Genomic DNA, 141,366 nt, shown 5'->3' with positions numbered 1-141,366 from the left:
GAGTGTGACAAAAAGGTAAAGGCTTTGAAACCTACTCCCAGCTCTGCAGATAGTGCCAAAAATGTAATTACCTTAGAAATTATTCCAGATATTGAATTTTGCCTTTTCATATGTGTTTCCACAGTGGCACAGGCAGAAAAGTGACTTCCTTGGCCTTGGGTGCACATGTGCAGTTTGGACTTCTGTGTGTGTGGTACATGTAAATGTACTCACAGACATGGAAAGCGAATTTTTTTTCTGTTTCAGAACCTCTCAGAATGTCACATCTGTATTGATGCTTCTTACAGACTGTGAGACAAACAAACACATACTTGGAATTCACTCCCTCCAGGCAAACTGCTTAAAATAAAGGTACCTGCATTTCCCAGCAAGCTGTGAGATAAGGTTTTCCTGGCTTTTTATGTTCTGTCCTACTTTCTGTTGTGTATATTTGAGATACTTTCTGAATGATAACATAAAGACAGATCACCATATTAAAATTTATTTAGGTTTTTTTTTTTCTGAATGTGGTATAATCAAGTTCCTACACTGGAATAAAATCACATTAAATTTGATCGGGTCCTAATTTGCATAATATATTGATTAGTCTTAGTTTCTTTATCTTACAAAATTTTGTTGTTGGGTACACTGCTGTGGTTTTTGCAGAAAATTATTTTCTTCCAGTCTAAATTTTGTGCTTGTTTACTTTTGGAAGGCTTCAGATGTTTTATTTTAAAGTGTTAAACATTGCACAGTACATTGCTCAGTTAATTGCATTGTTTTTAACATGGAAGAAAAAAATGAAAAAAAAAAAACACCTTGATGCTCATTTTCCAAGAAAATATTCCAAGAAAAAGGTTGAATTTGAAAACCCAAACATAAAATTTTTGGACTTATAGCATTTGATAAGTCTGAATTCAGTGGTACATTATACACAAAATTTTTTGGGTGCATTAGTGCAAAGGTCAAAATCCAATTTCATAACTGGTCAAAGCGAGGGGCATTTCTAGAGAAATGCAGTCCCTACCTTTAAAAAAGAAAAATGAGCTTTATTGATGTCTGACCTTATTAGCTAGTAATTACTTGGCTATAAAGTCACTTTCAAAACCACAAGGTCTGTATAGACTGTTCTTACCAGATTCATGGACCAGTTTGCTACTCTTTTGGTCAATTTATCAGGACATTTTCATAAGGAACATTAAAAAGAGTCAGTGAGAGGCTGATTTGGATCCCAGTCCCTCCCACACCTCTGGAGGACCAGCTGAAAAGGAGAAATTAAAATCAACAGATACTTAGTGGCTACAAACAATGATGTGAAATAGGAAGAAATTTAGAAAAGAAGACTGTTCAGACATTATGAAAGAGTTTGTACTCCTCCAGAATTTTAACCTGAGTTAATCCTGCAGTGAGGGTCCCTCAAACAGCAGATTTCACAGGTTAACATTTTGAAGTTTCTTTTCATTACCAAGCTGTGTTGGTTATTTTTTTTCAATTCTTTCTGTGACTAAATGCAATTAAATACAGAAAATACAGCCTTAGCCACTGCTCCTTCAGTATTCTTTCTTTGCAGGCTGTTGAAATTCTAAGTGTAAAATCTCAGAGGAGCTAGAAAATAGTAGATCTTCAGGCAGATATTATGAAAACTTTAAAAAAACCCCACCAGTGGCAGTAAAGGGATTCATTATCTGCTGTTTTGGAAATTTCATTTGTTTTGACATATTCTGTTTTATTTTTATAGGCTATATTTAATTCTCATAGCAAAACTGGAAAAAAATGGAATTTAAAGAGACAGACATTTTGGCATTCTCAGAAAAGAGAATCTGTGGCATAGAGGTTTCTCCTTCTGAATGTCACCTGAATTGCAGGGCAATTGCAAAAGCTGTGAACAAATAATCCAAATATTCTGTGGATTTATCCATGTTATATCCATGGAACTCAATGTGCAGATCCTCAAGTTAGCACTATAATAATAATAATTTTATATTTATTATTATTATTTTATATATTCTATTTAGTATGTGTAAAATATTAAAATTATATTTTATATTATATATTAATCACATATAATTATATTAATCACATATAATTATATATATTTATGTGTAAATATATATATTTTATGTAATTATAATATATATGTGTGTGTGTATATATATATATATATTACTAATTTCATTATTATTATTATTCTATATTAGTTGCTTCTCTCCTGACCTGTCTTTTGAAGGGTTGTAGGACAAGAGTAAAAGGGGAAAAGCTAAAACTCTTCCTGGTGAACCAAATCCTGCTTTTGGACCCCCTTCCCCCTATAATCTGAGCTAAGAATCCCTACAGAGAAGAAATTATGAGTTCCTGGAAACTTGTGTAAAACTATTGCTCAGAACTCTACTATTCTTCTTGGTGGCAGAACTATTTCATTAATGTCCTCATGAAATGGATCTTGCCGTTAATTAACAATGTAATTACTGTAAAAAATGAGCTGCAGCCAGCATCCAGCCGTGGCCCTTGATCTTGTAGGCACTTATAAATGTCTTATCTTTACTCTTCTGAGCATTAACTTCAGCAGAAATGTTTTTTGCTGGGGAAGTTGACCAAGTTGTTTGAGGGTCTGGGGAGTCATGATCTGATGATGACCAGAGAGCTGCAGGCCAGGAATTTCACAGCCTGATTGGAGCAGAAGCATCGTCTTTCTGTTTCTTTCTTTTTTTTGTTTCTCTTTTATTTTTCTTGTTTTTGTTTTTCTTTTTTTTTTTCTTTTTTTTTTTTTTTTTTTATTTGTGCTACATTTTTACAGCTGTTCGGTTGAGTTGAGTTAAAGAAAATATCTCATCAATGCATTTTTTCCTTCACATTTTTTGTCACATGCTCCCCAAGCCTGGACAAGATGGATTTCTGGTTCTGTATTTGTTTGCTATAAGGGTGCTGGGGTTTCTTATTCCTCTTTTTTCCCTTTGGTTTATCTTTTCCTCCTCTGTATCAGATTTCTTTCCTCAAACACTTCCTTAGGTAGGCTCGTGCTTCTTGCACAACTCCAGTTTTGTATAGGAAATTTAAAAGGGAAACAATTATCCTTTATTTTGAGTGCATCCTGTAAAACACACAAATGCACAATGTTCACCCAAGAGGGAAGTACAAATCTGTGCTCAAACACAGATTGCATCTCTTTTCTCCCTGTGTACTTTTTCTGTGGAAAATATTGCCTCTCCCCACAAGCCTGCCTTGACTTGTAATTTAAGACCTTGTAATAGAAATCCTACTAGTTCTGTATGCCCTTGCCCTCTTTGCCAGTTTTATCCTCATCAGATATATCAGAGGGAATTCATGAATAAAGATGGGATGGAATAGAGCTCAAAAGCATGTAGACACATCTTATATTCGCATGAGAGACCTGAAAATTAGAATGCGTGATTTTTTTTCTTATTTTTTTTAACAACCTTCTAAATATGTCTACAATGGTTTTATCTATCAGGATTCAGCTTGATTCTGAGTTACTGCTTTTACAGTCAAAAGTTGCCCAGGAAAAGAAGGATTTCTATAAGGAACCTGGAGAGGTAAGAGAGATATATTTGTCCTGGCTCAGAGCTCTTACTACTGAGGCCATGGGCTAATGTTGAAAGACTTGAGAGTCATTGAGAGGTCTGATGAGCTGGAAGGAGAGGTTTTGGGTGCTGGGATGCAAGGGAAGAGAGGGTGATGAGGTTAGGGTGTTGATTTGGGAGGGACTAAATGTGCAGAAAGAGCATGGGGCAGACAGATGGATGTGGGAGGATCGTGAGGAGGTTTGTCAGCAGGGATGAGGTCGGGCTCCTGGTCTGGAAAGTTGAGTGTGCAGATTTCAGAGTCATCCTGGCTGACTTGCTCCGTGCTTTTTTTATGTTGTTATGGACTTTCACTGTGTGAGGGGAAAATCTAAATCTGGTGGGGGGCACTACACACATCTGTCCACAGGGGCTCTCCTAGCTGTGTCCACAACCTCTCCTCCAGAAGTGTACATTGCAAACAAGAGGCTGGGCCATTAAAAACTCTGCCATGCTGGGATCGGGCAGCACGAGCTGGGAGCCACCTTCTCCCCATCCCCTGGCCACTCCATCTGCTCTTCTGCAGCATTCACAGTCACCCAAATCACCCATTTTCCTATTTCCTGTGTCTCTTTCATTTTCCTGCACTTTCCTGCCCCCAGTGATATTGCATACCTGCCATCCCATCCTTCATTTGCAAGACTTCCCCATTTTAGGCACTGCACTGGTCAAAGTTTTCTCTGAACTGTTGTAGTAAATCTGTTGGAGTGAGTGATGGTGGCCAAGACATCCCCCAAGGCTGCTGACTGTCCCTGTTCCTTAGAACAATGAGGAGCTTCCTTGCCAAAGAAAGTAGGGCACTGAAATGCTGAGTGTGAGCTGGGCAGCTTGCAGAGATTCCGAGGGCTCCTTTGGTCTGCAGCAGATGCTCTGTCCCCAGGGGAATTGTCTGACTCCTGGTCACCAGTCTGATCTGAGACAGGATAAATCAGACGCCAGGAGTGCAGGAAAGATCCTCTTTGCATGTCTGACCTTAGAAAGGTGGATTTACAGCCGGCCTTGAGGATTGTTCTCATTCTGCTGGTGGAGAGCCTGTGCTCCCACATCACCTTGGTCTGTAACTCCTCAAGCCTCCCTAAAAATCAGGGCTGAGGCTGTCACTGCTGGGTAAACCATTGTGCTGGATTCGTTCTCATGCTCTTTATGGCAGCTGAGCTAAGCAAAACATACAAAAGAGATGCCAAACATACCTTGATACTTTCCTACTCTGTCTTTCCCTTAATATGATCCATTCTAAATGAGACTGTTATCAGAGGATTGCTCTTTCTTCTGTGTCCTGAACAGAACTAGGTATAAAAAGCAATTGTAACTGTTTATTTTCACTCAGTGACACACTTGTAACACTTTCTCCTTTTTTAACTTTTCCTACTTTGCTTTATTTCATCCTATTTTGCTGAAACAACTGAAGTAGCTTCCTTTTCTCCTCCATTTTTCTTTTGAGGCTTTCAGTATTTCTTGCACTTGCCTTCCACTATTTTAATCTGCAAAATGCCTCAGTCTGCATGCTGTGTTGTGGAGGTGATGTGTGTGAGGGGAATAAATTCCTTTGTAGGAACCATGTCAGATCAAGCTCATTCTTCTCTGTTTGGAACATTACAGTGATGCAAAATATCAAAGTAGTTCACAAAAAATGAGTCTCAGCTCACCTTTCTCTGCCTTCCTCACACACCTGTTTCTGCCAAGGGAGCCATTTCCTCTATTCTCCATATTTTACTTTTTTTTTTTTTTTTCATTTTTATACTGATTTTTCTGCTACAGTCTTTTATTTAAAAAAAATTTAAAGCTCTTGAGAATATCCAAACATCTACACTTTGAGTTTATCTGATGTCTCTAGCCTTTGATCACAGGAGTGGATATAACAGGTTTACCCAACTTCAGAGTCTCAGAGGGAACAAAAACAGGTAGTGCAGCACTTGACATTGAAGTCCTGCACAGAAGTGAGTTCAGAGTCCTGTGTTGCTTCACATCCTGGGCCCAGTTTCATTCCTTTGTTTGGCTTTATTTCCTGGGTATCACCTTGTCTCTCTGTTCTCCAGGTCTCCCAGCCTGCATAGATTGTTCCTGTCCTCCCTTTCTGTGCTTTTACCTACTGCAGCATGTATTTTTCCACTGAAAAGTCATTTAATTTGTGACTTGTGTTCCTTTGGCCTTAACCAAGATGAGATTCCACTATGCTGAGAGATGCATATACATCAAATGAGGCTTTTTTTTTGGCCAGAGCTACTCGTGATTATATTTAAGTGCTCATCAGGAATAGGTGAGTGAAGTTCAAATCAGCTTCAGTTCCCAAAATAGCCATGCTGGGTCAGGCTCAGTGCTGGTCCCACCAGGATCCTGTCTTCTGCAGTGATCAATAGTCCTCCTTGGAGAAGTAATGCAAGAACAGTCAAATATAGAATGACCCTTCTTCTGTATAATCTCCATGACAAATGGAGTGTCAGGAACTTCTCTGGATGAGGATGATATCTGCATTTTAATAGCTTTTGATGGGATTTTATGCTATGCTGGATCTTCACTGCAATATTCTCCTATCGCTGATTGATTCTTTTAGCTCACATATACATTTATCCTCCCTAATAACTTATATAATTTATTTAACAAGGACAAGAATTCTGTTTTAAACCTGCTGTCTCAAAAGCTTATTGTCATCCTGCAGTTCTTATGTTATGAGGAACAGTAACTCATCTCCTCAACTCCTCCAGCAAAGGAGTGTGTGATTTTTACACACCTTTACTCTATGTCCCTTCAACTGCCTCTTTTTCAGGCTGAGCCAAAACAGTTGGGAAAATCACCCTAGATTATTGTTACCCATGCTTAGACTGAACAGAATAATGATTCCTGTTAGTTTGCAGGAGGTCTGGCCTCATACTGGAATTAATCTGTTTTTTCCTGAAGGACTCAGGTGATAGGACAGAGCAAAAGCTTATCTTATCTGCAGATGACAAATACGATAAGAGTGGGAGCACCCTCTGCAGGGCAGAACTAGAATTAAGAATTATGTTATCAAGCCAGAAAATTCATTTAAGGGAAAAAAAGGTTCATAATAATTTTTTTTAATCCGTGTTTTCGCATTTAGGTAGAAACAGTTGTTTGTGCAAATCCGTCATGAGGGAGGTATTTAAGCAGAGATAAACACAATTAAAGCTGAACAGCTGAACATAAGTAAACAAAGATTTGCAGCAGTGAAAAAGGCAACAGTCAGAGCAGTGTGTGTGCAAAGGTGGCCTGGCAAGGTTTAAGGTGTGTGTTCTCACCTGTAGCTTTGGTAAGGACAGACCTGGAGTTTAAAGGAGGATGCAGATTATTTTGAGATTTAAGAGGAATTCAGTGAAGATGATGAAAAAAGGTTGAAGAAATGTGCAACTTTCCCGTTTAAAACAGGTAAATCTAAGAGAAGGCATGGCAGAAACTATCAAATAAATAAAAAATTCCTAGCAAGACAGTAAGCTTTTCTCCTTGCTCACTCTGTCAGACAAATAACTGGGAACAAAACAGATTTAACAGAAGAAGAAGGCTTTTAGAAAGCACTGACAGCACACAGAGGAAGCCCCTGGAATCAAACTGGAATCAGTTGTCTGAGTTTTGCAGAGACAGAGTGTTTCTGCCACCAGGGTTTTTAAGGACAAATCAAACATCTGTCAGGGGTTCTTAGGTTTAATTGATTCTGCTGTACAGCAGAGATGGACTAGGATGACCTTTTGAGATTACTTTCAGTGTTCTTTCTTCTACTGTAAAAAGAAGAAGAATTAAACCTAAGCAGGCTAATCTTAGAAGAAACCAAGAGAGAAACAAAAGAGAAGTATACAAAATTAAAAAAAAAAAAAAAAAAAAAACCCAAAAAAACTCAACAAAAAGGGAGATTGGTTAAGTTAATCAGTTACTGACAGACCCTGCTTTTATTCATAACAGCCTAAGTCTAGTGTTCACTGTCTAAAAACCCTATCTCTGCTTTGCAGAAAAGAGAGATGAAGTTTGGAAGGAAACGAGAGGAGTATCCAAAGGCAAGGCACCTTAATCATGAATCAATATCCTGTGTCTGGTGCTTTCAGGCAGGGATTGTAGGAAAAGGCTTCCCTGGCACATGAAGGGGGCTGGGCTGCAGGCGAGGTGTGGAATAGGCCTGTGAAATGTGGAATTTATGCTTTGGAATTATTCTGTGCATCTTCCAGGCCCTTGGCTATCAGCTCTACCTGATCATGCCTGTCTGGAAACAAAGGTTTCCAGATGAAATTTAGCTGGGTACTGGTAGAGCTGATCCAACATTGTTGAGTCAACACAATTTAGTGGGAGCAAAGGAGGAAAGGTTTCCCTGCGTGAGCATGACCTGTGCTGCTCTGGCTGTTCTCACCCATTTTGTTTGGTGCCATAGACACGAGTGGCTCGTGTTGATTTTGGAAATTCCTGAAATTTGTTCAACAAGGTGAAGTGGATGATGAAAGAAAAACTGTCTTTTTAATGTCAGAGGAATACATTAACCTTTGTATTTCCATAAGCTAAAACTCATTTTTATTCTTCCTGATCTCTCATGAAACAGTGAAACTCTTTGGAAAATATTTAGAAAACTGTGTTAATATTCAGTTGTAATTATTTTTTTCACAGAGCAATAATAAAAGAAGATATTTTTGCAGTGAACTCAAGCCAGGAATAGGCAAAAGCCTGAATGACCTGACAGTGCTTCGTGGTAACATGTTAATAACTACTTCAAAACAAAACAAAAAAGAAACTTGTTTTTTCTTTTTTAAGATGACATTTTAAAGAAAATCTTTCAGTCCTTATATTTTATTTTTTTGGCACAGCAATCCACCCCATTTTAACTCTTAAGTCTGCTGTAAATCTCAAGGGATGCTCAGAGGAGACCTTTATTCAAAAGATTAACTTAAATTTTCTAGTGTACTGATTGGCATAAATCTATTTCACTTACCATATAATAAAAACAAAATTGCATTTTGCAAATAAGGCACTACTGTCTTTGAAGCCATATGAGGCAAATTATGAAATCTGTGTCTTCCAGCAATTTATAAAATCTTGGCTATAAAAACAATTTTTCCTGATGTTATTCCTTTTGTTGATCTGATACTCAAGCTTTCTTAAATCTGTACCTCATAATGTTCTTGCTGTTCTCATTCAGCTCATCAGCCTTGTAATATTTTTCCAGTTGGGTGTAGCTTTAATTTTTAACAGAAATTCAAATAAACTATCAAGTAAGTTTTTTCAACAGTTATTCTGTCAGAAAAGCAAACTTTGGGAGTTTTTATGCAAGGATTGGGTACCTGAAAAAGTTCCTGCAGAGCTACAGGTCTGGTGGCCAGTCAAGCTGTGGGAAAACAAGATAAGCAAAACAAATTTCTTAACATTTTGTGAGGGTTTTTTTTTTTCATTTTAAGAAAAAATAAATTGTACTCTGTGTCACTACACAGATTTCTGGAAAATGAGTGGGAAATACTGAACACAGTGCCAGCTCTAACAACAAAAATTCAGCAATGAGAGGAAAAGATCAGTGGTTTTTATAGCAAGCTACAATACAAGCTGGAAGGACTGGATAATCTGGTTGTCAAAAATTCCTGAATGGGTGATCACTGTAAGATATACTGAACTTTTGAATTTTTCCATACTTCTTTTTATTCCTTCTAAATCTCACAATATATGAATTCCTAGCTGGTTTCATCGGACACTGTAGTGATGGAACAAGGGGGAATGGCTTCCAAGTGAAAGAGAAGAGGTTTAGATTGGATTAAAGTTAGGAAGGAATTCTTCCCTGTGAGGGTGATGAGTCCTGGCACAGGGTGCCCAGAGCAGCTGCAGCTGCCCCTGGATCCCTGGAAGTGTCCCAGGCCAGGCTGGATGGGGCTTGGAGCAACCTGGAATAGTGGAAGGTGTCCCTGCCATGGCAGGGGCTTGGAACTGGATGCCTTTTTAGTCCCTTTCAATCCATACTATTCTGTGATTCTCTGAATCTGTAAAACACAAGCGGTGTGTCCAGTCTTTCTGCTGCAGATTGAGACCATTTATTGGTCTCTTTCTCCAAGCAGCAACTGGCAGAACCAGAGGACAAAGTTTGGAAGCTGCACCAAGGGAAATACAGGTTGGATATTAGGAAAAAGTTTTTTACAGAAAGGGTGATAAAGTTCTGGAATGGCTGCCTGGGGAGGTGGTGGAGTCACCATCCCTGGGTGTGTTTAACAAAGCCTGGATGTGGCACTGGCTGCCAGGGTGTTGGGGCTGGGTTGGACTCAATGATCCTGAAGGTCTCTTCCAACACAGTGATTCTGTGAATTTTGTGAATTCTGTGAAGAACCAGAAATGCTTAAAGGCATTCCTTAACTTCCTTCATCATCCCTGATTCCACTTCCTGAAGAGCTGTGGTAACAGCAATGAGGGGGCTGTAAAATAGTCTGAGCATCACTGATCTTCCCAGAACTGGTTGCTTTTTCTCAAAGGATAAATAAAACTAGCAGACCCCAACTCCTGCAGCTTGTGGCTGGGTGGTTATTGCTGCAGGACTGTGGTTAATTAATGTTTATGTTCTTTAAAATTATCCTGTACTGCTGTTTCTGTGGCTGCCATTATATATAGAGATATATGAAATTATTTTAATGCTACTGAGAGAGGATGATAAGAGACTTTATTAATTTGTATTTCACATTCCAGGTTTTGCTGAAGGCTAAAGCACTGGAGGCCAGCAGAAAGGTCGGTGGTTGAGGTGCCAGGCAAGGTCCATGGGGTGCACTGCCTTGGTATAAGCTTTGCTTTTAATAGAATCCTTCATTCTGCTTTCAAAATCAACACACTCTTTTCCAGACCTAGCAAAGTATGTACTCTTTACCTGGGACTCATTAGTTTTCTTTTTAAAAACAAGATCCAGCACAATATTTAAACCCAAGATCCAGCATAACATTTAAACCCAGTACACATAGTCCACACAGAAATACAGATGGAGTAAAGCCCTTAGCTGTGGTATTTTAATCCCATATTTTTAGAACTCTCCTCTAGTTCTAAAGCTAGAGGAGTGTGTCTGCAAATTAAACATTGTACACAGCAGTACAGACAGTATTTGATTTAAGATCAATTACTTCCTTAATCCCTAAATAAAACCTCACTTCTGCATGCAAGAGTGAGTTTGTTTGCACACAATTTTTAGGTGCAGTGAACCTGTCAAGTGGCATTTCACAGGAAAATAAAAAAATCACATAAAGCTATGAAGAAGGGCATATCAGATGTAAAAAAACAAACCTTCTATGGAGGAGAATGACAGCTTGAGGCAGCCTGGCTGAGGTGACACCTTTCAAAGCCTCTGAGCTCCTGGCAGTCTGTCCTTAGCAGTGTTGGCAGGTGGTAGAATGAAAAAAGCATTATTATAGAAATTATATAGAACATTATATAGAAATATGCACTGGTACAGCCAATGATCCATGCAATGGAAAGGGTTTAATTTGAGAGTATCTTCTTACTTTTGGTTCTGTTTTTGGCCCTTCAGCATTGCTTTGCATCTTCCTCTAGACTCTGTACAGCATCACGTTTTGGTGACCAATACTAATCCAACTAGCAAGAAAAGAAAACCTTTAATCTGATCTATTTAATGCTCTCCAGAAAGACCTCCATATATGAAGCACATAAAGCATAAACTCTACCTTCTAGAGAATTTTACAGTGCATTTCTTCTTTTACAGTGCATTTCTTCTCCAGCAGTCAGTTTCAAACATCATGAGGAATCATGCACATCTTTTTTTATCTTTTGATGGCAGGAAGAACACAGTCTGTTTCCACTGGTGGGGATAGAAGCTAGAGTATGTGATGAAAAAAATGAAGTTCTCTGGTATAGTCAAGCTCTATATTTTTTATTAAAGTCTATTGAAATCCAGGCTCTATTGTTTTATTCAAATATCATGTTAGGAAGTGAATAATACACAAGCAAACCATTGTACTAGGATGTGTCACAAGCTTTTTACACAGATTCACAGTGATAAATAGATAAAAAGACATTGCTTTTCATCTATATCAGATACTTAGGAAGAATACAAAGTGCAGCTTTTTAACATTATACAGTCTTACACAGAGGTGTTTCACCAGAAATCTGGCACATAAACAACTGCTTTTTGAAAACAGAAGTTTCCAAAGCATGGCAAGCACTAAAATTGTTTCATCCAGATCACTGGGACAGAGTTGTTGGCACAGGCTCCTTTTAATGTCCATTCCCACCTTCAGAGAGGATCCGTGAGGGCTCTGTGTACTTTGCTGTCATCAGGTAGAAGAGAGCAGGGGCAGGTACCAAGGCAAGCAAAGGCAGGTCCTGCTCAAGCTTATCCAGTTTGGAAATGGAGATGATTCCATAGGCATGGAGTAACCAGTGGCTGAAGAGGACAACGAGCCTTTTCTTCCTCACAAGCAGATCCTTGAAAAACTTGCAAAACAAACACAATATCCTGTTAGCATTCAGCCTGTTACCCAGCACCTGAAATTTAAGAGGTGTGACAGGTAGAGCACAAAAACCATGTGAAGCCTCCTTGGGTTTGAGCCCTTCCAGCACACACCCAGCTTCTCAGTGCACCATCAGAGGGAATTCTCACATGAGATCCCTCCAGCCAAGAGGGGAAGGGATGCAGGAAAAGGCTTAAATGTAAAATACACCACTGAGAAAAGGCAAGAGACAAAGTGCTCTCTGCTCACTCAAGTCTTTTTTACTCTTTTAACATGGAAAACATGTTTACCCACCTCCACTTCAGACGCAGACAAGTACACAGCCAGCGTAACCAAAGAGAGCACCAGGATGATGTATGGGAAGGCATAATCTAAAGGCAAACACGCAACACGTTAGCAGGCAAAAAATGGCACAGCTTATCCTTCAGCAGAGAGTTCTTCCACAGGTGTGAAGCAAACTGAGCTGCTCTAGCTGCCTCTTAGCATGGCACCACACATGCACAGCAGTGAGGGTCAGCCAAGCACAACCTGCACAGCTGTTCCCTCTGGGGTTTTCTGCTATTTCTCAGTGGAGTTACTCAACACTTACACCACAAACTGAAAAAGGCACATAATGAGAAAAGAGGCTGAGTGGGGATTTTGTGGCACCTCTCCAAATGTGACAAGAATGCTGGAAGCTAAACCAAAAATAGCCAGTCTCCCCAAATATACACTGAAATCCATCTCTGAAACCAGACAAACTCTGCCTTAGCAAAAAGTGGAACTAGCTCGCTCTGAAGTACTTTCCTCTCCCACCCCCTCTGCTCCTTTTTTGAGAAAGGGACAGTGTCTAGCAGCACTAGCTGAGGTGAACAGTGCTGGTCAGGAGCCTGGTGAGGATAGAACTCCTATGGAGCAACCTTTTCAGGTGAAACTCCTCAAAATAACCCTAAACAATATCCTTATTCCCAAAGCAAAAAGTGTCCTGTCCTTCTGTCCCTGAAGTCCTTTCTTAGTGTGCATTTATAGGCATGTTCAGGAGTGTTTTTAGGAGAGAACTCACAGAGGAGGCCTCCTCCCACGGCCTGCAGCACGGTGAGGATGGGGAAGAAGTAGAGTGCTGCATAAATGCTTTTAAATCGGTCAGACCTTCCCAAACCACAGGCAATCTTCTTAACCAGGAGAGGCCGAAGCAGCATCATCAACACGAGACAGAAGGCATAATAGATAAACACAATAGTGTACCTGGAGAATAATAATAAAAAAAAATTCCTCAAAATGTGCAGTTTTCTCATCGAGATTCGGGTCACAACCAAGGAATTTGGGATTAATCATTAAAGACTTTATAGGCACAAGGTTTAAACACAGACTGATGGGCTCACTTTTCCATGAGGGAAACAGGAAAGGAAAACAAAAAGAAAAAGGAAAGGAAAAAAAAAGAAAAAAAGAAGTTACATAGTGATAGGCTGAGAGGACACAGTCTCAAGCTGCACATGGGGAGGTTCAGGTTGGACATCAGGAGGAATTTCTTCACAGAAAGAGTGACCAGACACTGGAATGGGCTGTCCAGGGAGGTGATGGAGTCACCATCCCTAGAGATGTTTAAAGAAAGACTGGAATTGGCACTCAGTGCCATGGTGGTGTTGGGCCATTGGCTGGACTGAATGATCCCAGAGGTCTTTTCCAACTAAATTGATTGTGTGACAGCCTGAGCTGCTATGCCACTTTCTTTGATTACTCAGAAAGCCACTAAGTGATGCTAAATCCAGCTAAAACAGCTCAATGCACACAAGATTCGGGGGATTGACTGCCATTGATCCCAGCTCTATCTGAACACTTTTGGCAGCTTGGAGGAGAGGCAGGGGGGTACACACTCACAGGGGGGTACACAGAGGGGAGTACACGCTCACAGGGGGTGCACACACTCACAGGGGGGTACACAGAGGGGGGTACATGCTCACAGGGGGTACTCACGCTCACAGGGGCTGCACACTCACGGGGGGTACACGCTCACAGGGGGTACACACACTCACGGGGGGTGCACACACTCACGGGGGGTGCACACACTCACGGGGGGTGCACACACTCACGGGGTACACACATTCACGGGGGGTACACACACTCACGGGGGGTACACACACTCACGGGGGGTACACACACTCACGGGGGGTACACACAGGGGGTACACACATTCACAGGGGGTACACACACTCACGGGGGGTACACACACTCACGGGGGGTACACACAGGGGGTACACACACACACAGGGGGTACACACACTCACAGGGGGTACACACAGGGGGTACACACACACACAGAGGGTACACACAGGGGGTACACACAGGGGGTACACACACACACAGGGGGTACACACACTCACGGGGGGTACACACACTCACGGGGGAGTACCCACACTCACAGGGGGTACACGGCCTCGTGGGTGCAGTGCACGGTGGTGATGTAGTCGGGGCTGGGGTTGTAGAGCATCGTGTACCAGTCCGAGAGCTTCTTCACGCGGCAGGAGCGGATGTGCAGGGAGCCCACGGGGTCGCTGAGCAGCAGCGTCACCACGGCCGCCACGCTGCACTCCAGCAGCGCCGTCAGGTGCTGCAGCAGCGCGCTGGAGCTGCGGGACAACAGCACCGTCACACCGTCACTGCCACGCTGCCAGCTCCTGCAAATCCCAACGCCCGCTGGAATCCCAGCGCTGCAGGGCAGAGCCTGCTGCAGAGTTCAAACCTGCTCAGTGTGGAAACTCTTTGGTAATCTCAGGTGATTTGGTGCGTAAAGGAAAAGAGCGGTGAGGGTAACGCACCACACATCTCGAAGGGGTGACGCTGTGATATAAGCAGAATTTCCACAGCTGCAGGTCTTTGTTGGAGACGGTAAATATTCATTTATTAAACATTCCCGGTCCCCTATCTTTTCACCTGCTCATAGAATCACAGAATGATCTGGGTTAGAAGGGACTTTAAAGACTATCCAGTTCCAACCCCCTGCCATGGACAGGGACAGTTCAGGACACTTCAGAGCCATCACTCCTTAAAAAATTCCAGTCTAACACCTAATGGCCACATGCAGCTGTGGATTTAGACCTCTTTTTTACAGAACTTCTCTGATGTAAAGGCCACAGCAGCTCTGCTATCAACACCCAAACCCAGAATACATATTTCTAAAGAGAAATGTCAAACCCATCCTCTCATTGCACTTGTGCAGCCCTGCTGATACTGACCCTGGGGAGAAGGGATGGTACAACCTGCTGCTTCTGTCTGCTGGGAAACCAAATCCAGCCCAAACTGCCAGATGGACTGTGCACTGCCACATTAAAGAGGTACAGACCATGCTCTGAGGGCAGTGACCGGACAGGGCGCCCTGCAGGACACTTACATTTGTAAATAAACCCTCCAACAGCTGCTCTAAACTTCTGTGCAACCATATCAGCTCAATCAGCAAGGGTGGATGGGGCTCTGAGCAACCTGGTCTACTGGAAGGTGTCTCTGCCCATGAGAGAGAATTGGAACTGGATGATCTTTAAGGCTCCCACCCAACACAAACCAAGTCTAGGATTCCAAGAACTGCTGGACAGTTCAGTTCAGCATCTCAGACTGATCACTTGTGGATAAAAGGTTTCCAATTTTAAACAACCGGTCTAGAGAAAGGGCACACAAACCTCTTCTTTCCAGAATACCACTCAATAAAGAACCAGTGCAAAACCAGGGGCAGCATGGCCATGAAGCCGAGGTACAGCCAGTCATAGCGGTCTGGAGATCCCAAACACTCCCGGCAGATTTTGTTGTCATCGGTTCTTTGGCCTCTAGGACACACCTGCAGAGGGCAGAGGTTGTATTTAGAACCCCACCACCAACAGCAAATCACCGCACTTAATGGGAAAACAGCTTGAAGCACTACGGGGCAAGACACAGACCACATTTTTAAAGAGATTAAACAATAACCACAGTAATTTCTCAACTTGCACTTGCTCTCCCTGGCACTTCTTTTTTTAATATAAACAAGGGGGAAGCATGATTAAAAGCCTTCATGCAAGCCTCCATTTTCCTCTGCTGCTGTCACACCACTCCCTTTCATCTCAGCTCCCTCACCAGGCTGCTCACAACCACTGTCCCCCCGTTTCTTGCTTCCCTTTCATCCATCGCACCCTTCCTGGATCTCGCTCTCCCTCAGCGCTCCAATAACCCCGGCGAGCACGGCGGCCGACTGCAGCACAGCTCTGCACACCGTCCCGTTCCGTCCCAGCTTCTCCAGCCCCTCCACTCAGCTCGGGCACAGCACCGAGCCCCCAGCACCTCCTTCGGGAAGCGCCTCACGGTGCAGCTCCTGCTCCGGTCAGGGAGCCGTTCTCGCCCCGGCAGCCCCCGTTACCGACCCGCAGGGGCTGCGGCTCCCGGCGGGCCCCGCCTGAGCCATCCCGCACCGGCCCGAGCCTCGCACTCACCCCGCAGTCCCCGTAGGTCTCCACGGAGCCGTTCACCGACAGCACGGTCCTGCCGCAGTACAGCCCGAGGCAGGCGGGCTGGATGTCCACAGCTGCGGGCAGAGCGCGGGCCGCGTTACCGGGACAGACACCGAACGCCAGTCCCGGCCCGCTCCAGCCGCTGACAACACCCTCAACCCATCCACGCCCCCACCCGCATTCCCAGCCCCGTCCCGGTGCCCCGTGCCGGCCCGTCCTACCGGCGCGGAACATCGCGGTAACCCGGCAACCGCGGCCCCCGGTACTTCCGCCGCGGCACTTCCGCTTCCGCCGCGGGTCGGCTCCGCCCGGGAACGCGGGCGCGGGAACACGCAAGGGGCGTGGCCCTATGGGCGTGGTTACGGTTGTGGGCGTGGCCATGCGGCGGGACTTCCACTGGGTGGGCGCGGCCTCAGGCTGGGGATGCCCGCGCGGGGCGTGGTCTCTGCTTTGTGGGCGTGGTCTCTGCTTTGTGGGCGTGGTCTCTCGGGGCGTGGCCGGTGGCGCGGGCGCGCCCCGGCGGTGCCGGGGCGATGGCGGCACAGGGCGGCGGTGACAGCGACGGCGGCAGAGCGGGACGGGCGCTGCCGCCGCACTCGCCCTCGGGCGCGGTGCTGCAGACGGTGGAGATGCACACGGGCGGCGAGCCGCTGCGCATCGTCCCGCGGCTGGAGGCGGCGGAGCGGGCGGCGGCGGCGGGGCTGTCGCTGCTGTCGCTGCGGCGGGAGGTGGCGGCCAGGCACGACCACGTGCGGCGGGCGCTGATGCACGAGCCGCGCGGCCACGCCGGCATGTACGGGGCCGTGGTGGTGCGCGGCGGGGCGGCCGCGGACGGCGCGCACCTGGCGGCGCTGTTCCTGCACTGCGCCGGCTACAGCGCCATGTGCGGCCACGCCGTGATGGCCCTCGGCCGCTTCGCCCTCGACTACGGGCTGGTGCCAGCGCCCACCCGGCCCGAGACCGCCGTCCGCCTGCGCTGCCCCTGCGGGCCCGTCACCGCCTTCGTGCCCTGGGACGGCCGCCGCAGCGGCAACCCCGTGCGCTTCCACAGCGTGCCCGCCTTCGCTGCCGCCACCGGTGGGGACCGCTGGGTGTTGGGGGGGGTTGGAGGTGGCCGTGCAGGCGTTGGGGGCTGGTGGTCTGGCTGAGGGGCATCTGGCAATTATCTCCCTAGTCCCACTGTTATTCAGAGGTCATCAGGGATGCTGTAAGGTGCCATAGGAGTACTTAAGTTATCATCCCTCTCCACTGCCCTTGCATGTGTCTGGGTTCCTTCACTCTGTATGCGATCCCATGGCTCAGCGCAGTTTTGCCTCCTCACCTTCCTCCCTTTCTCTGCTCAGACTTGGCCATTGATGTCCCTGGCCATGGGAAGGTGGTGGTCGACATCGGCTATGGTGGCACCTTCTACGCCTTCCTCAGTGCCGAGCAGCTGGGCCTCGATGTGTGCTCTTCAAAGACCAGAGACCTTGTCAGTGCAGCGAGTGCAGTGACAGAAGCGGTGAAGAAACAGGTATGGAGGAGCACTGTGGGATCCCAGCATGTTCCCTTTGGCGTGACTGCACCAGACAGATGCTCAGGATGGTGGGAGGGTCCCATCCTCCTGGCCCCATGTTGAATTTCAGAGTCATTACAAGGACAGGAGAAGGAGCCTTCCTGCTTCTCTCTGTCTCTGTTACCTGTGAAGCAGAGGTGGAAACGCAGCCATGTGGCCTTGTCCCCTTCCTCTGGTCTCTCACAGAAGCTGCAGTGCACACATTGCTGCTGATGTGTGCATTTGTGACCCTCTCTGTGCTGTTCCCAGTTCAAGCTTCATCACCCTGAAAGTGAAGACCTGGCTTTCCTCTACGGCACCATACTGACAGATGGGAAAGATGCCTTTAGTGAGGAGCCCACCACCAACATCTGTGTGTTTGCAGATGAACAGGTACAGAAACAGGCTCTTCTCAGGCACAAGAGGTACCACAATTGTCCCTTTGTCACTTGGATCCACTGCAAAGAAGAGAGGCTGTTCTGGTTCTTAGTTTGGGCAGCGATTGCTTCTGCTGCTGGCATGTCTCTGGAGAGCTGAGTGTCGAAGCACACATTCTGGTTTTGCTCCTAATAGCAGAAATACTTCTGCACACCTTAGATGGTGGCATTTTAAAAAGGTTCATACCCAAAACCTGTTGATTGGAATTGTTCAGGAGCTGAGACAGGATCCCAGCATAGTACATGTCCCTAAAGTCCTAAACCAGGGAACATCGGCTGGGGAGGAACGGCAGGAGAGAAAAATGGGGTGTTAAAATTCTGTTCTTGTCTGCAGTGCATAAGGTATCACAAAATGGCAGGGGAAGTTTTGGTTGGACTTCCCAGCAGTGAGGAGTGTGGAGCACTGGGACAGGTCACCTCAGAAGCTGGCCAACACTGTGGTCTTGGAGATTCTAGAAACCAGGCTGGCCAGGAGCCCCCTCAGCGTAAGGAGAACCAATCTTGCCTTGAGGTGTGAGAATAGGGCAGCCCCTCCCTGTCAGTCCTTTTGAGATGATGCTGGGAAGATTTCAAGTGCTCCTAAATAGCCTCAGTATTTATTAGATCATCCATCCCTAAGTGTGCCAAAGTTAACCACAGTCCAGAAGTACCCCAAACCTGCTGCTTTTTTCCTTCTCAGTTCTGATGTATCTGGATTCTCTACAAAATGCTGGGCTGGGGGAGTTTCCCCTGAGTGCAGTGTAAAGGTGGCAGAAAGAACTGAGGGGAGGAATCTCACTTTGTATTAAACCCCAAAATCTAGAGCTGGTTCATCTCTTCTGCTGTAGGTTGACCGAAGTCCGACAGGTTCGGGGGTGACAGCTCGCATTGCTTTGCAGTACCATAAGGGACTCCTCCAGCTGGAGCAGACCAGAACCTTCCGGAGCAGCACCACGGGCTCCTTGTTCACTGGGAAGGCAGTGAAGGCAAGTGGCTCGTGCTGGACTTTCCCCCTGTCTCAAGGGCTGCTGGAAATGTGCTCAGTGGGGAAGCAGAAAAGCCTTTCTGTGCCTAGGGAAGGAGGGAGGTGCCTGCGGGTCTTGCCCTCCCACAAACCTGGCACTAAAAGGATTTTAGGACCTTGTTGTGTTGTGTGGCTGCTTTGGGGTGTACCAGGGCAGGGGTGTCTGCATAAATGTCAGGTAGCACTGGAATTCTGTGGGGTTGGGAGAGTGGAGAACCTTCTGTTGCCTCTCTCCTCATCCTGATCCCTCTGCAGGAGGCCAAGTTTGGGAACTACAACGCTGTCGTTGTGGAAGTCTCAGGAGAAGCCTTTTACACTGGCACAGCCACCTTCACGGTTGAAGAGGAGGACCCACTGAAACACGGCTTCTTCCTCAAGTGACCCGAGCCACGGGTGGTGGCAAAGCCTCACTGATGGTGCTGCGCTTCTCCTGCCCATGAATTTCTGTTTCGCTTCTCCACACGTTACAACAGGAACAGCCTTGGGTGGTGTGACAGCATTTGTCACATTTCAGGATAACAGGCTTGTTGCCCTGTTGTGATTAGCATATTGGGTGCACTGTGATTAGCATATACAAGCTGCTCTGAAAAGCTGTAGTATTTATCTTCTTTTCCTTCTCCATAATTCACAGAAAACTGAGCTGATCTTGGAGAGCTGCCTTCAAATTTATGTGCCTTCTCTATGTCTGCAAATTATGAATTTCAAAGTTAGATTTCTATTAAATGCCAGCTGAAAAGTCTGCCATTTTCCTTGTTTTCACTCCCAGATCTCATTTGCAGGATTCTGAGTATGTCATGACCCTGGATTTGAATTGCTAGCTCTTCTTGTCTCCTGCTCAGCCAGCTGTGCTGCTCTGTCTCATGCCCCAGTTTCCCTGCTCAGCCTGTCCAGACAACCCCTTCCTTGCTCATTTCACCCCACTAGGGCTCTCCTGCATCCTGGGGCTGGGTGCAGGTATTTGATCAGAATTTCCTGTGTTCCTGCTGACTGTCCATGCTGTGCTGCTTCCCTAAGCCTTCCTCTCTTGCTTATCTTGGACCACTGGCTGCAAATACCCTGTGGTTAACTTTCAACAGGAGCAGCTGTGTTTGAAAGTCTGAGCCATTATGACCTTTGACTGCTAATTATTTACTGATTTTGTCCCAGTCCAGGGGTAGCTTGTGCAGCAGAGTGCAGTCAGTGCTTGCTTTGCCAGACTCCCTCCAGGGAAAAACCAAGCACTTGCAGTGGCAGGAGCAGACCTTCAGACCTCTGGTGGCCTGTCACTTCCACTGTGTCTCAGGATAAAATGGTGCTTGTTAAATGAAGACACTCAAGGGAGGAACTGGCATTTGTTGAAAAGAGACATGAAAATGAGAATGATCATCTCATAGAAGCTCATGCAGCAGAAGGGTGCATACTGCTGACCTTTGATAAGGTTGGCACAGAAGAGCCTGGGAGGAATTTCTTCTGTCAGCTTAAAAATAACTTTGTAGCAGGGGGAAACAAAAATCCCCTGATTTATGCAACTGCTGTGCTGCCAATAGAGGTTTTTTGGGATGCTGTCTGGGGCTCAGGCTCCTGCTCCCAGCTTTCCTGTAACTCCCTTGTAAGTCCCATACAGCCTCTGGTCCAAGAGAAGAAGTGACACACACATCCTCTGTGCTTGCAGGATCACGTTCTTCCATGTGTTTTCATCTTCTGGGCATCTCCCTTCTGATCAGCCCCCCAGCCTGGCTCCTTGGAAAGAGCTGGGACAGCAAGTCACAAAGCGCAGCACAGGATGTTTGGAGGTTCTTCAGGCATTAATTGGGATGCATCCTTAAGAAAAATTTCAGACAGGGGCAGGCAGCTATGGATGAGAGTGGTGGGAAAGGGTCCTGCTGCTCATGTCGGGTCCCTGGCCCGATCCCTCAGTCTTACAGCTGATGGTCCCTCAAGCCCCAGCCTGGTGAGCCGGGGTGGTGGTCCCAGCCTCCAGCTGAGTGTCTGGGGGTAGCTGCTCCTCCGTGACGGGCTGCGGGGCTGCCAGGGGAGCACAGCTGTGGGGACCCATGGGTCCCCCGGCCCCACTGCCCGTCTGTAGGGGCTCCGCTCCGCCAACGCCGGGTCCAGCTGGGCCGGGCCGGGCCGGTTCCCCGGGCAACGGCGGCCGAGCGACGTCAGCGGCCGGGGGGGCCGGGAGCGGCGGGGCCTCTGCAGCCGCGGCGGGGCCGGGCCATGAGGCTGCGCATGGAGCCGCCGGCGGCCGTGCCGGGCAACCTCTCCCGCGGCGGCGGCGGCGGCGGCAACGAGAGCGGCGGGGCGGCGGCGGCGGCGGCGGCGGCGGGGGCAGCGGGGTGGTCGGCGGCGGCGCTGGCCTCGCAAGCGGCCGCGCTGCTGCTCATCTTCGCCCTCTCGGCGCTGGGCAACGGGGCGGTGGTGCTGGTGATCGCCCGGCACCGGCAGCTCCGCACGGTCACCAACGCCTTCGTGCTGTCGCTGTCGCTGTCGGAGCTGCTGGGCGCCCTGCTCTGCCTGCCGCTGGCTTTCCTCAGCCTGCTCAGCCGCCCGCCCGGCGCTTGGCTCTTCGGGCAGCGCCTGTGCCTGGCCAGCGCCGCCCTCCACGCCGGGCTGGGCATCGCCGCCACGCTCACCATGGCCCTGCTCTCCTTCGACCGCTACTGTGCCATCGTCCGCCAGCCGCGGCACAAGATGGGCCGGCGCCGCGCCGCGCAGCTGCTGGCCGCGGTGTGGCTGGCCGCCCTGGCGCTGGCCGGGCCCTGGTACGGGCTGGCGGGCGAGGGGCGGCGCGAAGCCCGGCCCGGCGCCTACCGCTGCGTCTACGTGCTGCCCTGGGGCTCCTCGCGGCTCGGGCCGCCCTACGGCGCTGCCCTCATCGTGCTCTGCTACCTCCTGCCCTTCGCCGTCATGTGCTTCTGCCACTTCAACATCTGCCGGGCGGTGCGGCTGGCCGAGAGCCGCGTGCGGCCGCTCACCACCTACGGGCACCTGCTGCGCGCCTACGGGGAGATGCGCACGGCCACCACCGTCCTCATCATGATCGTCTCCATCATCTGCTGCTGGGGGCCCTACTGCATCCTGGGGCTGGCCGCCGCCGCCGGCCGCCTGCCCTTCTCGCCCACCATGGACGCCGTGGCCAGCGGGATGGCCTGGGCCAACGGCGCCATCAACCCCCTCATCTACGCCGCCCGTAACCCCAACATCTCGGTGCTGCTGCGGCGCAGCCGGGAGGGTGGCTACAGGACTAGGAACAACATGGTCGCCTACCTGTCGGTGCCGGGCCGCCAGCCGGAGCCCCGCAGCCGGGCTGAGCGGGTCCGGGAGCGCTACATCAATCGGCACAGCGGTCCCCCGGGCAGCGCCCTGTCCTCCTCCAGCCCGGCCAGCGGGGGCGAGGTGGCCATGTGGGCCTGCAAGACTCCCGCTGTGCTCTTCTGTCGGGATGGGCAGCCGGACACTGTCTCTGAGGCCACCCTGAAGGCCAAAGCAGGCGCCGTCGACACCAGCCTCTGAAGGGATGGGGGCCGGGACGGAGGCATCTGGCCCCGGGGCTGCCTCCCTGGAGAGAGTCCTGGTGCTTGGAGCCCTTGGCAGCCGGATTACCAGGAAACTCTGATGGGTCTGTGTTTCTTCTCCACTGTGTGAGCTCTGCTTTGGTGACCCCATCTGCGGGCAGCAAGAGCTCCACGGGGGAGGGAAATGCCCCTTCCTTTTCAGCAGACCTGATGGATGCATCAGTGACAGCCACCGAGCCCAGCCAACGCAGGAGCTCAGCTGCGAGAACAGGACAGTGTTTGCTCCAGACCTGCAGGCAGTGCCACTGCGAAGCTCAGAGGCTGACACACCAAAGCAGCCCAAACTGTTTGGATGACTCTGTGAGCTGCTTGTTAAGTGCCAAAAAAGCAACTGATAGCTGAGCGCTGACAGCTGGAAGCCACTCTGCAAACACCACACTGTGAAAAACCGCATCATGGCAGGAAAATGTTGCTTTTATCTGTTATATGTGGAAGTGCCAACAGTCATAAAGTCACAGTCTGTAGGAAAGGCTGAAAAAATGATCTTTTTTTTTAAATTTAAATGCTGAAGAATAGCAAGAAAAGTAATTGTGAAAGGGAAGATGTGTAATACTGGGAGGGAAGGAAAGGAAGGTAATACCTCAGGTGTCAGAATTTCAGCAGCCTTTTCTCTTTTTTTGAGGGCACAGTCAACTTAAAATACTATGAATATGAGAAACACGAGTTCCTCAGACAGACTGAAAAGGGTGTGGGCATAAACTGTAGTGTGCACAAGATGTATGTTTTCTTTTTGAGCTCATCCAAAGTGTCTCTCATCTCCAAGGGTTTTACCATACTTAGAGGAGCTGTGTGAGAGAAGTGTCTGAAAGGAGAGGCAAAGCAATACCACGTGTTCTCTGTGTGCTCTGCAGCATGTGAAAATGCACAGAACAGATATTGTTGTATTGATGGCAGCAGTCCATTGGGATACAATATTTAAAAACCAGCTGTTTGCTGTTGGAAAAAAAAAAAGGAAAATAACACTGTGGAAATGTGATTGCACAGCATAAATTTGAACGAATTTATCAGTGGAATCTCTTTGTTCAAGGGCCCAAAGCCTTAAATGAGTATTTTGAATCTGAAATTAAGATTTGGCCTTCATTTGTCTTTGCCAGAGTTTAGTGTGAGACAGTATTTTTCCTTGTACAGGCTTTAGAAATACAGTGTTTTGGTTTTACTGGATTTCTCAGCTGTTTGTGATGCAAGTGAACACAGTATCATTATTTTGTAAGTGAGGCAAATAAATTATCTTTTATGCAGGAAATGAAAGTGTCTCAGCCTGGCATCATTCTCAGGCCAGCCTTGGGAAGGGAACTCCTGTAAAAAAACTGCCAGATGAATGAGAGTAGAGGGACCTAATTGTTTGTGAAATTTTAATGCAGCTGGTTTCCATGCTGTAAGCATTACTGTAACTTTCTTCTCTGGTGTTCCTGAAGCCCATGAGGGAAAGATCTGACCCTTGACTACTCAGCCCTGCTAATTTGCCCCGCAGCTACTGGATTTTGCAGGCTGAGCAGTGTTTTCTTGCTGTTTCAGAAAGAAGCTGTGCAGAAAGCGCACAGCTCTTCAGAGGAGCTGTTTGACAGCGAGTGAACACGGGTGGCTTGTTGGAAGGGCAGGAGAGGAATTTCTGGCACAGCAATGCCCGGCTAAGTGTATATGGAAAGGGGTGGTTGTCAATGAGGAGGTTGGGTTTAACTCTTACCTGGGTAGCTGCAGGTGGTAACAAGGAGATAGGTGGGGGATAATTGATCATGCAGAGCATATGGCTGAAAGCCTCTGGAAAGGGTGGTGCTGCTCCCCTCAGTGCCTGGCTCTGGCCACCTTCCCTGTCCCTTCTGCCCCCACCACCCCAGCTGACGCAGGCACTGAACAACCACTGGTTCCCTCTTTTTCATACTGGTTTCCTTTTCTACTGATTTGGTGTACCACAGGCCAGGGAAGCATGTCTGTGGCAGTCAGGTATGGCCAGGGAAGGATTGGGGATGTCAGGACAGAAGGAGCTGCACTGGGAGTGGAAGTAACACAGCTTTCTAGGAAAGTGGTAGTGAAGCTGCTATAACACAGGTTTCAACATATTTTTAACAAGCTCAGGCTGGTGCATGTTAGTCTTGCATGTGAGGAACTGAATGAGGGCAGCTGGCTGTGGTCTTGGAGGCATCACAAATTGGCACATTTCTGTGAAAAGCTAACTTGGGCTGTTGCAAGAGGAGATTCTTGACCTGATCCTTTTTGACATGGACCTGCTGCAGCTTCAGTAGAGAGCCAGCTTGTGTTTCAAAGCTGTGCCTGGCCTGTGCTCCTCATAATCACAGAATCATAGAATCATTTCAGTTGGAAAAGGCCTCTTAGGTCATCAAGTCCCAGCACTGCCAAATCTACCACTAACCCATGTCCCTAAGTGCCACACCTACATGTCTTTTAAATGCCTCCAGGGACTGTGACTTTACCACTTCCCTGGGCGGCCTGTACTGGTGTTTGGCAACGTTTTCTGTGAAGATATTTTCCCTAATAACCAATTTAAACCTCTTCTAGTGCAACTTGAGGCATTTTCACCCGGTCCTGTTATTTGTTACCTGGGAGAAGAGACCAACCCCACCTGGCTACAACCTCCTTTCAGGTAGTTGTAGAGAGGTCCCTCCCAGACCTCCTTTTCTCCTGGCTAAACACTCCCTCAGCCACTCCTCACATCACAGCACTGTTGAACAAGGTACATAGGTCTCTACAGCCCCATTTTTAAAAGTATGTTTTAAAAAATACAGCCAAATGGTATTAACTAAACCACAAACAGCACAAACCACACCAAAGGCTGCAGGCTGCCTGCCGAAACAGTCCTTGAAATGCTGCTGGGTCCCAGCTCTGCTGAAGGTTGCTGCTTCTCACCCAGCACCAGAGTGGCTGAGAAGGTCTGTCCCTGCAGCCCACAATGGCTCCATGTGCTCGTCTGGGAGAAAGAAACCAGTGGATTAAGCCACTGTTTTACTGTAGCTCTGAAAACTCTGCCCTCTGTAGTTGCAGCTGCTTGTTCTTGGGTGAGAAAACTTTGCAGCAGGTGGCTCCTGGCCAAGCCACTATGGGACATCACCCCTACATCTCCCACGTGCCCATGCTGGTGTCACCCCACTTAGAGATCCCCTTTCTCTGGGCTGAAAAACTCAGAATGCAGGAAGACACTGATGTTTTAGACACTACAAAACCAGCTCTGAGGCTCCAACCCTCCAGTTTCTTTCCTTTTCCCTCTCTTGAGATGAGCCTGGACAAAGCAAATTGCACAAATGTTATTTGCTCAAAGATATTGGGACATATTTTAGCACACCAAAAATCATATGGATTATTCTGTGTAGGATATTCAGCATAGGAGAAAGAGGAGTTCAAGTGATTTGAAGGCCAGTTCAGCCCTGGATACCGGAGAAAACTGCAGTCCAAGGTAAATTAAAAATGAGTCTTTGGGCTCTTTGGTCTCTTGTTGACTTTCCAGCATATTTAAACCCTCAGTTTAAGAGTACCTTACTATTTGGCAATGATAACATGCCACTGACTGAACTAATGCATTATATCTTAGAAGGAAAACATTAAGTCTTGATGAATGACAAGCATTTCAGAACATACTGCTCCAACTGCATGCACTGGTAGTTTTCCTGCTGATTTAATCATCGGATTCATTCAAGTAGTTATTTTCCCCTCCCTTCCTAATCTGTGGATGAAGCCTCCGTTCAAAGCAAATGCTGTGTGCATAACTTAGGAAGCGTGAACAATTAGCAGTCCAATTAGCAGTATTTACAAGTGACAGCCAGATGGGCTGTAATAGCTGCCATCAATCACCAGAACGGGGAGAGCTCAGGAGTACGAAATACCCCACTGCTGCCTCTCTTTCAGCACTGGTGTTGATTCCTGTATCCAGCAGATGCCAGCAGAGACCTCAGCAGCCAGCAGAGCTGTCCCGGCAGTGATCCTGAGAAAAGCCTTTTCTGTTAATGAGATCAACCCTCAGAACTGCTGCTCCCCAAATACGAGCACTCAGGGTAGGGGTTGTGACTGATGCCCAAAGAGCACCTCACCAGGACTTATTCTGAAAGACAAATTCAACACATGCTGCTCTTTGGGAAGTTTGTTGTACGAGCTGAAATGAATCATTTGGAAAGCACGTCAGAAAAGTGGGATTTTGTGCATGCAGGCCAGAGCTGCAAAGCTGCAGCCTGGAGGGCTGGTGAGATCAGTCCCAGTGCTGGCAGCGTGCTTTGTTCAGCAGCACAGCTGCCTCTGCACTCTGGATGCTTTTGTATTTTCACATGATGACTCTGATTATTAATAATAAATGGGTTCACATCTAGATCTGCTTGCAAAGCATTACAGAGCCACAAAGTAAGTGCTAAAAAAAAAAAAAAAAGATCCCAAGTCCTCCAGGAGGAATAACCCACAATAAGATCCAGTCTTGGGGGACCTCATGCTCATTTGCACAGTGCTGCTTTGCTGCTGCAAGCCTCGGGCTTGCCATTACCAGTGGGGTGAGTCCCAGTGGCTTCACTGGGGCTGAATGTGGGAGGATGATGCCAGCTCTCCCTCCTATAGCATGGCCAGCCCTCCTGCTGTTCCCAGTTTGCAGAGGAGTGCTGGGTTTTCAGTGCCAGGCTGCTGGCAGGCCACTGAGTGCTGAAGCATCCCCACTCACCACAGCCAGAGTGCTTGGGCAGCAGCTCAGCATTTCTAGGTATATTTTTTTTTCCTAGAAAATTACCGCTGCAAAAAGCAGCAGGAAAAGTGATGTGGGGAGAGACAGGCTGTGAATCCTTCTCAGTGGCATGAAATGGATGAGTCACAGGGGAAATCAAAGTGAAAGCAGCAGAAACCCCAGGGCGCAACACCGAGGTCTGCACTGATCTGTCTGGGGAGTTATGGATGATCTCAGCCATGAAGACCCCAGGAGGCTGTGACAGAGGAAATTTAACAAGGGGGGGCTGTGTGCTGGGGCTGTTTGTACTGGGTGGCAGAGCACACCAATGTGCCCACAGGCTCATTGGTGATCATAGGAGATGAGTAGGATCCAGCTGTGATTCAGCAGAGGAAGTAAATTCACCCTGAGAGGAACTGCTTGTTATTTGTGCCATTTCTTGACTGCTGGCACTTAGCTCCTCCAGGTTCAGCTGGTTTCACAAAGGCAAGCACTGCCAAAGCCCACAAAACCAACCAGGGAGCAATTTCCGTGTACTTGGGATCCTTAACTTTATGCATCCATTATTCTTGCCTTTATTTTTAATCTTATCTCTTGCATAGTCAGTTCAGAAGCTAAGGGAACATCAGAAGGTAATCATAAAGGTAACAAAGTTTTTTGGAAAGATTTCTTTAGACCAGAGGATTGTGCCTTTCCTAGAGGCCTTTTATTATGTGCACTGAAGAGTTAAAGGTGTTTGCAAACCACAGTGCTCCACACATTTGCTTTCCCTTCAGACATGGGGACACCTCTTCTCCTTGCCACCATAAAGAAAAGCAGAAAGATGCAGCCATGACGACTTTGGGGAAATCACTTAGGAAAATTATATTCCTCAGTTTCTGGGATGGAGATTGGGAGTGGAAATAGGGCTGATCAGCCTTCTACATCTGGAGGAACATCCGCGTTTCACCCAGGGGCCAGAGCAAGTCTGGCTGAAGGCAGCAGGGATAGCTCCTCCTGCTTCTGCCAGCAGCTTTGATGCAGAAGCCTAAACACTTTGGGTAGTGCTTGGGGGCTTGGCCAGAGGGATTCACTGAGGGATTCACAGTCAGAGCAGGTGAAAACTGTCCCCATGTTGGGGCTGCACATGGACACCAGGCTGGCTCCTATGTGAGATTATGGAAAGCACCAGGCCAGCCCAGCCCTCCCCACTCCCATTGGAGAGCAGCTGGGAGGATGCTGGTGTTTCAAAACCCCTCTGGATGGGCCCTACAAATGAACACACTCCCCCACGCTCATCTACCCTCGGGGTAGATGTGGACAAAACCAGCAAAATAAATTTCTCTGAAATTCGTCTCGCCCTCCCAGCAATTCCCTCACAACCCCATAAATGTAATTTGCTTACCTGATTTAGCAACATACTCTGAACTAATCTCAGCATCAGAGATAAAAAATGCTCTGAGTAACCAGGTCACTTATTTTTTCCAGTGGAATCTAATGTGCTGCAGCACTTGTGCCTGATCTGTGCCTGTGGCCTCTGTGCTCAGTCTGGTGCATTTTACAGAACATTTGGTAATATAGCATCCCTGAGGTCATGTCAAGTTCTGAATACAGCATCTGAATTGTGGAGTCTTTAGAGAAAATGTGACTCAAATGGTGATTGCCTCCTGCTATTAAATTGGAAAGATTTGCCATAGAAACTAGGTCTTGTCTGAGTGCCTCTCTGATTTCATAGCAAAAGGGGTTTTAGGCAATGATCAGGAGCTGGGCGAAGCACAAAACCGGAACTTTCTTACTTTTCCTTGAGCCCAGGGGATGCTCTGCACAGAGCCTGGCAAAGTAAAGCCATATCAAAGTGCACAGGCACAAATTCAAGCAGATGGAAAAGCTGCTGGCACCCTTCAGCACCCAAAACCCGGGTAAAGCCAGGGGCACTGTCCCAGCCCAGTGTCCTGGCAGGCCAAAGGTATGACTTAGGCAGCAGGAACAAAGCTGTGCACTCCAGACTTGCTGTGCTGGTGCCCAGGATAATCCTGGTTTAGAGCAGCTCTGCTTGCTGTTGTCCAAAACCAAAGTGAGTTTGTCCTGCCCCTCCTGCAGAGCCACCTCTGAGCTGAGAGCACGTGAGCAAATACTGGAATATGGGCCAGCAAAGAAAGTAATGGAAAAAATGGCAATTTCAATGATTTACCTTTACAGAATTGCTCTGAGAACTGGGCAACTCCAGCTTAATTTCAAGGTCTTTGCAGTGTGACAACAGAGTGCATACAAAGTGTAAGGAAAGCTGGGTAGAAACAGGCTCCCTACACACATCCTGGCACTGGGGCAAGCCCTGGGCACACTGTAGTGGAGTGGGGCAGTCTGTGGTAATTTCAAAAGCCATGGAAGTAAGTTCAGATGACCCATGAAACTGTTTTGAGTTACTTTGTCTTACACACATGTGCATTTTTACACACTGTGCATCCACCTGAAGGTCAGGCATTGCCAAAAGTCACAGAGAAGCCACAGGCTGTGACCTTTGGCTATTTGACTCGAATTACAATAGAAAGAATTAAAATTAGCCCTCCTCAACCATGCTGGGGGAAACGTTTACTGAAAATTTAGCATGAGAACTTTTCAGACCACAGTAGAGATCGCAGAGGAAAAGAAGAAGTGGAATTTATTTTGTACTTGACAGCTCTAAAATGCTGAAGGTGGAGAGTGCCAGCAGATGGCACTTTCCTCTGCCTTTGCTGAGGCTCCGGTGGGGCCCGGCAGCACGGGATTTCTCCCTGGCTCTACCTGCACACTCTCATCAAGCCTGATTAAGGCTAAAAATGACAAAAAATGCTCAGAGGTTTCAGGTCAGAGCACTCCTGACTCAAACGGAGAGCTCTCCTTTTCACATGCATCTGTTGGAGGACCCTGGACAATGCCAGGGAGAGAGGTCACAGGAGAGATGTCTGCAGGATTTGCTGCAGGAGATGGAGATGGGGCTCATCCCCTCCCTCCTGCATCCATCACCTTTGTGTCCTCTTGGCCTCTCCTGTCTCCCCCAGAAGCAGAGCTCGAAGAATGTTTTCATTCAAAGCACAGGCTGATGAAATAACCAGCTTGTATGGGAGTTGAGAATCATAGAATTGTTTGGAACCACAGAATCATTTAGACTGGAAAAGATTTCTAAGATCATTGAAGCCAACCATTCCCCCACACTGCCAATCTCACCATTAACCATGTCCCCAGGTGCAATATCTACATGGATATCTACAGAGATACCTCCAGGTGACTCCACCACTGCCCTGAGCAGCCTGTTCCAATGTTTGGAAACTCTTGGGACAAAGAACTTTTCTCTAATATCCAATCTAAACCTGCCCTGGCATAACTTGAGGCTGTTTTCTCTTGTCCTGTTGTTTGTTACCTGGGACAAGAAATCAACTCCCACCAACTTCACCCTCCTGTCAGGGAGTTGTAGAGAGTGAGAAGGTCCCCGCTGAGCCTCCTTTTCTCCAGGCTGAGCCCCCCCAGCTCTCCCACTTGCTCCTCATCAGACTTGTGCCTGTTCCTGTGGCAGTCCAGCAGTGCCAGCCCTGCACAAGGACTGCAGATTTGATCAGGCTGTGTGATAGTGAAGATGGCAAAGTGCAGTTTTACCCCAGAGCGTCTGCTTGAGGTGTGACACGGGGGCAGTGGCAGTGAGGACAGGTCCCACAGCACAGGTGGGAGCAGAACTGGCAACATCCCGGCTTTGCTTACCCTTTCCCGAGGGCCTCCAGAAGGGCTATCAAATTCTGACAGGTCCATTGGGCCCACGGTCCCCTTTTTTTTGGGATTAAATAAATAGTCCAGAAGTCCAGCAGCTCTGCCAGCAGCACGGAGTGGCTGCCAGCGGGATGGGAGCCGGGTGTGTCTCCCCATCTGGCCGTGCCTGCCCTACTTGCTGAGCTGAGCTTTGCATGCAATGCTGCAATGCTGCCGTGCCTGCATCAGGCCATTGCCACAAGCCCTTGACTCATCTTTTCCCAGCTGGGGGCGATGCCAAGGACAACAGGCTGAGTGCGGAGGTGACACCTGGCACTCCTGTCGCCCCAGCCTTGGGCAGCAGGGAAAGCTGCCAGGCTGGAGAAGAGCACGATCAGGGCTGGCTCAGCAGGTTTGGTGCCACCAACTCGGCTGGCCCCCATGGGACGATTCCTCCAGGAACGCCGTGCCCGGCAGCTTCCCCAGCACCAGCGGGGCTGGGCAGGTTTGGACCATCCAGCACACAAGGATGTGCTGGCTCATGGCTGTAAGTGGAGGGAACAGTCTCCAGGATTTGGAGCACAGGAGCCTTTTCTCAGCCCAGCCAGCCAGGACCTCAGTGGACATGGGCTCACACGGCACAGGTGTGCCAGTCCAGCACAGTGCCCACCCTGGTCCCCTTTTCCCTGGGATGACAAACACTGTATCTGAAATTTGTATTCCTTAACAATAGATGCTGCTAATCCAGCCATGTGGAAGGGTTTGGAGTGGAGGAAGCTTGAAAGTTACTAGGATATTTTTTCTCATCAAGTATCTTGGTTGAATAAAAAGCTGTGTCTTGACCTCACTCACATCTCCCAGAGCCACCCTGCCCCCATCCTGGGGACTGTCCTGTGTCACTCAATGGCATGGCCCAGGAAACCTGCAATCTGCCATGAACTAGAATTTCAGGCCCTCATCGGTTTGTGGGGTTTGGCCAGTTTGTTCCCATCTATTTATGGACAAACCCCAACCAGCCCTGTGCTGGGGACACGGGGATTTATGATGGGAAAAGAAGTTGAAGCTGTTCCTGTTTTCCTTGGGTCCTATCACCACACAGCCCTGGGCTGCTTTCCCATGGCATCACCAGCCCACGACTGCCAGGGGTGGTGATGGAATCTACGCTCCCTGCCAGCCCCAATCCAAAATGGGAAGCCCATGGGTCAGAGATGCTCCCACTGGCACAGGCAGTGGGGTCTGGGGGTGTCTTTGGGTGCTGCAAAAATCACTCAAGAGCATTGGAAAAAGAAAGTAACACAGAGCCTGGATGGAAAGGTGTGTGGGAAAGGAAAAGGTGAGCAGGAATGAGCCAGGAGGGATTCGGGCTACTGCCAAGGGAACCTCACTAGATAGGCTTGCCAGAGGGACAGCCCAGCCAGCACTTCTCCTGGAAAAAGGGACAGGATCATATCCTACGATGCAAAACTGGCTGCTGCCTCAATGCAGGATCCTGGAAAAGCCTTGGAAAAATTCCCACCAAGGTGGGAACAGGCATCAGCAACAACAAAATGAGGAGAAATGAACGAGTTCATCAACTGCAAGGCATTTCAGAACCCACATGCGGGTGAAAATGAGGATGCTGCAATCCTGGAGGGTGGAAAAACCCAACTGCCTTAAATCCAGCAGGGTGGAAAAACCCCAACCTCCTAAAACCCAGCAGTCAGGGCAAGGGTGAAGGGGTTATCACCTGAGCCCAGAAATGCCTGCAAACACACCCAAAAAAGAGCAAACCTCAGACAGCCTCTTTTTCAACACCTGCCTCATTTCCTAATTATCCCATTTTTTCCCCTAAAAAATAACTCACGCCTCTGCTGTGTACACTCACCGAAATCATTTTGCTTTATTGCATATTGCCATCTTAGAAAATGTACAGTCTCATAACATAACACAGCATTTCCCACTAGCTACAACTACTAACATCCTTGCACCTAACAGACTACCTTAGTCACTACGAAGCTAATAAGGTCCAAGACATAAATTTTCGTTTACAAATTATTATGGACTTTTTTTGTTGTTTTGTTTTTGGCATTATTAAAAAAAAAATCATCTTTAAAATACACACCCAAGAGAAAAGAGTGGCTACTTACACCAGCACCAATCTAAAAGTAGTTTTCGACAATGGCACATGGAATTACCTGCACACAGCCTTTTGTATTTATTTATAGAGATATAATATTTTTTTCTTTTTTCTATTTTTTTTTTGAAAGAAAACAAAGAAATGGCAAAGTCAGCCTGATAATCAGGCTGTTGTAAAACAATAAAAAAAAAAAAAAACAACCCAAGAGGTTTGGAAGGGCAAGAGGAAATCTGTCAGGAAAGGTCCTGATGTGGCACTGGGGTTGCAGAGGCAGGAGCTGGGGTGGGTGCTGGCACCCAGGGACCCTAGGAGGAGACTGCCCTTTCTGACCCCCACCACCTGCCCAATTAAATACGTGTGACCAACCATTCCTTAAACCATCAGAAGCCAAACTTTTTCTTTTTAACCTTTTTTTTTTCCTTCTTATTTTATATATTTTCAATTCCCCCCATAGTCCATTCCCTCAATTGTATCAGCCCCATTTTTTTCAGCCATAAATAAAAAATATAAATAGAGGCACTTTAGTTAAGGAATAGTATTATCATTACCTTTTGTCTTTATTTCCCCCTCCTTCTTAAAGCAAAGTGCTTAACTCCACCTTTGAACATAATCTGCAGGTTTTGCAGCTGCTTGGCTATGAGGTGCTGGACCTTATTTTTGCACTTACCTGCTTTATTTATTACTGCTTTAAATGCTACTCAGAAAGTAATTTTTTTCTTTTTTCCTTTTTTTTCTTCTTCTTCTTTTTTTTTAATCTACAGTGCGTTAAACGTTGCAATGAAGAAAAGAACAAAATGGTAAAACCACAGCTCTTGACAACTCTGCTTCGAGAGAGATTTCACAGCTTTCACTCAGCACACAGACCCCGTGGCCTTCAGGTGCTTAGAACCATATTTTTTTTTTTTATACAAATTAGTTTAAACAGCACTTTTGCTATACAGTACATATAGTTAACTGACATCCCATACCCACCAGTAATACCGATTATCTGACAAAAAAAAAAAGAACAACCAACCTTATTTCAAATAGTGTTAATATCTAGTGCAACAGGGACAAACTCATCTCTCCACAGGAAAAAGAACAAACAAACAAAAAAAAAGATCACAAAAGTATTGGTGGTATAAAAAGGTTTTGTTTTGCTTTCTTAAAAAACATACCACAAATAAATAAAAGTAAAAAGTAACAGTCCTCTATATACTCAGCATAATTTAAGAATAGAAATGTTAATATGTTAATGGTGGTTATTTTTTATTCTCCAATTCTTAATTTTCTAAACCCTTAAATTATTACTCCCTGAGAGCTCTGAATTACTTTTATTATTGGTTTTTTTTTTTTGTCTTTTTTTTTTTTTTGGACTGACATTTGACAGGTAGTTCTGCTTACAAATTTGCAATGACAATGAACAGCAAACCAGTCAAAAAAGGACCTGGCTAAGAGACGAGTGTTTCTTGGCATCGCTGCTTCTGTGTGTCCGAGAAAGAAAAAGGAAAAGAAGGCGGGTGAAAGCTGGTGGGTTTTACCCCAACCCCTTTGTACTTCAGAGACCTTTGGTCCTGACCCACCTTGACAGAGGATACAGTTTGTCCCATTGAACAGAAAGCAAGAACAAAAGTTACAACACAAAAGTTTATGCTCTTCGTCTCCTCCGAGAGCTGAACCTTTCCCACCGTCTTGGGCCAGAAAACGTTGCAAAAGTATAAATACATCAGTGTGGCGTTACAGCGAGAAGCACTTTGGGGTAAAGTTTGTCCTTTAGCAAGGTGGCAGCAGGAGGAAAAAGAGCATTTCCCAAGGATGACGGGAAGAGCATCGCCGGGAGCACCCGCGGCGCCGAGCTCTAGAACCAGCGCGAACGCACAGATCTGTGAGTTTCTCAGAATAATCACAACAATGAGAGAAAACAAACAAACAAACAATGGATTAAAGTTCAGTCAACTTTGCTTTTTTTTTTTCCTTTTCTTTTCTTCTTTAAACCGCTCGGCGTGTGTGCAAGGCGTCCCCTGCAAATGGCCCTGGGGGGGTCTGAGCAGGAGATCCCCGTTGGCTTTGGGACAACAGGGACAACCGACGGCTTGGGGTTGGGTCCTCTCTTGCTCCACGGACGCGGCATTGTGCTTGTGCATGGGGAGAACTACTTTTTGGAGTGGGGAGGAGGCGGTGCTGGCACTCACCAACGTGAGCTGCTCACACACCTCCCTCCACACTTCCCGACCCGACTATATACACAGTATCTACATACACACACTCGCCCGCGGGGACAGAGAGTGTGCCACTGTTCCACTTGGAATCGCAAGGCAGTGTCATGGAAACAACAACAAAAAAAAACCCCAAAAACCACAGCCACTTCAGAAAGACTGACCCGCGTGTCTTTTGCTGGGTTTTGCTGTCAGTTTGTTTCTCAGAAGTTGAGCTTGGTGACGGGCCTCTCGCGGCCGCTCTCCGCCAGCTGGTTGGTGATGCGCTTGCGGTTGCGCTTCAGTTTGGTGAGGTCCTTGTCGAAGACTTCGCCCGAGCGCAGGGCCGACACCAGGTCGTCGAACTCACCGCTCTCCTCCCCGGTCTCCTTCGCCTTCCTCGCCTTGCGCTCCCGCTCCCGCTGCTCCTTCAGCTGCAGGTCGTGGTGGTGGGGGGGAAAGAAGGCACCTCAGTCTCACACAGGTGGTTGTGGGGGTGCCCAACACATGCATGGTGATCCCCAAACTCACGGAACAAGGGTTGTTTCCCACCCCAGTGTTTAGCACATGACAGCTGGTCTGGGTTATTGATAGACCACATCCCTGGAAGTGCTCCTAGGCCAGGTTGGACAGGGCATGGAGCAACCTTGTCTAGTGGAAGGTGTCCAAGCCCACAGTGACGGGGTTGGAACTAGAACTAGGTCACTTCCAGTCCAAACCATTCTATGGTTCTGAGATTCTGTGATAAAACCCATGGGCTGAGGGTCACAGCCCCATGGCTGCTGCTTGTGGGTCACAGCAGCCGACAGACAGCACCAGCTCTGCTGCACATTTCAGCTGCAACACCTCCCCAACCAAGGTCATTAATCAAGTAATCAAAAGTGAAAAGCCATTGGGTCTAAGACCACCGAAGCTCCCTTCCCAGTCTTCAGTGCTGCCTGTGCCACCCTGACCACCGTGGGGACATCATGACATGGTTGCCACTCCCAGACGCCCTGGGGGGGCTGCCAGACTTGCTGGTGTGTGCTCACCTGTGCCTCCATGCCAGACTTGCTGGTGTGTGCTCACCTGTGCCTCCATGCGTGCCCGGCGCTCCTCCTCCTCCTTCCTCTTCCTCATGTTCTCATTCTCCTGCTTGGCCTCGGTCACAGCTTGAAGGAACTGGTCAAAGATGCCAAAGAATTCGTCAGGCTGCATTTTGTCTGTGTCTTCTCCAAAGTGCTTCACAGCCTTGGAAAACTGGAAGAGAGAAGACAGGGGTGCATCAGTCTTGGCTAAATCCACTGGACTGGTGAAACTTTCAAAAACTTTCAACCTGACGGAGCAGAGTGAAACACTTCCAGCAGCCATAGCACACAGCAGGGCTTTGCCTCATCAAGCCTTGATTTAAACCTGAAATACATCACCTGATGTTACCTGCTGCCCTGCAAGACCTGGATCACTATCAAGCCCCCTCTCCCCATCTTGCCTCTGGCTCTGCTGAGCCTCCCCTGCCCCAGCTCCACTTTATTAACTAAGCAGCAATAAAAACAAGGAAGCAAAATATTGTGGGACTGAAGACATAAAACTAATAGTAAACACGGCAGGGGAAGGGAAACTTGCACTTTTAAGTTTTTCTTTGAAGTATTTTTGGGGTATTATTTATCATTGCCACATGCTCTGCTATTGAAACCAAATGTGTTGGTGAAACTTCTAAAAGAGATTTCTGCCCAGGCTCAGGCACAGCCCTGGGCAGGGAAATAGGGAGTTTTCCTGCCTCTTTGTGCTGTTTGCACACCAGTAATGTGAGGGAGTCGAATGAGGCTGTAGCAGAGGTCAGGACAGGACATCCATGATCTGCCAACATGTCCCGGTCCCCAAGCAGCCCCCGAGCTGTCCTTGGGACTGACACTCTTTGTTCTCACTTCCAGGCTGAAGGAGACTCTTTGTGCAGGGCAAGTTTGTTAAAATTGTGAAGGCACATTCTGGAGATAAGCACACTTAAAAGAGAAGAAAAACAAAATCAAAGCACCAACAGATTTATTAGTTGCTTTGATATTGCAGGGTAGACCAAGAGGAACATTTTTAAAGCCTGCCTGTATGATTTAGTTTTATTTGCAGGGGTGCCCCTGGCTCTTCAAAAGATATTTAGTGAATTTTTATTTCTTTGTTTACTTAAGAGACTTAACACTTCAAGATGCAGGGAGGAATCTGAGAAGTGCCACTATATAAGTCAATATAATTGAGGTTAATCTTGCTGATTTTAATCAAGATATTACAATTCTCTGCCATGTTACTAGAGATTCTGGTGGGGGAGGGAAGGCTGCAAACACTCTCCTCATGTGATATAAAGTTTATAAAACGGGGATGTTTCTGCTTTCCTAAGAGAAAACAGGAACGCAACTTGAATCTGGCCCATCCCTTCCAACAACCATGGAAAATTGCTTCAGAGTGAGCTTCCGCAGAGGCTGGGGACCACAATCAGACCTTCTCCTCCAGACCTGGCCAAGTCAGCAGAAGATGCTACAGTTTGCAGAGCATTTGTCACCAGTCCTAACTCGCTGCTGGGAACATCTCTGCCAGGTTAGCATCAGCAGGCCAAAGGGGTGGCCTGGGTTAGCCATGGCCTCAGGGAGGTCTGTGATAATGCCCAAGCATGGGTCAGAAGGACAATGCCAACTGGACAATGGGTACAGCCAGGGAGAAGGAGGTGAGGCTGAAAATCTCAGATCTCAAGGACATTGGTGGCCTTACCAGCTCTTTTGCTTCCATCAGGAGATCTTCGACATCCGAGAAGCTGAAGCTGGCCAATGTGATGAACTGGCTGACCACAGACACAAACTTGTCACCTGCCTGCTGAACCTGAGACTTCTGGAAGTCCAACTCCTTTGGGAGGAAAAAAAAAGGTAAATCTGGTCAGGCCCTGGCTGATGAGGGACACAAATACCACTGGCCTCTGGTAGTGTCATTGGGAGTGTGCCTGAATCAGTGCCAGGGGTTCTGCTGGCACCACCACTGCTGCTGCCCCTGCCATGCATGACACCTGGATTACACTGCCTGAAGTAAGCTTTTAGGCCAAAACCTGCAGGAAAGTTTATGGAAGCAGGATAATTCAGCAAGATAGTGAGACCTTTGGGATACCATCACCACTTCAGCTGTGCTGCAGAAGTGCTCCCCAACTCTCACTGGTTTTACAGCCAAGGGGGGACTCCTCTGCACATCACAGGTCCTCCTTGGGCATCATCTCTAGGCTTACTCAGCCTCCCTTGGTGTATTAGACACAAACCATGTGTGTGCCTAATCACACATGGTGACTTCAGTGCCAGAACAGCCCTGAGAGGACAGGCACACGTGCAGGGCAGGAAGGAAAGGCAAACAGATCTCCAGGATGTGAGATATGAGATAAAAGCAGCTTCACTGGGAGCTCCCTGGCCTGCCTCCCCAAGGAAGAATGCAGTGCTGCTTGGAGCCAGGCTGGACTATACTTGATTTAAATAATACTTACAGTCTCCACCGCTCTCAGGCCGCTTCTCAGAGTGTTTATTTCTTTCTCCAGCTCGGTCATGCTGTTGGAAATAGCAAGATGTTAATTTTCAGCTTTTCCCAGCAAAATCTACAGCTCCCTGATCAACTTGACCATGGCTTTCCCATGAAAGACCCCAACCCTGCCCACATTGCCTCCTTTCTGCAGATCAGCGTGTCTCAAGCAGCAAATCAGGCTGACAGCCTCTAAGCTGGGACTATCTCAAAGTGGCTGCAGCTGTTTGTTTCAAAGCAAAGTGCTTTTCTGTATTTTTCATCAAGGGGACTGTGCAGGTTTAGCAAGCTCAGCAGCCTCCAGCCCTCTCCAAGTGAAAGGATGGCTCAGGAGAGTGCCTTGCTGGGCACAGATTTCTCTCCAGGTCCAGGGGTAGATGAGATCATTGTCCCAGTGCACAGAGAAGAGTTATTCAGGGTACCACGGTTGGGTGAACACCAGGCAAAGCATCCTTCCGAGGAGCAGCGAGGCTTTCACAAAGGAAGACAGCCCAAATATAGAGAAATAAAAATAAATCACCACGTCTGGCGCTGCCTTTGTTTACACAAGGCTCAAGCCCCTGATGAGCTTCAAATTCAAGTGCTTACGGGTTTCTACCACTACTGTGTCAGGGGAAGCTTTCTCACAAAGCCTCAGTGACCACAGGCTTGATGCCTTTCCAGGGGTGTCTGTGCGAGGGCTGGGGTCCTTAGAAATGCTGACTCTGGGTCATGGGGCAAGCATTCCTGGCAGGTTTAGTCTGGGAAAATGCAGTTTTGGGAGGCCTGTGCTCCAGCAGTTCATTACTAGCGGTGGGATTGACAGAGGCGGCAATTTCTGCTTCACAGCTGCAGGACTGGGGGGAATTCAGGGTTTTCCAGAGCTTTAGAAACTTTCTGGTTTCGCTCTAGATTGGACCAAACCCAAATGTTACATATGGTGTCCAGTTTAGAGCGAAATGATGAAGTTCAGGGGGGTAAAGAAACCCTCTGTGCAGGCGTTTTCTTTCCCATTCGTGTGTCTGTGCAACAGCTGCAGGTCAGGAGCATGGGAAAGCCAGAGTCTCCACCAGCATGGAGCATGTCCTGCTCAGCCATGCCCTCAGCTGATGCCTACAAACTGAGCACCACACACCCACAGAACCATGGAATATCCTGAGTTGGAAGGGACTGACAAGGATCTCCAAGTCCGGCTCCTGGCTCTGCACAGGACAGCCCCAAGAATCCCACCCTGTGCCTGAGAGCATTGTCCAAATGCTTCTGGAGCTCTGCCAGGCTTGGTGCTGTGACCACAGCCCTGGAGGAGCCTGTTCCAGTGCCAAACCACCCGCTGGCAGAAGAACACTCTTCCCTGCATGCCAAGATTTGTCCTGTCACTGTGCTCAACCCCAACAGCTGGTGATTATTTTACATTTTATACATGAGGATCCCTGTTTTGTCCAGTACACGTCTTCCCTGGGAACCCACCACTGCTACAAGAGAGCTTTGAGGCTTAGAAGACCCTCGAGCCACTGTAAACTCCATGTATATTTCTTAGCATCATGGAAGGGTTTGGGTTGGAAGGGACCTCAAAGCCCATCCAGTTCCAACCCTGCTGCCATGGGACACATTCCACTATCCCAGGCTGCTCCAAGCCCTGTCCAACCTGGCCTGGAACACTTCCAGGGAGGGGGCATCCACAATCTCTCTGGGTATGCTGTTCTAACTGCATCCTCTCTAAAGGGGTGCAGTTTCAGCCCCTTTTCATGTCCACAGCTAACATAAATGGCTGCAGAAACGTGTGACCTTTGCTGCTCACTTCCCTGAAGCATCAAAGCCCATCAACTCCTGCTGGAGTTTAAAACCAAACCAGAGCCTCACTGATTTCAGAGGTACATACTTCAGCACATACTTGAGGGCTTTGCAGGGCAAAGGCAGATTCCTCCTGAACTCAAAGGTTCCGCCTGTGTTTAAGGGCTTTGCTGAACTGGGGCAGCCTGTTCCCAAGAGGTCACTGGGCAGGGTTAAAAAGCTGGTTGCAAACCCCAGAAACTCCATGTTGGTAGAACAAGAGGCAGGCAGGAGCTGGATGCAGGTGAGTCCCTCCCACAGCTGCCTGGTCCTGCCTGTGCTGCAGGCAGAGCCTCCCTGGCACATGAAGATAAACAGCTGCCCTTTATCTGCAGCCACACCGCAGCCGCTTCCTCCCGGATTACTTAATGCTCCATTAGAAATTAATTAAATGCTTTTGTGGTGAGATAGCAACAGGAAGCGGCTGCTCCAAGCAGCTCTCCTCCCCCAAGCTCAGAAGTTTAGAGCCTTCACTGCAAGGGCTGTGATTTAAAGCTGCCAGGTGATGCTTGCTTCTGAGTGCTGGGCTGCTCTGGGCCAGCGTGGCCACGGGCATGGGATACAGCCCAGCAGCCAGGATCTGGCCAGGAGGGTGAGCTGGGGTGAGGTGACACAGAAAAGCAGGCTGAAATGAGGGGAGAGGTGCTCCCAGGGCTGCCTAAGTGCCACCTCAATCCCTGCTTACTTGACTTTGGCTGCCTGCGGGATGTCTCGCAGCTCCTCGTGCAGGCGGAGGACTTTGGGATATTTCTTTTCCACGACAGTGATGAGATAGTGCAGCAGGGTGATGTTCCTAGGAGAGAGGAGCAGAGAGGTCAGTGTGGCAGCATCTTGGGGGGCTCATTGTTCAGTCAAAACCCCTCGTTAAACCCTAGTAATGAACTATTTGAGGATTTCTGCAAGGATGCTGCTTGATGCCTCTCTGGGGACATGGGATGGGTCTGTCCTGTGCACAGCTACAGGGCAGAGCAGCCTGGTCCCTGCAAGCAAGGGTTCTCCACAGGAGGAACCCAAGGGAGGTGACTTGAGAATCACTGCTCTTCTCCTCCACTGTCTTCACTGATGGCTGAGACCAGGCAGGTTTGAGACCTGACCCAGCTCCTCCTGCACTGTGAACAGAGCTCAGCAGGGCAGAGCAAACCAGGCAATGGCTGCATCAGCATGAGAGAGTGGCAGAGGGAGCTCCTGTGGAGATAAGCCCCTGGGAACCCTTTCTCTGGCTCTTGGCATCTCCAAAGGAGTTAAAAAGCATTTGGAAGACGATCCTCCTAATCAGCCTTGGCTGCAGTTTAGCCAGCCCAGGAAGGAAAGGCCCCATCAATCGCTGTGCTGATCTGCAGCTTGGCTTCCCTTGAAAGCTGTCCTGCTCAAAAAAATGCACACTCGCATCACTGGATGTGCCAAACTGGGCAGCAAGAGGAGGGGACTGCTCCCACCTACCCATGTCCCAGAGGTAATGCTAATGACCCCTGCATCCCCCCAACACCCCTGGGGCCCGTGAATGCTACCAAGGATAAGGGCAGGGGCTGCTCACTTGTCAATGCTGGACTTGGTGTCTGCAATCTTGTTGAGGCTGGAGATCTTAAACCCGAAGGCATTGCCCCTCTGGCCCTTGTTCATGTAGTTCCCAAAGGCCAGGACCACCTCCAGGAGCTGCTGGAGGCTGCTGCTCTGCAGCACTGCCTTGGAGCCAGCACGGATGGCTGAAAGCAGAGAGGGGTGGGACATTACCCCCTGTCACAACAGCCCACCAGCAACCCCTTCACTCCCCCAAAGAGTGACCACCAACCCCTTCCCTTCCCTTCCCGCTCCCTGTGGACCAGGCTCATCCTGGCACAGAGGATGCTCTTCCTGGGAGTGATCCCTGTGCTGGCACAAAGTCCCTTAGCAGGTCTGGTCACTTGCCTTCTACTTTGGGTTTGACCTCTGCAACTCTCTCTGCAAACTTCTTCTTGAAGTAGAGGGACTGCAGCCTTTGCTGATAATGGTTTATCCTGGAAAACAAAGAGGAGGAGCAGGCTGAGCTTTGCTGGCTCCAGGCAGAGCTCCATTGCTCACAGCTGTGCTCACAAAGCATGCCTGAACCAGGGTGATTAAAAAATAATGACCCCTTTTCTCCCTGAAACTGTGCTGGGATGGGAAAAAATGACAAGTGAAGCTACAGCTGTCCTGGGGTGGATCCCCGGGGGTTCTTAAGCACATGCTTAAGCCTATCCCCTTAACTCAGCAGGTTCAACAAGTGGATTTTTACACCCCATTGGTATGAACAAACAGTTCTTTCACAACCACTCCAAAGCAAAGGTGCTGACGAGGTCTGGGCTCCCTATGGCTTTGTGATGAGCTGCAGCTGGAGAGAGGCTCACCTATGACCAGAACTAATGAAACTGGACCTTCTGATCATCAGACTGATGGACTGGGCTGGAAAGCCCCTTTCCTGGGCAAGTCAGTGATGGCTCTGCTCATGTCAGTTGTGTTTATGCTAACCAAGATCTCACTTGTATTCACATGGCAGTCTGACTTGAGTCACTTGCACCAAGGACCCACGGGAGTCGTGCTCACACACAGAGCCATGAGCTACGCTGTTGTACTAATCAGAGGTGACAAAGACATCACACTGGGTTACAGACCACAGGGCAAAATTAAAAAGCCCTGCTGGAAATCAAGGAAAACATTTGCATCAGCACATTGTGCTTTCCAAAGGGTGAAGGCACGGGAGCAACACTTGGGTAAGAGTCTGTGAAGAAGAAAGGTGACCTGTGATAGAAAAGCTCATTCTGAGTCACTGAGCCCCGAGGGCTCAGGTCTGAGCTCCACAGCTCCATGCTGCCTGCCTTTGACACTCAGCAGGCACACAGCACATCGGTGCTCATCGGTGCAGCGCTCAGGGAGGACAGGAGCATTTCTATTTTTGATCTCCCAGTGCAATCTCCAATTGTAAAACTTGCTGACCTTGCCAACAAGTGACTGGCTTGAAGTTCAGCTAAGAAATTCAAAGAGCTCAATGCTCAGTTCAATTCAAATAAGGAGCTTCAAGATTTTAACCAGGCACGTCTAGAGGATGTGCATGCAATAGATAAGGTTATTCATCCCTGAAGACTCCTAAGTCTTAAATGATTGCTACCAGGAGCAGGAAGAAATGACATTTCCTTTCAGTCTCATGTAGTCTCAGGAGCCCTGGAGATGAGTCAGTCCTGAGGTGAGAAGTGGGACTCATCTACACAGCAGGGCAAAATGGACATCCATCAGGCCTGAATATTCATTAGGATGAAAGGGAAAGGAGCATTGTGTTATCATTCTAACAGCACTTCCCACCTGGGCCACAATGAATCACAGAATGGTTTGGGTTGGAAGGGACTGAAAGATCATTTAGTTGCAACCCCTTTGCCCTGTAGGGACACCTTCCACCTGACCAGGTTAGATTACAGGATCTCAGAATCATCAGGGTCAGAAGAAACCTTCAGGATTATCTAGTCCAACCATCAACCCAGAACCACCACAAAATCCATTTCCCTATCCCTCTCCCCTGCTCTGTCCAGCTGCTGCTTGCATGGGAGCACAACCCTGATTTTAGGACCAGAGCATCAGAAATAATCCTTATAATTTGGAGCACCTCCTGTCTGCTTGGCCCACTCATTTCTTGATGTGAAAAACAGTAAGAAGGGCTTATTTCCCAAGCAGGCTCCATGAAACAGCCACCTCCCAGTCAGCCTGTGCAGCCACTGGCCAAAATGTGTCCCCTGGGCCACCAACCTGCTCATTTCGAAGAGGAACCGGTCAGCCTTGGCCATGCGGTCCAGCTCGTGCTTATGCTCTTCCAGCAGGTCAATGTCACCCTTTTCAGGAACAAACTTCAGGAGCTGACCAGAGAAAGCACAGCAGTGCACATGAGATCCATGCACGCTATTTCAGGAGCTAAAAAGTGATTTATTTCCTGGAGTCTGACACCTTTTCAGCACGTGCAGACAGTGACCCCAAGGCACCTGTGAAATAAGTGTTACTGCTGTCCCTGTGACCTTCCTCACATTACTCCATCACATCAGTGTCTCCTGCCTCTGCCCTGCCATCACTCAGCTTTTACAACAAATGAATTAAGTCTGCTCCAAGGAGGTTTCAACATCAGCTCTGCCAGAGGAGATGTCAGTCAGGGACTCCCATTTGCAGCAACTCTACTTATTAGCAGATGGAAATTTTGTGAAATGAATCCTCCCACATCTCGGCTCAAAGTGCAATTACCAGCTCAGCTTTAAGGACAGGTGAATAATATGCCTCCAAAGGGATTCAGAGGGGGTGAAAATGGGATTCCCCTTTTGAGGACTGGAAAAACACTGTCAAACCTTTCAAAAATAAACCACCACTGAGCACAAACTTCAAGCTGCAGCCACAAAAAGGCAAAATGGCCCCACCTCAGGGTCCCAGGGCAGGCCCAGGTACAGGAATGGCACATGGGGACCATGCTGCTCCCAGCACTGATGCCACAACCAAGCTGCTTTCCTGCTGCTCCAGCCCACCTGGGTGGTTTTTAAACATGTGGCTGGTAAATAATTTGGGGCCCAGCACTCTCAAAGCTGTGCTTTTGGTCCCAAGCACTTTGCACAGCGTTGTCTCAGCATGAGGCAACCACAAAAGAGCACGAGACACGTTGCCCACCTGCTCCAGCATGTCTTTTGGGAGGTCCTCCTGCTCATCCATCGTCAAAATCGCTCGTTTGATCTCGTCGTTCGAGAGTTTCAGCCTGGGAGGTGGAGGGAAAGGAGAGTTATTCCAGCCCAGCAGCTGGGGAAGGCTCAGGAGCATTTCCTTACACACCTGTGCAACATGAACAGCTGAACCCCCAGCCAGCAGCAGCATCACAAACAGCTCTATCCAGCACGTTATGAAGGAGGATGTGTGAGAAATGTGGTAGGACTGTGCTCTGCCAAGGCTCAGCACAGCACTGAGCAGCCCTGGCCCTGCTGCAAACAGGGGGTCAAACCCCCCAAACCCATTCCCTCTCCCCACACTGCAGCTGCCATTCCCTATTTCCCCGTTTAACAGTACTTTATGTAAGCACTGTAAGCAGTACATGAAATATCCAACTTTCAGATGTAACTCCTGGCCGTGGCAATGCTGCTCCTGCAGTTCCAGCACCCCCGAAGGCCACAGTGAGGTCACATTCCCACTGGCAACAGAGCCCAGCCCAGGCTCAGGAGCGCAGCTCAGCACTGCCCCTGAACCCACTGCTACAACCCTTAAGGAAAATCTGGCCAATTTCCAACGCTGTTCTTGGATTCAAACATTGTCTCTCCCACTTTTCCTGACTACCTTCAGCTGGAGTCTACCTCTAGGAAAAAAATCAGAAAGAAATCCAAAATTTGGACAAGTGGATGCTCAGCATCCCAAGGAACCCATCAGTTTGGTTTTCTTTGGAGGGGTGGGGATTCAATGCTCTTGGAAGTGTAAGATGCTGGAAACCAGTCTCCTCAACCTTTTTCTTCCTCTGCTTCACCTAACAGGAACTGAAGATGCAGCCTCAAATTGGAGATTTCCAAAACCACAGACCACTGTGTCACAGCGAGCACCACCCGGCTGGGCTTTCCTGGCAGGGATTTTTCTGCCAGCAGCCCACACTGAGGCAACAGAGAGATGGAAAGATGCCCTCAGCTCCTCCTGGGCTACAGCAGCCAATAATTACAGTTTAATTTGACTGCAAGGAACCGCTCCCTGCAAGGATTTGATTGCAAAACCACACGTATTTTTCTTATTCTTTGCATTGTGGTCTATAAAATGATCTAAATTAAATAAAGGGAAAGCCCAGAAACTCCTGCAACTCCATTACATCCTCTCTCTCTCTTGGCATGCAGTCGTGGTTAAAGCCATTGCAACAGATCCAGCTTAAAAAATGTAATTCCCTGTGTTTGCATGCAGAGAAAAACCACAGAGTTGAAAAGACCTGTTTGAGGAACCCCATGGCCTCAGTATTGGTGATCAGTGCTGCCAAGGGATGCTGAAACACTGGATGTGGCTCAAAGGAATGAGCTGAAACCAGAAACACACCCTACAGCAGGATGTGAGACCTTGGAAGTCAACCTGATCAGCAGATCAAAAAGAAGATTGGGAGCTGACTTGATCACTCTGAGTAATTAAACAAGGAGGGTGTTTTTCACCCCCACTTCTCTTCAGGGAGCAGACTGAGACTGTGGAGTTGGCTTTTGGAAGCTAAAGCTGATACAGGAAGGGTTCTGGTCTCTAAGGCCAGGGTAGCAAGGGCTTGGTTAAGCTTGGAATATTTTGCTCAAGACTAGAAGTGAAGGATTAGCTTTATTGAGACAGGTGCATCTTACAGACCTGGTAAGTAAATCTTCATTCCTTATGAGCCCATGTTTCTCACCCTGCACTCAGTCCTCTCTCACCTCCTCCTCCTCAAGGGAGCACCCTAGAGAGGGTGTGTTAATTAAGGAGTGAATTAAAATCTACCTCAGCCAGGGGAGGAAGCTCAAAGATTGCACTGAGCAGCAGCAAAATGTTGGGGTCATCATGCAAGGAACAAATCCAGAATCCTTGGAAAATATCCCCTCTGCTGCTTGCAATAACAAGCAGTCACATCCTGGGGTCACCCTGCCTGTCCCTTACAATGGCAGTGGCAAGGATGGGACATGATCCAAGGTGGGATATGAAGCTGCAGGAGAACTCCTTTTACACCCCAGCAGAAACAGGAATGCTCAGACCACCAGCACTGGTCTCCACCCTGATAAAAAGCAGACATTGGCTAGATCTGGGCATCTGGGTATTCCTGGGAGGCAAAAATGCTCCTTATAAAGGGGTGGGCAGGCAGCTACTCCTCATCCATAGCAAACACCTAAAGCACAGGAAAGCACCATGATCATCTCCAGGAGGGTGGGGGAAGACAAGGGTGACTCTTTTAAGCCCTTACTCATTAAAAGCATAGTCAACAATAAAAATGCATTTAAAAAGAATGAGATTGGAAAAAAAAAACCCCAACTTTTCTCAGGAATCATCACAAGCCAGTGCCAAGAACAAGAGCCTGCCCCTGCATCAGCAGAGAGCAAGCGCGGGGCGCCAGAAGAAAACAGCTTCTCAGACAATTTGATGGGAAAGGGGCCAGTGAAAGCTAGAAGCTTATCTATAACCACAATAATTATCATTGTTGGCAGCAGCTGTCGAAGGCGAGCCGTCTGAGAGGAACGGGGTCACAGGACTTGCTGTCACAGGGATTTAGAGGCAGCAGCCCGGCGATGCGAGGTGACAGCTCGCCAGCCCGGGCTGCTCGCCGTGGCTTTTGTCAGACCCCGCGGAGGACGAAATAAGTGTGAAGGGGAAAAACAAATTCTGCCGGGAATGGGACGCGCCCTCCCTGAAAAGCCACATTCATTTGAGGGAAAAAAAAAACCGCCTCATGTCGCCTCGCCAGGAGAGAGGAATCAAACAGGCCATTCACTGCCAGCACAGCCGGAAAACGATGGAGCGAGGGGTGCATTTGCATCTGGCAGAAAGCAGGACTAAAAATACACACCCATACACAGGGAGCAAAAGCAAGGACGTGGTGGGTTCACAGAGGGAGACACGGTGAGGCACTGACATCAGCAAAGCCATCTCCAAAAAACAGAAGGAAACAGCAAGCGTTAAAAATGTTCTTGTGCTGCATTACAAGCTGGAGGAAAATCCAGTGATCTCACTGCGCAGTAATTTCTCCCAAAGCAAGGGAAACAGGCAAAAAAATAAATCTACAGAGAGAGATAAAGTATCTCACTGGCCGTAATCTTTCCACGCTGCGAGCCAGACAATGCCTGGTGAGCTCACAAATGTCTGGGCTAAACCAGGGGCTAAGCTTGCAGGTCCTTTCACATGTGAAAGTCTGCTCAGCCCCGTGGTGGCCATGCAAGAGAGGTGGGACAGCAGCAGCCCAGGTGCCAGACCAGTCCCTCTGGAACACTGGGACCAGGGAACCACTGCTCTGCTCAGCTTTGGAGTGGGCAGAGGCAAAAGGGTTTGCCCAGTGATACATAAAGCCTGCTGGAGATGCAGGAGCTGGACCTGAGAATACTAAAAGGATGCTTGGGCTTTATCCCTACACCACCTCTGAGACACTTGGCATCCAATCACCCAAAGGGATTTTGGGGAGAGAAGCTCAATTGTGGTCCTTGGAGTACCATGGGATGAACTCTAAAGCACTTCCAAAGCAGCATCTGGGGCAAGTCACTGCAACTTCAAAGCCACTCATCCCTGCATGAGGATGGTCCTGGGAAAAGCCAAATAGAGGCCTGAGGACCACCTTGCAGGACATGTCTGATCCTGCTTCTCCCCCAGGAACTGGCCCACAGGGAAAGGCAGGCAGGCAGCAACCTCCATCCTGCGCTTTCTGTGGGATTAGTTACTGGCAATTTGTTTCCAGCCATTGCTTTCTTGGAAGAGAAAGGTTTGCTGGTGAGATGAAATTGAGACCTTCACTCAGTAGGATGTGCAAGATGCCTTTGAAGTTGAGTGCTTGGGTCTCTCCCCTTCCCACTGAAGGGCTTATTTGTGTGCTTAACTTCCAAATAGACACTTAAACCTCTGGCTGAATCACACCTAAACCCACTCGACGCTCAGCCTACGTATGCCAGGAGCAGCTCAGCCAGTGCCCCAAATCCCATCGTTTTACTTGCTAATAGCTGCCTGCCACAGACATACTCATTTGCCTGCTGCTTTAAACTCTGCTTTCATCATCATCCTTTTTTATTTGGATTGCTAGGAAGCACGAAAATCCCCAGAAGCAGCCCAGAGCAGAGCCAGCCAAAAGCAGGGCAGTTTTACCCCCAAATGCTGTGGCACTCATCGCTCTCACTGCCAGCCACCTCTGGGAGAAGCACCAGGGGCTGAGTTACCCACCCAGATGGGGTTTTTTTTTGCAGATATCAGCCTCTCCAAGCTTTCCAGGTGGCTGCACAGACAAGGCACCATCTCCACTTGGAAGAACAAGACGGAACCCACAGTCTGGGAAAATACCAAATTCGGCTGCAAACCCAATGTAGCAGCAATGCTGCTACATCCTGGCCAGTCCTGGGTGTCACAGAAGCTTCTGTGCCTCCAGACAGCAGAGTGAATATTTTTAAATTTTACTGATGGTGGATTTATTTTTTGCTGGGTGAGTCAGAAACAAGTGGCATTTTCTGCTGCTCTTTGGATGCTTTTTTCCAAGTAGCCACACTGACAGCTCATCCTTTCAGACCACCACAATCTGGTTTCCCTTTGCTCAGGAAATTCAGTCTTATTGGTGTAGTTTATCTTGCCAAAATAATTTTTATAATTTTGGCAGCCATTTGGAGATCAGATTAAATTGCTGGTAGCAGTGCTGAGCCTGCCTGGTGAGGAGTGTGAGGGAGGCTGTCAGACCAGCAGGGCAGCTGTAAAAGGGGGACATCTCCTTCCCAAAATTCAGATGCGGGCAGCAAGGTCCTGGCCGAATTCCTGCTGCTCCCTGAACCCTGCTGATACCCAGCACTTCCCCAGCCCAGACAGACCCTCTTCAACCACCAGCAAAGAGCAAACAAAACCCAGACTGAGAAAGATAAGAGGTGAAATCAACCCCCTTCCACCTCCTGTGAAAGCTCACTGGGTATCCCAGCCCCTCGGGGGCTTTTCCAGGGACACCAAATTGCCACATACCCCCTTAATGGCACTGCCCCCCCTCCAGGTCACCCCACCATGAGGATGTAAGGCTATAGCTGGGTTCAGGTGTCACTGCCTCTCCTGCTGCACTGGCTCCTGTCATCAACCCCCTGCTCCAGGGATGAGGAGCACACTCAGGGCAGCCCAGGGCAGGGTATTAAGCATCCCCCACTCCCCAGAGGGCAACAAGGCATCGACCATACCTGGAGAGGAGGATGTTGCAATTCTGAGCTCTCCGGCCGTCTATGACAGAAAGCTCCTTGACTTTGTGCCGGGAACTCAAAGTGTCATCGATGGCATCTTCCTTCTAAAATAAAATAGTAAGAAGAAAAGCCTGGAGAAGAGCCATGGAGCAGCAAGGACATTTAGTACTCTCAGCACACAGCAGTGTGATACACAGTGGGCCCCCATGAATCAGGAGTGTTACCACAGGTTATGGACAAAACCCCTCACCTGTAATAGAAACACAGTAAGTCATTTCATAAACCAGAGCTGGCTCTGAAGCCACTGGTTAGAAATGTAAATATTTTCTCAGACAGGGAAGATTTAAGAATCTGCAAACACACGGGTGCTGCTGAATAAATAAAGGCTGGCTTTCTTAGCATACATACTTGTGATACTTCATTAAACCCTTGCACGGAGGATTTCATTACGGGCTGCTGCACACACTCAGCATCGCTCTTGTTCCTCACCCCTGCTCCAAAAACATCTGTGATCACCCCTCATGCATCAGTCCTCCTGAGCAAGCTAACCAATTCAGGCTATCAGACTTGCAGAAGCAACCAGCAGCTTTTTCAGTGAAATCCTCCCAAAAGAAGGGATTTGAAAGCAGGAATTGGTGTGGCATAAGCACCTATATCTCCTAAGTGGCTTAAACACATTACCTTCAGATGAATAACAATCATTGTGGGCAAATGGGCAGATCTACATAACAGCAGCTTTGTAGGGCTGCCCGAGGAGTTCATGCCCCAGGTTTTAATTTACCATATTGCATATTTTAGCAAGGTTAATCAATTAAAAGCTGGCTATTTAATCCTTCTGGAAGGAACACAATCTGGAGCTGCAAGGTCCTGAACGTTGCAGATCCACACCAAACATCCACGAGCATTGGAGACCTGGCACATGGCCACTGCAAGGGCAGAGAGTGAACACTGAAATTACCTTTTTTTTTTACTCATTTTCTTGTTTCAACAAAGAAAACACGCAGATATGAGAAGTGGGAAGAGAGGCAGGTGATGGAAAATGAGCCCCAAGTCACCCAGCACCAGCTGCCCCTCTCATGTGCCTTGCCTGCTCTGACCAAGCAGAGAGCTTCAACCCATGGGTTTATTTCCATCTTTTGAAAACAAAAACTGCACAGGGCTAGGAGCTTCTCTGTGTTCAGCTGCATCTAAAAATCCAACTCCTGGACTCAGACATTGGCTTTCACCTCAGGCCAGACAGCAGAGAGGGTGGGTTCTGCCTTACCAGCCTCCCCAGCATCAACTTTCAAGCTGCTCCTTCTGGTGATCTTTGCACCTCTGTGATTCAACCCCGTTTGTCACACATCAACCCCCCTCAGAAGCAGCCACGTGCCCCCCTGTCCCTGTCCCCAGCCCCACATCACACTCCTGCAGGTGCTCACTTACCTGTCTGGAGCTACCATTCACAAAGAAGTCCTACAGCCATAGCAGAAGCATGGAAAAAGGCAGTAAAAACACATGCAGTTCAGTGATCTCAGCAAAACCAGAGGGAACTGAAGCACAGAGGAGGGAATCGTGCAATATGGGGGGGGTTTGGCAGCATGGGGAGGCACTTGGGGGTGCCAGTGCTGAAACAGGGGGGATGCAGGTGAAAATGTGGGTCACAGGATGTGCAGAAGGGGAGAGATGGTGGAAGAGGAGGCTCCATGAACAGATCAGGCCAAGGTACATTGTGCACAGGGGTGAGGAGGGGACATGGGATGAGGTGGGAGGATGCTGGCCAAGCCCTGCTACTGGCCCAAAGGCACAGCACTGCTCAGCCTGCCGTGCCGGGAGGAAAACTGCTGGTTCTTGCACATCTGAGGGACTGAAATGCCAACGTGACTGCCAGGAAAAACAGGGCTTTTAAGTGGAAATAACGAGAGGCGCATCCCGCAGCAAATCTGGCCGCAGCAAAACTTTACCATTTGCCAGGGCAACACGCTTCCCCTCGAGTTCTCATCCTCCTCCTCCTCCCTGCTTCTCCAGGGCTCTGCAGCCTGGCCAAGTGCCACCCCAGTGCCCAGCAGCACCATGCCCCTCCCCAGACCCGGCTGTCCTGCTGGGCTCTCCCCAGCACACTGGAAGCAGGTGCAGTAAAGCTGGCACCACACACGTGTGCACACACACACACACAGGAGTTTTCCTTCCCCATCCACTTGGCTGAGCTCTGCTGATCAAGAGTCTTGTGGCTACAAGTCTCTGGTTCAGCTAAGGCTAAGGAGCAGTGTTTCACTAATCAATCTGTTCTCAGAAGTTTCCTTTGTGGGAAAGGCACAAAGCACACCCACAAGCTCCAATGGGTATCTTTATCTTCATTAAACTGGTTCCTAATTAGGAGTTCTTCCTTCCATTTCAACCCTGCCCCACGATGCTCAGACTTGCTCCAGGCTGCTGGAGAGGGAGGACATGGTGGCTTTCTTTGCAGTCTGGGAGAGGGAGGGCTCCTCATGCATTAAGGTAGAGAAAAGATTCACTACAAAACCCCTCCCTCTCTGCCTCAAACCAGTCTCATCCCTGCCCCTCTCCCTCGCAGGAACCGTGATCCAGCCTCTGCTGCAGGATGGGGTAAGGAGGAGCAGCTTTAAATGTGCTGTCACCATCCCCACAAACAATTCCCAGCCCTGCTGTCCCTGGCCCCTGTGCAGGTCACTCTTCCTTGCACGGAGGAGCTGGAGGCTTTACCTCCTTCATCCTTTTTTGGGAGATGAATTCTTTCCCAGCTCACTGCTAAGCCCCTGGTTCAACAACACATATTTTTTCCACTTGGCCCTGACTCTTTTACATCACTCACTGCTGCAGGACCTGCCAGAACTGCCCTGGCTGTGTCACTGCTACTTATCAACATCACTCCCAGCCTCTGCCCCCATGAAGACTCTCAAGGCATCCCTAACAGAGGCACAAACCCCTGTGTAGTTTAAGCCCTGATGGTCCTGGACTTGCCTTTCTCCATCACTACATGCACAGCCTTACACAGCTACTGCCAGTTCTCATGTCACAGCCAAAAGCTCCCGCTGGCTTTTCTGTAAATGCTGGTATTCTGTACAGCTGCAGGGCTGAGACCTCCTCTGGGGACAGAGACATCTGCAGAGCCTCGGCTGGGAGGCTACAGGCTCTCCTAACAGCTTCATGCATTGTGAGGCAGGGATGCTCCCAGGCTGATCCCCAGGAAGCCCAGAGGGCTCCTGTCCTCCCCACATGGAAAGGGCCCTTCCCAAAAGCTGCAAAGCTCACTTAATAGCCCGCATTTACATCCCAGCCTGTGATGTGGGAAAAACATTTGAAGAGATGCTTAAAATTAAGTACATCATTAAGCCTCGGGTCTGTGCAGCACTCAGGGATTCCCAGGCGCTCTGGCAACAAAACCAGACAAATCCCAGCAAAGGCAGCCCCACAGCAGCCACCCTGGGGGGGTCAGAGAGTTCTGTGCACTGCTCACCCCTCTGCCTGCTGTCCCCGAGTCCTGCTGGGGCAGGGCCAATGGCATGCACCAGCTGACCATGCATTTTCAGAGCCCTGCTTTGTTTGGGGGCATGGGCAGACAGGCAGCCCCTGATGCCCCATGCCCTGTGGATATTGTGACTCAGGACAAAAGAGAGACATGATCACTGAGCAAGTGGCTCAAGACAGGGAACAGGGAGGAGAAAACCCTGCTCCTCCCTTGCTCCTTCGTGACAGAAACCAAGTTTTGCTAGAGCTTGAAAATGCTGTGAGTTATGAAACCATTATTAGTTCATTGTGCCTCAGGGACAGGCTGTTCACTCCCCCAGCCCCCCACCATGTACACAGTGCCCCGTGGTTTGCATGTGTTACAGAACCACAGAATGGTTTGGGCTGAAGGGACTTTAAAGGTCCTCTAGTCCAACCCCCCTGCCATGGGCAGGGAACATTCTGCTCGACCAGGCTGCTCAGAGCCCCATCCAGCCTGGAACACTTCCACTTCTCCTGATCTCATGGAGCACATCTAACCCCACACACTGGTGCCTGCACTGCTGCTGGCTGCAGAGCCATGCACCCCCTCTCCATCGTGGGACTACCGCTGGGAGCACCCTGGGGATTCCCAGCCAGACAAACACATCCCTCAGGCCCAGCGAGATGTGTCCCATGGCTCCACTCACACACAATGAACCACAAGGTGAACCACAAGGAACTTGTGCATCACGTCCCCAAGGGCAGCTCCAGCCCCAGCAGCATCTCACAGGTGGGATTTTGCCTTGTCTGTCCCATCTGCCTTTCAGATGCTCTCACAGCACCTTCTGCCAGTCCCACCCCAGCCCCTGGCCCCTCCATTCAGCTCCCTTTTGGTCCTCATCCCATCTGGGATGTCACAGCTCTCCTTGCACCATCTCCCTGCTCCTCCTGGCCCCAAACCTAACCAGCCACTTCACCCAGCAGGACCTCAGCCAAGCCAAATTATTTTTAAATTCCTGCCCGGCAATAATCCGCATCACACCAGGTGACTCATGGGCTCGGGCAGGCGAGCCCGAGGGCAAACCATCCTGCTGACACTCAGGTTTCTATTCTTGCTCCTCTCCATTTCCATTCCTTGTCCTCAGACGTGCCCTCCAGTAGGCATGAGTCAAGCTCAAAAAATGCCAGGGGAAAGAGAAATGCTGTGGTCACCTATTCCCAAAACACTGGGGCAGGCAGCACGTACTTCTGGTGGGTTACTCTTGGTACTTGCCCTGCTCTAATCCACCCTGATCTTTCCCTCAATTAGCCTCTGGAACAGATTAAACTCTCACACTGCCTAATGAGTTTATGGGTCTGGTCCACTCCTTCCTGGCACTGTCCCTCTGACTGAGCCTGGCACGAAGCAGACAAGCTGCTCTCTCCTCCTAGGAGCACAGCCAGGTGTGCAGCAGGTGAACATCTTTTTTCAGCCTCTCTCCTTGCTTTTTCTCTTGCCTTCTTGAAACACTCATTGCTTTTGCCCATTTTCATCCTGCCTGGGGTAAAATAAGTATCTAATTTTCTTCGTGTGCTTTGATGCCTTCCAAACTGGAGCTATAGAGCTTGAGCAGGAGATTAAAAAGCAGAGACTTTTGCCTGCAATGACATTATTTTGGTTTGGGATATTTGTTCAAAGCTCACATTTTGCTCTTGGCTCACTACAAAAATAAAAGAAGAGACCCACCCATGGTAGATGTGGGCAAAACTTAGTCCTTCTTGGCCAGAGAGGGATAGAAATTTTCCACCCAATACAGACACATGGAGCAGTTGCTGTTAAGGGCAATCCAAAAATATTACCCAACTGTGGCCACATCTGGGGGTTATTTTCATAGCATTCCCTGTCTCTTTTTTTTGTGTGTGTGTTTTTGGTGATCCATCTTCAGGGTGCAAGTGATCAGGCGTGTGGGCAGGGGTGGAAGCAGGCACAGTGAGCCGTGAACGGCCGCCTCAACGCCAAGGCTCTGGCACATGGATGAGAGGACAAAGCAGATGAAGTCGATCTGGCAAACATGGCTTTGGTATGAAATAAAGATGGGAGATGTGATTTGAGACCACAAGTGAAACCATGTGATCCCACAATGGTGGCACCTTGCCCAGGCGTGCCCACCCCGGGCCAGCTGTTACCTGCTGTCTTTGGTAGGCCGAGAACGTCCTTTCCAGGTCTTCAAGGTCCAGGATTTTGAACACTTTTGTGTCATCTATGTTGGTCCACACGGTGCCTGCCAGCTTGTTCTGCAAGACAGTGGGAGCATTGCAGGTTGGGGTCCCCACCCACTGCCCTAACATCGCCATCCAGCTCCTCCAGTCTCACTGCCCAAATTATTGCCCAGCTTACCTCTGGAAGCTTGGACCAGTTGAAAGACTTGAGGGCGTTCGTCGGCTGAGGGATGCTCTTCTTCTTGAAGGCCATGCCCGGAGGTGGTCCAAGGGGAGGCATCAGCCCACCCAGGGGTGGGGGGCCAGGGGGAGGGGGGGGACCACCTGGAGGAGGCGGTGGGGGAGGCGGTGGGGGACATACCCCTGGGAGCGGTGGGGGTGGCGGAGGGGGAAGAAGAGAGCCGGGAGTTGGAGAAGGTGAAGGGCCACCAGGTGCTCCTGGTGGCATGGGAGGTCCTCCAGGACTGGCAGCACAGATCGCCCTCTGGGAGAGAAAGAGGAACGGGGACTGGTCATATGGAGCTGGGGAACACCACCTAAGCAATACCCCCATGCTGATTTTTAATTCATCTGGTTAAATTTTAGGAAACAAAGGAAGCAGTCAAAGACTTCAACACTCCTGACTGAGGCTCAATGCAGCTGAGAGGCAAAATCACCCCATCACTAGGGACTGACACCTTGGTGACTCTTCCAACAAGCCTCTTTCTCAGTCCCCCATGCAGCTCAACCTCCTGGAATCACCCCCCCAGCACATGCAGGGGGTTACAGACTGGGCCCACAACAGGAGCAGGTTTGAGGTCTCACCCTGCTCATCTCGTGGAGCTGTGCTGTGAGATCTGCCACTTGCTGCTTGACCTGCTTGTGCTCGCTGGACTCCTTCTCCAGCTTCTCCTTCATCTTGTTCAGCGTCTGCATCATCTCCTCCTTCTCCTGGGCCTTGGCGTCACACTCCCGTTCCTTCTTCTCCAGCTTCTGCTGCAGCTCTGTGTGCTCTGAAACAGCCCCAGGTGACCACTCGTGGGTGACAAACACTCCTTTTTGCCAACAGCAGCCCATGGGGGGCTGAACCCCACACTGCCCTGCAGAGAAGCTGCAGCTGGCAAAAGGGAGCCTGTGCTGTGCCTCAATACCCCATTTGGAGCCTCTCCATGAAAAAAATATTATTTGCTTTGCCCATTTCCCATGTCAGTTCCATGGCATGATACTATCTGAGCCCTTCAATAAAGCCTGCAGATACATGTGTAAACAAACATACAAATACATGTGTGTGTTAACTCTTTAGCCCAGGGTAGCGTTGACACTGTGTATTTCTCCATCACCCACCTTTTCTCATTTTCTCTGCTTGCTCTTTCCACTGTTTCACTTCATTTTCATTGACTAACCTAAAAGGAGAAGAGATGTAGCACATGAGACAATCCTACTAAAGCAAACAGGAGACCATCACCAGCAAGGAACACGACTGAGGAAGTGGGATTTAAGTCTCCCAAAGTGGTACACCTAATAGCTCTGCTGTGTCTCCCCCCAGCAGGCTTATGTAAAATCTATCAGAGAGCACGCAAAAAACTCCTAAATCTCAAATATTACTTGCAAATGCTGTCTAACAAAAAGGATGAGCTTTATTGCTAAGGTGGGGTGAGTCCTGGGAAGCCAACAGCTCCAGGGATGCTGGCTTGTGGGGCAGGAACATCTCTGTGTGACAGCAACGAGCAAGGAACGGTGACACTTGAGCACTTACATTCGTACAACATTTTTAATGTTGAAGTTTTCCAGGGGAGTGGCGTCGGGGTCCTGCCCTTTGTCACTCTGGATGACAATCTGCTGCACGATCCTGTCGAGCAGCAGCCAGTACTGGACAGTGTTGCCGCTTCTTTTGTCTGCAGGGAAGGAAGGGGGGAGACTGACGTGAGCACAGGGGAGCCTGTGACGCTGCAAGGGAGGAGGGCTGGGCTGCCAAGCCTCCAGCAAGCCGTGGGTTGCCTGGCCTCTCCTGGGACTCACAAGGCATCTGGAGACAGTGGTGCAGGATGGACATAAAGTGCGGGTACGCCTCGCTGTGCGTCAGCCTCTTCCTCGTCAGCTCGAACATCTGAGTTGCACTTTTGGTGTCAATGTGGACCTGTGGGCAAGGAGCCAGGCAAGGTCAGGCCACTGCACCCACAACAGCATCTCCTGTTCCCCAAGTCTCAGCTCCACACCCCACGAGCCACCCCCACCCCAAAACTGACAGACAAACTGGCCCCACTGCCCTGCGAGGGGCAAACGGAGCTGTTGGGCAGGCAAAGCACAAAAGGGCTAAAGCAGGCTCTAGGACAGGGCAACAGGAAAGATTTCCAAGCCCCACATTTTATCCAGAAGACCACTCTTTGTCCCTTTGACCACTCCTTTAGAACTAACTGTGACACTGGGTGCCAGTGTCTGTACCAGCAGCATTCGTACTCACCAGCTCAAATCTTTTGGCAAACTCCAGTTCATCTTCATTCCTAAGCATTTCGAAGAAATCTAAGTGCCTGAGGAAAGAAAGAGGGAAAAAAAAAACCAAACCAGAACAACCTGTTAAAAGCAGATATAAATGTGACAATCACTAAATTACAGGCAACTGGTCTGTCAGTGGACTTGAAACACCAAGTGGACCTTCAGCCCCGACTTCCTAGTCACTGCAGGATGTGCAAGGAGCCTTTTGGGATGACAAGAGGTAGATGAGGGCTGACAACATCCCCTGAACCCCTGATGGCGCATCCTCCCCAGCTCAGTCCTACATCAGTATGCAGAAAAACCGTGTTGGAATTTTTTTCTCCCTCTCTGGAGACAGCAAGGAATTTCTACAAGAGGTGTGACTCTAGAGCCATGTGATTTCCCCAAAGGCCAAAACCTGAAGCAAGGACAGCAGACAAAAAATCACAAGTGTGCTGGGGGTCATTACTCACCGGTCAAGGGTTGAATTTTCATGTTGCCTTAGTTTATCAATGACTGGCTGGATGCCGAGCATGAGGAATTCATATCTCAGATGGAGTCTGAAATCCAGGCTTTCCTGCAAGGGACAGTTGTGGGCTCAGCACAGCAAGGTGCACATCCTCAGAAAGTTCACTGCAATAAACACCCCACACACACCCCAAGGCCTCCCTGTCCCAGAGCCCTGGTGCTCACCACGCCTGCCCCCTGACTCAGGACGGCGTTGATGAAGGACATGATGGCTGTCTTGAGGCTCACTTCATCTCGGTACCGGCCCGTGCTCCTGTCCAAGTCGTTGATCAGCGTCTGCCAAACACATGGTGTCAGTTCAGTGCCCTGTGACAGCCCCAGTGCTGCACCAACAGCCAGGGCAGGAGCAACTCCTCGGGATGCTCCCACGAGGCGATGCACCATCAGCTGCTGGCCACCCCAGCACCCATTTGGGCCAACACCAGCTCATCCAGGTATGCTGCAGCCTTGCAGAGCTGTGATCCCAGTGACCCTGAACAAGCAAGCCTTTTTTTTTGGGTGGGTATCACCCTAAATAACTGTTTCCTCCCTCCTCAATCCCCATCAGACACAGCTCTGGGGTAATTCTGGATTTTTCAACTTGCAAACAGCCATAACAAAACATTTGCAAGCTGCCACTTAGATATTCAGGAGGAGAAAGGGACAGGAATGCTGAATTTCAAGGGCTGAGGTGCCACTTAGATATTCAGGAGGAGAAAGGGACAGGAATGCTGAATTTCAAGGGCTGAGGGGTGAGAGGAGACCCACTGTTGTGGTTTGGAATGGAGGAAATCTAGGGAAGTGATGTAAAACTTTTCATTCCCAAGGATGAAGATAATTTTAGAAATAAATAATGAAAATTTTTACCTTTAAACGACTCATCTTTAAAACAATACCCCATAAATCAACATAACCTATCAACAAACTGTAAAACTTGTAGAAGACAGGAGGGACTTCATGATAACAAGCAGCTGCCATCAGTGAAGAAATCAGAAACCACAAAAGAACTGTTTTTTTCCCTCTTATAAAAAAGTCTCCATAACATTAACAAAAAATACTTCTCTCCCTACATAAACTGAAAAAAAAAACTATTTTAGAAATAATAAACTAGAAATTTTAGGTTTTGGTTCTTTACATTATCAATAAGAATAAAACAGGTTGTGGAGTGAAGAGAAGTGTTCTGAAGAGTTTATTTTAATTCCTACTATTTTTTTCCTTTTAATTACTACTAATAAAATTTTCTTCATACCCTTTTAAAGTTTTAAACCTGCTTTACCTTCCTCCTAATTCTTTCTCACAACAAGAAGTAAACACACTAATAACTAACCAACACATTAACTAAACAACAACATTAACCCCCCAAAAAAAAAATCCTTAAAATTAGTAAAAATCTCAAATTAACCAACCAAAACCACTACACCCACATACCTGAAAACGAGTCCTTTCACTGGCATATTTCTGGTAGTGCAGCATGGCCTCCAGTACCTTCTTGTGGCCCCCGGGAACCAGGCACACGGCGCCCATGATTTCCAGCACTGCCACCTTTGTCTTAATATTCTCCGTGCTCAGACTCTGAGCAATTACATTAATGCTCTCCAGGTGGGCCAGGACGTGGGCCCGGCCCAGGGAGTTGTTCATTAGTGCTTTTATACATCCAATGAGCGAGGTATGTATTCGAGACTCTGCTGTCTCATAGTCCATGCTTTTGAGGAAGTTGAGGATACATGATAAGCCATCCAGGTCGATGAACCGGGTCACAAACCTGCCAGAAAAAAGGGGATTTTCACTTTAAATGCCGAAAGTCTGCCTTACCCTCAAACAGAGTCTGTTGATGTACACCTAGAACCTCCTGTATACTTCTTCATGGATACCAGAAAGCCTGAAGGACTCAGAATCACTGGGTTGGAAGAGACCTTCAAGATCATCAAGTCCAACCCCTTCCCTAACACCTCAACTCAACCCTGGCACCCAGTGTCACCTCCAATCTTTTTTTAAACACATTCAGGGATGGTGACTCCATCACCTCCCCGGGTAAGGCCATCCCAGAACTTTATCATCCTTTCCGCAAAAAAACTTCTTCCTAATATCCAACTTCCCTCCTAATATCCAACTTCTTCCTAATATCCAACTTCTTCCTAATATCCAATTCCCTTGAAATTGTCCAGACACAGAATTGTGGCCCAGACACAGGGATGGGGCTGTAAAAATCAATTTAATTGGTGCATGGTTGCCTATGCTACCAGCACAAGGCTCTTCAGAGTGAGGATATTTCAAAAGAGAACCAGCTAACCCAGCCATCAACACAAGTCTCGGGATGGAGGTTGGAAGCTTGCAATCACACTGCAAAAATACCAGCCTGAGTCTTGAGACCAGTTTTGAACTGGAAGAAGATCCCAAGCCCTGAAGTCACCTCCTCATCAGCTGCAGACACCTCAATGTCAGCCTTTCTGCCTTCTGCTACCTCTCCTGCCTCACCCTTCTTCTCCCTCAGGCACAGCTCCCCAGTTTTAAGGGATTTCTGATTTTTATGATGACTTGCAATGCCACTGAACAGAGAGCAGACAGCAAACACAGGGCAGTGCCCCAGGCAGATTCACTAGAGCTGGCAGACACAACAGTGCACACTGCTGAGGCATTTTAGGGCCCCCATGCCCAGTGCCATCCAGGCTGGGTGTCCTCTGGTTTGGTAAAAGGCATGGGCTCAGAAAGCAAACGAGCCAAGAACATCCCAGCACTGGGATGATTTTAATTCCAAACAAGCCATGCTGATGGGCAGCAACGAAAGGGGTAATTGCAGGCTTGGGGAAAACTGCTTTCTCTGCTTCAAAGCCTGCTCTTCTTCCAGCCAAAGTCAATAGAAAAGTTGGTGTTCACTTCCCTGGGTGCAAAAATAGGTCCAACAGGTAGAATCTTCTACGGAACCTGCTGCATCCCTCAAAAAACACTCAAACTTTTAAGGATTTTATCAAGTTTCATGGCTGGCAACCAGCCCTGTTCACTGCAGGGGCCAGCACCCACAAGGTCCAGGTGTCACAAAAATCAGGTGCTCACCCTGGACCCTGAGAGTTTCTTACCATCAACCACAGGTTGATGGTAAGAAGAGGTGAAGGTATTTGCAAGCAATAATGGATTTGTTTCTTCCATAACCAAAACAAATCAGGCACTTCCCAATGGAACATATTCCCATCAGAAGATGTCAATCAGAGGCACTTTAAGTGCTGCAGAAGGGTGCATGCAGACTCCAGAGAAAACAAAATTAGGAAAAGCTCCAGACATTCAGAAGCATCCTAGCCTTCATTTATCCTCCCATCAAAAACTGTTTTCTATTTCATAAAAGCCTGAAGATTCATGTGACTTTATTCCATTTTAAAGTGCAAGAGGAATTGAAGTTGAAACAAAGGTCCTAGCTGACCAATAAAAATTGTTGTTTTCTTGAAAAAAAAAAAAAAAACCTTTAAGGAATTTTTACCTTGTGTTCAGTACAAAGGAAAGTTTGGAAAAATAAAAAAGTTGCCTGATTTCCCTGAACAGACAGGGAGGTCTTGGTCACTAAAAGGACCAAGAAAAAGGAACAAAATGACAAATTGTGACATCAAAAAAGCAGTTGGTGAAACAAAAACAAGGCAATTAGTGCCTCAGAGTCCCTGCCTCTCTCACCCTGTACAGCTCCCATTTATATTCCTGTTTAACCCCCTGCTCTGCCAGAGAACTCAAATCCAAAGCCACAACAGCAGCAATGAAGGGAAGGGGAAGGGGAAGGGGAAGGGGAAGGGGAAGGGGAAGGGGAAGGGGAAGGGAATTGCCTCATTGGTTTTGTCCGCAGTGCAGTCTTCAAACTTTCAATTGTTTTATTTCTCTCCTCCTCATCTTCTTTTTCCAAGGCGATCAGTGATTTTCTCTGTGAAGGAGGAAGGCAGAAATCAGAAGGGGAATCTCCCTGTGTGCCCGAGGAGTGGCAGTGCCCACCACCCACTGTGCCAAGCCATGGGGATCCTAAACCCCTCCTGGAAGTCTAGAATCCTTATGGCAATCCCAGAACTTGGGAAAAGGAGCAGTGAGGAAAACCGCTCCATGGTCTGCAAGGAGACAGCCTGGACTGGGGGCAGAGGGATGAAGGCACTGCCTCCAAGCCCCCCACAACAACTCCTGCTCTGCTCTGCACGGTGCAGCCTCACCTTGTGTTTTTGGGGCAGTTTTGGGCACCACAATGTAAAAAAAGACATCCAAAAAAAGGTATTAGGCATTGGAGATCATCCAGAGTAGGTCATGGGGATGGTGAACAGCCAATCCAAGTCTCCCAGTGCAACCCAGCAGTGTGCATCTCAGTTGGGGACAGTGGCTGTGTGCACAGGATGCCGCTCCCACACTGGATTTTGCTTTCCCGCTGGGGCTGGGGCTGGGATTTGACTCCTGCACCAGGGCTGCCTGCTCCCTGGGCATGCATGAGGCACAGCTACAGCTAAAGCAGCTCCCTGAGTGGTTCCTGCACCACCCAACAGTGCTGGGCCCCCAGAGGTGTCAGGGTGAGCCCTGCCAGCCCTGGCTGAGGCTAATCCAAAGCAGAAAGGGTCCCAGCAGATATGAGGAGCTGTACTGACCCCTCCATTTAACCCAGCTCCTCTTCAGCAGCACGTCAGGGAGATCAAAGCCACCCTCCAGGCATCTGGCAGGCTTTGATCACAAGCTCTGCTCAGGCTCAGGGCTCTGCCTGGCTGGCAGCCCATGGCCAGCACTGGGTGTTCCTGCCTTCCCAGAGGGAAGCAGCACACTCCCCCCCTGGCTCACAGCCCCTGCTCATCCCTCTGCCCCATCCCTGGCAGTGCTCAAGGCCAGGCTGGACGGGGCTTGGAGCAACCTGGTCTGGTGGAAGGGGGTTGGAATTGATGTCCTTTAAGGTTCCTCCCCAGCCAAACCCCATCCGTGGTCCTGTGATTGCACGGACGCCCCAGGTGCCGTAGGAACGTCTCCATTTTGCAGCTGTACCTCTTGGTCTAACAGGTGACACTGCCACCCTCCCAGGCACAGTGCTGGCAGACTGTCCCCACCCTGCTGCTGCCCCACACCGGGTTCAGAGGCACCAGGGCTCTGGGGGAATACTCACAGCAGCCATTGAATTCAGCTGATCGATGTAGAACTCTGGCCAGCTGGTGGCTCCTTTATTTTCTTCCTGGTCCTGGGTAGGGGATAAAAAAAGTGAAACAAAGCCAGATTAGTAAAAAATAGTATTAATATTCCCTGCCCTTCATGACCAACCATTTCTGAAGCACCCCTGAGCTCTTGCATGACTTTATATTAATATAAGTGTGACTTTCTACATTCTGAGCTTACCCCTGACTCCAGCGATACAAACATTACCTGGCTTATTGAACTGCCATAAATACAATTACACCACCTGCCTGTGACCAAACACTGCCCCACTGATACTGCATCAGTCTTGTGATTATCAGCTTCAGGGAAACCACACTGAAATTTTAAATCCAAATCTCTCTTGTTTCAAGGGCACTCTACAGTGCCCTTGAAGCTTTGGCTGCACAGCCTCCAATATGCTCAGGGGGGAAAATGTTTACCAGCAATGAAGAATGTTTAAATGTGACGTGATCTAGGCTGCACTCCTGGAGCAGAACCATGACTTATCAACATCCTAAGAGAGACCCCAGGCACAACAGTTCCTCTGGGGACTTCATAAGTCCCTGGGAGGGAACATGCATCTGGCAATGTCACCTCTTAAAGGATGTCACCCCTGGGCCCATGATCTGCGACACTGAGTGATGCAGAGCCTCATCTGGCCATCCTGGTCCACAATGTCTTGCATCTCTCAGGGCTCATGAGGGGTTTTCAGGTTCTACCTTGTTCTTGTAGGACACGATTGAAGGCCCTCTGAGCCCAGCTCAGACAACTAGTGCTGCACATTCCCAGGGGCTGCATGGAGGCAGAATTTGAAGGAATACTTCATAATTAACCTTTCCCCCCATTTTATTTTCCTAAAGACATAGGTATATTAAAAGAAGAGGATTTCACAGCAGAAATGCCACACAGGTCTAGGCTGGAGTGAACAAATACTACAAAATCCCAAACATTTTCCATCAGCAACCACCTTCTGATCACAGCCTGACTGGCTGCACGGCTCTGCCCCTTCCCTAACTTTAAGAGATGTTTGAAAACCTCATCCCACACCACAAACACCTAGGATGGTGGGAGCTGGATGATCTCTCTGCCCCCAGGTCGGTGCTCGCAGACAACCGCGGCTGCTTTCAGCAAGCCCGAGGAGCAGAGTCCCAAATATCTACCGTGGCTCAGGAGGCTTCTGTGGAAAACTTTTGTGCATCCAAACTTCCCGAGCTGCAGCGTGCCAAGATGAGGACAAGCAGAGTCAAGGACAGGTAATTTGGACGAGACTCAGTTTGCCCCTGGGCAGAACAGCCTGTGCCTCCAGACCTGACCCTTCCTTCCGCTGTGCCTGGTTCCAAGGCAGGGACAACACAAGTTTGAGAGCACCAAGAGGCCTGGAAACCTCTGCCCTTTGCTCTAACACTTTTCCTGACCCCACAGTCCCTCAGAGGTGCCAAGCAGCTGGGCTGAGGCTCAGGCCAGCTGTCTGCTTGGTGTCAATTCTGTCTGACACGGCCGTCAGGGCTTTCAGCTCCTCAGCTGAGCCCTGGGCACTTGTGCCAACCCCCTCCTCCGAGCTGCCTGTGCCCTGCCAGGGGAAGGCTCTGCACAAAGCTTGTGGGCATTCCGATTTCCCAGCTTTCCTGCCCCACTTTAGAGTCCAGCATGCAAATGTACTCCAGGGGACTGCAGAGCTGGGACACTCACAGGTGCCTTGAACATGGTCCCGTCAGCTCCTGGAGGTGTCAGAGAAGGTCTTTCCCACTGCCCCTCTTATAAGGAGCATCTCTTTCCCACCAGAGACACCAGCTGGGAAGAGTGGCAAGGTGCCCACCACAGCACAGCAGCAGGAGGTGTCCAGATGTGCCCAGCCACGAGACCTGGGCAGGGAGTGAGATCTGTGCTGAGGAATGGGGAGGGAAAGCAGCAGGGCTGGGTCATCCCACATCCCAGGACCTTCCCACGTGCTGTGAGCACCTGTGAGGCAGGCAGGGATGTGGACCTGCTGCTCATTTAGGGTTGAAAAGAAGCGGTGGAGCAAATAAAGGTCTCCAGGGGGTGGAGGGGAGGCTGAACAACAAAATTGGCTAAACTGCTCATTTATAATTAACGTGCTGCATTATAAATATTTCCCTTTGCTCGGCTCCCTCGGGCTCTTGCATTTCCTCCCTGAAACCCCCAATTTAGAGAGTGCTCTCAATTAAGTGCAGCAGAACCTCATTAATTCCTATGAGCAGCTGGGCAGGCTCGTTGGAAAGCAGCTTCCCAGGCAAAGGGGGACTGCACAATAAAGCAGGCAAAGATCAGGGCACAGGTTTCCCTCCCCTCAGCTCGCTGCAGGATGTTGCTCAGTGGTAATTACTGGGGCTAATGGTCTACAGCACATTGATAAGTGTCCTTTGGCGTATTCCTGGTGGTAAAGAAATCTCCTGACAAAGCGACAGCCCGGAGGGAAGTGAGTCACAAGGCTCTGCTCAGCACCAGGAGGAGGGAGGAACCTCTCCAGCATCAGGGTTTGAAAAGTTGAGTGTGAAAATGGTTTCCCAGCATGCAGGGTGGGTTTTGGGGGTGTGGTTTTGCAGCCTGCCTTCAGGGAGGGATGCCCAGACACAGAGCTGAGCACCTCCAACGTGAGTGTCTCCAGGATGTTCCACTGCATCACTGAACATCTCCCAGTTTCTTATTCTCTGGGCTGAGTCTGCTGTGTGTGCTCTCAAGCAGCAAAGAAGTGAGGGCTGATCTGAACCCTGCTGGAACCCAGACTGAGCTGCTCTGTTAGAGACACACTGATGGCTTTAATTGCACATCAGCATCCCTCGCTGTCCTCCAGGCCCTGATGTGCCACCACACGTGCTCAGCTGCAAAAATTAAGGACATGCCAAAGTTGCACAGACAAGGGCAGACCTTGCTCCATCCCCTGCTTTGTTCCACCTGCGTCCCTCACCTACTTCTCCATTCCAGGGACCTGGCAAAAACACAAATCCCATCAGCTGCGGCCCTGGTGTCACCATGTCACCCTCTCATGTCACAGCCTCTGCTGTCCCTTAGCCCTGGCTTCTCTGCAGGGGGCTGATGGATGCTGTTCTGTTCCATGGTGGCAGGGGCTGCTGTGATGTGAACCCCATAAACGAGCTCCCTCCCCTCCTCAGCACCCAGGGAAAGCAGTGCCCAGCCATTAGCAGGAGCTTTCTCAAGTGAGGGTCACCAATCTGCCAGCTCCAGCCATCCCTTTGCTCTTCCCAGAGAGATTCCACACTCCCCAGCCCTGTCATGTCTTGGTTATGAGTCTGACACTTCCACAGCCTTTGTGCCTCCCCCTCGGAGTGTCAGCAGCTCCCACAGCCAGAATTCCTTCTCTTCCCCATGACCACTGGACTGAGGAGGTGGGGGCTCAGGCAGTGGTGGCTCAAAGCAATTTCAAGGCTGGTCTCAACCTATTTGCATCTGGGAGGTGCATCCCAAGAAGCTCCTGCTGCCCTGACCTGCAGGAATGCAGCTGCTGGGAGCAGTGCAACCTCACAGCATGTACCCACGGTGCTGGGGAGAAAGACACCTATGATGCTCCTCAGTGCTTTGTCACACTCGCTTTGCTTCCTAAATAAGCTTCTGGCAACATCTTACAGATCCTCAGTCTGCAGGTGATGTCACATCTGATCCAGCAGCCTGCTTCCCTACACTCAGAGCCCATGGTGGTGCTTTGGGATAGCTGGATCTGGAGCTGCTTTGGGAGGACTGATGGTGGCTGGCTGAGCTCCCCACCCATCTGATGTCCTACAAGGCTGGAAGGAAAGGGCTGGCTCACAGCAGCCAGCTCCATGCAAGCCCCAGAGAGCCCTTCAGTGACAACAGCTGTGGCTTTTCTCCAAGGTACCAAGTGGTAGGAGGAAAGGAAATGGCCTCGGGTTGTGCCAGGGGAGGCTTGGATTGGATGTCTGGAATAATTTCTTCACTGAAAATGTGGTCAGGCACTGGAACAGGCTGCCCAGGGAGTGGTGGAATCACCATTCCTGAAGTGTTCCAAAAAGTGGGGATGTGGCACTTGGGGCCATGGTTTAAGGGTGAACACGGCAGCACTGGGTTAATGGCTGGATTCAGTGATCTCAGAGGTCTTTCCAACCTTAACAATCCCATAATTTTGGTGGTTCAGCTCCCTCTTGGCACCATCTGCAAGGCTGGTCTGCCCCAGGAGAACTCCCTAGGAAAGTCACAGGAAGGGATGAAAAAAACCCTCTTCAATTGGCACCAGCTGCAAAAACAGAAACACCCCCTTCATTTTTACACATTGTCCTGACATAACTTTTATTCTGCACAGTGTTCCCCACCCCTCCTTGCTGTTCCATAACAGCAGAGCAAGGGAAAACTGGCAGCAGCTGGCAGCTCGCTGCATTTTGGCAACCCCTCCCTCCCTGACTGCTCTGGGTGATCCACCTGGATGCTGTTTGCAAGGTCAGAGAGGAAGCAGGCTGTGGCATGGATGGGTTTTAAAGCCAAGGGGGTCTGTAGCCTGTATGAGATGTTTAAATCCAGCCCAGCTCCACCAACACGGCCCAGCCTTTGCCAGGCGTGTGCTGGTGGAGGTTTGGGCCCACCACAGCCCCCCAAGGCTCCCTCATCCCTCCAGGTGTCCCTGGAACAGCACCTAAACGATTCAATAAAGCTGCTTCCCCATGGAGCCATGCTGCAAAGGGCTGGAATTTCATCAGCCTCTCCCCAAGCTGGGATCTCAGGGTCTGAACCAGCCCAGCCCAGCCTGCTCTGGTTTTCCATATGCTAACACTTGCTATACCCTCTCCTCCACAAACACACACGTGCCCTCGTACGCTTTTCCCAGGGTTTAGGAATTATGCTCCCCATAAGCAAATATAGCATGACCAGATGCCTTTTGCAGTCAGCTGGTTCATTGTTTGAAAAGCTTTGCTTCAAAATCCAAAAAGATTGCTAACAGATGCAGTTTTTGGCCAGTGAGCGAGAAAAACCTTGCTTAAACAAAAGTGTGTTGTGATTGGAACTAAAAGGGGAATTACCTTGAAAGATAAAAACTATAAACATTTCCCAGTGAGAAACACCCCCAGCCATGCAAACAGGCCGTTTCTCTCGGTCAGCCTGAGCAAATGACACCTGAGATGGTATTTCAACCTGCTGCTGCAATAACAGCAGGTATATCTGGATGTTCAGAGGTCATGAAATCCTTCTCATCCATCCCAGGTGACCCTGGAGCGTGGCAAAATGCCGAGCTATTTTATCCTCCCCTCCCCTGCATGCCACCTTTGTCAGCTTTTGCTCTTAGTTCTGCTACTGCAGCAAAAATATGGGGAATTGATGTTTTTTAAATGAAGGAAATGGAAGGCAAGCCCCACGAAGGAGCTGCAGGACTGAGCAGGACAAGTGGAAGAACGAGCTGGAAAGCAAAGCTCTCTGGAGGGAGTGGGTGGAAGGAGCAGTTGGAGGGGAAAGAGGCTGTCTGCCTGGGAAATAGAGGATTATTGGAGAGACATCACTCATTTATTACATATTTCCCCTGAAAAATCACCACCGCTGCCTCTTTCTAGTGCAAAAGGATGCTGGTTTTTATCTGACCCCTGAGGAAATTTTAGATACAAGGTTTGCTTCACACCACTTAGAGTGATGCACCCAGGGTTAGTGATGCCACGGGGTTTTCAACACAAGCTTACAGAGCTCAGCACCACCTGGCATCCCTGCAGGTCGTTCTTCCTCTACTCCAGCTTTAGAAATGCTCAGCTGGACCCAAAGGGAGAGGGGCAGAGCCAGACCCTGCATTCACATTAGCTGCTTTTCGCTACCCATCCCTCCCACCTGGTCATTTATTCTGAGCTTCCAACACCCTGTACCCACCTATATTTTGAAGCTCATAAAAGCCACCCTTTGAGCTGCTTTAACAGCTTGACACGAGCTACATGGGCTGTCAGGAGCCCAATCTCCTGTGGTTAAACAGGTCCTGCAGACTAAGCACGAAGGGTTAATCATTAACTCCCTCTGGAGCACGGCCTCTGGAAAAAGGCCATCCTGAGTCACATTCTTCCACTGAGGCAAACCTACAGCCAAAGAAACAGCAAATCTGGAAACCCTCCTGCTTCCTCCCTGCACTTCCGAGCAATATCCTCTCCTGGAGAGCGGGGCCAGCAGGGAGTGAAGTATTTTGGGATGAGCTATGAAACGAGTCATGGTCCAGAAATACCACTGCTAAAAGCAGATTTCATCCCACTGTCGCTGCATCTCTGCCTTTGCATTTCCCTGCTTTACCCCAGCCACAGAGGGGCTGACAACTTCACAGAATCATCTTTAAATCTCTCTCCTGACCCCAGTACTGCACGGCTGCTGGATTTAGTGCAGACTTCAGTTCCTCCTTGGACTGCTGCTGACAGAACTGGCCAGCCCCATCACAAGATGCTTTTTGTCTCTCTGTCCCCTGAGTGACACAGGGTGATGCAGGAGGGCTGGGACCACGAGGAGTTCATGCAGTGCAATCCCCAAGGATGGGATCAAACCCACTGTCTCCACGGATGGAGAATCAGGGAGGACAAAGCCTCCACCATGCCAAGCCAGTACTATGGGCTGGGATAAAACCAGCTGCTAGAAGGGCAGAGAAAGCAGGATATAGGGCTGCAGGCAAGGGGGAAATATTTCAGGGAAAGAAACATGCCTGGGCAACAGCTGGATATCCCCTATTTCCTCCCAACAGGTGCTGCCAAGGCCAGGTGCTGTCAGGTCTCTTTCCAGGACAACCCAGCAAGAAATGTCTCATTTTTGGTTCCCTTTTATGAAATCTTGCCCATCATGGGAATATATAAAATAACAACATCTGGGATGTGCTCTGGAGAGCTGAGTGTGGTGGGTGATGCTGAGAGCAAAGCAGAAGCGCCAGCCAAGACTGGCAGCAGAGTAAAGAGCAAAAACTGCTCAGGGGACAATTCTGGATTGTTGAGAAGTCAGGCAGCTGCCTGAGACTGATGTCCACTTTTGTCAGCCCACTGGGACCTATCAGGTAAAACTGGGTGTTACAAGCATCTCAAACAACAACTTGTTGTTAAACACAGGCTTTGGGCACATTCTGCACTCCCCAAACTGCTGCCACTCAGGGTGCAGCCAAGCCAGGGAGGCAGGAGCACTGTCCTATCCCCAGCTCTGCTGCCCAGCCCAGAAAGCAGACCCTGCTCTCAGCTGGAGAAGTCCAGCCCCTCTTCTCGATGTCACGCCACCATGAAGGTGACCTGGCCTTATAAATACACAGGAGCACAAGTAAGATTTACCACGAGCTGCCGGGATATCCACCAGTGTTTGTGCTGCTCACCAGTCATCATCACACAGGGCAGGACAGCCTAGAGCCTGCTAAGCACAGACATGTTCTCCAGCCCATGTAATTGCTGATTTCCTCCATGGCTGGAGCCTTTATTGATATGGTCCCACTCATTTTTAATTAAAAAGCAGGAGAAAAGCATTTGTCTCCACCAGAGCAAGCAGTGGCACATATGCTCTGCAGCTCACTGTGATGGCATCATAAGTAGGGAAGGAGTGGCTGGGAACCAGAGGAATGAGGACCAGAGGAGACCAGCAGCCAGGATCCAGCCTCACATGGATGCCTGCTCCCAGAACCTCAGAGGATGCCACAGGCACTTCTGGGGCTCCTTCCTCCCATGAGCAAGGAGTTTCACAGCCCAGCCTTCAAAAAGCCATGAGAGCAAGGAGGTTCTGGAAAGGGAAAGAGCCACCATCAGCTCCATCTAAACCCTTCCTCAGGAGATTAGATAGCACATAATCTGCACTCACAGTAATAATTACACAGCTTTGCTTGATTTAACTCTCCCATTATCCAGACACACCAGGGCAAGGCCCTGCTTATCCACCAGGGAGTGACGAGTGAGCATCCCCTGCCCATTCTCCTGTTGATCCAGACCAGTGCCTGTAATTTGTCCACATCCCTTCTCCCCTCCCATTTAAATCTCGGGCATGGCAGGCCTCTGTCTAACAATAATACAGGGATTTCAGGGGTATTTATGAGAGGCTTAAAACTTAATCCTACATGAGCAAGGTAAGCCTGCTCTTGGCCTAAAATGTGGATGGAAAATCTGGTGCCATTGCTACAGCAGGAGAAAAGAGACATTTACAGCAGTGAGCACCCTCTGAGTGGGGCCAGGGACTGCCAGCACTGCCCAGCCACCCCCTGCAGCCAGGTGAGGGGCACAGTGGCAAATCAGGGAATGGAATCACAGAACCCTCAAATGGTTTGGGTTGGCAGGAACCTTAAAGATCAGCTGGTTCCAATGCCCCTGCTGTCACCAGGAAAACCTGCCACCAGTTGCTCCAAACCCCATCCAACCTGGCCTGAAAAAATTCCAGGGATGGGGCATCCACAGCTTCTCTGGGCAACCTGTGCCAGTGTTTCAATAGCCTCACTGTAAAAACCTTCTTCCTTTAATCTAACCTAAATAAACTTCCAGTTTAAAATTATTACCCCTTGTCCTACTGCAACAGCCCCTACTGTAAAGTCTGTCCTGATCTGTTTGATAAGCCCCCTTTAGGTACTGGGAGGGGCTCTAAGGAGATGGTGAGCAGCCCCTCACCCCTGCAAGGCCAACCTCAGTGCCCACAGAGTTCCACGTGGCCCTGATGTGCTGGCAGGGATGAGCATGGGGGTGGGGACACTCATGTGGGTTGTGGGGACACTCCCTCCAGCCTGAATGGGCTGGGGACCAAAGACTTTCTTTTCCCAAGGTCACTCCAGGAACAGGAGTTCCTGACATTTCTGTGACACCCCAAATACCACCTGGCATCCCAAGAGAGCTGTGTCCTTCCCCCCAACTCCTCCCCATCCTGCAGGAGAGGGAAGAGGCTCAGCACCCAATAAGTCTCTTACTTTTTTCTTGCTGCAGTAGATCTGCCACTTCTTCTCCGCCGGCAGCGCAAACATGGCCTCTCTGTGCTTGTCCGTGAGGTCAAGCTCATCCTGGACAGGGGAAAAGAAACACAAAACATGCACCATGAGCACACAAACAGGTGATGGCACAGACACAACCCCCCAGACAAGCAGTGAAAATCAATGTGGGGTCACACCACAGTGCAGCAGTGACCCCACAGCATCACCCCGGGACTCTCGATTTGTCAGGGCAATGATGCCAATTCTCATCCTGCTCTTGCTGACCTCTCCTGACTCTGGGCTACAAACTTCTCTGCCTTGTCCCTCCCAGACATCTCCTTCATTGCTTTTAAAGGCTGTAAGTGTTTTGGAAAGGACACCCATGAAGCCACCACGGATGCCCACAAGACTCACACTGACAGTTCAGGTGTCATCTAAGACACACACAGCAAAGAAAAATTCAAACAGGACCTTTCTTTTTTATCATCATTACTTCACTGGAGCACCTCACCCCGAGTGGTCCAGCCCATTTCCATTGCTGACACCCTCATATCATCAAAAACTGTGGTGTTTGGCTTTTGCTTTGTTTTCCTACAGCTAAAAATAGAAAGAAAGCTCTTTTCCTAATACCTACGGTTCATAAAGAGGTACATCCTCTCCATCAAAACTGGATCACGCACTGCCTGGCAGAGATAAAGCTGTTTACTGACTGAAGCCTTTATTGGTTTATCTAACGTTTTCAAGTACACATCCATTTTTGCTTTGGAAGCTCGGTTAGCAGCGTGCCCTCCGCCGGGATGCCCGAGTATTATCAAAGCCTCATCGCTTCCTGGTGCTCGATGTAGGTCAAAGCTTTTATGAGGGAGCTAAATAAAACATTCAGGCAGGGCTGGGAGGCTCGTTGCTAAAGCCAACATCGATCTTAGAAGCATGGGTGTCTCTTAAAATCACCACCACTGATGATAATCCTCGTGCTGGAGGGGTTTGGGGGCAGCAGTGAGAGGCTGCAGAAGGTCACACGAAAGCCCTGCCATGGCTTCAAGCCAACTCATCCCACCCAGACTGTGGATTTAAGTAAGAGGATCCCCATTAAAAATTACACATTTAATTCCAGCAACCAAAAAAAAAAAACCCATATGGAGAGCTGTTAAAGCTTCTCTGCCTGAACAATAACACTGATCAGCTAAATCTGGCAGCTTCTGTACCCCAGTCAAAGCCTCATTTGGGGAAAGCTGAGCAAGATGCCTCTGGCAAAAGATGGGTGCCTGCATCAGCAAGCCCACAGGCCACCAAGAAATTCAGCTGATACAATTCAAGCTCATACTGTACCCAGTAGCCAAGGAAGGAGCTTTCAGCTCTCTTGTAACCCAAACCTAAGGGCCCTCCAGCACAACAGCCAGTGACAGAGGGCTGCTAGCAGTCCCAAACATCTCAGAAAGGCTTATCTATGCACTGCAGGTATTGATTTCTCTTCTTGTTGAAATTACTCCTCAAAATGAAAGGTGTTGCAGAGTTTTTTTTCTATTACACATTCATTGAGGAGGCTTTGCCTCTTCCCTGGCCTTTTTGCCCCAGATCTTCAAACCACCATGATGGTGGTGGAGTTCTGGAAGCAGATTTGGACATCTTTACAACAGAAAAACCCATGCTGCTACAAGAGTGACTGGGGGAAAAGAGAGGACTGGGAAAACCTGAGCTCAGTGCAAGACGCATCTCATCCTCCGGCACCCAGGGAGGAGAACCTGGGCTGGGGACTACTCCAACGAGTGCCATGCTCAAACATTCCCATGTCCTTACAGTTTGGGAGGTCAGAGATTCCTATCAAGCAATCAACCTCCACCCCAGCCTCGGGCAAGCCTTGTCACCCTTCCATGCCTCAAAATCAAAACTGCACTTCCCCGCTGTCTCCTCAGGCTATGAGCCAGTCAAACACCCAAGCTCTGCTTCAGCCCCAGTTCATAGAAATCACAGAATGGTTTGGGTTGGGACAGACCTTAAAAATCATCTAGTTCCAACATTCCCCACCCTCTAAACCAGGTTGCTCAGGGTCCCATACAACCTGGCCTTGAACGCTTTTTTGAAAGTCTAAAGGTGACCAACAGGATGACACCCACACAGGGAGCCGGCTGAAATTCAGCCCATTGGAAAAGTAAATCTGGGAGTGTGGGGGAGGACAAGGGTCACTTGATGAGTATTTACCTCTGTGGTGAGGGTTTGAGAGAGCACAGGAAACTGCTTCCACTGTGACCCCACTCTCTGGCCACGTGAATCTGATAACCAGGCCTGAAAGCACCAGCCACACACATCTACACTTAGGTCCTCAAAAAAATATTTACTGAAACTTTCAAAATGCCCATACCCTAAAAAGACAACTTGTGCAAATGTGAAGATTTATTAACCGAGACAAAAAAATCAAAACCAAGCTGAAGGCTAAGCAGGAGCAAGAAGGGACAAAACAGAAGAACATATTAGGTAGGTGCTGGCACATGACAACGTGCAAACACATCCAAAAAAGGTGCCGAAATGCTTCTAAGTCTCACACAGCACATTTCATCATGCCTCAGCTCTAACACATTCAGTCATCACAGCCCTGCATCACTCAGCAACGCCTACCTAATGATATCTTGCAGGATGCTTGGGAGAGGTGTTTGAATAAATACTATGTGGCACCCAGTGAATATGAAAATCCTCATAATCAAAGAGTGACTAACGACTGTTATTCGGAGCCGTAACAGTGACTCAGCTGTGAGGAGTCAGGTCTTTGCTGCTTTTTACGTGTATGGGGATTCCTGCAGCCACCTCCAGCCCTTTGCTTAGGCTCACTGGTGTGCATCTCAGTGCAGGCTGCTCAGAAACTGCCCTTTCCAACTCCAAAAGATCACGGAAGGACAGGAACAACACCTGATTTCTGGGGGCTCATCGCCCACTGTGGAAATGCAGCTCCCACAAAGCCTTTAACAACTGACTGGAGCCGCAGCGCGGCAGAGAAGCTGTGCAGAAACTCACACCCATATGGGCCTTCAATTAATAACCACGAGCTTGATAATTAGGCGATTCTAACTGGAAATTCATTTTATGGGCCATTTGCAATCCACACAATCCCACCACAGCGTGTGATGCTGGCAGCTGTTGAAGAGTGAGAAGACAACAAGTGGGTCGGTGTCCATCACCCTCACAGCCCTCACCTTTCACAGCTCTGCCCCTTCCACCTGGCTGCCTCCCGTGTCAGGATCTGCCACCTTCACTATTTTTAATACTGTTCTGGAATCAGGTCAGTGGCATAAAAAATAACAGCCTCGTTTTACCACCAAAAGGAAGTCTCTGCCCAGAGTGTTTTTACTGGAAAGAGATATGCTACTCTTAAATATTTATCCTGCACAGCTAAACTATTCACCTTTACATCAGGAAACAGGTTTCCACATTAAATCTTTATTTGAATATGGTTTTTAAAAAACCTCACAGGGAAGCTTTGATTCTCAGTGTGTATTTTGCTATTTCTAGGAGGCACAACACTTCCACGCTGTGTGCTCTGCTGACAGCTCTCCATCCCAGCCAAACAAACCTCACCTCCTCTCTCTGAGCACAGCACGGGCTCCACTGAAGGTGAGATCTCACAGCATTCTCCTAAAGCTACCTAAGAACGTGTGGCTCAGCTCAGCACATGGTGAGCACAACCCTGTGGACAAAAAAAAAAGGGGTCCACAGCTCTCCCTTGAAGGACACACAGCAGCATTCAGGGACAGATGTTCCCATGGCCTGCACCTCCCTGAGCTGGCCACTCGACGGTATGAAGAGCCCTGGGGTCAATCAGCCCCCTGGTCAAGCAGGGCCACTGCCCAGGGCCATGTACAGATGGCTTTTTGAGTATCTCCAAGGAGGGAGATGTCACCACCACCTCTCTGGTTGGTAGCCACTGCCATCTCCTACCACCTCCTGAAGGCAAAGCCAGATCAAGCCAAAAAAACACTGGAAGAAATGTTCAACCCTCCCAGCAGGAAAAGCACCAAGTCCAGCCTCAGACTCACAGCACAGTCCTTTGAGACAAAATCCTGTCCCTGCCACTTCACTCATGCCACGTTTTAATGAGCATCTTCCACAGACTGACAGCCACGGGCATCAGTGGGGGCAACAGGAGAGAGACAGCAGGATGCTGCAAATTTCCTGACTTCAGGAATGACCTCCAGGATGGGCTCCTGGAGCTGGGTGAGCCCAAATGCTGCCCACCCATGTCCACAAGACCACAGCGTGACCAGCATGGGTTCTTCCCCTACATCCCACAGGTCCTTCATGCCATCAAAATTCCGCATGAAGCCATCTGGGGAGTAGAGATTAAATAAGGAACAACTTCTTATAGAGGGGTCTGCAACTCCCAAATATCCCTACAGGTTGTAAGAAAGGAAGATGAAAAACCTTTAAATCCAGTGTACCTTTCTGGTTGATAAATTGTGTAAGTTTAGTACGTGGAGGAGACTGGGGGTCACCCATTGCCGTAACTGAAATAATGATTGTTTAAAATTTGCTGGTTTGTGCTGGGTTTGTATGTACATACATATATATTTATAGAATGACAGAAAAGCTTGTTTTGGGCAGGACCATAAAGATCAGCTAGTTTAAACACATTCCCTGTGAGCAGGGATGCCACACACTAAACCAAGCTGTTCCAAGTCCCATCCAGCCTGGCTTTAAAACTTCCAGGGGTGAGGCATCCACAAATTCTCTCTCTCTGGATTCACTTATACATACCTGTGTGCATACATATATATATATATGTATATATATATACACACTCACACATGCACACACACACATATAGAAAGATGTCACTGGATCAGTAAATGACCAACATAATAAACAGCAAGTGAATTTACTCCTGGTGGATGGATGCACAAAGTTTAGAAACTTCTGTAAGCGAGGCTATAGCATGTAAAGATCTCTTGCATCATCAAATGAAGCATGAGAGAGATCCAAGAATGCTCAAAATATCTGGGAAAAAATAGAAGGAAAAAACAAAGTGTGAACTTTTTGGCAATGTTTGGCATTAAGGGGTCCAGCATGGGAATTAAAAAGTCAATAAATAATGGCCTGTTGAAGCCTGCACCGCCTTCCTTTCTCAGGGGTCATACTGCTTTTTCACTCTCTTCCAGGCATTCTTCTCCAAGTTCATCAATTTGATTTATCCCAGAACGTTGTGGTGTCAGGGGAAATGGCAATCAGCATTTTTCCCCCCATTCCTCATCTCATGTTTTTCCGCTGCCCGCGCGGCCGGAGCAGCAGCTGCTGCTTCCACTGCCAGCCCTTCTGCCTTCAGCAAACCCCTGCCTCAGAACACACCCTATTCAGCTCCTTATTTTCCTTTCAAGCTGTTTTCTTGGAAAAAAAAAAAGACATATTAATCCTTATTAACCAGTGGCTGTTACAAACAACCCCCTGCCTCCACACCCACCCTGTGCCGCAGGAGGAGCTCCTCCAGCTGCTGCTTTATTTAGGCAACTACAATTCTCAGTGTATGCAGATTTATCTCAGGGTTTTTTTAAAAAGTCTTTTGTTTTTATTATCACTAATAAAAATGCCTCCTCCTCAGCACACTTCTTTTCAGCTACAGTACCCTGAGAGCTTAAAAACAACTCCTCAGACAAGCCAACCCCTGCTAATATTATCACTGTGTATTTTTAATTTCTCCATGACAACTTGCAGCTGCAATTACAGAACATGAACAAAAATCAACTATTCATATTTTTAATGAATAAGCATAACAGATAAAAGATTATTATTCATTTTGCCTTTATGAATTTCCTGAATAAAGGAAATTGCTTACAGCCAAGTGAATGAGTAGCAGCAACAGGGAATAACAGAAGCACTTGGAAGTGCTCATGCCTAGTTAACCTCCTCCCACAATGAATTTTTCTTCCTAGTCTCAGAAAGACCCCAATCCACCCTGCTCAGTTACTGACCTTGAACACATTGGACAGACATAAATGCAATATATATTCCTTCCTCCTTCTGCAGGAAAGATTATGGCCATCAATAGCTGATTTAGGCCTTCAATAAACTCCAGCTGCAGTCGATTCATGTTCCCATCAGTTCAGACACCTAACTGAGGCAGACAGCATGTAATGCTTTAATATTTTCATTAAATCATTATTTTAATTGAAGCTGTTCATATTTCAATATGACTGTATTTTAAGAGAGGTAGCCACTAAGTTTCTCCTTTTTTATTCTCATATATATAAATACATACATATATACACACACATGTTATTTCTTATGTTATTTATTGAGCTCAGCCTCCTGTGACCTTTTCACCGACCTCATCTGGAAAACCTTTCTCCCATTTTAATTAACCCAGGGTACTTTTCCAGCCTGAGTTATTGATCTACACAGTTTCACCCTGCAGAGCACTCTCAGATCCAGAAGCCCTGCAGGTGCATCATCAGCGCGCTTTTTCCACACAATTGTACATACCCCCTGAAAAAACAACAAAAATATGTCTCAGCCTGTTATCTACTACTGTGGCAGCTCAAATGGATTCAGTCCCATCAACCAGAGCTGGGGATGGCTGTCCTTTGGTGGGAGCACCTCCTACCACAATAAAGCATAGAGCTGGAATATAGGTAAGGTTTCAAATGTGGACCTCTCACCTCTTTACAGAACTCAAACAGCAGCTCCCTTTTCAGTCAGATTTTAAACTGCTTCTGCTGCTGGTATCCCAGGGAGCTGCTCAAGCTGGAAATCAAGCCAGCAGGTCAAGAGTGGCTCCAGATGTCCCCTGCCTGACAGGGATGCTCAGGTAGGAACACCGTGGATGGTTGGTCTGGGGCTAAACTGTGCCAAGGTTTCCCCAGATAATGCTCTGGGGAAGGGTTTCAAAAGGGGCTGGATGGAATCAGAGGCTACAAAGCCCCACACCAACTTGATCCTGGAAGTTTCCCAAGAGGTACCTTGGGAACTAAAGATTGCAGCCACAGGAAGCAGCAGGCAGCTGTAGTCTGATGCTGATGGAGCAATAGAGGATGGAAATGGATGGGACGAGTCCTCATCCCCCACAGGCCTGGCTTCAGTCACACCTGGAATCCTACCAGCATTTTTAAGAACTTACCCAGGTGCAAAGCAGAGTCACCCTAAGAGGAGGATTCTTCTGATCAAGGCTGGATGAGACTTGGAGCAACCTGGTCTGGTGGAAGGTGACCCTGACCATGGCAGGGGGCTGGAATGAGATGATCTTTAAGATCCCTTCCAACCCAAACCATTCTGTGATTTCTATGATTCTGGGGTCTGACACCCAGCAAGATGTCACCTGCACACAGGTATAAACTGGCTTATAGATGTTGGGTGTGGCTGGGAAAGGGAAGCTGATCCCTGTAAATAATGGTATTGATTTGAACACTAGAGTTCATGGGAATTGGGATCACTGGGCACTCAGGCAGGATCCTCCCTGCAGGGCTGTGAAAGCCTCAGCTGCCAAAAGCTGACCTTGGTGATGCTCCCACGCTGAGGAACACCCAGACTCTGCCAGCAACAGATACTACAGCAACACGGACAGCTTCCACTTGTATCTGCAAATGGATACAAGGCAGGCACAGGCTATTCCCAGCAGGAATGCTTCCAGCCGAGCATGGTGGTAGAGCACAACTCATCTGCTGTCCAATCCTGCTCGCAACTCCAGCAACACCACCCAACCACTGCACAGTGAGGAAGACTGCTGCTGGAGCAGATTCCCTGTCCAAGGAGGCTGGTACCCTCCATGGTGACCTGTGCCAGAAATACCCGAGCAAGTGCAAGCCAAAAACCCAAATGCCTCAATTAAGGTCACCCATGTGTTACCAAATGAGCTGCCAGGCATCTCCCAGGGATGTGGCCTCCTCTTTTACGAAGTGCAAAGTGGAAAGCATTTAGCAGGTAGGCTATATTATTTTTCCACTTCACTTGGACTTCTCCTGGAAACAAAGGGGTTCCTTATGTGCTCTCTGCCTTCAGCTGAGATTCACACTGTGCTGTAACATGGCTCCTTTGTAGAAGCAGGTTGGGAACAGCACGTGTTTTGGGCAAGCCCCCACACTGGTTTGTAGCAGCAACAGATACTGGGATTACAGGGCTGTTCCTGCTGAAATACAGAGTTCCTTGGTGGATTGGTTCATTCGGGTCCAGGGAACACCCGCAGGCAGAAAACCTTTATTTTCTGACCCAGTAGGTGTGTGACTTCTCTATCAGATGCTTGCCTATCAAAAGGTACATTTAGAGATTATCTGTGAGGGTGTTAACAACACGAGGTGATGAAAACAAGCGCCGTGAGCGCCAGGCTGGGATGGGAGCCTGGCAGGTCCAGACTGCTCACATCAGAAAAACAAAAACTGGGCAGCCTGGTAAAAGCGTCCGTATGGCACACGGATCCCCGCAGAGGGAATTTAAAAGCAGATGTTGCCTGTCATTTGGTTTGCCTTCTTGAAAGTGATTCATAAGCCAAGGGAGCTTGGTTCTGGGACACAGCAGTGGGATGGGGTCAGGAGCTCCACGCTCAGCATCCGGCTCTGGATGGACTCTGCAGAAAGGAGTGGCTTGCCCAGGACACAAGGTCTACTGCAATTGTAATTTTTTTTCCAGACACCAACCACATGCTTTTCTTTGCAGATATAGGGGAAATGGCTTTGGTCATCATTCAGTGGTTCTCAGAATCCTGAAGTCCTTAATGCTGGAAGGACCAGGCAGCAAAATACGACAGCTGACCTGCAAGCATGAAATGCAAAGCTTGGCTTTGCAGCTGATCTCTCAGCTGCTACTTAAAAGCCATGTTGTTTTGCAAAGCCTAAAACCTCATACTTTCTCCTTACTGGATTAGAAACCAGGGGGAAAAGCACATTGCTGAAGTTCCTGAGTACAATGCAGATTGCCAGCAATGAGTTCCCAACCCAGAGCTGTTACTGACACATAGCAGTGCTCACACTGACCACACCACCGTTTCTCCTCACGTTTATATGCTCCCTGCTCAAGCAGCATATAAAACAGCCATCATCCCGGCATGCCAAGAGGAAGGCAAGGCACAGCTCCAAGGGACAGTTATGCTTGGAGAATCCTGCCCCAGCCCAGCAAACCATGAACCACAGACCTATCGACCACCACGAAGCATTTCAAAGATAACAGAATTAATGTTTGTGACAGGGGATGCTATCTCCTAACTATCTCCTGATAGCATCAAGGGAACAGCTCAGATGAAATGCATTAGTTGCCCCAAGTACAGCAAAAACAAATGCTGTGATAAATCTTATAAGCTGCCAGAGACCTTTTTATTGTTCCTCAGGCTCACAAGTTTCCACTACTTCATAAAGCAGCAGGGAGGGGATGCAGCCGCCTGCCATGTGAGGGGAAGGCATGAAGCCCAGGCAACATCAGTGGGCAAAGGCCTGCACCCATCCTGAGTCTGGGGGACTGGGGACGCTGCTTAGCCACAAGCCTCCTGCTGTTACCTCCCCAAATCCCAAAAAACTTGTCAGCTGCTGGAGTCTGAGCAGAGGCACCAGGGAGGGTTACCTGCTCTGGTTTCACAGGCTGAAAACGGGCTGCTGTGCATCACAGGCAGGATGCAGGGCAGGATGGAGGTTGCCCTAATTTCTTCTGCTTCACTAACTCAGAAGTGAAAAGGCTGCGAAGCCCCAGTGGGAGCAGTAAATGGAATTTCCTCAAAGCCTGGGCAAGACAAGCGTTGAGGAATGTCTGGGGCAGCATCTCCTCTGAACCCATCCCTCCACCAGCAGGGATGCAGGCTGGCAGCAAGGTGTGGGATCACATGGGACAGCATCTTGTGCTTCAGGGGCAAGCAAAGCCACAGCAGACTCAGCAGCTCTTCTGAGCATCTAAGCTATGTCAGTAGCCACCAGAGCATCACTCTCATTCTGCAGGGATGGAGAAGCCCCTGTGACCCACCCCACTGTGAGGAGAGCCAGAGAGGGCTCCTGGGTCATGCTGGGGCTCCTCCTATCCTCTCCAAACCAAGCCACCCCAGCCCCCTGCCCGGTGCACACCACCACACACAGAGCATTTCACTACAAGCCTCGGAGTGACAAGGAGTGTTAAGCAGATATAAAGGACATCAGTCATTCACCCATCTGGTGGAAAGTCTAGTTGCTGGCAGAAAATATAGAGGATTGTTATGGCAAGATCTACCATATGGCACCATTATGTGGAGCTTTGCAAGTGCTTTCTCTGAGCATGCAAGCAAGACTTCAGCCTTTGAAGAAATGCTGTATTGTTAGCCTGGATTCGCAGGAGCCTCTTGAAAGAAGCTGTGGCAGATGGCACAGCTTTGTTCTCTTGGTTCGCAGGCGGTTCGCGCAACCCCAGATTTCCTCCTCTCTGGGGCACAGTGATCAGTGATCCTCCTGGTGTGTCCTATGGGAGGACTGATGGCTCCTGAAACTCCTTAATCCAATGGATGCTGCCTGGCAGGTGCCACACCTCTGCACAAGCCTCAGGAAGCAAACACCACCTACCCGAGCAGGCAGGACACAGCGGTGTTGAGGTACGGAAAGCTGCACAAAATCATAAAGCATTGTCCCAGCCAGAGGAGCTGCAAATCAGTAAATCTTGCTGAAATACTCTGCTTTTGTTGGTGCCTCTCTGCCAGCACCTGCTCCTCCCTGGGTGGCTGAGCCTGGCCGGAGCCCCGGCAGGACAGGGGACAAAGAAAAGCCTTTCAGACAGGACCGATGCCCGCTTGAGCGACATCCCAACAATGCTCCAACAAAACCCATTCAGACCAGGCTGGGGGAGAGGCAGAGAAAGGGAAAAGATTCCTCTGGGAGGAAGCAGTGATCAGTCATTGACCACAACAACAACATCTGCATCTGCCCTGAGCCAGGGAAAAGCCCCTGCCTGCTGCATACGGCTGGCTGGGACAGGGAGCATCGTCCCTGCAGTCTGGGCTGAAGATCAGGCATTTCTTACTGCTGAAATTTGCTCCCAGCTGAAAAAAAATATCCCATTTCCCTGTTGTTTCTAATAGAACTAAGTGAAAAACACTTGCACAGACACAGAATAAACCCCTAAGTATTTATCTGTTCTATTTACCTATCTGAAGTTTCCTTCTAACACAAAACATCCCAAAAAACAGACACTGGGAGAGCAGCCCAAGCCTTTAGCTGACCTTGGAGTCACAGCTGCTCCACATCCCTCTGCAGCTCAGGCCCTCACCCTGTGCTGCTGGCATGGGACAATCACCCATTTCTCACACTACGGATGTTTCCTGCCTCAGATCAACAAGGCACACTTAAAAACACACAAAGCTCAGGGAATATTTTGCAGGACGGCTCCAAACAGAAAGGGACTTCGCCCTTCGATGTAAGCAGCAGGCTGGGATCTGTGGAGCAGGGATTCCACTCTGCTGTTTGTGTCTGTGGGAGGATTGTCCATGCCTACTGCTGCAATGTCCCCAGAGATACCCCCCATCCCAGGCCTGAAATCCTCCATCCCTCCACTCTGATCCCTGATGCAAACAAGTGGAGTAGAAAAGTCAGGATTCAGCTGCAAGGGAAGAGTTGGCAAAGGACCAACTCCAGCTGGCAAAGCCTCCAGACCCCCTCCAACCCCTTTAACTTCCCTCAACGCAATGGGCTGAGACATCCAAGGACTTTGGAGGGAGCCTCAGTCCCACAGAGCAGGCACAAGCCATCCCACCCAGGAGGGCCGGGCACGATGGCATCGGGCTCCTGCAGGCGTAAAGATCGGCCCAGCACCTCTGAGTGCTTTCTCTGTCTCTCTTCCAAATGTTACACAGTGGGTTTGTACAGGAACAGTGGGATACTTTCCAAACCATTTGACTAATGCTGAAATTTAACACCCAACACCAACAGGTTACAGAGAGCAAGAAGGAGCCATTGTAAGGACACAGGGGGGATTTGCAACTGCACTCCCCTGAATGGGAATCTGCCTTCTTGTGCCCACAGGGCAGAGCTTGGCTTCCCTCTCCCTCCCACCCAGTGCTGGCTTGGGTTGAGATCTGCCTTTTGGGTTTTTTGGGGAGCCAGGGGGCTGCAGCTGCTTGTGCAGGAGCACGGTGGGCACCCGTTGTACCCCTCCCTGAATGACTTCATCCCCAGGGAGCGCCTGCTGCCAGCATGCCCTGGAGCAGCAGCTGCCTCTGGGCCTTTTTCTCAGTCTTGGCTGGGGAAAAATAACTAAAAATCTCCACAGCATGGAGAAGGGCTAGGGAGCAGAAGGGCCACACCAGGGTGTGCCCCAGGCTGGACTGGCTCCTGCCTTGCTGCACACACAGAGGTTCCCTGTGGCACTGCCACTGCACAAAGCATCTGGATGAGTTTGGAAGAGATGTTTTGAAAATCCTGGGCTGAGATGAGGTGCACAGGCTTGATGGAGCTCCAGCAAATGAGCCTCCAGAGATGCCTCCTTCAGCCCAACAAGGCTTTGGCTGGGGCATGGGAAAAGCGAACCATGGGAAGAATGTCCCCAGGAAAACTTGGTTTTTGGCCAAGTTATCAGTGGAGAATAAACTGGGACAGAGACAGCCACTTCTCCTGAACAAACTTAACCTGACCAGAAGAGGTCTGCTGCAGGGACACCTCATCCCCACTGTGCTGTGTTGGTGTCCTGCTCTGCCACACCCTTGGAGAAGGATGTCTTGGCAAAACCAGCTTTTATAATACAACCTGGAGCTTTCCTCTACCAAGAGGCCTGGCTCAACAGGTCCATGCTGCCTGGCATCTAATGGGATGTGCTGTACCTTGAGATGTGACTGACCAGTGTCACAATTCCCAGCTCCCTCTGCACCCAAGCACTGTAGGAAAAGCTCATTTTACTGCTGAATGAAATCCAAGTAGAACACCATCCAAAATACCACACCAAAATGTTTCTGCTTAGAGGAAATTAAAGCTTTTTTTGGCTGTCAATATTTTTCTTAATCCATGTTTTTCCAAATTTTGGAACCAAGGGTTCCAAGAAACAATATCCTGACTTTCCAAATCTCAGTGTAGCCCACACCTGACAATTTCTGTGAAGCTGAGTGCCCAGCAAGTAAAGTCACTTTGCACCTACGGGGAACATCCTGCTTTACCAGCTTGGACCCAACCCCCTGCTATAAGAAATTAAGAGTTTCTAATGAGAGAGACTACCCAAAAATGGCAAGACTTCAGGGAGGAGCAGAGCTCAGGCTTCAGCAACAGCAGCCTCCCTTCACGCCAAAGTTTGCCTGGAAACTCAAAACTGGGGAGACTGCAAAAAGGGGGTTGAGGTGAAAGAGGGAGAAACCCCAAAACTAAAGCTGAAATTAGGAAGTGTCCTACTTACCACCAGCTCGGTGAACATGGCATCCAGCTCCTCCACCGGCGGCATGGGCAGCGAGGGCTCCATGGTCTGCAGGGCGAAGCTGCTGTCATTGCGCAGCCGGTACGTGATCTCGGGGTGGTCGCTGCTGCGGAAGCAGCAGAAGATGAAGGAGATCCCCCGGCTGCTCCTCTTCCTCGGGGCCATGGCCACAATACTCTGTGTGCCTCCCTCCTGGGCACTAGATCCTGCGGGGAAGAGAAGAGAGGAGGCTCGAGCAGCCACCCCGCAGCGCTGCGCTCCCGTCCGGCGGTGGGAGGAGGAACCGAGCCACCCACGCGCTCGGCACGGAGGGGAAGAGCAGAGACAGTTTTCATGCCAAATATTTCTGCTCAGATTTGACGTTTACAGTCCTGGCAACCTTGACGACCACGCAAATTAAAAAGATGCATTTGCTTTGCCTCGTGCCAGAGCTGGCAGCCGCAGGGGTCACGCCACTGTCCCCGTGGGATCAGGAGTCCTGGACCCCACCGCTATTGCCAATCCCAGCAAATCTGCACCAATCTCCCCATGCCATGGCAGCCAGGCCAGCCCCCCTCATACCCACACCTCACATCCCTTCATGCCAGGGATATGGAAAATTCAGGGAACTGCTGTCAGAACAGCTGGATGTGCTTGGGGCCACCAGGTCCCCATCACGGATGATTCAATCCTTGAAGACCTCATGTGGCTCAGCATGCCCTGAGCTACAGACAGCAGCAGAGCTGAAAAAATATCCTGCACGCTTCCCCCAACTCTTCCACGTGTCCCTAAACATCCACCAGCAGCCCCCTGTACGGCGACTCTTATTCATGGAAAGTTTTGCTTGGCTTTAATTAGATAAACCTTACTTGCAGCTCCAGTAAATATTTACAGGAGGCGATTTCAGCTGATAAAAATCACACGGTGCCGGTAGCTCAGATTTTCCTAAGCAGTGCTGACATCGGGCACCGCTCGCCCTGGCGGCTGCTTGGGTTTTGCTGATTCCTGAAACTCTGGCTGGGAGCAAAGCTCAGGGCAGGAACCATGTGCCCCTGTCTGCCTAATGACAGCAAGGACCAGGCAAAAGCTGCCCCAAAACTGGGACTCTTAAGTCAAAGACACAAGAGGAGAGTCACCTATGAGGAATGAGGAGTGTGGAGAAACACTCTAATGAGAAAAATCAACCAGCAAAGTAGGGAATTTTTGGAAGCCTAAACATTTGTATTACAAAGTTACACACCCACATATTTTATCTCTGCGAAACAAGACACTGAGATGTTAAGAGCCTGGACAAACAGCCAAGGTTGAAATATGGATGACTCAGATTTATTACAAAGCTATGAAGAGACTCGGGGAAAAAAGGTCAGCATTTGGAAAGGAGTGTCTGATCTCCCTGGAGCCTGCCATTCCCTCCAACTATGGATTTATACAGCAGAATAAACAGCTGCTGTGCCCCGTGCAGAGCCAGGGCTGGGGTCAGACCCCAGGTCAGACCCTGCACCACCACAGCATGGCAAACACTGCCCTCTGAAAGCAGAGAGCTTGCAGAAAATTCAAGCTCTACCCACAGCTCTTGCACAGAGGATTTGACCCTTGAAATGATCTCGATGGCACGCTTCTAGCACATGGTGTAATCATCTGCTGAACCACGAACGATGGGAAACAGCTATTGGATCTTCACGCAGGATAATCCCCGGCTGTGCAATTGCTCTGTGCCCAGCCTGGAGAGTCCCCCCCCTTCCTGATGGGCCCCAAATCTCATTTCACATTTTTACATCTTGGATGTAGAAATATGCAGCCGCTGGAGGAATTTCAGCTGCCATGAAAGCTCTCTCATCACAGCTCTCCGGCAGCCAGCACCACAGCAAATCCATTAGCTGCCTGCTGGCATCCCCTCGGTGTCAGCAGGGTTTGGGGACCTGCTGCAGAGCTTCTCTTCTAAATCCAAAGGCACACAGATTTCTGTTCACTCCAGTATGGGAGAAAACACTGCAGGTTTGGGGTTTAAAGAGCCACAAGGAGCAGGGTTCAAAGGGAGATGCTGGTGGCTGCCCAGCGCTTTGTGCCCAGCACGGGAGCTCTGTCCCAGCCTACATTGGGTCTTCATTGTGCAAAGTTTGGTCACTTGGTCATTCCAAGTCCATGGGTAGAGTCACACCAGTCCCAAAGCAGCTCCTGCTCCAGGAGCTGGTCTGGAGGAAACAGATCCAACTCTTCCACAGGGCATTTTCCATCCCCTTTTCAACACCATGTCAGCCTCGTCCTTGAAACCTGCTGCTACATACAAGCTCTGACTTGGGCTTACAAAAACGTGTGGAAAGCTTTTATCAGAACAACACCTGCTCTTCAGAGATACACACTCCTGACAATGTTTTATGAGGAGTCTGAATGACAGACCAAAAGGCAAGGTTTTATTCTGGGGTTTAAAGCAGACAGCCATGTAGCAACAAAGACAAGGTACTTTTGAGCTGTTTCCAGCTCTAGAGCTACTGAGGTTCCTCATTTTCATCTATAAACAATTTAAAAAACCAAACCACCCTATAATGTAGACTGAGTGGGCTGTAGGTTATTAGCAACCAAGGCTAAAAAAAGGTTAGGGAGAGAATATGTTAGCTACCAGGCAAATAGCATTAAACCTTCAGAAGGCTGATGCATATTCATTGACATGATGGATCAAAATCAAAACACAGCTCCCTGGCAGGTCCTTGGGAGCTGCAGACAGCTCAGCTTGCATCGTCAGAACAAAGTCCAGCTACATGGCATCCTCCTCCCCTGCAAATGCTGCAGAAATTGGTTATTCAAGAAGATAAAGCAGCAGCCCCTGGCAGTCTGGAGGCTTGTGTTAAGGAGAGCAGAAGGGACATATTCTATGCCGCATCATATGTTAAGTGTCCTGCTCCCACCTCCTGCTTGTACCTTTGACTGCTAATTAGATCAATAAATTTAAGTCAGATTGCGATCTGATGGTGCCTTCTGGCCTCTACTATTCAGTGGGCCAGAATAAATTAAGCTTAATTGCCCTGTATGAACAGAGCCAGGGATGATAGGTTGGGAAGGGTCACTGAGGGAACTTGTAGCCAAGCCCAAATCTCAAGGCAGGACTGAATAATTCACAAACAACTCAGTTTTCACAGAAACAAGGGTGAAAACGTTTTTGTGATGGGCTCAAATTGGGAACCCAGACTGAAGAGAAGGAGGAGAAGGAGCTTAGCTCGTGTGTGTGACCAGGATGGACCAGGACGGATGGAGGCCACCCTGCTCAGAGATACACAGAGACAGAAGTTTAGTTCTCCCCAGCCCTAAAAAGAAAAGCACCAAGCCTGCATCACCCTGAGCAGTGTTTAAATGAAATCAGTCATTAGGAGAAGATTGGACCCTGGTGTCGCTTCCGCTTTAAAGGAAAGGAGAGCAGCAATTACCACTTGCATATTCAACAGCCTCCTCAGCAAGCTAAATTAAACTGCGTGGAGCAACGAGCTGCCAAAGCCTGTCTGTGACCGATGCCCCAACCAGCTGGTTGGGAGCCAGCACCAGTATTGCAGCACTGCGGTCTGCAGCCTAAAAATACCCAGCAAGGGCACAAACACATGCAAAGGAGCGCACACACTCCCCTTCACACCCGCCTCCTCCAAACCCACCCAGGAGCCAGGAGCTAAATCCTCAAACATGAATATTAGCTTGTTGTTTTCCTGGCTCCCCTCCCAAAATGAGGATGCAAGATCCTGAGTGAGCGCTGTCTCTGAATGCGGAGCTTTATTCCAGTGTGCTGCACAAGGAGGGAGTGGTTTTGGTGTAACAGCGCTCACTGACCATCTCTGCTGTGTCCTCACCAATTTCAACATCTTGGGCCATGCCAAGCTTTGCTTGCCTTTACTCTGCAAGAGCTTCAGCACAGCCTGGGATGCTTCCAAACAATGGCAATACTCCAACTCTCTTCCATCACTCCAAAGTGACATCCTTGGCTGGTGATGGTTGGGAGGCACTTGGCTTCAGCAAGGACTTTAGGAAGACACCATCACTGTCACCAAGTGCTAGAGCCAGGTGTCCTGGACCTCTTTTCTCAGCTCTTAGAAAGCAGGAATTTGGCATTCCACACAGTGCACCCTATTATTGTCCCACCCCAACACTGAGCAATGCTCATCCTCCCTTGGGGCTTCTCCCCACGAATTCAACATCCAGAGCAGGACACAGTGCAAGATACCTCGCACCATTTCTCTAAATAAACAATTCCAGGTGATTTTTCCTCCCGTGTAAGTCACATCCAGACCTCCACAGCAATAAAAACTGGATGCTCCAGCATTTTTCAGATCAGCTGTACATTTGCAGCATTCCCTGAGAAGCACCAAAGCCCTTCCCAGGCACGTTTTAATTTTTCACCTTACAGACCCAAGACAGTCAGCACCTTCCTTGGCTCCACTCAGTAACCCAACCTCTTCTTGGGTTTGGTTCTGATTGTGAGCCCACCAAAGTGTGTTCACGGTGCTCTGACCATCCAAAAGGCAGCTGCACATCCCTCTCAAGAGAGAGAAGTGCTCCTCCATTTCACATTTGCACCAAATGTGCAAATGAAAATGTGCAATGGTGCATGAAAACACTTTTTACTGGGGGGGTGGGTCTAAGTATTATTCAATTTTAAAAATGTAAGGTTTGACATTGAGCCCTTGCATGATGAAATGCTCAGAAATAGGATTGCCTTCCCCTGAGCAGGAATCATCTTCCCTCCAACACAGAAGCTTAAAGGATCTGAGCCCATTACCAGCACCTCCACCATGTTGAGCATGGTGCTGGTATCCCCAGCACAGCTGCTCCTGTTTAAAGCAACCAGAATGATTTTTTGGCCACAAACTCTCATTCTGATTCCCAAAACCCCCTTTCTCCAGTGTAAAGCTGTTTTCAGGCTAGGCTGTACAGGGGAGCAATGTTTTGTGTTTGGTGGAAATCAGTGCATGTCGTCAGGAGGGAGCAAAAAGCCCAAAACATTCAGCTAAAAGGCTTTAAACTATTGATTGCCTTATCTCCACCCATCTACTCTCAGAACAGCAGCCCAAAAGGGATGGGAACAGGATCCTTTCCATGATGCAGCTGCCATGAGAAGCCTGACTCATCACTAGTGCATCACAAGAGCTGTGATTCTCAGCACATGGAAATCTCAAAGACTTGGGTTTCATAGATTTATAAATACACCTGCCGAATCCTGAATTACCCCCGATCCTCTTTCCTCATCCCAGAAATCCTATTACACTCTATGAACCCAACAAAAAGAGTGTTTTGTGTCTCCATACCGTGCCTGGGCTTCCTGGTACCTGAAGGCCACCAGGACACTGTCCCTGATGCTATGAGGAGATGGCTGCAGCCACAGGCTTCTGCTCTCTCCAGCAAAGGCCCATCTGCCAGCATCATCAAAAACCCAGTGCTTGCCTAAAATGTGTCACCTCCTCTTTCTATTCTGTCCTTTTATTGTGGCAATTGTCACATCCTGAAGCATACATCTGGGCCTGCTGTCTCACAAGAAAGCACTTCGCTCAGCTCAAGGGCAGATGAGCTTCGGGGGCTTGATGGCCACATCCAGGGTGCAGCAAGAAAAATTAGACCGAGTTTATTACAGAGCCAGTGAGGGAAAGACATAGCTTCACGAATTTGTAACACTCCAGAAAAGCCCTCCTTTTTCCACTTTAAACTTACACCTATCAAAAGTGCTGGGAGAGACTTTTTTGTATGTGTCTGCATGGGGCTCCCACCTGGAGGGGTTGATGCTATGCAGGGAAAGAGCAACAACGTCCACGGTGCTGTGAGAGTGCCATGGCCTGGCTTGCCTGTCTCCAGCACACGAGTGAGGTCCCTGCCAAGGGCAGCACACACGCTGCTGCCTCTGTAATCCACTTTTCAGGGGGAAGAGCGGGGTGCACAGCAGGGTGAGACGGGATCTGTCTTAACGCTCTCCAGCTGAAATCAATCCTCGGAGCAGCGCTGCTCGCTTTGGCAAGCCAGCCAAAATCTGGAACAGGCTGATGGTGAGCTGCAGGATGTTCATGCCAGGGCATGGAGACAAGCTTGGATCCAAGGAGAAGCGGAGGGCTTGCAGCATCCATCAGGAGCTGGTCCAGGGAACCCCACACAGCCCTTGATCCCTGTGGTGCACGGCTCGGTGCATGTATTAATCCAACCAGGAAAGACGCTGCTGCAGCAAAACTTTGTTTAGTTTTTGAGGATTAAAAACCAAACCTTGCTGGAAGTTTCCCAGCTGCCTAGATGGTGAGCAGCACAGTAACACTGGAGGTCACGAGTTCTCCACTAAAAGGGTAAATTTCATTGGTGACAAGCTGAGATCCTCCAAGCCACTACAGACCACTTCTTACAGGAGCTCCAGCAGATCAGCTCAGGCAAATACCATTTATTTCAGGAACAAGGACAACAACATGGAGCCACAAAGACCCAGTTTGCAAACCTATATAAATATATATATTTCTTGATATTCACTAGGGTGAATGAATGACCCAATTTTACAGACACACACATCCCACTTTCCCAGAAACCAGGCGGATTCGTGGTCCTCTTTTCACAGAATCAAACCAAAAATGTGGGGTGGGCTGGCACTGGTGGGAGGAGGAAAGAGTTTTCAAGTCACATATCACTCCCTTAAATGCACTCCATGATTTGCATCCTGAAACCCAGGCAAAACACTTATCCAAGCCCAAGAGACTTTCCAGGAAGGCAGAGGGAGGCAGATCTGGCTCTCCAGGAAGGATGCTGGGGCATTCCCCTGACCTCCCTGTGTCCCCCCCCAGTTCTAAAAGGCAACATAGAAAATAAAAAAAACATCAGAAAGGCAAGGTGGCACGAGGGGCAGTGGGTCCCGGTGCTCCCCTCACCCAACTCTTGTTCTGGGGCAGTGCTGCATTGTGTTGGGGCTCAAAAGGGCAGACACAGCCCTTTCAGAGCCAGGTTACGTGCAGGGAGGGATTCGCACCCACCCGAGGCTCTCCTGAAAGCCTGAAGCCTTGCAGGGAAGAGCCTCCCAGAATTTCTCCTGTGCCATTTGAACCTGGTGTCTCAGGCAGCCTTTGGGAGTGTCCCGGCTGGGTGATGCCAAGCCTTGTCCAGGCAGCCCTCAAGGACAAAACCAGGTAAGAGAGAGGGATGCAAGACCCCCAGGCAGCTCCGGGGGCTGCTACAGCCTCACTGAGCATCCTGGGGGAGCATCCTCTTCCATGCTGGCTCCATCCCTATCACCCAGCACAAGCACCAATCCAGCCCCAGTCCCTTCCCACTGCTGGTTTTGGCCCCAGCTGGGAGAAAACTGCTCATTCAAAGCACAACACACCTCCAGAAGCTGCTAATTCCAGCTGTAAAGCCCAGCCCAGATATCACAAGTTCTGACTACTCCCTTTGAGGACGTTAAAACAAACTCAGCAGCCTGCAAGCAAGAGAGGAGCTGCATTTCCCACCGGAGGAGATTTGTTTGTCAATTAGCCTCTTCCTGGAGAACAACAGTTCAATCAACAACCTTCCTTTATTTTAATTCTTCCTTTTTTTTATCCCTGCTCCTCCAATGAATATTTGGGCTGTGAATGTGATTTATTGTATGCAAACCCTCACTGCTGAGCTTTCCATTTCACTGCTCCCCATTTCAGCAGTAATCCCAGGGGTGAGACTGGCTGAAGGCAGGCAGGTTTTTTTTCCTCTTTTAAAGCCTCCTAATTTGGCCTCACAAAGTGGAGTTTCCAAGTTTCCCAGCAGCAGATGCTTCCAGTCCATCAGCACAGCAACATCTGCCATGGGGCCACCACCACAACAAGGCAACAAGGAGCTACTGGCTAAGTCCCAGAGGGCTTTTTTTGGGTGGTGTTTGGAGTTTTTTAGCACTATCCGTGCTTAAGGTAAGGCTACTGGAACCACAGGTGTTCAGGCATTTTGTGGTGTGGAGCAAGCTGGTTTCTTTCTCTCTCAAAATGGAAACTGGATGAAGGCTGCTGTAAATAGGAATCCTTCCCAGCAGGGAGCCTGATGGCTAAATATCATTAAACTTCAAGATACCATTAAAACCACAGTACTGAAGGTGCCCAGAGCAAACAAAACACACTTGTCAGATCTCTCAGCTGGCCTACCCATCTGCAATGCTGATTTTCTTTTAAAGGTTTTTAAATTCTGATGTTAATCCAGAGTGATTTTTTCCCCCCTGAAGTACAAACCTGGGGTTGAGAAATCCTTGATAAATATGTCTAATGGCAGAAAAGGCCCACTGGCCTTTTTTCCTTCCAGTATGACACTAATACCTCCCTGTGCTCCAGGAGATGAACACCAAAAAACAATGTATGTGAGCTCCCATCAGGCACAACGTGATCCCAACAGCCCCTACCTAGCCTGGGAAAAAAACAGCAACTTTTATCACATTTCACTGAAATACCATTTGCATTTAAACAAAAGGAAAAAAAAAAAAAAAAACAGATGAGCACAGCAAGTGAGATTAATTGGAAGGCTTGGTCATACTTATTTTATGTGGCTACAGCACAATGTAGCTTATGGCAAAAGCCCTGCTTTGACCCAGATGGATCTGCACCATCCCGAGCCACAGGGCAGCAGGACTCGATTTTCCAGGACAGCTGCTCAAATCCACCACCTGCAATTCAGAGGACCTGCCTTAATGGGGGCACGTGGTTTTAATTGCCTAATTATCCAGCCTCTGACCGAGGGGAGGGATCCTTCCACACATGGCTGCTGGGGATGGACCAAAGGAAGGCTCCTCTTCTCCTGCTGAAGCATCCAGAGGGGAATGTCAGTCCAGTGGAGGTCCCAAGGGGATGCATTTAAAAATCAATAGAGGCTATTTTAATGCTTAATCCAGGAAAGTATCAGCATCAGCAGTGTCAATACAAACTGAATTTAAACACACGGAGTACATGCACAGGATTGTTAGTTTTTCCTCTGGGCTTTGATTTAACCAAATACGGTTTTCCCCAGAGAGTCTGGAGTCCAAACAAGGCACCCACAGCATCTCTAGTGCTTCAGGCATCCTGCCTGCCTTCCTCTCTATACACTGCTCAAAAAATGAGCCTCTCCACCCCACCTGAGCAAACATTTCAGTGAGGAAACCCCCTGGAGGGGCAATATCACAGCAACAGTGGTCACATCGCTGCCACAGCCACATATGGGAGTGGATTTCTCTTCTTTGCAGGTTTTCACACTGCACCCAGCACAAACTGCAACACAAGCTTCCCACCCCTGTAGATATTTGTATAATCATCCCCCTTTCCTTAAAAAAAAAAAAAAAAAAAAAAAAAAAAAAAAAAAAAAGCCTAGCAATTGCTAATAACCACTTTGAAAAAGTGACCCAAGGGGCTCCTGAGAGGCTCAGACACCCTGAGAGAACATAACTATGTTTCATTTTTTCTGTTTAATCACATCTGCAGCAGGAGGGCAGACTGGGTGTTGATGTATCTGGGACTCACCACACTTCAGACGTGCCCACGAGCACAGATGCACCTTCCCCAAGGCCACTGCAGGCACGGGGTGGGCTCAGAGAGCCACAGTGTCACCCACTCCAGCTGGGGAGCAGCACCAAACTCTGACACCCACCCGCTGCCCTCTGCAGAGATGCTCCCACACCACCACTTCACCCCTCTCACCTTCCTCAAACCAGTCCTGCCCCTTCCCAAGCTTGTTGTGGCTGGAATGCTTGGTTTTCTTTGGTTTTGTGCTGGAAACTGTGTTGCTAATTCAGAGACTTTTGAGTTACTGCTCTGCAGCGCTGGCACGGAGTCAAGGTCTTTGCTCCTCACCCCACGGGAGGAGGGTGCACAAGGAGCTGGGAGGGGACAGAGCCAGGACAGCTGACCCCAGCTGACCAAAGGGTATTCCAGAGCAGCTGGAGTCATGCCCACCATATAAATCTTGGAGTGATGGCATTTTTACTTCTCCCCATCAACGCCAGTCTGGTTCACCCACAATCCAAACCCATGGAGAACTTGACACTTTAAAGAGGTGAGTCCTGGAGATGGCGGGTGTTGCAGAGCTCTTCTCACCTGGGTAAGGCTTCAGGTGCTCTGGTGATCCGTGACTTTCCCCTCCTTTCATGGCTTCAGGGCAATGCATTTGACTGACACCAGGTCTGCCCAGCTGTGCAGCGAGAGAATACATCCCCAACACCCTGAAACGCTCTCCCATTCCTTCTGCAGCTCTTGAAACACCTCTATCAGCAAAAGTGGCAACAGAGGCCACTCAGGGGGGCAGCTCTGCCTTCACCAGAATGTCAGGTCTTCCAACACAGCCCACACAACACCATGGATAACAAAGTGGGGCTCAACAAGTCTAAGCCTAGTACTGAAATCCATGACTCCACCTCAAACCCTCTCCTAGAACAGACAGCCTGCAGGTTTGCTGCCCAGACACTGCCCTGAACATGGAAAAACATTTCCACCCCCCCTTGTCTGAGCTCTGCATCCCATTGCCCCAAACTAACACTGCAGTCTGGATGGCCTAAACACATGGTAATGACATAAAGCAAAGAGACGCTGACCCTCAGATCATCCACTGACAATGGATCATCCCAGATCCATTGAGGATGGATCAGGGACTGATCCTCAATCATCCCTGTACACAGGGGAAAGAAATTCAATGGCTTTTGGATAACAAATCTTTGCAACATTTTCCAGCACAAGACCTGTAACATTGAAGTGAAAGCTTGAAGAAGCTGCAAATTTGATTTAGGTACCTGAAAATTCCAGATTCACTCCGCTACTGCCAGAGTTGTCACAGGAAAAGGAAACGCCTTGAAATAATTGCCTCTCCAGGCAAAAACTTTCAAAATGCCCTTAATGCAGATTTGTAGAGCTGGCAAGAGCTACCCATCCCCATGGACTGCAACATGAGCCCTGAGAGCAGGCAGAGAGGAGAAAAAGCATCTTCCAGGCAATCACAGGCATTTTTTTCCCAGTGAATGCCTCGTGAGAAGAGCAGCCCATGCATCAACAGGAGCACTTGACACATGCCAGCGCTTTCTAAATTCACTTCCAGAAGATTTACCAACACGTCCTGTGGAAAAGGAATGTGTGCTATGCAAATGCAGCCTCAGACTGCTCCCTACCTAATCTAGCTTTAGATTCAAATGCTTATTACCATGGCGTCTAATCGCCCCGTGTGCAATACACAGGTTCAGTTTGGGCTCCCAGGACTTCAGCTGTGTTCTTACTAAGGCACTGAATGGAGAAAAAAAAAAAGGAAACAAAGAGGGGAAAAAAAAAAAAAAACACACACTGTGAAGAATTCTGGTTTTGGTGGAAAGCAGGCCTGGAAAGAAGCATTGACACCTACCAGTAAAAGCCAGGCTGATATGCAAACATTTGGCAACTCACCAAGAACATACTGAATGTCAAATCCTGTTTGCACCCCATCATATCCCTGCAGGGAAGTGGTGGTGGCTGGTCTTTTCTTTCAAGGTCTCTCCCTTCCCCCTGAGACAAGGTGATGAAAAGATCTCACACCCACACAGGACCCATCTATCAGCAGCACCCAAGCCCAGCTGGTCACACCATAACCCCCAGACTACTTTACAGATGCTCTGAGCACCCACACCAGCACCTCCAGAGCCTGGGTAACGTGTGCCAACCAGGAGCTGTTGCTGGTTGAGGGAGGAAGGGGGTACATCACTGCATTAAGGTCTGCAGCAGCACATGGGGACCATGGGAATGTCATCCCAAAGGCAGCCACCTCCCTGTCTGCTGGCACCAGCCACACAGCTCTGGTCACAGTAACCTCTCTCCTAATCAGCACCAGGCAAAATGCTTCATTTAACTTCCGAGTTTGTGAAATTTGTTCTGCTCAAACCAGCCCTGGTACCTCCAGGACACAACCCACAACCTCTTACCTCCACCATGCACCTGCAGCTCAGCCACTGGGCACCAGAAACAACCCAGAGGCAGGGACACAGGACCCCCCCCACTCAGGCTTCTCCTCTCCATCTGCTGCTCACCTGCTAGACTGTGCTTTCCTGAGACACAGCATGGTGAGGTTTCCAACAGCATGGTCCAGCTCCCACCTTGAAGATGCTGAATCCCAGCAGCGTGGCCTCCCCTGCCTCCCCAGTGCCAAACTGGGCAACCAGTGGACTGGCAACCAGCTCCAGCAAAAAGTCAAGACATCCAAATGCTGCTACCAGTTTCTGAAGACCCTACAAGGCAGTGCTGACCCTGTTATGCAATCAAAACAACATTTGGTGGATGAGCAGCACTAGGAATACCAACATGAATGGAAAGATTTCCTTCTGTGAATCTCAGCAACTCAAGCCACTTTTAGAGTGAGGCTGCAGGATGAACTTACATTTATTAGACACCAGAGAATTCACCGAGGTGAACATCCCCCAGGCAACACCTACATGTCTGCACAGAGACCTGCAGGCTCTCTGCTGTCTCATAACATGGCAAATCCAACTAAAGCACTCTTTATGGCTTGGATGTTCATAACATTTATGGGTATTCCCCAGTGTCTAGTACAGGCTGAGGTTTCATTGCATCCCTTAATAAAAAACCTCCCTAACACCCTTCTAACTTGATGGCTGTTTTGACAAAAAATTGCAGCAGCCCCACAAATTTGAGATGAAAAACCAATCTGAAAGAAAGGACAAAACCAGGCAATGGACTTAATGAATTGTCAGTGATGGGAGGAGGAGCAGATGGACAGACCGACTTTAAAGTTTCCCTTCATTAGGAAATGAAACTAAAATCATGGGTTAACTTTCAACAATGCATGTTATTACTGAGGAGAGTGAGGCAGCTGATATTCTGCCACTCAGGCACATGTTTCTCTATGCTTCATCATTTACTGAATTAATAATCAAATTATTTGAAAAGAGAAGGAAAAAAAAGCCCAGAGAAACCGGAGGCTGCAGCTCCCAGTGTTCTCATCAGCCTGTTCAAAGACCAAGCCAGATTTACCAGTGCCTGCATCGCTGCCTGGCTGTGCTGGTGTCTGGCCAGGCTCTCCCTCCAGCACCTCCCCAGCTCACAGCTGCACCTGGAACTGGTCTGTGGGACTTTTTTCCTTGCTCCTGTAGCCAAAACAACCAGCAGGGATGGTTAAACCAGGTGGAAAGACCCCTCTTTCCATGTAGCCTGGCCTGGGGCACAGATGGAAGAAACTTTGCAAGACTCCCTGCCCGAGGACACAGATGGAGGATCTTATGGAGGAGCCCTTCCCAGCACCAAAGGAGCCATGCAAATAGTGTTTACCAGGTCACAGGTACTAAATACCCCAGCAAAGTCATGCTCACTTGTGAACCAAGAAAGAAAAATTCATATTCCTGTATTTACAGCCACTGGCACTTCTACAGCAGTTTCCAGGACAGGGTCATTCCCAGTGATGACTGTGAGGAAGTCCTAGTGAAGAGATCCATGGCACAGAGACTCATGGATAGTTCACACACAAGTGAAAAGATACTTCCAAGCCTCAGAAGCTGCATTGCTGGAGCTGTGGATAACACTCAGGCAGAGAGCATGGTTTGCTTATGATAAGCCAGGATGACAACCCAGTGGAAATGTAAAAATAATTTAATGAATAAGTATATTTAGATTTATAATCCCACAGCAGCTTTATTTATAGGGATGCCAATCACTTTTACACAGATATAAAATTGGCTGGCAGAATGCCTTAGACTATATCCAGAAACCCATCTGTAACAAATCTAAGCTGTGATATCCCTGCGTACACTTGGCCAAACAATAACACTGATGCCAGTCATCTTCACTTTAAATGTGCAGATGGGCCGAGGGGGGCTCGCCAAGCCTTCCCCACGGCCAAAAACGGGTGAACTCCCCTATCACCTACCGTAAACTGGTTGGGAAAAGGACCAGATGAAGGAAAAACCAGTCACCATCTGGGCTGTGTGGATCGCAACACCAACGCATTGCTGGCTGGAGAACAAGCCTGCATCCAGCTGGCCACAGGTGAACCTCTTTCAGAACCTTCCATCACTGAAGTGGGGAGCTGCAAGCAAGGTGGAAAACCCCATGGAGCTCTGCAGCACCTTTAAAAGGTGGGGGCATAAAAGTAGGGCTCTTGGGTATGGTTTTTTTGATTCATCGTTCAAGACACAAAGCTGGGACAGAGGAAGATGCAGGAGAAATTAACTGAAAGTCATCACTTGGCTCAATCTCAAAGCAAATGAGGATTTCTAATGATCCTTGCCCAGGATCCTACAACTTTATCTAAGCCTGCAGATGTCAAGGGGAGAGGCTGCTGTTGGTTTCCACAGGGCTGGTGACCACCTGGAAAATTGAAAAGTTGCAACTAATTCACAAGAAACAAAGAAAAACCTGCTCTTCATCCCAGTGGGATTTCTAGGGCCTGGTTGTCTCAGAAATGGGGCAAAACAGGGATGGCTCCATGTCAAATACAGACTGTGGGTAACTGCAATTCATCCATAAAACTTTCAGTATATTGGCAAATGCCAAGGTGGAAAAGGTTACTCTGGAATATTACTTTGAATAGCTCTGGGAACAAACCCAGCATTAATTTTCAACACTTATCCAGCAAATGATTTGAATAAACTGAGGAAGGCTCGTGCACACATACTGACAGCATTATTTGGTAGATTTTTGCCTCTGCTCCTGAGATAATTTATGACAAAACAACTTCCAGCAAAGACGATCACTTTCCAGACCAATGAGCGTATTCAACTACCCTTGGGGACAAGGTAACCTCTCAAGATCCCTTCCAGCACAATTTTAGTACCATTTTACACCACAAACTATTTTCACATTGGCATTTGCTCTGATTTATCCCTGGAAATAAGTTTGTCTAAAAGAAAAACTGATGGAAAGAAAAAAACAGAAACAGAAACAGCACTTTTCTCGCTCAAGGACAAAGCAAAGTAAAACAACCAAGTGCAGAGCTACGGCATTCTCGATCCAAATGTTTTCCAAAACATTTCCAAATGTTTCTCAAAGCTTCCAGAATGAAGCTTTCATAACTAGGCTGCAACTCCTCCAAAGCCTCGGGCATTGAGCATGGCATCATGGTGTGCTGCAGCAGAGACACCAAGGAAATGGCTGGTGGTGACTTCGCCAATGACACACCTGCCAAAAACCCACCCGAGAGCCCTGCACAGGAAACACAGTGTTTCAAAGAAAAACTGCCTCTGCTTCCTCCACAGGGCATACTCCAATGTGACAGAGGAGCTTGATTGCTATGTGAGCTTTCAGGAAGAGTCAGTCCCTCTGTACTGAACGCTGGTGAGGCCACACCTCAAGTGTTGTGTCCAGTTCTGGGCCACTCACAACAAGAAGGACATTAATGTGTCCAGAGAAGACAAAGGAGCTGGAGAGGATTCTGGAGAACGAGTCTGATGAGGATCAGCTGGGGGGGCTCAGCCTGGAGAAAAGGAGGCTCATGGGGACCTTCTCACTCAATAATTCCCTGACAGGAGAGTACAGCCAGGTAGGGTTCAGGCTCTGCTCCCAGGGAACAAGGGACAGGACAAAAGGACATGGCCTCAAGCTGTGCCAGGGGAGGTTCAGGTTGGACATGAGGAAGAATTTCTTCACTGAAAGGGTTGTAAAGCATTGGGACAGAGTGCCCAGGGCGGCGGTGGAGTCTCCATCCCTGGAGGTGTTCAAGAAACAACTGCGTGTGGCACTCAGTGCATGGTTTGGTTGGCAAGGTGGTGTTTGATCAAAGATTGGACTCAATGATCTTTTCCAACTTTAATGATTCTATAAATACATGCGGCCAGATGTCCTCGCTTTCAGGCTTCTGAGTTTATTCCAAGCAACTTAGAAAGATCCTTCCCTGCCTCTCTTTAGGAATTATCAAAAAAAACCCTCCAAAATTATTTTAAAATTCAGTAAAATAATAAAAAACAAGTTTAAAACCCACTTATGGAATGGTATGGAGAGAAAACCGTACATTTTCTACACTCAAGCTAAAAATTCTGAAGTTCTGTCCACACACCACCAAACGTGGATGTTTATGGTTATTACACAGAGAAAACTGAGACAGTTGTGGGACATTGTGGTCTGAGCAGTTCACCACAAGCACAGCAGCCAAAGGATGAGCACTGAGGTGTCAGCAGGGCTCAGCTGCAGGAACTGACCGCTCTGGGGAGGGGGGACTGGCACACAGCTGGTCCCCATCCTCAGCCTCCTCATCCCACTGCTGACACAACTTCCATCGGAAACAGCGGCGCCTCTAAAGCACGGTCCGAGTCCTTCAAAGCCCAGAGCTCATCTCCACCTCTTTCAACATGCTCCTGGACACAATCAAAGCCCCTCCTACCAACTGTACATGGGCTTTGGATTAGACCTTTTGTAGAGAAGGAAAAAAAAAAAAAAAAAAGAGCCCTTCTTGAGGATGATAAAGTCTAGACACTACAATATATTTTCCAGCTGATGCAGCAAACCTAAAAAGCCCTCCCTTGATCTCGGACTGTCACGATCAAAGCCATTATCCCGTTCGGAGCCCTTCTGAAACTTTAGCTTCCAAATGTGCAAGTTATTTTTAAAATCTAAACCAGGCCAAGCCTCTTGTTTGGAGTATTATGAGGAAAATGGGGTGTGCTCCTCCCAAACCTTCCCCCACCACGTCTGGAAGTGGCTGGTGGGCACATGGTGGAGGAACCAGAGCAGGGAGGGAGCCCCATGTCTGGGGACACCTCAGTGGCACCTGGTGGCCACGATCTCCTTGCATGGGGGGACACAGCTGAAGCCCCAAGGTGGCTCTGTTGTGGGGAATATTCCCTGTCCTTGACTGAGACAGAGTTTTTTGGAGACCAAACATCGTTTGCATCCCCATCCTCAAGATTTGTGCCTGCCTTTGGCACCCTCCATCACTGAGTGTGTTAGTCTGGAGACAAAGAAAAATAAACATCTTGAGATACTTTCATTTTCTACAGAAATTAAATAAAACTAAGCATTATGAATCTCCTTTACCAGGTAGCAGGATGATCAAGTGCACAAATAACATCCAGCTCTGCACCAAGGTACAACCAGGGAAATAAGGTACTCAAAATCATTCTCCAGTCTCTTGGAGCAGTTTTTCAGCTGGCTGAAAGGAAAGAAAAAATACACAGCCCTGCAAAAGAACGAAAAGCCAAAGGGGCACCAACCTCTGCCTTAAGTGGGATGCTCAAGGAGAGATGGTGGAAGACCAGCCAGCTCAGCCCAGATCAGCTGGTGCTGTGTGATAAACACCAGAGCTCCTGGCATGCTGTGGCCTCTGCAGGAGAGGGAATCTGTGCTCAGTCCCAATTACCAAAGCTCACAGTGTCCAGACTGGAAAAAAACAAAGGATGAATGGTATGGAGTGATGAGGAGATTGGAGAGAACTTTGAAAGGCTTTTTGAAAGCAGGTGACCACCAAGCTTCCTGTACCACATCCTAAGGTAGACTTTTAACCGGGATATTCTTCGAAGAGAGATGGGGACAGGAGGTGGCTCACACTGAAGAAAGAAGAGAGCAACACAGCATTCACATGCTCCAAAGCTATTTAAAAGCCAAATGAGGCTCCCTAGTGAGCACTTAATTTAACTAAGCAACTTCTAAAGCACCAGGCAAATGAGCCACATCATCTCCTCTTCCTCCCAGCATCCATCTCCACCACTCTCATCTCCGTTCCCGCCATGCTTTCACTCTCCTCCACTCCCAGCAGCTCTGCTCCTCCTCCCCACCTCTCCCTCTGCCCAAGCCAAGCAGATCTGTGAAAGGCCCAGTGAAGCAGGCAAGCACACACCAGTAGGATGGGGATTAGAGACCTGCCACCCCCTCTAGCATCCCTCACTGTGGCTGGAGGGACCATGCCAGGCAGGAGCACTGGCTGTGCTGCACATCACACATTCCCTGTGCTTCGGGAGGTGTTGTCTGAACCGCCACCAGCTTTCCAGCTGGGCAAACATCAAGGAAAAAATCAGGTTGACAGGCTTTCTTGAGAGGATCTCCATCAAGTAGGACTTTTCCCACCTCCACGCACAGCGGAGCAGAAAGAGCAAAGGCCACCAGCAACACACTGCTGGTTGTGACAGCCACCACACCCATCCCAGAGAGGACAGGGGGCTTGCCAGGAGATTTGTCTCTCCCAGTTGTTACTCTGGAGCTGGGACAGGATGTGGGATCATGCCCAGCTTCAGCTCTGCCACAGCAGAGTCCAACACATGCCCCATCACTTGTCTTTACTCTTCCCAACAAACACAGAGAGAAGATGGACTTCAACCTCAACCTTCACATAGGCAATTTTCCCTGAAGCCACCAAAGCCCTGCAGATCCCTTTGGTCCCACCTTGTCCCCTCCAGGCCCTTTCCCTTTCATGAGCTTCTCCCAGGGAAGGAGAACAAAGCCCAGCTGCAAACTTCTATCTCCAAGACGGGCTAACACAAAGCTATCAACGTCAAAAATGTATGCTCCCTCTCACACAGGAAAGCAAAGAAACTGATGGCAAAGGCTGCTTCTGGATTTCAAAGTATCTAAACCCATCAGGGAAGCAGCATGCACCCCGAACCCTCCCTCCCAGGGTTTGCACACTGGACATGAGAAATGAGGCAGCAAAGGCAGCTGACAAGCCAGCACCTCAGAACCCAACCCCGACCACGCCAGCTCAGGAAGGAAGAGAATCCAAAGGGAAGAAAGCAAATTGTCCAGCCCCACACTGCCATCACAACAGGGCCACTCAGCTGCTCTCGGTGACAAACTCTGAAGCGAAAACATCACACAATTCACTCAGGTTCCAGGCACGAACCAGGGCTGGTTCAGCACCTCACTGCTCTCCCTGAGAGGCTTCCCAGCCATCCCACCCTCCTCTGCAGTGACTTCCTGAGTCTTTCTCATCTCCTGTGTTAGAGATGGGAAATGTGTGCATTAACAGTCCCCCTTCCCAAACCAAACATGGCAAATACAGGCTGAAAAACAGCTAATTCCCAATCCTGCCAAATTTACAGTGGTAACTTATTTCCAGACAGAGCTGTGATTTTTATAAGGGATACCACTGGGTTAAGGAGTCAAAGCCATAACTGTACGAGTGAAAGCAAAAGCCTTTCATTCCTGTAAGGTCTTTTTTTTCCCCCCTGCTCCTGCAATGACAGGGAGCAACACAGCTCTTGCCAGTTTAGCGGGGTGAAGGCTTGGCTGAGAGCAGCCTCATTAAACTGGCTGGGTCGCTCAGCGCCAATCCAAACACTCAGTCCTCTGATCCCCACATGACAGGCTGGGAACCACAGGCAACTCACAATTAAACCCGTGACAATCAGGAAAAATCCGTACACCCCCCCCACAAACTGAATCCACCAACACCATCCCCACCCTCCCTGCTTTCATTTTATTTATTTGTTTACTTACATAAGCCTCATGGCAGATAACTTGGAGGAAATCGGATGCTTTAATGATGAAGCGACACTTAGGCAGCCCTCTGGAAGATAAATACACCCTTTGGTAACCCTGCAACAGAAACAGAAGGTACAAACAGACAGTAACTAATTATTCTGATTGAATCTTGGAAGACCTGAAATACCCGACTGCAGCACAACAAAGCCAGCGTGCGCAGGGGCTGCTCGTAAAAAAAATAATAAATAAATAAGTCACACCCTTTTTTTGAAAGAATTCACCCAAATAAACCTTAAGTGCTTCTGTGTTGTGTTTGTGTGTTTTGTTTCTTAAGGTCTAGGCAGCTGATAGGAAATCTCTGCCATACCCTGGAGGGATCCCGTCGCCTTCAGCTAAAATTAGACTTCAAGGGAAGCGGGTGAAGGCGGCATCTCCAGCCCACCATGCACTCGAGGAGCGGCGCGTGGGGGTTTTTCCTCCTTTCCCATCGAAACCAAACACAGGGGGGGTTTTGGATGAAAAGAAGCTAAGGAAAATAAACAAAGGAGAAAGAGGGGGAAAGCAGGTCTACCCCGCTGCTAGGCTGGGAGGGATGTGAGCCAGGGATGAGGTGTGGGCAGGTGGGGAGGCAGCTGAGTCACCGGGACTGGGCAGGATGCAATGGGATGCTCCATGCAGCAGTGACAGGAGCTTGCAAAGCCCACCAGCAGCCCATCCACCAGCACGGATATGGAGTGAGGCACCGGCTTTATTGGTGTCCAAGACACCCATGCCAGGAGCCTGTTACAGCCAATGCTGCAGACCAAGACAAGGGGATGTGCTCAGCACATTCCCGCGCTCCCTTGCCTTGGAGGAAAACCAGAATTCCCCTCCACCCCTTCCCTCTGCCCTCCCCCCAGTACACTAAATGCCAGTGGAGCTCAGGGGAATATTTAATCTCAAACCTCAGTAATCAATCAGTTCACCCTCATGCATGAGAAAGAGTCACAGCGGTAAGCACCAAATCCCATTTCCATCCAGCAATACGACGGTTTAATTACGTACATAACACTTCCCTTTTAACATAAATCCTGAAGAGATCCAGGCAGCCCCCAGGTTATGGCTGGAGAAGGATACGGTGAGGGGGAAGGGGTGGAAGAAAGGGAGGAGAAGCCGTTATGGCAATTATTTAAAATGACAACTTTCTATGGCTGCTCCACTTCGCCGTTGGCACAGCCTTTGTTTGACCTTGTGTCTGCTGTCCCAGAGGATGGGCAACAAACCCAACATCCAGCCCTGCCACCAGAAGCTGCAGCTCCTTCTTTGCAACACACCAGCAAGCATGTGGGAAAGAGGGCATGGAAAATGCAAGAGGGGCACATATGGAATGGACTGCCCAGGCTGTGACACAAATAACAGCAACAGAGCCTCTCCACTGGTGCTGCCAGACTTACTCCAAAGCCTGCTCCCTTCAAAAGGAGCCTTCCTAGCTGGGTCTGAGCAGGTTTCAGATCACACCCTGCCAACACCTGTTATTCCAAGTGCAAGAATGTCTGGACCAGCAGGACCATCACACAGCTGCCAGTGCAACAGGTAGGCAGCTGTGAAATACGTCCCTCCTTTGTCAAACCAGACCAGTCCCGACGGGCACAGCTCACAAACAGCCATGTTGAAATATATGCATATTGGTTTTAAATATAAACACATGCACAGACTTTTCTCATCTATAGGAACAAAAGAGGGGACACCCTGCTGAAACCCCATGTGCAGCTCCACTGCTCTCACAGTGATGAAGGAAATGAGAAGCAGAGACCAGGCCCACACCCGCTTGCCACGGCGTGTTTTGGCTCTGGGAACGTTTCTGGATTCTCCAGCTTGAGCTCTGATCTCCAAGAGATATAAAATGGTTTCAGAGTCGCTCTGGAGGAGAAGTGGAAGGGTCCCTGGGGGCTCAGCCAGGCAAGGGGAACAGAATGCAGAGGTGGGATCCAGGTGCTCACAGGGACAGCTGAGCCAGTCCGTGCCCCACCAGTTCAGAGGCCTTCAAAACACCCATTGTGCACAGGAAGAGGCCAGAAACAACCCCAAACCCCCAGTGCATAGCAGAAAGCAAGGTCTCCTCATCCATCCATGACCACAGTTCCAGCCTCACCAGACACTGCTCAGACAAAGCAAGGGAAACAAGCTCAGGACTTGGAGGGGGTTGGGGTTACCTTTGACTTCTCTATGTGTAGCAGAGCTGTGCTTCTGAACTCTCTTTTTCCAGGCAGATCCAGTGGCAAGCTTTGTAAACACATGTGCATTGCTTCCAAGGGGCTCATAAAAGCAGCTTTTGAAAGGTGAGGTGGTGCAGAACAACAGGAATTTTTCAATTCCTCTTGAGAGGAAGCATCACTCAGAGATGTGGAAGGGAAACCTACCTGGAACCCAGATTTCTGCACTGTGGTCTCTTCAAAGGCCAGTGATCCCACCCCTCCCTTTTGTTTTTGGCTTCAATTTCCCCAAGATCTATAACATCAGGAAATGCTTGGCACAATGGGACTAAGCCCTCAAACTCCACACAGGGAAACTATTGCTCTTACACCCTGCCTGAACTCTTCAGCCCACACCAGGAGGTGCCCAATAAACAGGGATCAGGCACCATCAGATGCTGGCAGCATGTTCCCAGAGGATCCAGCTGTATCCTCATCCTCTCCCAAAGAGCAGAACTTCACAGTGCAATTCAGGACAGAGATACTCCGTGCAGTATCTAGAGCAAATTAAACCTCCCAGGCACAGCAGCAAGCATGGATTTATTGATTCATGGAAAACGTCCTTATAAATTACTTCATTCAGATCAACGGGACAAGACAAAACGAGGACTCTCCTCAGCAGTGAGAGGTTGCACTGCAGTCGTTTCAGTCCCACGTTCCAGCAGAAATCACTTTTTTCCAAGCAGACATTTCTTCCAGGGTTTTGGGGGGCTGGCAGAGGGCAACACATGGGCCAGTGCAGATCTATGTCACATCTCACCTGGTCCCCACCTCTTTGCTCCACAGCAGGCAGAGCCAACAGATGATTTTTGCAAGCAAATACGGAAAAACCACTGCCTGACATCAGTTTCACAGCTGCAGAAACTCCATCCACACCTGCTTGCTGGCTTACACAGGGCTGCAGCCACCAGGTGGAATGGGACACAGAGGCTGCTGCCCCCAACAGCTTCCCAGACACTGCCCCAGCCACCCCTCTGGGCTCTGCTCACTGTGGAACAGTGAGGGGGGACTGTCTCCCTTGTGAGATGTGGCACAGATCCATTAGGATCTCTTCTGCATTGTCCTCCTCCAACCCTGTGAAGCTACATTAGGAGTGTTTGCTCTGAAAGTGGTTTCTCCTAGAGTATGGGGCTCCCAAAGACTGTAGCTTGTTGATTTTATCTGCTTCTCTTGCTACTGCTGGCTTAATGTGCTTTCATCAAGCTCTAACTCCCTTCAGGGCTACCTGTGGTCTGCAATCAGGATGCTGAGCCAAGGCTAAGGCCACTTTCTGCAGGTGTTTGTTCCAGTGGCCAAATGCAGCTCAAATATAAATAAATATCCAGATGTCCCCATGCCTTGTTCAGGATTTGGCTTTGGCTTCCAGGCATGGGCTGAAGAGCTGCTGGATGCCATTTTATAGCTTCTTGATGAAAAGGCAAAGAGGAGCATTCCCATTCCCCAGCACAAAACATTTCCCCAGCTTTTATGCACGTGCAAGCACTTCCCTGCACACTCATCAGCCAAACCAGGGTCAGGCACTGCCCTTCCACCATGGGTTCAGCAGCAGCCCTGCTCCCATACTGCCTATTTTGCTAATCACAGCTCAAAAAGCAGCAGCTGACAGAACCAGAGGACAAAGTTTGGAAGCTGCACCAAGGGAAGTACAGGTTGGATATCAGGAAAAAGTTTTTTACAGAAAGGGTGATAAAGTTCTGGAATGGCTGCCCAGGGAGCTGGTGGAGTCCCCATCCCTGGGTGTGTTTAACAAAGCCTGGATGTGGCACTGGCTGCCAGGGTTGAGTTGGGGTGCTGGGGCTGGGTTGGACTCGAAGGTCTTGAACGTCTCTTCCAACCCAGTGGTTCTGTGAAAATGCTATTCCACAGCTCCAAATCACTGCCTGTGCTCCATGTCTCCTTCATTTTACCTCCTAGCTTTGAAAATCAGCACCAACCCGAGGCCCACTTTAAAACACCTCCAGCCAAGACACTGAGTCACACTGTTGGATGCCTCCAGGACGGCACCCACCGAGGGCTTCTAGGAATGCCTCTGCCTCTCGTGAACTCCCCCGCTGGAAACATTAAAACTACAATCATCCCAGCAGATTAATAACGAACACAGCATCTCTGGCAGCAGTCTGAGGCAGGGACTCCCAGCAGCAATGAGTTCAAGTTACCAGGGCACTCGGGCACACACAGCTGTGTTTGTGGTCCCCGCCGATCTCGGGCACCTCCGCCCCACCACGCTGCCTCACCCCTGCCCCCAAACACACCCCGTTTCCCTCAGCACTGATCAGCATTGTGACAAACAAACGTGTCTCATCACATCTATTCACTGAACCCACCGCTGAGGGGTTGCCATTCCCACGCGCACTGGCTTTGGGAAAGCCATAAGCATTTTATTCTGCAGTCTCTGCTGTGATGTGGTCCCTTGGCTCCTCCCAGCCCCAGGGCACAGCTCCTGCCTCCTCAGCATCCTCCTGGCTTATGGACCCTGCAAGGGCAGGGAGGCGAGGTCTCACCTTTCTGAGCTGAAAACTGGCCCCACGGTGGAGAGCTGCTCTGCTCCAGAGACACCAGGAGAGAAGGTTAAACTGCCTTGCCCCTGGAGAGCAATCCTCTGCTTCCCTGAACTAACAAACTCAGGCACTGCCACAGAAGACAAGGAGCTGGTCTTTCAAGGGTGAAGCTGATTTCCCCTACTTTATCTAAAATTTGGGGCAGGCACTAATCTCTTCTCTGTGGTTGCCTGTGATAGAACCTGAGGGAACAGGATGAAGTTGTGTCAGGGGAGGTTTAGGTTGGATATCAGGAAAAGGTTCTTCCCCCAGAGGGTGGCTGGGCACTGGAACAGGCTTCCCAGGGCAGTGATCACAGCACCAAACCTGACAGAGTTCAAGGAACATTAGGACAACACTCTCAGGCACAGGGTGTGATTCTTGGGATGTCCTGTACAGGGCTGGAGTTGGACTCAGTGATCCTTAAGGGTCCCTTCCAGCTCAGGACATTCTATGCTTCCATGATAATTTACCTCCCCTCTCCATCTGTAAGCCAAATCAGAGATAAAGCAGGTCAGCGGCTCATTATTTTAGGAACCATGATAGACATTTTTTTTTTTTTTAAATTAAAGGGAAATTCATTTACTTAAACACTTCAATTGGCTTAATTATCCCAATCCAAGAGTTTGCTGGTGCTTTTTTTGTTTTGTTTCTTTTTAAACAACAAAAGCAATCATCCCAGGGAGGGCAAACATCCATTTCCCATGGAAGTCATCCAGGCTTTTCCCAGCATCCTGGGAGGGAGGAGCAGCAGAGTGTGAAGGGCTGGCACAGACGTGGATAAGAGGGTTAAATCCAGCTGCTCAGAGATAAGCTGGTTACACACCAGGGCAGCAAATGGGGGAATATAGGTTTGCCAGCCCCCAGCAAACACCTGCACAAGGAGTCACTTGCATGGCTGACACCGGGTATTCAACTCAGAAGTTGCCAATATTAGAGACCCTGAAGCCACATGTCACTAAAGCTCTCCTGATCAACTGTTTTCCTGGCTCCTCTGAAGCCAGCAACAGTGAGCACTGAAAAAATTAAGTGACTTTGAGGCCAGCATGGCAGGGAAGATGCAGCAGTACATTTTACCTGTTGTTGTGACTTTCTGGTCTTTCAAGGTCACACTAGAAGAGTCTGAGATGCTGTCACACAGGACAAACCTCAGGGGATAAAGCAACCAAAGACCCATGCAGCAGCTCTGGCAGAGCACCCACAGAGACAGAACAGGCATCTCCCATCACACAGCTTGTGTGTTGTGTGCCTAATCCCAGGAACACACATTCCCCGGTGGCACCTTTGGACTGACACATTAAATTTCACCACTGGCCTTTAACTTCCCTTTTGCCTTCCAAGACTAAAACGTCTTCCAATTGCTGCTCAAGCTGACCAACAGCTTTTTATTTTCCTTTGCATCCAGAAATGCAGAACTGCTGCTTCTGGGAATTAGGCAAAGATGGAGAGGGACCTTTTCTCTGTCCTGAAGCCAGCAGCCATGCCCAAGTAGGTGCAGCTCAGCCACTAAACTTCAAAAGCTGTCAGACAATGGAAAGCTTATGGCCATGCTGGAATTTCTCGTGCTTCCAAAACCTGCATCACACGAAACCCTGCAGCTGGAGCCCTCCACACAGATGCCCATTGAGCATCCCACACTTTGGCCCTGGTCCAGATACAGGTAAGCAGGAGAGAGTTTCAGCCACGGGATGCCCCAATCCCGCTCTTCTCCCGGCTCCATCCGGAGGCAGCTAGCTACGTCCAGTGTTAGTGTGATTTCCATAATCAAAAAGGGAGTTAGCCTCCACAACCACAACCCAAAGGGTATATTTAGCTCAGCTGGAAGACAAAGGAGATCATGTCCATCACAGATTAAATTAGCTGAGCCTGCTTACGCCAGGAGCGCCCGTCTGCCATGCATGGCAGCTCCCACGGATTTATTCCCAGCTCCACACTTTAGTGGTCCCGCATGGAGCAACAGACCTGCTTCACCAAAGCTCTGAAAAGCAAAGAGGTGGAAGAATGGGTCCAACAGGTTTCCAAAGCCTTGGGCAGGACACAGTTCTCTTGCAAGGGTTTGTGTCATCTGTCTAGACCCTGGAGCCACAGCATGGGATGAGATGCAGGAACCCACATGGGGCTGCACCTCCTCCAGCCCACAGCGAGGAAGAGGATGACAGGGAACCCTGAGGGACCCTCTGAAACCACCCCAGAGCCCAGATCCAGTGTGTCCCCAGCACCCCACCATAGTGTAGGAGGGTAAGGACATCTCCCTCATGGTCTTCAGGACCTTTCCTTCAGATCTGCCTCCCAGGAAAAGGTTCATTTCCCCTGCCTCATTTCCATGGATATAATTTCACCCCCACCTCCTTTGCAGCACTCTCATGCAACTCAAAGGTGCAGCCAAAGACGTGGTTATTTTTACATTTTCCTCCCAGGAGATGGCATCTCCACAGGGCACGGCTGCCATGCCTCATCAGATCACTGCACCAAACCGTCTCAGCCCCACGACAGCAAGATGAAGTCGGGGGGACACCCTGCCACCAGGTATTTTTCTGTCTCACTGGCATCAAAACTCAGCAGCTTTTCAGTCAAGAGAATCCCAAAAAAGCAAAACAGCACCAGTCCTCAAGGTTGTTCCAGCTCCTCTCTCCGTAACTCCCACCCAAGCACTGAAATCATCTTCCAGCCCTCCCAGTTTTAGATTTTTCTGAGGCTTTTGCAGTTGTCCTGGAACACTGGAAGGCAGTTGCTTCATCCACATTCAGATCTTTGTGGATTCAGGATTCCCAAATTTTCCCAGCGCAAAAAATGACTGGGTTTGGCCATGCCATGATGTCAAGGTCCACAACATGACCTCCTTGATGTGGCACGTGGGCTTCAGCACAGCATTCCATGTCTTTAGGCCCACATCTCTTATTGGACACTTTTACACTGGGAGAAGGAAAAAAGCAACACTTCCATGAATAACCCGAGAGCTTTTGGAATTTAGGGAGCGGGGAGATGGAGAGCAAAATTCTAGGCATGCAGGGAAAAGCTGGTTTGTGCTTTTTGTGTTCTCCTGTCCCTAGGAGAGTTCCAAGCGGGGCAGAAGGGTGATCTGCTGCATGTTACAGCACATCTGCAGCAGCTACACCCTGCAAGTTCACCCAGTGTTTTCTTTTCCCCCTTTCCCTGAGATCACTCTTGCCATCATTTGTGCCTAACAGCGAGGCCAGGCATGCAGGGAAGAAGGTATCACCTGTGCATGGCTTATCTGTAGCTACTTAACAAATAAAAGTGATCATAATGAACGTTCGCACCCTAGAAGAAACCCTAGTGCCCTTCCCCCTCCTGCACCTCCCAAAGCAAAGCACAGATCCAGCTGCTCTGCAACCTTATCTTGATGCAGAAACAGTCTGGGACAGAGATAGAAGGGCTCCCCGAAGGCACAGCTTATTAAAGGCATCTTTCCTTAATCGTTTCTCTTCAAAAACACCGCGCTGAAGCGCCGTTCCCGGACTGGTTTTCATCACAGCAGCAGCCAACACCCCCAGCCTGGCGAGGTCGTGTGTCCCCCTGGAAAGCCAAAGGGGTTTTCCAGGCTAAAAAGCAGCCTAAGACCAGACAGATATACCCAAGCCAAGGCACTCTGGGGAACCTGCAGCTGAGAGTCACAAGCAGCTCCCAAGCACACCCTTGCTCTCGCCCCAGGGGTGTCACAGGAATGGGGGCCAGCACAGTAATGAAGTCCACGGGATGCTCCCTCTTTATCCAGCAGCTTTTCCCTCCAACCCCACTCCTGCTACCGCAGGGGATTGCACACTTGCAGTCAAACACTGCTAATCCCAGGTTGCAAGAACCAGAGCTACAAAACAACCACACAAAGAGGCAGCAGCTCGCACGCATCCCGCATCCCGGGAACCTCCCTGCAGCCAACGCCTCTCTGTTTATCCAACACGAGATCTTCACTCGTTCAGCTATTTCCATCCCACCCTGCTATTAATGGATGCAGAAGGCGGTTGGGTGAGGCGTTTAACAAAAATCTCATTTAGAGATCAAGACAAGCTTAATTGGTTTCTAGCCAGACCTGCACAAAGATGGGTTACTCCACAAATACAGTTGCTAATCTGGCCATTATACTCCCAACGCTCCCACCCACAAAGAAAAAGAAAATAAAGCAAAGATGCACAAAAGAATGCAGGATTTTGAGCGTGTTACTTCCAGCTAGGAACACATCACGAGTGGTGAATTCTACAAGAACAAGCACTTTGCTTTTCTTTGAAGGAAAAGGATAACCAAGCAGTAAACAAAATAACAAGAAAAAGACCTAACATAGATTAAATCTCCATTTTCCACAGGCAATTCTTGAAGAGCATTTCCAGCAGCTATTGTTTCTGTGGGCAGGCAGAAGCAGGGAAAAAGCTTACGCGGCCAAGGAGACGTCATGTCACAAGTGACAGAGTAGAAAGGATGGGGAACCTCGTGATTAAAAAGCACAGGACCGAAACCCTGGAGAGCTGAATTCACTTCCGAACTTGGCTGTAAAAAAAAAAAAAAAAACTAAATTTTCGAATTTCCTGTGTGATCACATCCTAGATGATTTATTCAAAACCTAGTGTTGAAAAGCCAAGGGAGGGGGAAGGAAGCAGGAGGAGGAAGGGGAAGACACGGTCCTGTGAGCTTTTAATAAGCTTGGGGTTAGAGCAGCACTGGCAAGCTGTGAACATCCATCCGTGTTGGGCACTGCATGACCTGGAGCTGGTGCTGGGAAAGCACTGAGCATCCCACAAGCTCAGGTGAGAGCCTGCCCTGCTGCTGTGCCCAGGTGTGTGCCATGGGCTCACATCCCACAGGCTTGTGTAACGCTGGACTCCCAGCAGAAACACGGCCACGTGCAAAATGGAAAGGCTGGGGATGGTTTCCCCTCCTGGAGCTACACGAGAATTGAGAACCAAGAACATAAAGCTGTCCCCCGAATGCAGCGTGTTATAAATCAGACACAGCCCAGCTCCAGCGCTGCAGAACAGCTGCAGCAGCAGCACAGGTAGAGGCAGGCGATGAAAGGGTCCTTTGGTTACAATCTTCTCCCCTCGTGCAGCAGCCCAGGACTCCCAGCTCCAGCAGAGAAAGCCTATTTATTTTCCTGAAAGCCAGCCAGTTCTGCTGGGCGGGAAGCACTGCACCCACGGGAGAGCTGAGCTGCGGATCCTCTGGCAGCACAGAGCCAAAAACAAGGCCAGAGCCAGAAAGGACAGGGCTCCTGTGCTTGGGACCCTTACAGCAACGTCCCCTGAGCTCCAGAGCACCTTTGCAGGGCCTTTTGCAGCAGGCGAGTTCAGAGTAGTGCAGAGAGACACAGAGGTGTTTTTCCAAGACCTTCAGCCACGATGGGTGAGCACAAACCCAAGGCTTGGTGCAAACAGCAGCCCAGTCTCTGGCGTTGGACAAGAGCTTCCAGGCACGGAGATACGGGGTTGGTGCTGTCCCAACGCTGCTGTGGGAAACTCAGGGTGAACAGACTCAAACTTTTCCTTTCAGCAGCAAGACAAGCTGTAATTAGCAGCACTGAGTCCGACCCAGCGGCTGGATAAGGACATTCCCTTGACATATCTGACAAGGCGACTGCTGGATATGTTTTCCTTGGCTTTTTTCCTTTTTGGAAAAATGAGCACCCATTTTTCACAGGTCTTTTTTCCCCCACTCCGTGTTGCCAGGAGTCAGTTTCCCAGAGACAGGGCATACAATTCAGAATACACTGTAACAGCCCATTACCAAAGCTGGAGCTGGGGTCTTGCCATCCCCAGGGATGGGTCCCTCCTTAATTATCACACACCTCATGGCACAGTGGGGATGCCAGACCCCAAAGACACAGTCTCAGTTTGACTTTCACCAAAATGAAAAACACAGTCCAAACCACAAGGCAAAAGTAAAATAAAAACGTGAACATGAGGCAACTGAGCTACAGCTGCGAGACACATCATCACCACTGTCTCACACGTCTCTCACCTAGTTCAGCCTCATCCCCAGAGCAAAACCAACAAAGCTTCCTGTGATGCAACCACAAACAATCCTTTGGAAATCAATTCAGAGAATTTTGAGGCTGAAGTCCCTCTTTACTGTCTCTTTTCCATGATAAAAGCTGTCACGCTATAGAATGGCTTGAAAAGCCTGGATGTAAGGCAAGTCCTACTGTGCCAGCTAAGGGAATGGCACAATTTCATGACTAGGTATTCCAGATCACAGCCTGTCACACATCTCTGCAGTTTGAACACAACTATGACCACCACTGCATCAATTAAGAACTGATAAATTTTGCTGAACATGCTAAGTGGAAGAGCAGCATTTAATACATAAGTAAATGGAGAAAAAAACAATGAGCATAAAGGCTCAATTCCAGCCCCAGCCCCAAAACCAGAACTGACTGTAGGGATTACAATATTTAGCGTGCTCCAAAAATTTTCCTCAACATCTTTTTGCTCCATGTGATGGGCAGGGATTTCTTGTGCCTCCAGAGCCATCAGCTACTTCACATGCAATTTGCCAGCAGCACTCTCCATGGGAAAATAGATGGAGCTCATAAATGGATCCAAGTGGTCCCCAAAAAGGTTCCTGTCTCTTTGCAGGGTGTCTCTAAAATGCTGGGACAAGGAAAGAGCATGCTGGTCTGAAAACCAGTCTCCCAGACCTGGAGAGCTTTGGAAAGCAAATGGCTTGCGTAAAGTTTCTGTCAGAACGCCCATTTGAAGCTCTGGCATTGTAAACAAGGTTGCTCCAGAGGCACCTGGGATTAGCACTGTTCAAACACTCCTTGGCATGACTTACCAGGGTGCCCAGGAACAGATTTGCAAGTTCAGCTTTTCTCCTGCCTGATGCTCCAGCCTTAACCCTTCTGTCTCCTACATGGAGTTTGAGACACAGGGATGGGTATGGCAGGAGCCCTGTGCTTGATCACAGGACTCAGTGGAAGAAGAAAACCCAAGGAGGCAGCACCGTGGTGCTGCTTTTTTTCCTGTGTTGCAGGATGAGATCCAACACCAGGCTGTCCACGAGCAAGCTGGGCACACGAGTGTCCCTCTGCAGAAGCACGGCAGCTGAAAGCCATGCATGGGATACGCAGGGAGAATGGTGCCAAGCCAGACAGGGCAGCTGAGAAACACCAGGCACCCTAAAGGCTTACCCTGATATCAAGGCACAGAGCAGCCTCTCTTCCCTACACTGGGCACACAGGCCAAGACACTCCTCGTGCCTCGGGGGCAGAGGGAAGGAAACCTCAGGCGATGAAGCAGCGTCCTTAGCATGCAATTCCTGTGGAAGCCAGGCAGGACAAGGGTACTCACCTTCCCTGACACATCCCCCCCACCCTCAGCTCTGGCAAGAAGGTGCTGTGGTTTCCAGGAGCAGCAGCAGCATGAAACAACAGGAACATGAAGGATGACTGGAGTCACGGCAGGGAAAGCTTTACACAAACAGATTTATGGTCGCGTCCATCCACACAAGCATCCTTGAAGGAAACAGCTGCACCGGACCACAGCTGACACAGACTCTCCAGGATGGGACATGAGTTCACAGCTCCTCTAAGCACCATTCATTAAGTTGATGCTGAGGCCAAGCAAAGAACAAGCACTCAAAAAAAAAAAAAAGCCACATCTCATGTCTAGGTAAAAGTCAGATGGATGTGCAGCTCCAGCAAGCCACCTCAGAAAGGTCTGGAAAAAAGAAAAACACTCAGGAGCAGCAGCAGGGCAGACCCATCATGGACTGAATTCCATGTCACGTAACACAACACAGACAGAAAACATGCCCCTGCGCTGCCTCCATGGCCATGCCACAGCAAAGAATTAATCTTGCTTGTTTGGGGTGGGGGAAATGGTCTCTGGACTGTTCCTCCATCCTCCTCCTCCTCCCTGATGGAGCTGGGAGGAAGGCCTGCCAACAGAGTTTGCCAGAGTAACAGGCACCAAGTTGCTAGAAAATCACCTGAGCAACATAAAACATCTTTCCACACCCCCCTGTAACACACTGCACTCTCCTCCTCACACCTCAGACCTGAGTGGCTGGAGATCACACCCCTGAACGATGCCCCTCTACATCCCCCATTTTCATACTCCAAGTTTTGAGGTTTTTTTTTTTTTTTAATGAAATAAAATAAAAATTTAAAAATACATTTACAAATAAATTTTTAAATTTTAAATTTAATTTTTAAATAAAAAATTTTAAAATCTCCTCCCAGCCCAAGTGGCGCAAAGCCGGCTCCCAGGTGCAGAGCACAGCCCCAGCTCCCCTGCCCTGCAGCCTTAGCGTAGGGACAGTTGTGTTCCTGCCCAAAAACAGTGTGAGGACTTTCCTGCTCGGTGACAGTCTGCCCTCAAATGCTCAACTTCTGAGGATGCTCTTCTCACTCTTCTCACTAGAAGGGGAGACAAGCTGATCCTCACTCCTGCAAAGCATCGGAGGAACCCACACCCTGCAGAGCCTTCCCCAAAAGCTGCCAAGCTCCGTAGCTCAGTTTTGCATATTGGTACAGAGCCCAGCTGCTGGCGTTTCACACACCACCCCCCAGAGTCTGCCTCTGAATGGCACAATTTTGAATTGCTTCCTCCTGCCATACTGCCCCAAGGCAGGATCTGCCAGCAGCCCTGCCCATCGCCACGGGAAACAGGATGAAAGCCCCAGGCGAAAGACGAGCAGAAGGGAGCAAGAACACCAGGAGATCCCACTGTGCTCTCCTGTGCTCTCCTAGGGATGGGCACAGGTCAGGTGGATTAATTGGGTCCTTTCCCTCTCTTTATCTCACCGACCTCTGGCTGTTGCCAAGTTGTTTTGAGCTTTGGCATGGCTGCTTTCCACCCAGGGCCTGCACAAAAGGCGATGAGGAGCCTCAGTGCAGAATTCCTGGCAACAGTCCAAACCCAGAGGTCGGTAATTGGGTCACTGGGTTCAGCTTCCGAAAACCATTCCTTCAGGAGGTGTGGTAAGCGCAGGCACAGTCGGCAGACGGAGCCGGACACTCCTGCAGCTCCACACCTTATTTCATTACCCTCTCATAAAAGCACTCGGTGGCACAGGGACAGAGCAGCCTGGACAGGGAGAGCCCCGACTCGCAAGCTGCGTGCATGGGGGAGACATGATTCAGGTAAGCAGCACGTAGCTGAAAGCACATCGCTATGCAGTGCTCAGCCCCAGGAATGCAGAAGGGAAACATGAAGCCACTTGTCTGGCACGGCAAATAACCCTTCAATCATCCGCCAGGCCCTGCCGGGGAGCGCAGGGTTGGGAAAGAGAGGACGTCTCCAGCCAGCAACGCACCAGCTCTTACCAACCGCGCCACAAGGCGCTGCCGCGCTTCCTCCGTGTCTGCAAGTCAGCTCCAAATACAAAAAATAAAACTTCAAGCAGCAGTGAAGCAAGTGGCGTGTACTGCAGGAAGAGGTTTGAAGAGCAACCAGCATTGGCACCCATGGGCACTGGCAGGATGAGCAGGCAGCTGGTGGGTAAGAACACGCCTGTCCAACACCGCCCTTCCAGTGGGTCACGGCAATGTTTTGAACACAGTTTCTCAAGGCAACTCAGCCATGAGGAGTAGAACGCGGAGAAACCTTCTGAGTCACGGTCACATTGGCTCACCAGTGAGTGCCTCTAGGCTGGGCCACCCCATCCAGTTTGGCTGACTCAGGAAGGGACCATAAGCAACCTTGTCTCCCAGGTGTTCCAGGCAGCACAAACCTCCTCCATTTAATGCATTTACCATAAACTCCTCCCAAAAGGCTGAGGGTGAACATAGGAGGGAGCACAAACAGGACTGGGTAATCAGAGACTCATGTGAGGGCACAGAGGTTGTTCCAGACCTGGGAACAGCATGGGACAGATGCCTTTGGGAATGACCCGACCCAACCCCACCATGAGGAAAACACAGGCCAGATGTTCAGACAACTTCAGGCATTAATTTGGTTAATTTGCTATAATTCAGGTGGCTGTTGTTCAGGCCACACCAATCAGGAAACAAAGTGGTGTCAGCTCAGATCCTGAAACTCTTTGGTCAACTAACCACGTCCTTACAGTGTGCCAGGGCCATTTCTCTCATTTCCATCTCCTTTGGTTTTCTTCTCAGTGGCCACAAAGATCTGAAAGCTTTATGACTCACTGAGCTGAGATTTTCTGAGCTACCCCAGAACTCCTGGTTCCTCAGTGAATTTCAGAATGTTATAACATGCCACAAGGCCTGAAGACACCAAGTGCAAATGGTCTCCTGAGAGGGCAGGAGGGTTAAGTAGGCACCAGCACAGCTTTTCTCCCAATTAAGGAAGAAAGAAAAGAAGAATCAAAGGCAAGCAGCAAATTACAGCATGTATCTGGCAAGGGGCTGTGGAGCCTCTAATTTCTGCATTAAATAGAAAGCTGGAAATCATAGAATCACAGAATGGTTTGGGTTGGAATGGACCCTAAAGACCATCTGGTTCCAACCCCCTTCCCTTAGTTTAGGTTGCTCAAAGAATATGTCATGAAGGGTGAGGGAGCTAATGCAATACTCAGAAAAGCTTCTGCTGGAATATTTATGACTTAACTAGCTGTTTCTCTCATCCCCTAGTATGGTAAATACATAGAGCGAGTAGATCTATGTGACTTAGCATCTAAATTAACCAACACACAAGTCAGGATCAGGCATTCAGTATTTCTGCCCCAATTTACGGCCCTTTGCTCAGATCAGCTCCTTTTTTTTCAGCATGGCACTGACATCTGTTGTGTTGCATGCGTGAAAAGTACATATATGATTAAAGGTGGGGGGGGGAAAGAGAGAGGGGGGAAAAAAATCAATGTGGACATGACTTGAATTTCGTGGCATTCGGCTGCCACGACTTGCAAATGAACAGTTGTCCCAGCAGGTCCATGCAAGCTTAACAGCACAGCAGTAAAACACAAGGCTTTTCTTCCCCTTTAAAAGGGTTTTACTTACATTAAAAAAGTATATTTTTATAAGAAAATAAATTGCAGGTTGAAGAAGCATAGTCAGGTCACACTCAATTCCAGCAGAACAAGCACATCCTGCTTCACATGGCCTCACCAGTCACTCCACAGCAGTGGCAGCTTTCTGAAGCCAAGTTAAGATATTTAATTACCAGCATCAAGTCAGAAACCAAAGCGTCCAACAAAATCCTCATTTGTGAGCGAAGCCTGAAGAAATGCCGTTGAGCAGGCTTTGGCAATCTCCAAAGCTGACAGCTGGATGCCCTGGCTTATCGACTGCTAGAGCACACGCGGAAAAAAGCTCTGAATAGTTGCAGTGCCGAGCAAGCCTTCCAGGCAGCCCCGCCAGCCTCTTAAAAAGGCTCACAGAAATAGACAGGCTTCATTTATTAATACTTCAGAGATAAAAGTGGCCGTGTAGGAGCAGCTCAGTGGGTGTCTGTGCAGGAGGAGGATGGGCAGACCACTCACTCTGGGTGCTGCATCTGTCAGGATCCCCATGCAACCCGTTCAGGTTCTAAATGCACCACTGTACAACCTGGGCACATGGTGGGCTGCTCCAAGTGCACCAGCTGTTAGGGATGGACCCAGCAGGGATGGTCAGTGCATGGAAACTTGAAAGCAGGAAGATGGAGCAAGAGGAGCCACACTGCCGGCTGGCTGACAAACAGAATTTGTGGGAAGCCCAGCTGCCCAACAGCTCCATGTCTCCACTGCCTTGGGTTCCTCAGCTGTGACGTGACAGCGCGGGAAAAAGTGGAGGAAGGAACCAAAACAAAGCACAGAAGCAAAGGGAGATAATCACAATCCAGTTAGACCAGCTGTCCCCAGGTCTTGCCTGTCCTCACCGGAGGAGCCAGCCTGCCGTGGCTGTCCTTTCCTGCTCCCTCCTGCACCCCTGCCACAAACAAAGGGTCAGATAAGGAGCCAGCTCAGGTCAAGACCGGTTTGACTCCGTTTCAAGCCCAGGGGAGCGGATTCAGCGCTGATTTTACACCTCACCCATCCTGTTTGCCTCCCCGGGGCAGAGGCCAGTACATAGAGCAGGGTGCACGCCTGGCTGGCTGGACCCAAAAATCCCAGGGCCATGTCAGGGCAGCAGCGGCAGAGCCACACACCAGCTGAGCGCTGGCCAGAGCCAGGAAGTGTCACTGCTTCCTCCCGTCCCCGTGTCACACAACACTGGGCGGTCAGAGATCGTGGACTTTGGCTTTTGCTTCCTGCTCCTGACAGAGCAGAGGCAGGTCCCAGCATATGGCCACGGGGAGAGCAGGGTGAGTCACTCATTAATCCAGGAACAGCAAGGTGGATGTCTGACCTGCAGGGTTTGGGGGGAAACCCACGCCAAAACAAACTCCAGTGCTCGTGGAAAAAGGTCCAGATGCTGCAGGACACATCTACTCCTAATGGGACTCAAAAGAGGGGCAGGCAGGGAATGCCAATAGCTTTGGAATACATTGTTTTTTTGCAAGGGAGAATAAGGAGGTTGCACCATGGTTGACCACTGAGGCTTTGACACACACCAGCACTTGGATTTTGTACACAGTATCAGAATCAACCTCTAGAGAGGGAAAAAAGGAATCCAATGGCTTCTCCCTCTCCATGCTGCCTAGAGAAGCTGCCTGCCTGTACAATGCCAGGCATCTGCAGTGCTCAGGCCTGGTCAAAACCACCAGGGCAGCCTGTGCCATGGGCTGCCCTCTCCCCAGCACCTGGAAAAGGGGACTTGGCTGCACCCCATGATCTTCCACATGCCTCCGATTTCCACGGGGAGCCCCTCGCCCCCAGTTTGGCAGCACAGCCCTGTCAGTTCACGTGGCTTTTGTCAGGAGGTACATTTATCGTCACATTATCATCTGCCCGTGCCTTAAATTAACCTTGATCACTTAAAGATGCAGAAAGACTGTTTCACACTAGCACCAATGCAAGAGGCAGCGTGGTGTGAAAGCCATGAGCGTTGCAGACAGTGGGGACCAAACCCCTCTGTTCACACTGAAGACTTCATGCCAAGTAAAAGACCAGAATCCGACCACAGTCACAACACAGCAGTGGCAGCCAACCCTCAAGGCTCCACGCAGCAGGGGCATTGTCCCTCCTCCAGGCAGACCCCTGACCAGAATCCTCCCTGCCCGAATTTTTGGGCGGGTGCAGCCAGTGACAAACCGGATCTTCCCACCTGGTGCCTGAGCCACACACCTGCTTGTAGCCAAGCCATAGCCCAACACCGGCACATGCCAAAATCCTACTCCCATCCCGGCTCCCACATCAAAGCATCGGCTGGACAAGAGTACGCCTGCAGCAAAATGTGTGACACCAGCACCAGAGGCTCGGCACATACAGACGACGGGGCAGCCCCAAACTGCCGTGCCTATGGGGAGGCACTCAGGAAGCTGAGATTCCCCGAGGCCCGCGGGAGCCCCATCAGGGGGGTCACATCGGTGGTGTGGGAGTCGCCGCAGGGGTGGGAGCCGCCGTGCCAGCCGGCGCCGGGACTGCAGCAGCCTCCGGAGGCGTTGCCATGGAGAAGGCAGCGCAGCAGCAGCATCCCGCATCCCACGCCCCCGCGTGGGCGCCCCCTGCCCGGCGCCCACGGGGCCGGGCACCGCCCGGGACCCGCCGGGGCCGTGGGACCCGCCGAGGCCGGGGGACGCGCCATGCTCCGGGGCGCCGGCAGCGGGGCGGGCGCCGCGGGGCCCGGGCGCTCCCCCCGGGGCAACAGCTCCACGCAGCGCCCGGGGCGGGGTGGGACGCGGGCTCGCCTCCCTCCCCACGGCGGGGAAAAGGCAGAAAAGCGCCGGCTCCCGCCCCGCTGCCGGCGCTCCCGAACCCCTCCCCAGCACGGCCGCGGGCTACGGGAGAAGGGCAACACACTCCGCCGAAAGCCCCGCAAAGCGAAAGGGGAGGAGCGCCGAGGGGCTCGGAGGACTCACCGCAGCGCGGCCGCCGTTCCTGCCGGGGCGGAGGGCTCGCTGCCCGCCGTCCGCCCGCCGTTCCTGCCGGGGCGGAGGGCTCGCTGCCCGCGGTCCGCCCGCCGTTCCTGCCGGGGCGGAGGGCTCGCTGCCCGCGGTCCGCCCGCCGTTCCTGCCGGGGCGGAGGGCTCGCTGCCCGCGGTCCGCCCGCCGTTCCTGCCGGGGCGGAGGGCTCGCTGCCCGCCGTCCGCCCGCCGTACCTGCCGGCGCGGCGCTGCGCTGCGCGGCGCGGAGCCCGCCCGGCCCCTGCCCACAATGGGCCGCGCCCGCCCCGCCCGGCGCGCTGGCGTCACCGCCCGCCCGCCGCCGGGACTTGTAGTGACGCGCGGGGCGGGGGCTCCGCCACCGGGGCTGCCCTGCTGGGGGTACCGCAGCGGGGGCACTACCGGAGGTTCTGCTGGGGCTACCGCAACAAGGGTACCGTAGTAGGGATGCTGCAAAGGCTGTACGGCACCGGGGGTACCGCACCGAGGGCACCGCACCCGGGACACCGCACCGGGACGCTCCGTGCTGCAGAGGAGGCGGAGGGCAGGCGGGAGGGTCCCGCTCCCGCCGAAGATAAAGTTTCAGCCGGCTGGCGACACGGACACGCGGGATCTGTGTCGCAGCTGCCGGGCAGAGGCCTCCCAAGATGCGGCAGTCTCCGCTTGGATTTAAGAAATCAATTTTCCAGAGGTTCCTATTTCACGTGAATCAGAGCAGCAATTGGATACACGGCTGGATTCCCACATGCATGGGAATAACCTCGCTGCATGAGATGGCAGAAGGAGCAGTTAGTGTTCTTGGTGCAAATCAAAACTCAGATCAAATTAATAGCGTGGAACATTTTACCTTAAGTAAACTTTTTTTTTTTTTTTTTTTTTGGGAGAAGAGGTCAAGCTATTTATATCTTGGATAATTTTTATTTCTTTCTTGGCAACAACTATATGGGAAGGTCTGAAAGGCAGGAAGGGATTTACTGTGATTGTGTTTCGTATGGAGTCTGCACAAAAATTGATGCAGGGACAAAGGAAAAGCCAGTGTTGGGAAAGTAAAGAAAGAGCATCCATAGAGTTGATACCAAAATGTGGAGTAAAATTAACAGAATCACAGAAGGGCTTGGGTTGGAAGGGACCTTCAAGATCATCTTGTTCCAACCCTCCTGTCATGGGCAGGGACACCTTCCACTAGACCAGCTTCTCATTGGTCTTTTCCATCTGTGCCTTAGCTTTCCTGACCCCATCCTTAAACATCAAAATCGTATCCCTGTACTCTTCCTAGGTCACCTGTCCCTGCTTCCATTGGCTGAGCATTTGCTTCTCACTCCTCAATTAGAGGAGCAGGTCTCTGCTCAGCCATGCTGGTCTCCAGCCTGCCTTGCTTGATTTCTTGCCCATTGGGTGTTGAAGCAAATGGGAGGCAACAATCACAGAGGCAGTTTTGGGATAAAAGGTGTCAAGGGCAGGTTTTCTGAAGCAGTAAACCCAATGATGGTGTTGTGAAACTGGTGGGACAAGAGGATAAGCATCTGCACCCAGGCACAGGTTTTGGCAAGAGAAATTATAACTCATAAAATCTACCACAGTTCTTGATGGAGCCAAATATGTGGTAGATCTAATGGATATAAGAGATATTGATTTCTTAAAGGCTCTGACAAAATCCTTCATCAAAACATATTGAGGTGAGTAAGGAGCCACGAAAAAAAAACCTCAGTGGTTTATAGGCAGAAACCACAAAGGCCAGACTGGGGTGGTCAGTCTGTACTGGAGCCATGAGATGGGGAGTTTCACAGAGATCTGAGTCTGTGCTCAGCATCTTCATCAGTGATGTAGGAGGTGGGGTGGGTGGGGACATGGTGATGGCTTCTGGTGACACTGAACTGCTTGGAAAGGCCCAAGGCACCAAACTGCAGCAGGACCTGGGGACACACAGTGACAAAATGACAGATGAAATACTCTGGAGACAAATGTAAGTGATGAGCCTCACAGGGAGCACTCCTAACATCTTGCACATGGCAACGGGCTCTGAACTGACTGCAACCCCTCAGGAAATGCATCCCAGGTTATAACAAGGAATTTGATGAAAGCATCAACTCACTCCTGAGCAGCAGTCAAGAAAGCAAACAGACTGATAGGAGTTAATGAGGTAAGAGGAAAAACTGCTGTACAAATTCCTGGTTTGCTCTCCTCTTGAATACTGTGAGCAGCTCTGGCCTCTGTTCTCACCAAAGAACTAGTGATCAAAGATAGGGAGCATTTTTCACTGAGGTAAAGGGTTAGGCCAGGACTATTCAATCCAGTATTTCTATACAAGCCTCAGGCTCAGGAAGTCCTGGAGCTGTGTGCAGCCTGCTGTGGGCTTGGGGAGTTTATGGGAAAATATCCCTGAACACTTCTCATACCCCTGGCTTATCATACACCATTGGCTATGAGAGGATGCTGGGCAGAATGGTCCCTGCCTCCATCCCAGCACAGCTTTTCTTTTGCTCTTCCATTCATCTTATTTTTTTCCATAAAATGCCTTCCCAGGACAACCCTTCCCACTCTTCTCCTCCTCAAGGACTTTTGTTAACCACATAGTGATGGTTTGGCCTGCAAGCTCCCAGCCTGGGTAAGTATCAGCTTAATGGCTGACATCTGGAATTGCATCTTCCTCATCGAAACTGCTCAGCCATTTTCTTGTCACTGCCTTCTCAGAGCTTGTTTGGACGCTGCTTATCAAGCCCCATTGTGTTGCTTTCCTGCTTGTTTTTCCAACAGCCGCCTATTAAATTAAGCTCTTGTATTCAGACAGGAAAACCCAATAACCAGCTGCCCAGAGCCTTTCTGGATAAGTAGGACACATGCAATAGTCATCATGTAAGACTGATGAGCATCCAGCCCCAAGAAGGGGAGAGCATGGGTACCAAGCCTGCTTGGAAAATAATCCTTGTAATGCCTTGTAACAGGAGGGGGTTGGCAGGGTTTGCTCATTGGATGAAAAAACTAAACCAGGACTTGCTCAGAGCTGAGGGAAAGAAAATGGGTTTCTTGTTCTAAATCTGTAAGAATATACTTGGTAGCCTTCATCTTTAGATGCTCACTCGACCCTAGTAAATGTTCTCTGCCACCAATCCATGTCAGATCAATACTATCTTATCCCTGGGGAAGAGTTTTTATGTGTTCCAGCGAAACCTAAAAGGACACTCTTGATTCAGCTGACAGTAATGGAATATGGAACCCATCCCCTTACAAAAATTAAGTAAAATTGATTTTGGAGGACAAAAAGCCCTCTCGAGGTTATAGTCTTTCACATTGCACAGATGATATGCTCAGCAAAAAAAACAGGCCACAGCTTCTATTTAATTGTTGTTCTGGTCTAAACCAAAGACTTGCACCAAAAGGGACAAAATCGCCATCTGAGCCCCTATCACCATCCCAGACCATTGGAGATTGTGGGAATATTTCCATCACAGCAATCAGGGCTGGTTTTGGCTCAAAGGTAGGAGACAGCTTTATGCTTTTTGTTCTTTGATAGGAGGTTTTTAGAGTACGCAGAGGATCTTTAGCGGTTCTGTATCTGGGCTGGGATGTTCTGTGTGAAAACAAACCACACCCTAAACCAATGTTATCTCCAACAGCGCCGAGCCCAATCTCACCCCAGGGTTCACATCAGCTCCCTGCAGCTAGCAGGGGGAGGCAAAGCTTCGCTGTAACATTTCATAGCCCCAGAAGGGAAAATAGACACATTCCCAAAGCAGGACTCAGCGGGCTGGGAGCATTAGCAAAGACTCAGTGGATTTAGGCCCTGATTCTGCAAAGTCCTTAAGCTTGTAAGGAATTTGTAATTTGCTTGTAAGCAAATTCCCATCCGCTTCAGTGGCATTTAATCACATGCACATAAGTGCTTTATGGCGTACCAGGGAGTTGTACCTTGGTGGTGGTGGGGATATCGGGAGCCCGAGCAACCAAATTCTTTTCCAGTGTGTTCAGAGAAGGGTAAAATCATGGAATCGTATTACAGAATCATAGAATGGTTTGGGTTGGAAGGGATCTTAAAGATAATCTAGTTCCAACACCCCTGTCATGGGCAAGGACACTTTCCACTAGACCAGGTTGTTCAGCGCTCCACTCAGCCGGTCTTTCTAAGAAATAAAAAATGTAAGAAATAATTGGAGAGCAGATAGTGAGACTTACTGCAAACAGTTATAACAAGGTCTTGCTCCAGCCCTGCCCTGTCTAAACCCACTCTGCTGGGAGATGCTGGGAGAGCACAGCCGCTCCTGGCTGCTTCACCTGAAAGAACACCATGCCCTGTGGGAAACAGATGACTCAGATGAGTGGCAGAGAGATATAAAGCACTTGTAAGTGTGCTGGGGTGTAGGAAGCTTTAAATTATCTCTGTGGCTTGGTCAGGGCCCTCCACCCCACCCCTCTCTGTGCTCCTGTCATTGCCTTCCTCCCCTCTCCACTGGTCCCTGCAGCTGCCAGAAGCCCCTCGTGCTTCCCTTGCCATCCATCCTCCCGCCTGTCTCCTGTGAGATGCTGCACGTGTGGCCATGCCCTGGTTTGGATCATCTTGCTGGTACCTGGCGTGTCTTTGGCAGACTCCTGACACTCAGCTCCTGATTGCTCATGAAGCCAAGGGTCAATCTTCCTCTCTGGAATGTCCTGCCAGTGCCAGGCTTCACCCACAGCCTTGTGCCAGCCTCAGATGCTGGGTTTGGGGGAACATGTATTGTTCAGGGTGGCTGGAGGGCTCTATTTCTTCTCCCCTAGACTCCCTAATGGCTAGAAAACAAGCCATTCTTGATTAGGGATCTGTAACTTTGCCCAGGTCTTTTTTCTCCTCCCTATTCCTAGAGGTGACTTGCATTGAATTGCTCTAAAAGGTACCAATCAACAAAGCAAAAAAAAAAACCCAGAGCAAATTCTCAATGGATGAAAGTTCAGTACCCTGTTTCTTCCTCACATCCTTGGTTATTTATCTCCTGAAAGCAGGAAAAGAGGTGAGATGAGGGGTAGCATCCAGGGAAGAGGTGAGGCTGGAGGAAGAGGAGTGAAGGGTGGGAGAGGGGTGTAAATCAGTGCCTCTCTCTCAAGGCCAGAGACTGCTGCAGATTTCCACCAGCTGTTGCTGGGGCTGTCAGAGAAGGGTTTAACAGGGATGTGTGCACACACAGCCTACAGGGAGAGCTGCTTTTATTTGTTCACATCTAGCATGGGTTGAATTTATTGCCTTTGCAGAGGGGCCAGCAAAAAGCCAGAGCGTCACTTAAATCCCATTTAAAACCTCAGATTAAGGCTTTGCAGGAAGGGAAGACAGGGAGGTGGAAATAGCCTGGCCAGATCTGGCTCCATTGCTTGGGGGAGTGGGCTACAAATCCACATAGCTACAAAGCCAGGGGGATAAGTGAGGCTATTGTTTTATCAGTGGAGCATCCTTTGCTCCAGACCTTTAGCAGCTACAGAGTGAGGAAGTGCCAAGTCACCTTACACTCACGATGAGCCTCCAGCCTCTTACTGGAGCATAAAATAGTTAACCCCCAGGTCACCAGGTGGGTTCCAATTCTGCCATCCATTAAGGAAAGAAGCTTATCCAAAGGAATTCGGAGCTCTCATCAAGGGCCTACCTGTATTTGGAACATCTTAATCCTCATGATTTTTGACATGATTCAATATTCTATACCTATCTCACTTTTGCAAGATGCCTAAGCCAATTCTGGGCAGAATTTGTCCAAAGTGACTCAGCCAAGGTCACTCTTATATTCTGTGGTCGACCTGGGAATGGCTCACAGATACCCCAAGTCCTGGCTGAACACAATAAATCACAAAATCCTCTCCATCTTGTTCACTATTTTGGTCCCCCTGATTTGTCCTGCATCATTAAATTTTTACAGTGCCTGACTCCAGATGACTTAAAGTTTGTGCCTCCTGTCTCCAGTAACTGCAGAGCTAAGAGGTTTTGTTCCTCCCAGCACAAGGGCTGGAATGTGAAGACTCAGCGACCAGCGCAGGCAGGAATATTTCTCCCATCCCTGACAGCTGTGTAACTGGACATACATTCTCCTGGTATCTTTCAGAGCATCAGTGTGGCTTTTACACGTCCTGGTGCTGCATTTTTTTCTAATCAGCAGAATTCAAAAGAGATCTGTTACAGGACTTGAACAACGATGTTGCAGTCAGCAGAGCAGCAGGGTCCTGTTGCGTCCGTGCCAAGAGGTCACAACCTGCATGGATGGAGCGAGCACAGGACTGCTCCAGCCTCCCTGCTCCATCCCTGGGCACTCCTGGGGTGACATCAGCACTATGAGATCATCTCTCTTGACTGGCTAGATTTTCTTACAGGTTTTCCCTGGAGGGCTTCTTGTTACTCTCCGGTTGCAGTTTCTCTGCTGCAAGGACTTCCGCAGGCTCGTGTTCCCTTTTCCATGGTGCCCAGATGTTGCTCCACCCCAGGGTCTCCATGCAGCTGTGGCTCCATCAGCTGTCAGAGCCACTGTGCTGGGAATGTTTGTGATGGGGAGGTATTGCAGCCGCCTCTGGCTGATCCAGGCTGTACCCACAGCAGTAGCCTTACTGGAAAGTTTTCCTGGTTTGGCATGGGGTTGGACTCTGCAGGAAAGATCTTCTCTTTCCTCTACTCAGCCTTTTCTCTGCCCAAGCACACAAACCTCTCCTCCTCCATCTCCCTTGCAGGAATTTTAGATCCATGCACAAGACTCTGGCTGATATCCTGGCAAGAAGTCCTCAGTATCTAAACACTGGCCATGGCTGGTGATGCTCAGAGGTCTCAGACTCAGGTTGCAGCCTTGGGAGAGCAGCACCTCCCTGGCACAGGAGGGGCCCCTGGGCGTGCAGGGATGAGCAGCTGGGAACATTAGGAGGTGTGGCAGTAACAGCAACCTCCCTGTATCACTGTGGTGGATGGAACCCTGAAAATGCCCTGACTGCCTCGGATTACTGGTGACAAAAGGGTGTTGCTAAACTGGTAGAGAGGGAAATCACAGTCACAACAACAGCAAGAGGGACCTCCCCAGTTGCAACCTCCTTAGTCACAGCTGGATTACCAACCCCATCCTTATATTTTCCATGGGGGCGGCATGAGTAAGAGCTGACTCCTAGGGATGTCTGTTGCCTCCAGAAACCCTTAAGGAGAGAAATGCTGATGGGACTATCAGGCTTGGCTTTTCATCCCCTTACGTGGGATGTTGAGTGGTTGTGCAAGGACTGGGATGGTGACTCAGGTACAGGACAGAGCCGGGGGGGGGCCAGGATGTTGAGGACTGCCCCAAGCATCCCCCAGGGCAGAGTCACTGGCAGGGGATGGGCATGCACGGTTCAGCCTTTTCCACAGTATCTGCAACACCTCAGTCCCTCCAGAGATTATATTTGGGACACAGACTTGCCTTGCAGAAGATCCCCCATCCCCTCCAGCTCTGTCCATGGCTCTCCCTGTTTTGACCAATGGCGAGCTGGGAGTGAGCTCAGATCTTGGGAGTCTCTCAATATCTCCCACATGCTGGTTTATGTATAAGGGACAGTGCAAATGATGAGCATAGGGCTCAAACACATGCCAAGTCTCACAGGTCTCCTGCAGCTCCCAGCCATGGGTATCCTGGGAGCCTCAAGACCCTGACTCAGCCTCCCCATGGCCCGCTGCGCTGTTGGGGTGCAGGAGAGGGAGATGGCAGCCCCCAGCTCCCTCCAGCACCAGGGGCTGCACCCAGACCCCAGCGTGATCCCCCTCCGTGGAGACCTGGGAAAGGGAGGAATGGCGAAGAAGGACTTGGGCAAAGCCGATGGGAATGAAACCTTGCTCCCTGAGCCCTGACTGCCGAGGCGGTGGGAATGTGAGCTCAGCCCCTAGGCGACTTAATGGGCTTTTAAAAAACCCCTTTGTATTGGATCCATTCTTCTTCCCAAAGCTTGCTGGCCCCGTTCCAAGGGGAAACCTTTGATTCTACAAATACACCACAATTATCATCCCGAGGACTCTCAGCTATCAGGCTCCCCGCCTCCAAAAGATCAGCAGGATGCCGAAGAGGTGCTTAAATCATTTCATCCTAAGAAAGCCTTGGGCTGTAACAGCTTCCCTGTTGCTCGGAAAAAGCCACCCCTCTCCCAAAAGCTTGGCTCCATTTTTCTCCCAGTGATAGCGTCGCTAGTGGAGGCAGCGCTGCGGAAACCAGGCCACTGGGCTTCCCGGTGATTTCATCAGTCCTGGGACCCAGCTCGTGGAGATTTATGAGCTCACAAGAATCTCGCCTTGGAGTTATCTCCCCCTCCCCTCTTTTTATGGCTCTGCAGAAAGGGATTCGGCGATAGAGCCCTGCTGGGTACCGTAACAAGCTCGCTCTGTTTGACAATTGCAAATATTTTTCTCCAACATTGCACAGGTCCATGTGCTGCTTGGGCTGCTCTCGCCAGCGTCGCCACCCCCCAGCATCGGGAGGCTCCACTTGTCGTGGGGGAGATGCAGCCCAAAGGCTTGCATCCATTCCCTGACTCCTATCCCTTGCTCACAACTCCCCTAAGCTCACCTCCAGGTAGGTTTTTATTATTTTTAAACTGTTGTGCGGTTTTTTGGTGTTGTTGTTTTGTTTTTTTTTTTTTTTTTTTTTTTCCAGAAATATTTTTATTTTCTTCAAGCAATACAAATCCCACCCTTCTGCAATGCTCTCCAGTCTAATGCTGGGGTTTTTGAAGGGGCTAGGTGCTTCACTTCCAGCAGGAATCCAGCACTTCTCTCCTTGCAGAAATCCCCCTTTAAAGCACGTCATCAGGACTCTTCTGCAGCTGTTTTTCTTAGTAGTCTAAATAAAGCTTTCAAGTTAGGACTCCTTGATGTGAAGCCAGATTCAGAGGCTGTCAGTTCCTTTGTGTATCCTCAACTTGTCCGGGGGTGTTTTATTTTGGGATGGCTGCTTACTGCAAAGCTGTCCATTTAGCAGCCCATTCCTGCCACATTCTGCTTCTTGCCAGTGACAATGTAAACTCCAAAGCACCACTGATTTCTGCTGCAAACCCTTTGCACTGTGCCTGCCTTTCTGCGAGGATAAACCATTTTTCAAGCAGGAATTTGCTCGGGCCAGGGGCTCTCCATGACAGGAGCCCCAGGGAAAGGTGTTTCACTGTGGCTGAACAGCCAAGGCCAGTGTCCTTCCCAAGCTGCAGCTGCAGCCCACACAGCTGTGGGGTGCAGATAGAGTCCCTTCCTCATGGGAATCAGTTATATGGGGAAGGCTGATCCCCTTTGGTGACACACAGCCACCCCGTGGGTCTAGCAGAGGCTGCTGCGACATGGCATTGTCTTTGGGGATGACATCCCCATCCTGCTCTGGGGCCGTGTGCCACTTGCTTGGTCACACTGCTGTGGCTAAGCCAGCCGGTTCCCTGGGCCACTCCAGGATGAAGGCAATGGGAGGCTGAGCCAGCTCTGCCACTAAGAGGAATGTGGACCCATAGCCAGCTTAGGGACCCACACTGATCACTCCAGGAATCTACAGGCAAGCAACAGGCTGAGACCAAAAATCCGCTCCTATCCTTTATCAAAACCACTGCTGCTTACTTAGGATGCTCCAGGCATGATTCAGCACTCATTATCTCAATTGAACTGGAGATTAGGCTGCAATATTCCCAGATAATAGCTTTATTAGCTCTGTATTATTCTTTCAACATTATTTATTTACACTGAGTCAAGAACACTCGAAGCTTTCACTGAAACAGTAACACCAGTTGGTCAGAAAACATTTTATGCTGTGCTTTTTACAGGAGCAAAGATCCTGTGTAGAAGGAGCTACCCCAGGACAAAAGTACCCTTGCCAGTGAGGTCTTTTTGGCTCAAGGAAGCTGTAGGTGTTATGGTTGCCCCACAAGATGCTAATAGTGTGGAAAGGTAATTTTCTAGAATTTCAGCACAGGCAATGGACTGTTGTGTCCCATTACCTGCTGTGCTGGCTCTGCCAGGGCTGCTCCTGGGCCAGGGACAGCTGACACTCATGGCACATCTCACCAGGCCCTTTTTCTTGAGCTCCCATGACTTGTCTGCCTCCAGCCATCCATCCTGTCCCAGCACAGGCTGGCACCAACACTCTTTTGGCTGGAACAAGATTGCATTCTCCCTCCCTGTCCCCTGAGAAAGGAATTAGACTGATTTGATGATAGATGCATGGGCTCTTGGCTTTGGCCTTGCCCATCAGCCAAGACAGCACATGGGCCACTGCAAAGCTGTGGTAGCCCAGAGAACCAGTCCAGGGTACAAGGAGTTGGCCCCAGGAAGGGCTGCCTGGGAGGTCCTGCGCTATGTGCTGGTGATGTAACCAAGTCCAGATTTTCCTCTGATTCTGTGTTGCTGCAGAGGATGACTGTGGGGGATGACAGCAGTTGAGTATCCATTCACCTTTCCCCTATCCTTAATAACCTTGTCATGGAAAATGGGAGCTGGCAGCCTGATCCTCCAGACAACCAGCTCCTCCCTGGGATGCAAAGGACCTTTTCTGGCACAGGGTACTCCACTTTCTTAATTTCTTTCCAAGTGAAATTGCTCTTTGCAATCAGAGCTGCCAACCATCCTGTTAGCACACTGCCCAGTCTGGATTAAAGGGACCCACATGATGCTGGTTTTTTTTTTTTTTTTGGCCCACATTTTCTCTATGAGCTCTTGGTACCCATTGCTTCCAGAGCTGAGCACAGCCCCACATGACACACACACTCCCTAGGGAGGATGCTCCAGGAATGTCAGATCACCCACCTGAGTCCAGCAGAGATGAACATGTACATTCTTGATAGCCCTAAACAGCCCTGCTCCCCCCACTTCACTCCTGGAAGAAGGATTCCCACTTGGGGAGTGACTGCTTGTGATGTTCCCACCACACAGATGCTGTAGCTCCCCAAGAAACCTGGCAGATGCTGGGGGCTGGCTTTGATGTGTATTTCTTTGCTATTGGAAACAGTCTCTCCTATAAGGGCTTGAACTGGAGGCTGTGTATAAAAGCTGCCATTGTTTTTATCGGGCTACCATCCATGTGTTTAGAACATGGATGCCCTGAGTGATTCTGCTGGCGGGAAGTGGAGGTGAAGGGGCTCCTTTGGATGTGCTCAGAAATCATCTCCACATCCAGGACTCCTTTTAGAGTTGTTTAACATCATCCATCTTTCAAGCCTCTCACAGCACTGCCACATCTCTGGGGTTTGGTATAAACACTGGAGATCACAGTCAGTGAGACAGCGGGGCAGGCGGTGCAGTTACGAGATGTCCTGCGTCAGACGTGGTGCAATTTGCAGCTGCTTGGAAACGCCCTGGCAGAGAAACAGGGGATCTGGGAGACACACCTCTCCATTCCCAGCCCAGCCCAGGGGCAGCCTGCCAGCCCCAGAGCACAGGCACGAAGCCCTAATGGAGCTACAACACAAACTGCTCCTTTGATTGCTGTTTGCACTCCACATCAACCAGAGCTGTCTGGAAGAAGCTCTGGATAATATTTGCTTGTGTGCTCCTCTTCAAAATCCCAGCTCCAGCTTTCTGGAGCTGCTAGGAATGTACTGCCCTGGCACTGCCTCTAACTGAAGCTCTTGTCAGCCAAGAAGGAATGAATTTGTCCCTTCTTTTGAACCACAGAAGGGGAGTCTCCATCCCTCTCCCCACCTGTGGTACACCCACCTACATCCCACCTTGGGCTTTTCTACTAAACAGCCACTGCCACCACCAGCCCAAGTCCATCTGCTCCACCTCTCTCCCATACCCATCCCTTTCCTTTGGGACATACCTTCCCTGGGTGCAGATGTCCAGCACCACGTCCTGGTGCCCTCAACGCCTCCAGCAGCTCCTGGGACTTGGAGTGCAAATAGGTGTCTTGCCCAAGTCCAAGGAGTGGGTCAGTGTCAGAGGAGGGATGTGGACATCCCTCCTGTGCTGTGCCTCCCTCCCAGCCCCGCTGCGTGTGGAAAGCGCACAAACCGGACATTCAACTTACCAAGTCTTTGCACAAGGCCACGGCTGGGGCTGCCAGGGAATTATCAGATGCTCTTGTGGCTCTGCAGAGAAGCCAGGATTCTAAGGGAAGGGTTACTGATTGCATTTTGGCCCTGGGGAGCTGGTTGGACAAACTGCTGTATAATCACTGCACAGTCCAGCCTGCAGAACAGCACTGTAATATTTTTCTCTTATCATCGTGCAGCTTTGGAAGCTCTTATTTGATCTCCTTTATCCATGTGAATGTGTTCAAGAATGCAGCAGCCTCTGCCTGCAGAATAGTTCCTATTGTTCCCTTTGTTCATGTGTCTGGGCTGCTCCTCAGCCTCCTCTCTCCCTTCCTGCAAAGAGACACACTCTGCACGGTCAAAAGTACCTTTACAACTTGATCCTAGATATTAACTCAGCCATGAGAAAGGCAGAGGACATATTTTCCTGAATATTACAGCTTTTTGTGATGCAGAGGAGAGCGTGGTGAAAGGTACCTTGAGCTCACAGAGTGAATTAGCTGCTTTTAACTTCATCCAGGATCTACTCACCCATGCCCAACCTGCAAGCTGCTCTGAATTAATGCTGAAAATGGATGGCATTGGATTGGGCATATTTGGCTTATCTATCTGTTTTTTTGAAGTACTGACCCTCTTAGTTTGAAAAAAATCCACAGTAACACAGTAAATCAGCCTGGAAGAGAAACAAAGAATCTGAAGGCCATGAGAAATACAGATCCCCATTTCAATTTTTTATCCTGCTTTTTTTTTTTTTTTTTCTGATACAAAAGCTTATACATGCCTTCATGCTGAAAACAGGCTGGAATTGACTTAGATATTAAAAGTGTTTAACTTGGAGACTTCTTTGTGTGAGTGTGGAACTGAATTCAGTGCTTTTCAAAAGCAGGCCTCCAGCTTTGCAAAAATGTCTCTCCAATTTCTAGATCAGCCCTTTCTACTTCTTTCAGACAGGTCTGCAGCAGGTTATCCTAACATTATCTGCACAATCTTTAAACCCCATCGAGTGCACAGCTTTAAAATAAACCTCAAACAAACCTCAGCTCCATCTGAAAAGCCATCTCCTCTCCATCCTCCTTGTGGAGAACCTGGAGGAAAATGTCAAATTAAACAAATGAGAACTTTGGCACTGCTGAGTTAGATCAGGCTGAGTTAGTCATCAAAGTTACAGCTAGAGGTTGTTAATTTGTTGGTGATTTCCAAGCAAATTCTTTTTTGTATTCTGTTTACAAAATAAGAGAATTGAGATTTTTTGTTGAGCCTGGAGGCTGATGCATCACCAGCCATGGTAAAGCAAAGATGACACGGAGCTTGCTCGCACACTGAGGAAGGTGTGCTCCTTAATTTAGTCTGAGTCACCACTTCCATTAAGAGCAGGATGGAAGGATGGCACCAGAGCCACTGGCTGCCACAGGGCAGGGGCCAGAACCTGCTGAGAGCCTGATCCTGCACTGCCCGTGGCACACATGAGTGGTGAGACAGATTGGAAATCACTGGCTCAAGGCTGGATGTCTGCTTTGGCTTTCCTACATGCCTCACTGGGAATTCCTTTAGAAATCCTCGCTGGGAATTCCACCTTAGACTGAACTTACATGAGCAGGAGGCCAAATAGTTATTTAATTTTTTTTTTTTAAAGTCTTGTTACTTTTTTGGGTACTGAATGAAGCCAGGGAAATCACTTACTGCTGCTCAAGTCTCATGGATGTGCAGTGCTGTTAATCACAGACTTCATAAATTGTAAATTAATGTTCCCAAAATCATGAGATTCTTATTTGTTTAAGTAGAAGAAGTTGTCTCTTTTTATTGAGGTTTTGTGCTTTCAGGACATGACGTGGATTTTTTTTCCCCCCACATGCAGCAGCAGAAACAACCCTAAAAATTAAAACCTCTATTGCAATTTCCTGACCCCAGAAACAGGAATTTAGAAACATCCCCTTCCTAAAGAGCAAACTGACACCTTTGGATATGGGCAGCATGGGTAGGGGCAGACATTTTGGTTCACAGGGACTAAGTTCTTTCTACCCTGATCTCTGAGCAGTGGAATCTGAATCTGCCATTGCTCAGCACCCATTATTTGATCTGCAGACTGAGGAGGAAAAAAAAAAACAAAAACCAAAAAGCAGCTGATTTGAAATGTGGCCTCTCCTCTGCCTTGTGGCAAAGGAGAGTGTGGAAAGCAGTAAAAACCCCCTGCCTAGCACTTCTATTTTCAAGCAATGTTAAGGTGAAAAGCCCTCCTAGTGAACCCCGAGTGTCTCTTTCCTCTGCTCAGCTCACAAAGCAGGAGCAAAGAACAAACCTCCTTTCCTGTCCCTCCTACCTCCCTGAATCCCTTCTCATTAAGGAAAGAAAAGGTCAATATTGGTGGTGTTGAAATGAAGCACAAGGACCGAACCGCCTCCTGTGCCTGGTGCAGGGCGCTGAAAGAGCCAAGCGTGAAACAACATTTTCCAGAGCCTCCATCAGCTCAGGGGCCTGGTTTGGTCTGCCATTGTGCAAGGAAGGAGCCTGATTTCAGGAAGCAATTTGCAACCAGCCCCTTAGGAGACTAAGGGGGAAAAAAAGCACCTGTGAGTGGGTCATAGCTTGGCCTCTCCTGACAGAAGTTTGAAAAGTCCCTGGCAATTTGGGAAATTCAAGAGGTGGTGGACAAGTCCCACCAGGAAGATGCTGAGGAAACCTGAGGCTTGCCACACCAGAGAGCTTTTGGTGAGGCTTCCTGTCTTGGCCCAAGCCACTGTCTCCCCTCCTCTTAGCTTCTGTTTGCCAACCCATCCATGCAGCAAAGCCGACACCTGAGCCTGTGTCGTCCTCATCACGAACACAAATTCTCAAAAGTGGCATGGAGAGATGATGTTTCCCAGCCCACCAATTTACCACCCATCTTATCTCTCTCCAGCTCTCTTCTGCCTCTCCACAGCTTCCTCTCCTGGTGAATGCTCTCCTGGTAGATGCTGTCCTGGCCAAGCATGGATTTGGTCAGTCATAACCATCTTGCTCCTCTTTCAATCCCAACACCTTCACATTTCCTCCTGTGCTGCCTTTTACTCTTCCCATTCATACCTCATCACCCTCTTTGAGTTCTGCCTGGTGATGGTTGCAGAGATCGAAGCTGGGACTGGCACCCAAGGCTTTGAGGCTGTACCCTCATGGGGAGTAGACTCCTGTATTCTTGTGTTTTCCTGTCTGTTCATCTCCATCCACTATTGCCTTTGCTCTTAAATCTTCTGGCACTCTGGGTGCAGAGAGATGCCCCCCGGTCTGTATTGATCTACCATCAGTTATGATGTTGTCGTGGGTGCATTATGAGAGATATTGCCTAAGCCTGGGTAAAAAACAGGGGCCAAAGCCCCTTGGCACCAGCATCACAGTGATCTGTATGCTGCAAACTGAGCAGGGATGGAAGGCTTAAGTGTCCCAGAACTTTGCAACAAATACTGTCCTGTGAAAAATAGGAATATTCTGCCTTTTTATTGTCCTAATTTGGTATCAAACTAAGTGTTTAAAAAGCCTGACTTTTCTCCAGGGATGGAACATTCGATTTTTGACCAACCTACCTCTTGCAACCTTAAATCTGTTTTAGAAGGAACCTTTTTAACCTCTTTTTTTTTTTCTTTTTCTGTGCAAACAGACATAATTTCTACACCACTCAATTACTCCTTTCTTGTGTACCAACAACACAAGGCATTTACCTTGGCAGACCAGGTAAAACAGTGCCCTGAGGGAAGCTGAATAGGCCCTGGTGATGAGTTACAGTGTCTAACACTTCCCAAGTACAATCACAATGATTTATGACCGCTGACATGACAAAGATTTTGTCTGGGAGTGAGGAGTGATGGCTGATGTCCCTCTAAATGCTTATCATTTCTGGCAGCTTAATTGAATCGTGTTAACAGATGCAACAAAACTGAGAAACATTTCTCCTCCTAGCAGTCCTCATCAGAGCAAAGCAAAGACCGTGTTGGCATTACTTCCCTGTTTTCAGGAATTCTTCTTTGAAGTCAGAGGGTGCAGAAATGATCTTCCTAAAAATAAAATGCCACCAAAGTAGTATTTTATCTTCATATTTGATTTTAGGACACCCTGGCAGGAGAACAACCTCCCATGATGGGTGGTAAGAAGGGACCCTTGGAGAGTTGGTGCACTTTTCCCCTGTGGAGTGAGGCATCCCTCATTCAGCATGCAGAGGACTTGGGCTTAGGTCCAACTTGGAGCCTTGCCCTCCTCTTGGGGGTTTTGAAGCCTTTCAGATCAGTTGAGCAAAACCTCAGATAACTGTGACAGCCAGGGCATCCAGCCCTGGCCTGTGAGGTGTTCTGGGAACAGCTCTGCAACACAAGAGCTCCAGCAGATGCAAGGGAGGAATGCAGGCATTCTGACAGGCCTGCAGGCAGCTGGGAGCACTGCAGGAGATCCCACTTTGCCTGGGTGGCTGCAGTGCTGCAAAGGGGCAGCATTTCCTCAGCACCCAAGAGAGCAGCAAAGCCAAGACCACTGAAGGCAGGTAGAGGTAGAAAGCTCCATACTCCAAAGCTGCCGTGTGCAGGAGAAGGCTAAAATGTGGGAGATGGTTTTCAGTAAGGTTCATCCATAGCAGCAATGGACACCTGTGGCCTGGAAGGACTTTTAGGAAAGATAAAGTTGTTCATACAGCATGTCCTCTTACAGCAGCTGAGCCGTGCTAGTCTCTCAGCCGATTTCATGCACCAGGGTGTTATCTTTTTCTTGGGAAAGCCATGGAACTGGGTAGAATTTAAATTATACCCCAGAGAAGCTAGCTCACTTCTCTGACAGAGGTCATAATGAGGGAGTTGGGATTCCAGTTATAGCTCAGCACAGCAGATGTAGCTGGTTTTGCAGA

At 49.3% G+C, this 141,366-nt stretch overlaps 4 protein-coding genes and 2 long non-coding RNA genes across 7 annotated transcripts; 3 read left to right on the top strand and 3 right to left on the bottom strand.

Annotated features, from left to right (window-relative positions):
* Positions 1 to 3,440: 3,440 nt before the first annotated feature.
* LOC137475137 (uncharacterized) lies at positions 3,441 to 11,349 on the top strand. The gene is made up of 3 exons (XR_010999704.1): positions 3,441 to 3,530; positions 10,206 to 10,244; positions 11,224 to 11,349. It is a non-coding gene; the product is annotated as an uncharacterized lncRNA (long non-coding RNA).
* Positions 11,350 to 11,559: 210 nt separating this feature from the next.
* Positions 11,560 to 16,775, bottom strand: JKAMP (JNK1/MAPK8 associated membrane protein). 2 transcript variants are annotated; one of them, XM_068192118.1, is made up of 7 exons: positions 16,644 to 16,775; positions 16,405 to 16,496; positions 15,622 to 15,776; positions 14,371 to 14,577; positions 13,014 to 13,195; positions 12,266 to 12,342; positions 11,560 to 11,954 (listed from the first exon to the last, which is right to left on the bottom strand). In XM_068192118.1, the coding sequence occupies exons 1-7, from the start codon at positions 16,654 to 16,656 to the stop codon at positions 11,736 to 11,738; spliced, it is 945 nt and encodes a 314-aa protein (XP_068048219.1). In that variant the 5' UTR covers positions 16,657 to 16,775; the 3' UTR covers positions 11,560 to 11,735. The 2 variants fall into 2 exon arrangements, with proteins under 2 accessions (XP_068048219.1, XP_068048220.1); XM_068192119.1 differs by lacking the exon at positions 16,405 to 16,496 and having other exon boundaries at positions 16,644 to 16,666.
* Positions 16,776 to 16,955: 180 nt separating this feature from the next.
* L3HYPDH (trans-L-3-hydroxyproline dehydratase) lies at positions 16,956 to 20,135 on the top strand. The gene is made up of 5 exons (XM_068192117.1): positions 16,956 to 17,499; positions 17,766 to 17,935; positions 18,227 to 18,349; positions 19,221 to 19,358; positions 19,652 to 20,135. The coding sequence occupies exons 1-5, from the start codon at positions 16,956 to 16,958 to the stop codon at positions 19,775 to 19,777; spliced, it is 1,101 nt and encodes a 366-aa protein (XP_068048218.1). The 3' UTR covers positions 19,778 to 20,135.
* Positions 20,136 to 21,438: 1,303 nt separating this feature from the next.
* On the top strand, positions 21,439 to 23,422 carry GPR135 (G protein-coupled receptor 135). Its single transcript, XM_068192115.1, has one exon. It carries the CDS (start codon positions 21,596 to 21,598, stop codon positions 22,889 to 22,891), a length of 1,296 nt encoding a protein of 431 aa, XP_068048216.1. The 5' UTR covers positions 21,439 to 21,595; the 3' UTR covers positions 22,892 to 23,422.
* A 10,731-nt stretch (positions 23,423 to 34,153) lies between these two features.
* Positions 34,154 to 124,808, bottom strand: DAAM1 (dishevelled associated activator of morphogenesis 1). The gene is made up of 27 exons (XM_068192114.1): positions 124,531 to 124,808; positions 105,925 to 106,023; positions 86,618 to 86,841; positions 73,328 to 73,417; positions 64,448 to 64,519; positions 63,150 to 63,244; positions 60,775 to 61,108; positions 59,533 to 59,643; positions 59,313 to 59,416; positions 58,829 to 58,895; positions 58,387 to 58,504; positions 58,124 to 58,262; positions 57,712 to 57,770; positions 57,193 to 57,380; positions 56,567 to 56,872; positions 56,356 to 56,463; positions 52,186 to 52,215; positions 50,761 to 50,864; positions 45,560 to 45,644; positions 44,663 to 44,769; positions 42,818 to 42,906; positions 42,447 to 42,615; positions 41,598 to 41,705; positions 39,072 to 39,132; positions 38,321 to 38,452; positions 36,656 to 36,826; positions 34,154 to 36,021 (listed from the first exon to the last, which is right to left on the bottom strand). Exons 3-27 carry the CDS (start codon positions 86,798 to 86,800, stop codon positions 35,812 to 35,814), a joined length of 3,240 nt encoding a protein of 1,079 aa, XP_068048215.1. The 5' UTR covers positions 86,801 to 86,841; positions 105,925 to 106,023; positions 124,531 to 124,808; the 3' UTR covers positions 34,154 to 35,811.
* Positions 124,809 to 133,024: 8,216 nt separating this feature from the next.
* Positions 133,025 to 139,755, bottom strand: LOC137475132 (uncharacterized). Its single transcript, XR_010999702.1, has 6 exons — positions 139,386 to 139,755; positions 137,544 to 137,593; positions 137,040 to 137,181; positions 136,502 to 136,841; positions 134,542 to 134,661; positions 133,025 to 134,154 (listed from the first exon to the last, which is right to left on the bottom strand). It is a non-coding gene; the product is annotated as an uncharacterized lncRNA (long non-coding RNA).
* Positions 139,756 to 141,366: the final 1,611 nt, after the last annotated feature.

Source organism: Anomalospiza imberbis, chromosome 6, assembly GCF_031753505.1.
Source record: "Anomalospiza imberbis isolate Cuckoo-Finch-1a 21T00152 chromosome 6, ASM3175350v1, whole genome shotgun sequence".
Classification (NCBI taxonomy): Eukaryota; Metazoa; Chordata; class Aves; order Passeriformes; family Viduidae; genus Anomalospiza; species Anomalospiza imberbis.
The sequence above is the reverse complement of the archived record's forward strand: the minus strand, read 5'-3'. Positions and strand labels throughout refer to the sequence as shown.

What these genes read in the sequence shown, in the direction of transcription:
- JKAMP (XM_068192118.1), bottom strand. An exon ending in CACGAGGCCGTGTACCCCCT is followed by an intron (nt 13,196 to 14,370) that starts GTGAGTGTGGGT and finishes ATTATTCTCCAG; the next exon opens with GTACACTATTGTGTTTATCT. An exon ending in CGTGGGAGGAGGCCTCCTCT is followed by an intron (nt 12,343 to 13,013) that starts GTGAGTTCTCTC and finishes GTTTGCCTTTAG; the next exon opens with ATTATGCCTTCCCATACATC.
- L3HYPDH (XM_068192117.1), top strand. Translation starts at nt 16,956, where the DNA reads ATGGCGGCACAGGGCGGCGGTGACAGCGACGGCGGCAGAGCGGGACGG. An exon ending in GTGTGTTTGCAGATGAACAG is followed by an intron (nt 18,350 to 19,220) that starts GTACAGAAACAG and finishes CTTCTGCTGTAG; the next exon opens with GTTGACCGAAGTCCGACAGG. An exon ending in TCACTGGGAAGGCAGTGAAG is followed by an intron (nt 19,359 to 19,651) that starts GCAAGTGGCTCG and finishes ATCCCTCTGCAG; the next exon opens with GAGGCCAAGTTTGGGAACTA.
- GPR135 (XM_068192115.1), top strand. Translation starts at nt 21,596, where the DNA reads ATGAGGCTGCGCATGGAGCCGCCGGCGGCCGTGCCGGGCAACCTCTCC.
- DAAM1 (XM_068192114.1), bottom strand. Translation starts at nt 86,800, where the DNA reads ATGGCCCCGAGGAAGAGGAGCAGCCGGGGGATCTCCTTCATCTTCTGC. An exon ending in TCTACTGCAGCAAGAAAAAA is followed by an intron (nt 64,520 to 73,327) that starts GTAAGAGACTTA and finishes TCCCCTACCCAG; the next exon opens with GACCAGGAAGAAAATAAAGG. An exon ending in CTGCGGACAAAACCAATGAG is followed by an intron (nt 61,109 to 63,149) that starts GCAATTCCCTTC and finishes TTTTTCTGGCAG; the next exon opens with GTTTGTGACCCGGTTCATCG.